The sequence below is a fragment of the Camelus dromedarius genome, chromosome 12, assembly GCF_036321535.1.
Source record: "Camelus dromedarius isolate mCamDro1 chromosome 12, mCamDro1.pat, whole genome shotgun sequence".
Taxonomy (NCBI): Eukaryota; Metazoa; Chordata; class Mammalia; order Artiodactyla; family Camelidae; genus Camelus; species Camelus dromedarius.
This window is the reverse complement of record NC_087447.1, coordinates 24,857,412-24,982,868: the sequence shown is the minus strand read 5'-3', so window position 1 is coordinate 24,982,868 and position 125,457 is coordinate 24,857,412. Positions and strand designations below refer to the sequence as shown.

The following is a 125,457-nucleotide window of genomic DNA, read 5'->3' as shown; positions in this document are numbered from 1 at the left end:
AATAAAGCTACTCATTCTTACTGTATTTAAAAAAAAGAGAATACAAAAAAAAGTTTTTGAAGAGGCCATAAATCACTTCCTGCTAAGTCTTGACATCAGCCTAGAACATACTCTCAAGTTCCCAGTATGGGATGGGTCACAGTGTTTAAGTCTATGGATTGACCCTTTTCTGTAGTGTGGCTTTAAGTAAATACCTAGATTTCAGAGACACCCGTATTTAAATGAAAATGAAAAGATATATTTCTAAGTGAAATAGAAATTATCTGGATTATTGATCATTTTAGGTTATATGTTCTTCAATTAGCATGAATAATTTAGAACTGACTGGTTTCAAATAAAAGGAAGATACAATTACCTATTAGTCTATTGTTAAACCTTATCTATTTTGTGATGTTAATCAGGAGTCAAGAAGTTGCTTTGCAAGAATAGCTTATGTTTTATATAATTTACCTGTAATGTATAGAGAGTTTTCTCTCAAATCAAATACAGATTTTCTTTTAATTTAGCTTCTTACAGTATTTAGACTAAAGCAGCAATTAAAATCATTTAAGACTTAGAGTTTAAAAAAATGCACATGGTAGAAATGTTTTTCCTTAAACTGCAGCCAAAATTATATTTTTCCTGTTCTTCCTCTCTTCAGAACCGTTCCATGGCTTTTCATTGCCTTTAACCCTCTCTGTCATAGATTATAAAGCCATTTATGAAATGATCCTTCTTTCCCCATTGTGGCCCAGGCTTAAAGAATGTGTATTTTTTCTTGCCTTCATGTTCCCTCTGCTGAATTATTCTTCATCTCTTAATTTTTGCATCTCACTTTAACATCACTTCTGTCCAGTCAGACTAGGGTTTAACCCTCTGGACCAGATCATATGCCCTGTGATTCCTTTAATGTAGGATCTACCACAATGTGTTGTGGTTGCTGGATTGGTGGTCTCTCTCTCTCATGTTCGATCCTGTCATCTGATGATAGGACTATATGTGTTTTCCTCTCCATTGCATCCCCAACATCTAGTGCAGTATCTGGTCTCGTTAAATATTTGATGAATAACTGGATATATGAGCGGGATATATGAGCGGGAAGGGAACATAAAGGTAAAAACAGGAAAGTACTCATTGGATTTTTTAATAAAGGTGTTCATGATCTTAATGAGCAATAGTAGTTGCAACATCAGAAGAAAATGACAATATTGAGTTTGTATAATCAGAAAATTGCTGGTATTTTATGCAAAAGTCAAATGTAGTGGCCATCATTTTCTGTATTTTGTCCTTGTACGCAGAGAGCCCAGGGACCAGGACTTCACATTCCGTTTTTTGGGCTTGAGACTCCCCAGATGGAACAATTAGGGAACAAAGTACTGGTGAAAAAAAATAAATGAATGTTTCTGTTAGATGTACTCTCTGTGAACAAAATACTCCTGGGACGAGGGTTCATTACTTGGGGAGGGTCAGAGAAGGCTTCATGGAAGCATTAGTGATTAAGCCATGGAGCCTCAGGTTGAGAGGACTTTTAAACAGCTGGATGAAGAAGGCATAATACTTAGTTTATATTCAGGAGAATGGTTTTCAGTCCTGACACTAAACAAGCTCTGTCCTCAGGCATGTCGTGTGAAGCCTAACCTGAATCTGTTTTCTCATCCTGAAAGTAAGGTAAGAAAGTCTTCTAAAGATGTTAATGAATGTTGAGGGGAATGCGGAATAGTTCAGTTTGGCAGCACCTAAAGAGAGGTATAGCAGAATAAGAGTGGCCTTATACTATTTACAATCTTTTACTAACTTGCAAGACTTCTATCACAATCGTTAAGTAGGTATTTTATACATACACACCCTAGCAGCACTCAGTTCATCTTGAGATACTACTGTAAGATTAATGAGGATCATGTCTGGTATCATCAGTCAGTTGTGAAGTACTTACGGTCTGTATCCACAGTTATCACCTTTATATCTTCAATAGCATGGAGACTTTTACACAGTAGGCATTTTATAGGTATGTGTTGAATGGATGGATGAGAAATGAGAGTTTCTTTGGAATCAATTTAAAGTGTGTTCAAACTGGCCTCTAAGTAGTTCAAAATGCTGTATTGTCAGTGATCCATTCCCTGCTTTCTCTTCCTACCTCTGGAAGAAAATCTCTCTCTTATAGTCCCCACCCTTTGCAAGTCATTCAGAATTCTCACTGTGCTTGCTTCTCAGCAGACCAGAGTCCATTCTCTTAATTCTTATTTGTAACTTCCACTTAATCTATGGCAGTGAATGGGCTATCATCAGAGAGCAGCTGTCTTTAAGAGAAGCAAGAGAATTCAAAACACTAGCAACAAGCCTAACAGAAAACCTGGCTTCAGAATGAGATTTTTTAATTAGCCTTGTTTACATAGACTCTTTATCAATGACTTAAAAACTGTTAATGGGCCGATCAGTAGAAGGTCTTTTCAATGCCAGTCCTTCATTGAGTTTATTATAAGATAATGTTATTTGACTACGGTAGAAGTCAGGAAGTTAAGGTTTTTCACAGCCAATACTAATGCAAATGCATTAACATTATCACAGGAGTTTGCAAGCAATTCACTGTCAAAAAGATTAAAAGCATTGCAAAGTAAAAATTTGCCTTTTTTAAGTATACCCAAAAGTTAAAAAAAAATCATAAAATAATACACCCCTACTGCTTATGAGAAAACACACTCCCATCCAAATGAGAAAGATGAGAGGTCATCACTAACTGGAGGCTGCGCACCACTGTTAATGTTCTCAGGCTGCTTATCACAAAATACCACAGATTAGATGGCTTAAACAATGGAAACTTATTTTCTTACAGTTCTGGAGGCTGGAAGTCCCAGATCAAGGTCCAGCAGAGTCAGCTGCCAGCGAGGGCTGTCTTCCTATCTTGCAGATGGCTGTCTTCTCACTGTGTCCTCAAGTAGCAGTGAGAGCAGGCTTCGTCGTGCCTTATAAAGGCACTAATCCCAACATGAGTGTCCCTCACTTATGACCTCATTTAACCCTAATTACATCTCAAAGGCTCCATCTACAAATACTACCACGTTGAGAGTAGATTATTAGCTCACTAGGGCAACAGAATTGGGCCTGGAATATAGGCTGATCCAGGACCCATTTAACAGAGCTAAAAATTGATGACCTAGGCCTCCACCTTAGGAAATTAGAAAAAGAAGAGCAAATCAAAACCAAAGTAAACAGAAGAGTGCTCGCTTCAGCAGCACATGTAATAAAAGTGGAATGCTACAGAGATTAGCATGCCCCCTGTGCAAGTATGACATGCAACCTTGTGAAGTGTTCCATATTTTTACTAACTACCATATATAAAATAGATAAACAACAAGTTTATACTGTATAGCACAGGAAACTATATTCAATATCTTATAGTAACCTATAATGAAAAAGAATCTGAAAAGGAATATATATGTATATGCATGACTGAAACATGCCGTACACCAGAAATTGACACAACATTGTAAACTGACTATTAAAAAGAAAGAATGGATCCTGTCCCTCCTTGATCACGCTCAGGTGTTAAGCTTCACTAATTTCCAGCTGATTGCGCTCTTGTTTTTAACAATTTATCCTGGGCATAAATTGCCCTACAAACTACTCTAATCGAGGCTCATTTGAAGGAATAGTACTGAGGTCAGTGTTGAATGTTTGTTCAGATTCCATGAGGGCTCCCCCTTGCTGTCTTAATTCGGATTTTCGTCTGAAAACTAGTCAGCCTACAGTTTAGCTTGTATCTTGAATCTCCTTCCAGTTGTTTTTCACCATAACCTGTACTGTCCTTGTGAATTCTCTTAGACTTGGTCTTCTCCATGCTCTGCTGCAAATCAAGTCACTTCCTTTGGAAAGAGATGAGTAGTTATCTTTTTTATATGACCTGCTTCTACTGCCAGACAAAATTTCTGAGCCAGGGCTCTGAAGCTAGGTGGAACATGATGGCAAGCTTCTCTCTAAATAACATCACTTAAGAGCTGAGTGCTCATGGTAGTGGAGCAGCTGAGTGGGGAGCAGCTGAGCTCTTGGCTTGTCTCTCCTGACATGGAACCAATGCTTGATGAGCCAGGGCAAGGATGATTAGGGTCCCAGTATTCTCAGCATGTCACACCCAAGATAGAGCCTCCATTCCATCAGTGGGAGCTAGGAAGAAGAAGGGAGTCCCCACCTCTCAACCATACCCTACCAGGACTTAGCCTCAAAAGAGGGAGTTGGGGGCAGAATGAGAAATGCTGATTTTCTGTTCCACCTAGAACGAAAGTCCTCCCACTGGGAGCTGGGGTACTAGGGAACCCTGCAGCAGTCTGGAGTACAGTCTCTTCCTTGCTGAGTTGAGAAGAAGAAGGAGGGAGTGGTCTGGACTCAATACCACAGACTCTTGCTTTTCTTACTCAGTTTTCATACATTTTCTTGAATAGATGTTGCTATATTTGCTATTTGTGCTTAGGACCTCCAGCTGTTAAAATTTTTAAGTGAAAGTTTTTATGCAAAACTACAATGGTCCATATTTGATATGTGTATGAGTCTTTGTATCATGTTTGCATTTGATAAAAATAATGATTAAATATATTTATAATAACATGTAAAAATATAAACTATATACATGTTATATATATATAATTTTCAGTCAAACATTCTTTTTTTAAAAATTCTTATTTCTTATTGAAGTGTAGTTGATTTACAATGTTAGTTTCATGTGTACAGCAAAGCAATTCATATACATATTTTTTTTCAGATTCTTTTCCAATACAACTCATTACAAGAAATTGAATATAGTTCCCTGTGCTATACAGTAGGTCCTTGTGCTTATCTACTTTATTTTATTTATTGAAGTACAGTCAATTACAATGTGTCAATTTCTTGTGTACAGCACCATGTCCCAGTCATGCATATATATACATACATTCGTTTTCACATTCTTTTTCACTAAAGGTTATTACAAGATAATGAACATAGTTCCCTATACTATACAGAAGAAACTTTTTTTAAAATATATTTTTATTTATAGTGGCTAAAATTTGTAAATCTCAAACTCCCAAATTTATCCTTTCCCACCCCCTTTCCCTGGTAACCATAAGATTGTTTACTATGTCTGCGAATATGTTTCTGTTTTGTAGGTGAGTTCATAGTGTCCTTTTTTTTATATATATTCCACATATAAGTGATACCTATGGTATTTTTCTTTCTCTTTCTGGCTTACTTCACTTAGAATGACAATCTCTAGGTATATCCATGTTGCTGCAAATGGCATTATTTTATTCTTTTTTATGGCTGAGTAGTGTTCCATTGTATAAATATACCACAACTCCTTTAGCCAGTCATCTTTGACAGGTGTTTCAAATTAGACTATTTCCCCTTATAATTTCTCAGTGTTTCAAGGGGAAAAATTCTTTCTAGTATTCAATGTCTAGTCCCATAATTTCATTGGATCTTTTTTTTTTAGCAGCATTTTGTTTTGTTTTGTTTTGTTTTGTTTGGGGGGGCAGTAATTAGGTTTGTCTGTTTGTTTGTTTGTTTGTTTGTTTGTTTATTTAAATGGGGTTGAACCTCATGCATTCTAAGCATGCACTCTACCACTGAGCTATATTCTCCGCTTCATTAGATCTTAATTATGGAATTTAATCATTTATCCATTCAAAAAATACTGAAATGTCAGGTAACAGTCTTGTTTACTGAAAAGGTAGGCAAAATTCTTTGTCTCACACCTCTCAAGCAGTGATGATAATTTGATGTCTGCAGTATCTTGATTTTGGGTAATGCCTTTGGGTTTTGAAAACAACAAGGAACTGTCAGAAAAAAAAAAAAGCTAAGTGGTGACAAATTGAGTGTATGCTTAAGGCTCTCAGGTAAATTTGTAGTCAGCACAAGGTTTCTAAATCCTAAATATAAGCCTCACTGATGATCTGATCTAGCAGTCCCCAAATCTAGCTGCATCCTGAAGTCATTAGGGAGCTTATTTCCAAGTGCAAAAGAGATGGAAAATTTCTGAACATATCCTACTGGTAATTATTAAATTATATACTCTATGGACTTCCAAGCACCAGTTTATAACTGGCTCCTGCCAAACTACAACTGAAAAGGCCAAAAGAATTTAAAAACATGGAAAAAATCTGCATCAATAAGTAGGTATGATCTAAATGCTCCAAAGATTCTGCTACATGGACTGTTGAACAAGACTATATTAAAAAAAAAACCAGAGATGACCTTCAACTTCTCTTCCAAAAAAAACAGGATGTTGATATGTTAAACAAATAAAGGAGATCTTGGCAGAATCCAACTATCAACCTCTGATTCAGTGGAATAGAGTGGCAGGAAGAATAAGGTCACAAGACTTTAGGAAAGCAGTCCAACTGAAGGCCACATTTAAAAAGCCTTCAAAAACGACAGGAGTTGGAAAGCTTCAGGGCAAGCACGCCCACAGCAAACATAAGCCAGCAGGTGATGTGTTACTTCTGCAATAAGAGAGATGGAATATAGTCACAGTGTCTATGTGGAACAGGAGCTGGACCAAATAAAAAGTTAGAAAGCTGACCCTGGTACAGAGACTTCACCAGACACAAGAAAGAAACTCTCAGGAGATTGGATTGTAGATCTAGTAGACTTTATAGACCTTACACAATGAGCTCTCCCGCTTACAGACTGGAGAGAAATTACTGAACAACACAGCAGTGTATAATGTGGAGATCCAAAGAGGATCTCCTCCCCCTCTTTTTAAGCAAATATTAGACTTGAATAGACCAAAAAAACTCAAAATGGAGCCCACAGGACAATTCTGAAATGTAAGAGAGCCTAACACCAAGGAGATGCGGACTTTTCATTCTTTAATTCACCAAATGTTCACTGAGTACCTACTGTGAGTCAAGATGTCAGTGAATCTTGTCCACATGAAGATTATATTGGGGGAGAGGGAGGAAACAGACAATAAACAGTAGATATTTTTAAAAGTCAGTATATGTATTAGAAAGGGCTAAGAAATTTGAAAAAGTGGAAAAGACCAGGATAAGGAGGCTCTGGAGAGCTAGGGATAACTATGGGAGATGAGGTCATGAGTCCAGGATTTAAACAGGATGGTTAAGGACGTCTTTGTTGAGAAGGCGATGTTCAAACCAAAACTTGAAGAATATGAGAGTTAGCTATGTGTTTATTTGGGAAAAGAGCACTGCCGGCAGAGTGAACAGCTGTACAGAGCCCCCTAATGTAGGAAAATATCTGCTGTGTGAAGAGAACAGGCTGGAATGGAATGATGGGAGGGAAGAGTGCGGGTAGCCTTTGCAGAGGTTTGCTCTGTGGCATAATCTTCTCTGTGTTTGCAGGGCCACTCTAGTTGCTTAAAAGGGTGGGACAAAGAGAAAAGTAAGACCAGTTTGAAAGCTACTCTACTAATCCAGGCAAGAGATGACGGTGATTCAGGCCAAAGTAATAGGAATGGAGACAGTGGAACAAGGTCAAATTCTGGATATATTTTGATAATAGCGCCAACAGATGTACTCATGAATTGTGTGGTGTAGAGCGAGAGAAAAGGAGGAGTCAAGATTTTCAGCCTGTGCTACTCGAGTTGGGAGTTGCTATTAACTTAGCTGGAGGAAGTTTGTGTGGAACAGATTAAGAGGGAAAGATCAGGAGTGTGGTTTTGGACATGTTGAGTTTAGGATGCCTACTGGATGTCCAAGTGGAGATGTAGAGTTGCCAGCAGGATAAATGAGGCTGAAGTTTTAGTGAAATGTTTACAGTAGAGATAATAATTTGGAGAGCCTTCAAAATAGTTTTTTAAAACATAATACTGGCTGAAGGAGCAAATGATAAAAAAAAAAAAAAAAAAAAGGACCAAGGACTGAGCTCTGGGACACCTGAACATTATTACAAGGCAGGGAGAAGAGGAGGTATCAGAGGAAAGGAGACTGAGGAATAACAGTCAGTGAGACAGGAGAAATACTCAGTGTCATGGTCTGGAAAACAAGTTCTTGAAGTTCTTGGCTTAGTATTTTGTAACTATCAACAAAGCTATCCTTTGCTGGATGTTGACTCTTGGGTAATATAATAATAACTCAAGTTCTTTTTTTTTTTAACTAAAGAAGCTAAATGCTTATAAATCTGAAAATCTCTATATTTAAATATTCAGTGATTTTTTTTCAACTTTGCACATATTACTTCAAAAAAATAGTTATATCAATTTTGTGGGTGAAAAAAAAAGAAACTCCATTTGTAAAAGAGAAAATGGTCAATCTAAGCCAAATTCTAAGGACCTCAGTAAAACTATGATAACAGTGGTCACAGTTTATCTCTATTTATTAGTTTACCAGCCCAAAGTAGTCACACAACTTTACTCAGACATTATTATGTTCTAAATATTGGTTATGATATATATCAGTGTTTAATTAATTGAAACTTGTATAGAATGAGAGTAAAACAACCATCTAATCTATTTCACCACTCCATGAGAAGGGTCATTGTTGACTTACAGTTTATGTGACAAAGGGGGTAGACTGTGAATAACTAGAATATTTCTACAAAGTATTTATGGTAAACATGATTTATTCTAATTCTCTTATAGCACCCATAGCCTTCAACTAATAAGAACATTTTAAAAGCCCTGTGTTCAAACTCACATGAACGGCAATTCATTATTAATACTAATTTATTTCACACACTATATAAGTATCCAAGTAACGTTGTATAGAAATTTACATTAAAAATTTTATGCTTCTTTTCTAAAAAACTCAGGATATATCATTACATTATGTATACTATGCATACAGAAAACTGTATACATATTTGAAATGTATTTTTTTTTACTGAGACTTAACTGCACCCAAAATATTTTATTTTCTCAGGCATTCACAACAATTGCTAAGAGCCAATTATGAACAGCTTCTGAACTAAATGCTGAGGATTCAGCAGTGAAAAGACAAAAATCCTTGAGGTCTTGGAACTTACATTCCATGAAAAAAGTCCGATCAGGTAAAAGGAAATTTTGTGAGGTGTTAAAGGACTATTTCTCAAAATGTTCTTCTCTGACATTCTGCATTATCTCTGGTGTTTTTTAATTATCAGTGGTAAATAATGGAGATTTGTGTATTTTACCACGATTTTTAAAAAACGATGGAGGTTCTCAGGGACACCACCCTAGAAGCTGGAAATCAGAAACTGAGATTGAGGAGAAGGAGCCAGATACAAGCCTGAAGTCTGATTTAGCCAAAATTGAGGTGGAAATTTAAAAATTACACTTTCCACATTTTAATAGTGAAAAGATGACTCTAAATTGCTACCTTAATACCAAAATTTTTTCAAAAACTCCAAAAGATTTTTATTCATCACTTTTTTTTTTTACATTTCTAGATTCATATTTCTAGTTTACATTGCTAGAGAGAATGGCAGTGCGGGTTGTTTGTTTTGAGGTGATTTAGTGTCTGTGGATACAGGATTGCACCAGAACAGACTGGTGAATTATCAACTAGTTCTGTTTCCTACCTCTTGATTGGCTTAGATAAGTTAGACCCAGTGAAGTTTTCCCATTGTTAAATATAATATTAACTTGACATATTTGTTTGAGAAATAATCAATAAAAATGATTTTAAAGTACATACACACACACACACACACACACAAAACCCTGCAAAAATTACCTAGGTGCATGCTGTTTTATAGTAGTTTTATAGTATACTAGATTCATCCAGAAAGGGATGGAAGAAATGTTCTTTTATGTCATAAACTGTCTGATTGTAATACTTGCCAGATATGAGAGGGATTTTTAATTTTTTTTTTTGCTAGAGGTATCTAAGCATTAAATTTTAAAGAGCATGAAGCTGATATTTTTAAAAAATCTCTGTATTTTAATGAGGATAATCATCATTATATAAGACATCTGTTATGTGCCCAACACAACAGATACTGAAAGAAATCTGAGAGGTTAGGCTATGCTCGCTGCCCTGGACAGTTTTCCAACTTTGTTAGGCAATCAAGATGTGTGTGTTGAAATAATTAGGTAGTATCAATACAATGGGGGCCTAAATAGAAATGTATTTGATAAGTGCCATGGGTCTGTCAGAGAGGGAATATATCAGGGTAATCTGGAAAAACCTGTCCAGTGAAGAGGCAGGATTTGAATTAGGTCTCCAGGGTACATAGAATGTGGATAGGTTAAAAAAAATTTTTTTTTCAGGTGAGACAAAGATAATACAGGCGGGTAAAAATTCTTTGAAATGTTATATAAAGTATCAAAATAGTCACTGAGGTCACCTGCCTTTTTCAAAAGACCCGATATTAGTGTTTGTCAAGGTTTGTTTCCAGAAATAGAGTGAGATTTTTTTTCTCCCAAGTAGTGAAAACAGATTTGTGTGTTCATTCAGTTACACAGCATGGGATAGACTAAAGTTAATTGGTCTGTTTGGTACCTGAAACTGGTCCTAAATTGTACCTTACCTCTGTGAGCAGTAGCTGAGAAATTACAAAGGAAATGGCTTGAACGGAGGTGAGGTTGGGGTTTACTACCACCAGGGGGAGAGAGCACATTACAAAAAAAAAAAAAAAAAAAAAAAAAAAGACTAATACTGGCAACTTTTTCTAAATTTTAGGGGCAGCAATTGCCCATGTCTTGCCCACTAAACTGGGGTCCCTAGGGTCACAGCTTCTTAGTATGAATTCTTTGAAATAATCACATGTATGTATTCTTAGTGTTTTGAAGCAACCACGTGTAGAAGCTTCCTGCAATAAGCTAAGTAATGAATTCCCACTTAAAGACCATTCTGATTTATAACCTAATCACACAGGAATCTTCCTAAGAAGGCATTTATTAGATGTACTAAAGGTTTAAAATGATTGCAAAATCGCCAAATTTGAAAAAAAAAAAAAAAAAGGCGGGAGTAGGGAGGTACCAAGTATCTGGCAATTGAATTACTGGTCTCTTAAATCACTCATCTTTTCAGGGGTACCCCAGCACTGGATCCCCGCGTTCCCTATTTTCAACTTCTCTTTAAGAGTCCCCCTCCCCTTCTTTTCTAGCTCTGTCTCTACCCACATGACCCGGAGTTACTTCGGAGGCCGAACAGATTTTCTTGGCAGCCAGCCCCAAGGCCAGCCAGCTACCCTCCTGTGACCTCTAGACATTGTCCTCCTGGGCCAATGTCTGGGCTAAGATAAAGATTTGTTCTTTACAGGAAGGGATGCGTGAAAAACCCGAGGCATTTATCACCATGACATAATTTTAATAACCTACGTTCCAGATCCAACCACTAAAATCCTTAACATGAATTAGTTGTGACATCTCCATTAAAAAATTACGGGCAGGTTGGGAGGGTATAGTTCAGAGGTAGAGCGCATGTAGCATGCACGCGGTCCTGGGGTTCAATCCCCAGTACCCCGTGAAGCGGGTACTAATACTGCCCCCGCGTCACAGGTGAGGACACTGAGGCCCAAGGCAGTTAAACAGGGGGCGGAATCCTAGAGCAGACCCACGGTGGGTCGCGCTTTGCATCTAGCTGGTCTGAGCCTGCCTGCGTGTAGCCCTGCCCGCGCCTGGACTGTGCCGAAGAGGGCGGGATGTGGGACGCGTGGGACCGGCGCGGACTTGCAGGACCTCCGCATACCGAAAAACCTTCCACCTGGCTATCGCTCGCACCCGGATTGGCCTGGGGCGAGGGCTGCACCTTTCCTTCGCCTGCGGGGCCTCGGGTTACGCTCAGCCTCAGCCGGCACGTGACTGCGGGCGTGTGGCGCTCGGCGGCGGGTCTGCGGGCGGGGGCGGGGCCTGGCGGGAGCCCCGCCCATCCCGGGCCAGTTAACTGGCGGCGGCAGCGCGGGCGCGCACTTCGCGGTGCCGCGGCCTGAAGCAGCGAAGTGCTGGTGGCTGCGGCCATGGCCACGGTGCGGGAGAAGGCGGCGGCGCTAAACCTCTCGGCACTCCAGAGCCCCGCGCAGAGGCCTCCCGGTAGGTGCCGAGGATGCCGTCCGGGGACATTGGGGGTTCCGGGAGGGGCTGGGGGCTCAGGCTGCCTTTCTCGCTAGGGCGGGGACCCAGCCAGGTACAGCTGGGTCGGCGGCGGCCTCCGGGAGCCGCGCGCAGCTGTGGCCACTCGGGCCGGCGGCCCCGCCGTCGGGGCGGATCGCGTCCGGCTCCCACTACTGGGCTGCCAAGGCAGACCTTGCTCCCTTGCTTTCTACTAAGTTACCCAAACTTGAACTTCACCGCGCCCTGGTCTGTGCGCCCGCTGCGTGCCAGGCACTCGCGGTAGGTCTCCAGATACGCTCCACATCATTACTGGTGACAGGTATATCTGGACTTGTCTTGCTCTTTGCCGCCTGTGTCAGACACAAACCTTGACTCCACAGTATTGCCCGGGGCCGAGTGCCTCTCTTGCCCACTTTGTTCCCCAGACTCTTCTCGGGAGCGTTGAGAGGTTTCTGTTGTATTTTAGTTATACCGGCAGAAACTTGGCATAAAAGGTTTTTGTTAGTTATACTTTCTGGAGAAACAGTATTTCAACGAATAGAAGTTTTTGATTTTTTTTTTTTTAACGATTGCGTGACATTAGGAGAGACGTTGGTGAATTCTGCCAGCTTAATTATGTCTTTGGCAGCAATTTGCTTAGAATATTAGTATGCTAACATCTTGGTTTCTTTAAATGTCCAAACAGTTGATGGAAATTGAATGATTAGTGCTAACGTTCCAATTCCAGCATACCCCACAACTCAGAAAATAGATGTCCAAATAACATTTGGCTTTTTTGTTTTCCTTTTGGATGAGTTACAGCTTTTCCCCCTTTCTGTAGCTGCAGTGTAGGGTGTTACAGGAATTAGTTCCCTATCTGACAAAACCTTTTCATTTGTAAAAGCGAGCCAGTGAAACTGTGACTCCTTCCTCAAGGTGACAGTAGTCAGTGGATTGGTGTAGGTCAAATGGGTGCATCTCAGTGGCCTCAGTTTTATGTTTGAGTTATAATTAGTAATGCTCCTTTTCATCTTTAAAATGCTAATGATAAATTGTTATACAGAACCACTTTTCATTTGTATTTTTCTGAGAATGATCTTAATATTGACCTTATTCTCCAGTTGAAAGGATTCAGATAAGCACATGATGGCTGCATTCAGAATTTCTCCTTGTTTTACATTGTGAAGAGAAGGGGAATACTTCATCATTTAGGAATATAAAATCAAATAATATTGGAAACATCCTTGAGAAGTCTTTTGTTTGGGGGTTAATTAGGTTTATTAAATTATTTTTAGAGGAGGTACTCAGGATTGAACCCACTTGATCTATACCCCCCTCCCCAACCTTGATAAATCTTTAGGCTTTCTGAGCGAAAGAAATTCCCAGATTTTACCTGATTAAAAATATAGTGCCCTACCTTCTCTAACAGCTGAAATACCAGTTACGAGCTTTGGTCATTTGTGAACAGGTTCTTAGACAGTGTAAGGGAATATGTATTCAAAATTAAGTAAATGGCTCTCAGAAGGAAGAGCTGAAATGTGGGTTATAGAATTTTACTGAACCCAAGGAAAGGACCACTATCTTCTGCACACCAGGTGCAGTGCGTAGAGAAGGGCCCCACTGCCTTTTCTCACTTGTTTTGCTTGCCTCAGTTGGAACCCCACCTGTTGTCATGTGTTAATTCCCCTTCTACTCTTTAGTTGCCTTGTCACAGCCCTAGTAAGCACGGTAATAGGAGCCTCTGGTTCTTGATTCCTTGCCATTATCTTTCTGTGTGTTCTGGCAAGCAGCTTTGTATTTTTGTTTCTCTACCTATTAGTAACTCTTCCATACTTTAAAGAGGCTGTAACGACCAGGGACCTGATTTATATAGAAATAAAGTCTGTACGCTAATCTTTAGTAACTACTTTGAAGATACTCGTTTTTTAATAGAGACAGAAAAGAGAGTGGTATGTTATCCAGTTTTCCCTTTATACTGTAACCTAATTCTTTGAATTCACCTGGTATCACTTTTCCAGGGAGCTCAAAGTGCTTCCCATATGCTGTCTCATTAATCTGTATGAATTAAAGCAGGGGCCAATGCCTACTTTTGTCGATAGTTCTCCCAACATATTTTAAAATTGTTCTTATTAGGAGAGATTTATTTTACATAGTTTACATGCCTGCAGCCTTCTTTTTAGAGGCAATGTCAGTCTCAGGTTGACATCTCTAATGCCAGGTAAGAGGAAAACTAACTTCAACTACTAAAACCGATATGCAGTAAAAGTGTTGCCGTATTGGTATTGGTGTATAGGCGGTTTTACCCACTCAGTCACAGCTGCCCAGTTTTGACACCCAAAACAGTTCTCTGCATTTATCTTTTTTCATGAGGTTTTGGTTAATGTCCAATAAATGTAGGCCTTCTCCTTTGTCTTAACAATTCTATGAGTAATATTTTAAAACCTCTTTTGAAAAAAATAATTCTTAAGTAAAATTCTCTCAAATCCTAAATAGTTTAGGATCTATATACTCACTATTTTCAGATGAAAAGTTAAATCTTCTGATATGTGTCACATTCGTCTTATCTGCTAGTGGTCTTTATTTGATTGAATACTGTTCAAAGCTTGAAATCATCATCCAGGTGGTATGAATAGGTAAAGGATAATCTCTCTGAGGGTTGGAACTGTGTCCTCTTAGTTCAGAGGAAGAAAGAGACCTTCCCTTTTTTTTTTTTTTTTTTACTTTTTAAATAAATCTTAAAAAATTTTGGAACAGATTTAGATTTATAGACAGTCACAAAGTTAGTACATAGAGTTCCCGTGTGCCCTTCGCTCAGGTTCCCTTATTAACATCTTTAGTGTAGTACATTTGTCCCAGTTAGTGAACCAATATTGATAGTCCATACTTTTACTCATATTTCCTGAGTTTTTGTCTCCCATCCTTTTTCAGTTCCAGATCCCATCCAGGATATTACATTACAGTGAATCCACATCTCTTTAGGCTTTTCTAGATTGAGACAGTTTCCCCTTTAGTTTTTATACATCTGTTAACTGCTGGGTCCTGTGCTAGTTACCACTTTTCATGTATATCTCATATAATCTTCACAGTAACTGAGAGAAATGGAATTAGCTCTGCTTTGCACCAGAAAAGTTAGGCAGTTTGCCCAAGATTGCATTATTTGTAAATGATGGAGCCAAGAATAGAACCTAGTTCTCTGGGATTCTGAAACCCACACTCTTGTCTTTCTCTGTTCACAGAGCCTTTCTCTCTCACTGTGCCTGCTGCGTTAACACAAGTTTCCACGTCTAAACAGTATTCAGTTAACCCAGGGTTCCTGAACTCCTGTTGACATTTTCTTTGTTGTGAGGCTGGCCTGGACATCTAAGCAGCATCCCTGGCCCCTCTACCCACTAAACGCCAGCAGCGCTCCCCCCTCCTCAGTTTGTAACAACTAAAAATGGCACCAGACATTGCCAGTGGTTCGGGGTGGGGGGAGTAGAATCACCCACTAAGAACCACTGTATGAACCCTTCTTTAAACTATTTTACTAGTTGGCAATAATTTATAATTAACAAGTATTGAATAATTTGCTTTTTAATTTTTTTTTTAACGGAGGTACAGGGGATTGAACCCAGGACCTCATGCATGCTAAGCACACACTCTACCACGGGAGCTATACCCCCTCCCCCTTAGACTCTTTGATCATTTGGTCATGGTGCTTTTAGAACATGCTTGACCAAATGTAAACGAGGAACCATCAAGATGTAGATAGTGATGAATTTTAAAGAATTATTCAGCTCATATGCAGGAGAAGTTTGAGGACAAGCTAAAGGTTAAGTTCTGATTGTTAGACTTAAAAAACATTTATTTTATACTTCCAGTCTCTTGGATCCTGTTTAAAAGTCACAATAATTCATCTTACTGGACCATGGTCAGCTATACCAGTGTTCATTTCAGCTCTTAGAGGATGATAATAAGAAGTTTCAAGCCAGCATGTGGGGGATCTGTGTTTAACTGGTGAAGTCAGCATTAAAAAAACAGGTTATCCTGGTGTGGGTTTTGGCACATTTACTCGCCAAGTCCAAGGTATATTGTGTATTAAAGTATCTGTATGAACATGAGCTAGTTTGGGTCTGTGGGTGGTGGTGCTTGAGGGGAAATATCCCAGGATGCAATGGTTGGGAGTTAATGGTCAGTTAGAACAGAGGGGACCTAAAAGGGCTGAATTGTATCATGCCCGGAGGACTCTGGAAACATTGTGTGGCTCACAGGTGCCTACTCTTCTGCTCTAACCTGTTCTTTAATCTTTTATACTGTGTTATCCAATATGCAAGACTTCCTGATTGCCCATATTTAAACAGCAAGTTAATATGGGGAAATATATTCTTTATTTCTTAATTCCCCTGTGAAGATCAGCCTTTTCCACATCATTGAGACTCTCACCCCATCAGTGATCTTATTGATCTCAAATTAATAAGTGACTCAGCCTTATCTTTTAGGATTTGTATGCTAGATGACTTGTTGCTCTACTGTTACGATTTATGTGTTTCATCTTTAATATTATTACTAGCCCAGAAGTCTGTTTCATTGGTGCTTAATAGGCAGTCTGAGCACTACAAATTTGAATCTTGCTTATTTTCCTTTCTTATGTACTGTGGATAGTGTATGTTGTAGAATTTATGGTAGCCTGTATTATTTTAGGAGTAATGACTACTAAATGTTTTTAAATGGCTTGATTAAGGGTACACAGATCTTAGGGGTTTTTCTGTTTGTTCTTTTAATCTTGTTGACTCACTTGAAGGTCTTTGACGTAATCTGTCTTCAGTGAAAGATTAATGCTAAAACTATCTGGTGGCTTAGTTATATATTTAAGTACTAGAAAAAGCTAGTATGTATTTACTGTCTGTAAAATTGAGGGCAAGTTTGCTTAATTCACTGAACCTCAATTTCTTCAAAATAGGATTATTAACAACTATTTCGGAGAAGTTTATCAGGATTAAATGAGAGAAGGCAGAGCTTGTCATATTTTAAGTACTCAAATATTAACTATTATTAATAATATAATGAAGATTTGAAAAAAAAAGACTAAAGAATAGACATTAAGTTTATTTAAAGCTCAGCTATAGTCTCTGGTATGTTAGGAAGTAAGAAAATTAAGTGTTAATCTTCCTTTATCTTGTCATTGTGGCCGGGAACAGTATAGCTACTCCTGAGTTTAGAACACCTGGAATGACCTGGATGTATTTTGAGGTTCCATCAAATGCCTGATTCTGGCTCTATTCAGTGGACTAAATATAGTACCAGTAGTAAATCTAGTTTCAGCTGGATTTATCTAGTTAATTCTCCATAATTCAATTTTTAAAACTGTTCACATATTTGGAAAACTAGCATCAATTACTTCTTTCTTTGTTTAGTAATAGATTATAAAGTGTGTGGAATTTTAAAATATAATTTTGATAATTAAAAACAATCTTGCTGATTAAAGTAACATTATATTAATGGGTAGATGGTAAAATTACCCATCTACTTTTGATATTGGAAATATACAAACAAGCAGTAAAGGGTTTTCTGTGTATGTATATATTGGTAATTTTTATAGTAGCTACAAAATTACACGGTCAGTGAATACACTGTGGTTCACTACACTCCCTGTATTTACTGCAACACAAAAGATAAATTCGAAATGACCCGCTTAATATTTATGATTCTAGTGCATTGAGTGGAGTTTTAGTGTCCTTCAGAAACTTATCTTTGCTTTCATCTTCCACATTTATTTTTATCTAAAAAAGGCAGGAAAGTAATTTCAGGTGGCAGTTTCTTTAATTATTCCTTACTGTTGTGCTAATGCATACTGTTTTCCTTTTTAGATTATCTTAAGGGAAGTAATCCGTTTTCAACTTCTCTGCCAAAATATAAAAATAAAAGATGTTATATACTTAACAAAAAGGAGGACTTAAAAATTAGAACCACTGAATATTCAGAGGATCATTAAAAAGTGTAACACATAAAAAGGCTTACCCTGTTTACATAGAAAGAGAGAGCAGGCCAGCTAGCCACCAAGCTGATGATTAGCTCGACTTAGTTCCATTAGCTTGACTTGGTTCCATCAGCTTACTAGAACTTAAAATCCATTTTCTTTCTTTATTTCTTCTTCTTTTTTTTTTTTTGAGGGGGGAGGTAATTAGGTTTATTTATTTATTTGTTTGTTTTAGAGGAGGTACTGGGGATTGAACTCAGGATCTCATGCATGCTAAGCATGTGCTCTACCACTTGAGCTACACCCTCCCCCCTCCTATTTTCTTTTGTTTCCCCTTTTCTCCTTTGTATTTGTGCCAAATATCAATTTAGTAAAGTGAGGGAAAATATGATACATCTTTGAAAGCATGTTTTCTTTTCTGTTTGGCTAAAATCTTGCTTTATTTCTTTGGTTTTCCTAGCTTTGCAATAGGTTATAAGGTCCTATTGGACAGGAACCAAACTATTAGTTTACCCTGCTTACAAAGCACCTAACTCATGAGATTGCATAATAGGAAGATTTAAAAATATTAGTTTATTCCAACAAGCATTGTGTGTGTATATATCTATAACTATACATCTATCTGTCTATCTGACTGATAAATGCTTTGGAATCATATAGACCATGAACCAAATCCCAGTACCACCTCTTATAATATATTGTCTGGAAGTTACATTTAACCTCTGTGGATCCGTTTTCCATCTCTTAAATAGAGGTAATGTCTACTTCATAGGGTTGCTATGAAGATTAGATCATTTATGGAAGGCACTTAATAGAATTCCTTGCACATAATTGGTAACTGCCACAAGATCCTGCTTGATCTGCACTCCCCCAACCCCCCACTCCAAACCCCATCTTCACTCTGATCTCACTTCCTGCTGTTCTCTCCCTCATGGTGGCCTCCTTCCTGTTCTCTAGTAGAGCATACCCCCTCCTCAGAGACTTTGCTCTTTCTGTTTTCTCTGCTCTTTCCCCAGATGACTGCACAGCTTGCCCACCTGGTCTTACTCAGGCTTCTCCTCAGAGATGACCTTGTCAGAGAGGTCTTTCCTGACATCCCATCTAAAATAGCATTCTCTCCTTACCTGGCTTTATATTTTTTTCTTAACACTGATAATACATATTATCTGGACCTTCTCACAAAGTGTAAGTCCATAAGAGCGGACTTTATTTTGCCCACTGTTGTATCCTAGCACATGGAACAGTGTTTAGCATATAGTAGGCATGGGGGAGGGTATAGCTCAGTGGTAGAGCACATGCTTAGCATAGACAAGGTCCTGGGTTCAATCCCCAGTACCTCCTCTAAAAATAAAGAAAGAAACCTAGCATATAGTAGGCACTAAATTTTTTGACGAATTGCTACTAATAATTTTGTATTTCAATAACAAGCTACCTTCATAGCTGTTCCTTATTAATAACTTTGGAGAATGCCCCTTTTTGCTTAAGGATTGCTTAGACCTTATAACAAATACGCGAGGTGACTCTGATTTTTTTTCCCCATTCCAGGTTTCAGTGTGGCCCAGAAGCCATTTGGAGCCACGTATGTGTGGAGCAGCATTATAAACACTCTTCAAACACAAGTGGAGGTGAAAAAACGAAGGCACCATTTAAAAAGACACAGTGACTGTTTTGTTGGTTCAGAAGCTGTAGATGTCATTTTTTCTCACCTAATTCAGAATAAATATTTTGGTGATACAGATATTCCTCGGGCCAAAGTGGTGAGAGTGTGTCAAGCACTTATGGACTACAAAGTGTTTGAAGCAGTTTCAACCAAAGTCTTTGGAAAAGACAAAAAACCTACATTTGAAGATAGTAGTTGCAGCCTTTACAGATTCACAAAGGTGCATAACCAAAACAGCCAACTAGGCAAAGAGAACAAACGATATTCACCTTCCAGGTTAGTATATAATGTTAGAATATCAGGGGGATATTGGCAGGATTTTTGTCTATATTTTAATGAGATGCTGACTATCTTTGTTATTTTTGAAACAGTAAATCAAGCTAAAATCTGGGTCTGTGGGTAAATTTGATAAAGCAGAGTGAATTTTTTTTTTAATATCTCCTAGAATTCTTGTCTGTTTATATATTTAGCAAAAACAATCAAACTTTGCCTTTGTGCTTCAGGTTACAAGCATAGTATAAAAAATGTTACAGGTTAAAATTATAGTATAAGAAATATTAGAGAGTTTATACGCAAAGCGACATGAGAGCAGAAGAGGTGAAGGCAAGCAGGTAGATTGTCATTAGAATCCAGAAAATAACAGATGTGAAGAAGTGGGAGTCAGAATGCTTAGTTTTGCAGCACATTTTAAGGAATTTGCACTTGATCACACAGATGTTGGGGAGGCCACAGAAAGCCTCTAAGCATGATGAGATTGTACTTTAGAAAGGTCTTCCTGGCAGCTGTATGGACAGCCTAATGGGGAGAGCTAGGCAGGAGGCTATTGCAGTATTGCTGTCTGCAGATGAGGGTGAGGTAGGCAGCAGTGGGGAAGTGGGAATCATTTAAAGGGAGGCTGGGGGACAGAATTGTAGGACCCAGTGATTAAAGTGGATGTAGGTGTTATGTGCATAATTAACTTAGTTATTTGTTGTGAAATAAAACAACTTTTCCCTTTTATTTCCCTCAGCTAAACTGGTTAGAGGTGACCATGTGATTGAAGCTCTTATAATTCACATCTGACCCAAAGTCAGAGTTTTACACTCAAAAGTTTTTTAATTCCATATTTGAATCATGATAAAATTTACCTCCCTATATAGGAAGGAAATACAAGGATAAGGTATGGCACAATCAGTACTTTGCAAATGTAGGTCCACGTGCTTTATCTGAACAGATGTATTTGTGAATTTGGAACTTCGGAGGTTTTAGAAAGGTGATTATATATATATTAGATAACACTCCTAGAGGGATCTGAGACAGCATCTGGTAATCAAACATGTTAACATTTCTGCAGTGAACAAAATATTCGTACTAACTGTGATAAATAAAGGCTATGTTAGTCTTTATAGACAGGTTTTGCCACTGTATGAGTTCTAATAAACTTTAAATTCTTGAAAGAATTGTGGATAAAGGAGTGTAGATCTGTATTTGGAAAATGATGAGCACTGTCTACCAAAGAATGCCCCAGAAATAGAATTAACTAATAAAGACAGCAAGCATAATGAAGTTTGATGACATTTGATTGTATCTTAAAATGGGAGACTAAAATTTTAGTCACTGAATTACTTAAATCTAAGTGCTCAAAGGAGAATTTATTGAGAGTGTGTATATTCAGATTTGAGAAAGAAGGTGGCATGTTTTTGTATTTTATTCTACTCTTATAATTTGCATTTGTTGTATTTTTGTTCTGAAATGTATAAACTTTCTAGAAACTCTTAGCTCTCAGATACAAAAATATTTCTGTGAGCTCACTAATAAACATTAATTTATGAAGTAAATTCATTTTAGGTACACAGATACATTATTTAAGTCATCTGATACCCAATCGGCAAGTTTAGAGGACTTGTGGGAAAATCTGAGTTTAAAGCCTGCTGATTCCCCTCATGTAAATCTCTCTGCCTCCTTGTCACCACAAGGTAAGCTAAAGATGATATGAGGAAGAAAAAGACGACTAACTTCAAATAAACTTATTTAAAATTTTTCAGTCTTAACCTTTATTAGAATTTAAATATTCAAAGCACAAAGAAAGAGCACACTGTGTATTAAAGCTGTTTATATTAAGTTTTAACAGAGGTCTATTATCTTTAACAAATAGATCAGTGTTGCAATTCTGGAACACTGACTTTTGTCCTATCAGCTGGCAGAGATTCAAATCTGAAATGTTTTGCATGCAGATTTTTAAAAATGTATTTAAAATCCGCTCTCAGGTATTTCTTTCCCTAAGATTTTATTAGGTTAAATAAAAATTTGAAAATTATGTTAAAATATTAACAGGATTCTAATGTTTTTCCTTGTCTGTGGCAGTGGAATGTGATTTAAATGACTGATTTCCACTTCTCCTCATCCTAGTTGTGGAAACCCTGAGTGGAATAATCTGCAGCCAATAGTTTCAAACTAGCTTTGACACTGAATGAATCATTCTTTCTTCCAAGGTCCTTATTAACATGTTATATGACTTGATCTCTTATCAAGCCATATTGCTTTTTACAGTACAAGAATGAAAAGAATTTCTGTTGTCCAAAGTCTATTCTCCTACACTTTAAACAAATCTTGAATTGTTTTACTTTGTAATAAGAAACCACTTCATAAAGTTGACTCTTTTTCTTTCTTTCATTTTTTTTCTCTTTTTTTTTTGCCACAAACTTACTAGCTTAGACCTGCCTAGGCAGATACTATGGTGAGCATGTAGTAACTATTAATTGTTACTTTTCCCCTTGTTGTTTTCCTTGTGCAGTTATTAATGAAGTATGGCAAGAAGAAACAATTGGGCGTCTGCTACAACTTATAGACCTTCCACTCCTGGACTCCCTACTCAATCGGCAAGAGGTCAGACCTAAAGTTCCTCAGCCTAAGAGACAGCCTGACTTGGTCAACAACAGGAACTATCTGGATCGAGGGATTCTCAAGGCTTACAGTGAATCTCAGTAGGTGGAAATACATATAATAATTTGAGTGTGTTTGCAGGAAGGTAGTAGTTTTGAGATAATCTTTTGAATTCTTCTGTCCATACACGATCAGATATGCTTGGTGAGTTGATATTATCAGTTTTGGGAAAAGTAAAGAACAAAATTACCTTGGTCAAAATTAGAAAACAAGATTTTTAAATGTCATTATTTTTCATATTCTTTTCTGTTTCACATACACCTTACTTGCATGTCAAGTGAAGAAAATGATTACACTCCATCTTCTTATCTTTGCTGAAGTGTAGGGCTGTCTGTTCTTTCAGAGCTGCCTCTGGTTTTCCAAGGGACCTGGAACAAAATGAAAGGATTTGGCAAATTCTTAGACTCCTTTGACTATAGACACTTCTATACTCCTCTAGACTGCCTGTTAAATATGTATTTTTTAATTAACTAGTTTTATTAAAGAAATATAAAGAAAATAATACTTGCTCTCACCTTTGACCACCATCCTTCTGAATATAAATTTGAAGGCTTAATTTCAGGTGCTAAGGGAATTATGATTTTATTTTTCCTTAAGGAAAAGTTCTATTTTCCTTATAACATTGTAACTCTTCCCCTAAGTAAAATTATTAAAAGTTAAAATCATGTATTTTCTACCTTATTTAATATTTTAAGTATTTTGCCTTAGCAGATAGTGTTCTAGTACAGTTAGGAAGATGGAAATGTTTGAAAGGAATACAACTTACATTTTTAGCACTTCACCAGTTTTACATTCTAATGAACTATTAATAAATAGTTGAATGTCAAAAGGTCACTTAAAACTTTATGTGAAAAAATTAACCCCAGCATACTAGTTATTGAATTCTGTATATAAATAGGAAGTTTATTATTCTACAGGAATTTACATTACATTTCTATAATCTAAAGTAACATGTGAAAACATTTTATAATTACTCTAAGTACAGAATCAGAAATTGTCCTTGCAGATCATCTGTCCACATCTTATGATGAAGCATGACTAGAGAGGTGACATGACCTTCCCGAGTCCCCAGCAGTGGAGGACGTGATTTAAAAAAAACAACAACTATATATTACCAAATTGAATATTAAAAGTTAGTCATTCTATTTCTTAGAAGGTAGCAGTTTTCTAAAGTTACCTACCTGGCATTTTATTAGAAATGGTAATTAATATATAATTATTTTGAAGTCCTACCTTATCTCCCTTTATTCTCTTCTAGCCAAAGTCAGAGATGATAGATCATACAGAGTTCTGAAGTAGCAACACTGTATTAGCAAAATGCTAGTCTAAAGTCAGATCTGGGATCCAGTCCTGCCTGGGACTCTAGACAAGTAACCTAGAGTTTCTGGACCTCCATAGTAAATTTAAGGAGTAGAGTTTGAATTTTGATATTCTTTTCAGCACTGTATTATAGCGGATAGCTTTCTGTTTTCTCTTTAAAAAAAAAAAAAAAAGAAGAAGACATATATTAGACCTAACTTTTTATCTGTGATACATGATCTAGCTATATACTAAAAGGAATTATTCATATCTTTATCTCGGTTTATAGAGATTTATCCTGGTAGCAAACTTGAAATAGCTAGGAAATTAGGTACTGTGTGTGTATTTGTTATTCCGTTTTTTTTTAAATCTTTTTTTTCCCCTATAGGGAAGATGAGTGGCTCTCTTCAGCAATTGACTGCTTGGAATACCTTCCAGACCAGATGGTTGTGGACATAAGCAGAAACTTTCCTGAGCAACCAGATAGAATAGACTTAGTCAAAGAACTTCTGTTTGATGCCATTGGCAGACATTACAGTAGTAGGGAACCTCTGTTAAATCACTTATCTGATGTTCATAACGGAATTGCAGAACTCTTAGGTAAGTAAGATCTTACTGGATACTAGAATTTCTGTTTTGGAGGAAACAAGAAAAAGTTAACTTGTCCTCAAAATTAACCAAAATGGTACTGCTTCAAGTTGGGAGTGGATCTGGACTAATCCATGGAAAGTATGTCTGTTCTAAAACTTCCAGGGCTCACTTGGAAAGAGGCTGTAGTAAGCTCTGAAGTTATGTAGGGACTTCTGGTTGCCATAGGAGAATGCTGCCCTCATTCACTGGAAGCTTAATAAGCATAGAATAGCAGTTTTCTCTTTTTCAGCAAATATTACCAGCACTATGACCATTCCCCCTTCATTCTCTGCAAGACAGCAGACACTCTGCTTTGTACCAGTGAGCCAGACTCTTCCACATGGTTTGTTGAAAACAAATTGGACGTTTCAGAAAATCCTTTCTATTTTTCTCAGGTAGAGTTGGATATATAAGTACTGTACACATAGGCATCCTTGAAATGTATTGAATTATTGGAAAACAATGGCTGGAAATTTATTTACAAAGCCAAGAGTTAGATTTAACATCTTAAGATTTGTATATGACAAGGACTTAGAGCTTAGTTGCCAGTTTGATTATAGGCTTTCATGATGGTATTGGTCATTCATTATAATTCCTAGTCTTTTTGTTTTGTTTTGCTTTTGAACATAGTTTGGGATAAGTTTACTGATTAGCTTAAGCTTTAACTTGAATTTTGTTCCCTCTACTATAGTCGTGTTTGGTCAAAATTTAACGCATTTTTTTCTTTTGGCTAAAGTGAATGGGAAGACTGAAATAGCATTAGAAGCTACTCAGCTCTTTCTAAAGCTTTTGGATTCCCAAAATAGAGAGGAATTTAGAAGACTGCTGTATTTCATGGCTGTTGCAGCACATCCTTCTGAATTTAAATTACAGAAAGAAGTAAGTCTTTTGTCTAAATGTTAATTGTATTCAGTATCCCTAATACTTATCGGATGCATGTGTTAGATTATTCCATTGTCAGCATCAAGTATGCTGAAATGGATAATAGCTATTAATAGTTAACATTGCCTTTTATTTGACACTTATTCTTAAAAATATGTACTATTGGGTGTGTTTTGTTTTATAGAGTGACAACCGAATGGTTGTGAAAAGGATATTCTCAAAAGCTATTGTTGACAATAAAAATTTATCCAAAGGCAAAACTGATCTTCTGGTACTCTTTTTAATGGATCATCAAAAAGATGTTTTTAAGGTAAAACTCTGAAAGTAGTTGAGTATATGTAATAGATCACTGGATTAAAGGGCATTTGAATAATGTTCCATTCCTTTTTTTTTTTTTTTTTTTTTTTAAAGATTCCTGGAACTCTACATAAAATTGTCAGTGTTAAGCTCATGGACATTCAGAAGGGAAGAGATCCAAATAGAGACACGGGTAATCTGAGAAATATTACTTCTCACAAATATAAATTTCTACTGTTTATTTGAAAGTGTTTTGCTGTAGTACTTGCACTTTAATTTCAACTGGACTCTAAACGAGCTCCTCAGAGTTATCCAGACTTAGCAGAGAGCCTCCTTCTGTCAAAAAGCAACTTGACAGAGAAAGTCAGCAGTGCTTAGCATCTTTACATGCATTTTGCAAAATGGGGAAAAATATGTAAATATAGAAATGTTGCTTGATTTTTCTAGTTAAATCTGAGGAATAGATTCATTAACTCAGCTTTTTTACTTTTAATCTTTAAGGATATTTTTATTGCCAGAGAATTGATCAAAGTGATTATTCTGACCATACAAAGATGACGACCAAGGATGAACTACTGAATTTACTAAAAAATATTGATGAGGATTCAAAACTGTCTGCCAAAGAGAAGAAAAAATTGCTAGGGCAGTTCTATAAGTGTCACCCAAACATCTTTATTGAATATTTTGGAGACTGAGTTTCTAATGTCTGTATATAACTTGTGTATTTTAAGAGTAAATTATGTATCCTAAAGATCCAATCACATTGTAATATTGAATGTTCTTCCAAATATGAAAATGTACTTAATAAAACTTTTTTTTATAATCTTTTGTGTCTGAAACTGAGTATCAGATGGTGTATTGCTTTAAGTAGTGACCTCTCTTAGGTGAGTTGATTTATAATTATTGTGCACAATAATTTATAGAACATTATAGGAATTTAAATGATATGATGTTGTTTATATAAGAAAGAATTAAAGAGTAAGGAAGTCTGTAACTACAAGTTAATAGGAGTGCAGTTTGTACCTTGGAAAGTATCCTTAAAGATGTAAGATAGAAACTTAGGCTATGATAAAGTAATTTTTTGCCAATTACCATAAACTGTAGACAAATCAGAAATTGAACTGTCCTAATGCATTTGAAAGTTTCAACATCTCTTAAAGTTATTATGGAAAATGTAAAATATATATAAATATGGCAAAAACAGAATAATGAACTGTCATGTACTCATCATCCAGTTTCAACAGTTGTCAGCTCATGGCCAATCTTATCTAATCTATTCTGTGCTCACACCTCAGCAAATTTCAGATATCCTGTCACTTCATGTATAAAATTTCAGTATGCATGGCTAAAAGACAAAGACATTCAAAACATAACCACAGTATCATTATCACACACACAAAGCCACAATTCTTGAATATCATCAAAAAAGCAGTCAGTGTCGACATTTTATGATCTCATATGATTTTAACTGTTTATTCTCATAGGGCTCCAAACAGTTCATAAGCTGTAATTGGATAATGTGCTTCTTAAATCTTTTACTCTATAGATTTTTCTCTTTATCCGTCCTCCCTTCTTCTCTCTCTCTGTCTCTGTCACTGTCACTTTCTGTCATTGAATAAACCTGGTCAGCTGTTCTTGAGTTTCCTGCAGTCTGGATTTAGCTGACTGCAAGCCTGTACTATGTCATGTTCCTCTTCATTTCTTGTAAATTAGTCATTAGAGCTAAAGTCTTCAACAACTTTTTATCCAAGTTAATGATTATTTTGAAACTACTACACTGTTAAGATACATTCAGCAAATAGACATGCAATATAACACAATTATAGTACAATTTTAAATCATGCATCCTTATAATAATAAAACCTAAAGATTAACATGAGGCTAAATTTTAAACTTCAGACTTTTAACGAAAGGTAGGGAAAACTAAAGTGAGGTACCAATATGCTAGCATATTTTTATTTTCTAAGATAGAACTGATACTGACCAGTCTTTAAATGGGAGAAAGTTGAGGACTCATATCTATAGTGTATCTATAATACTAATTCTAATAAAGCAGGGAATAACTCTGTCAGCTGGGTTTTTTTGTGGTGTGTATTTTGCTTTTTTGCATAGGAAATTCGGGAAGGTAGCTCTGTTTACAATGAGGCAAAAGAGAAGGTATATCATGATTTAAGCGTTGAGGATGTTTTTAGAAACAAACTACTGAAAGTGTGAGAGCATAGTTGGTAGAACAACTATATGTACTTGATTTGCAGCCTTTATTTTGCACATAATGGAATAGTGTGATTATTTGGCAACAAAACTGCCTAGTTATATGCAGCACTCTACTAGAATGATAACCTCATGGAAAACCTGGTTAAAACCACAGTTTACCTTGAACATCATAAATTTTTCAAAAAAATTGATCATGTTTATGACAGGTTTTAGCAAATTTTTTTTTCAAAGTTTTAAACTATAGGTCTGATGTTACCTACCCTGAGTGCCTTGGACAACACTCTTGTATCACGAGAACTGTCAATCATCACTTGCTGTTTGCCCTCATTCAGTCATCCCTGATGCCCTCCTGGGGACCCATCTCCACTTATACACCTGATGCCTAGGTGACTGAGCATTGCCACCATTCTGGCTGAGTAGCCCAGGGCTAAGCACTGATCCAAGGACAGCCTAGCCAGAGGCTCCCAAAACTGACTTCACAAAATTAGCTTGGCCAATCAAATTTGATATAGAAAAATCTAAATTATGAAGGAGCAACAACTAAGAAAATAGAGAAGCTTGTCTCTAGTATAGAGAAGTGAAGAGACTGCACCCAAGAAGTAGAGATGTGATGCGAGATCCTCTGTTTACTGGGAAGATGATAGAGTAGTACTAATCTCTAGAGCGGCAGCCAGCCTTCTTCCAAACCCTAGGTAGCAGGGCAGTGAACTCCTTTACCTAGAGGTAATTTGAGTTTCCAGTTCTCTTACCCTTAAAGCAAACATGTCAATGGTTTTAATATTTGAAGGAAACAACTCAAAATATATCAAAAGATTACAAGTAAGCTATTCCAAGTCAAATCGGTGGTTTTGGTGGTGTTACAGCTCCTCTCCACATGTGAAAATCGTTTATATTAATCCTTAAAGGCAGCTAGGGGACTCTCACTAGGGGAATCATCTAGGAATTCTTGCCTGACGCCACGCCCTGCCCTGCTGCGCCCCTTCCCCCCTCTTCAGGTGTTAGTTTTAGAACCACCAGGAGATTCTAAGGTGTAGTCAGGATTGAGAACCACAAATCTAGAGACCATAGTCTGAACTGGTACACTAGTCTGGACTCTGAAGTGAGAACTGAATGTTTTCTTCATAAATCTTAGTTCCAGTTAATTGAATATCTTAAGGATTCTCCCCTCTTCCCCTTTAACGTGCTCATTAGTGAATGGTTTGAGAGTGTTGTATTGCACTCAGCCTTCAGTAGTTTAGAAATAACTTCCCACATGAGAGCTGTTTAAAAATGTTTGAAAGCACTAACTCCACTCCATCTTGTTTTGTTCTAGTTACTTAAATTTAACAAGATTCATAGGCTACAGGTAGGAGACTTGACTATTTCATTTTAAGACATACATGATTGATGCTCAGTCTTTTTATTTATTTTATAAAAGTATAGTTAATTACAATCAATTTCTGGTGTACAGTACAATGTCCCAGTCATGACGCTGTCTTAAAGCATTTTATAAATGAACAGTTAGAAGTCACATAGCTTTCACTTTTTTAAGATTAGGCCCCAAAACTATTTCTATTCGTTCAGTTTGCTATCCTACTGCTATAAGCTGAGAAAAGCATGTAGCTTGCATCAGCTTTTCTTGCATCAGCAACTAGCACTTGGGGTGTTGGGAAAGGAAGCTCCGGAACAAGCTTGTCTGAACGTGGGATTTTTCCTTTCTAGAACACAGCGTTTGTCCCCTTGCCCTCCATCTTTTCAGAGATAGTCTCCTCTTTCGACAAAATGTAGCAGCCCCTTGGATAAAAGAGATGATCTAAACCAAACTGAGGCTGTGCCGTTAAAGTGAGGATTGGCTATCTAGGACATGGGCATGACCTTTTTTTTAAAACAGCCAAAACGAGGGGAAGGGAACAAACTGAGCAGCTACAAAACAGATGTAATATTTAAGTTTGAATACCGCTAAGCGGCCTATCCTTTTCCTTTACTGGACTGACTCCGCGCCGCTTCGCCGCCGCCCGCTGGGTCCGCCTTTCCGTACGGACACATGGCGCCGCTCTGTGTGAGGCGGGGGCCTCCCGGCTCCGAGTCCCCGCCCACGGCTCCCCTCGGCAAGCTCGAGGCGACCCTCCTGCGTCTTGGTACAGAAACAGGCGCCTCCCGGCTCCAGGCCCCGCCCACTGAACCTCCTTGGCGAACACTGGGCCGCGCCTCCAACCTTTCCGTACGGAAACATGGCGTCGTCCAGCGTGAGGCGGGCGCCTCCGGCTAAGAGCTGCCCTCCGCTGTCCGACGCTGAGGAGCGGCCGTGCTGGCCGCTACCCACCCGACCCGGGCTGGGAGGGCCTCTCGCAGCGCAGCGAGAGATGCGGCCTCGGAGGGGCAGAGGCTGAACCTCCCTGCCCGCCGCGCATCCTGCCCGCCTCCAACGCGGCGCCGGCCGCAGGCAGATTCCCGGCCGAGCGGCAGGAGGGAGGACGCCGACCCCGCTGCAGGTGAGGGAAGCGAGCGCGGAGGCTGGCAGCCCAGCGGGGCCCGCACGGGGGGACCGAGGTCGAGAACACAGGCATTTCTTCGCCTTTTCCCGCCGGGTCGGGTCGCGTCCCGGTGATGTCAGGTGGAGGCGAGGACGAGGCAGTGACGGCGGGCGGGTTGAGCTTTAGCGCGGCCTTTGTCCCACCCCTCGAGGCCGTCCTCCAGGCGCGCCCCGCTTCCTTCGCTTGCTCCCGGCCCCGCCACTCCCTCGCCAGCCCAAACAGTTGTTTACAACGGAATCCGGACGCTGGGCGTGAGTGGCACTGAGTGCTAGAGAAAGTGATTCTCGTCGTCGGTGGACAGAGCCCCTTTCTTTTGCTGAAAGACCCTTTCTGCTGAGGAGTCTCTTGGGCTCGGCGTGCAGCTCACATAGATGGTCTTCACGGCAAGTGCGAGGATCCCCCCACCCTCGATTCCCTTTTTAGGCGTAGCGGGAGTTGGGGATTGTTGAATGAATGAGCACACTGCAAGCAATTAAATGGTTCCTCGCTGCATCCTAAAGCCCTCTAATTATAGTTGCCATATGTGGGAAGCCTGTTGTGTACCAGCTGTCGTCATGCACGCTCTGAGGTTTACACTTCCCCTAAACCGAAGAGGTAGGTAGCTGTCTTTTACAGATGAGGAAACTGAAGTTAACACAGCTAGTTAGGAGCCGGAATTGGAACCCAGGTATGTCTGAGACCAACGCCCATCCCTCCCTTATAAACATTAAAGAGATGACACAGCTATCAACAAATTCTTAGTGGGTATCTGTTTGGGGGACATACTTCTATGTATGGAGCATGTGTGGGGAATATGGTTGGTCTTACCCTTAAGAAGTTAAAGATCTAGGTGAAGAGTTAAAAAAAAAATAGAACTAGCAATTTGACAATCTGACCCTAACCCATCTCTCCCTCTTCACCTGCCCCTTGTTCTTCTACTCATTTCATTTGCCTTCGCTTGTGCCCCTTGAGTGAAATGTGCCCCCTACCCCCTGCCTTTTCACCTCTTCTCTCTCCAGACATTTTCAAATTGCATGAAATCCTACTCTTCAAAAAGACAAGTTCAAATATCACCTTTTCTGGGAAGGTTATCCCAGCCTCCTTCCAGGCAGAATAGTTTCTCCCTCTGCTAATATTCTCTTAGTGATTTCATAATGCCGTTAAAGCTCAAGTTTCACTATGTTTCCTTGTAAGAATGTCTGCCTCCCTTTCTAGACCATGACTTTTCATCATTCTGTTCCTATGTAAATAAGCATGTTTTTAATTGGATTTAAGGCAGGGATGAATGCTCGATGTCTACTAACCATTCTTACAGGATTTCACAGAAAGGTTCAAGCACAGATGAGGGTGGGAAAGCGACCTGGGAAGAGGCAGGCCTTGTGTGGAATCTTGAAAGGTTGGGTTAGTTTACTAAGCTGAATATTAAAGACCTGGAAATCCTGCTTTTCCTCCTCACTGCGAAAATGAGTTACTTCATCCTTTCTGAGCTCATTCCCAGCATGTAAAGAGGATAAAATTAGAAGTGGTTTTGTTTGTCCTTTCTCATAGGATATGCTGGTAATGTTATCTTTTGAGTCTTGGAGCATTTCCAGAGCCAAATAGGATTTAGGACAGAGAGGAGATGGGTGCCTGGAGTGGGATGCTGGAAAGTAAAGGGGAACTACATTAAAGCAACCTTCATATTGATAATTACAGGCCTGGAAATGTCAATTCCAGTAACGTCATTCTATTTAATGGGGACATCTGATGTTCAGAAAATTGTATCAGGTGACTCTTCTGTCTAATGTGCAGAAGGAAGTCTTCCAAACCTCCTGAGAACAGTCAGCATTTCTTTTGATCCCTGGATTAACCTTCCAGGTGTGTAATGAAGTCTAATTAGTACATATGAAAATGTTTCATGACCTTTTAAGTGCTAATAGTACAAATGCTAATATTTTCAGTATTGTAAGTGCAGAAACGTTGTGTCTTTCTTCTCTCTTACTTGGAAACACCTTAGGAATAGAGAGCTCTAGGGAAAAACTAGGGGGGAAGAAACTTGACAAAAAGCTTCCATAGCTTATAAGAGGTTACTATTCCAGGCCTTAATTGTCTGGCCCAGACCACCGGGTTGGGTATTATTCCTCTTCTAATCAGCAACTAAGTCAGTTAAAACCTGACCCAACCACATACATTATTGTTGTTTGCAACTTCCTACTTTACTCGCCATTTTTTCCTGCTAACTGGCAAGGAGTTAATAAAAATATTTGCCCCATATATTTTTCTAAAATGCTGCATAAGATTCTGCCTTCTGTTTGTCATCCCCAGGCATCATATCCACATAATAGGATCAGAGAACCAACTCCTCAGCCCAGTGTATATACTCACTTCAAAATCTGATGAAAAGCATTATTTCCAGAGTTTTCCAGTCAGCTCTCAGGAATTAAAGAATTGAATCACTCTTTGATTAAAATAGAAGCAGGCAGTTTATAGGTTATCTTCTAACATTTCAAGGCCCTGTGTTCTACTGATATAGTACTCGGAGTGGGACAAAAATACTTAAAATTATTAACCTCTGAGGTACAGGTCCATAAATTTGATAGTTATAAGTGTCATTTTACAGGTGATCTGTTTAATCATTGAAGTAGAATATTATAGCTGGATAAGATCTTAGCAAGCCCATTTATTTTACAGATGAGAAATTTGGAACCCAAAGAGATTAAATCATTTGCCCAGAGTCACACTGCTAGTTAGTGTTAGAGCAAGAACATTTTGGTTCATTTATTTTTTTATTTTGTAGGAAAGTGAATGAACTTAATTGAGAATGTCTGAAAATCTTGACAAGTCTAATATAAATGAAACAGGAAAATCAAAATCAAATGATTCTGAGCAAGGCCTTGAAGATGCTGTGGAAGGTTCTGAAAAAGCTTTACAGAAAAAAATAAAGTCGGTCTCTCCTAGCACCAGAAGAGTGCAAAGACCTCATGGTAAGCACATTTGACTTTGGTTAGAAGCAGTATTTTCATTGTTTTCAGATATTTTTATTAGGCTTCCTTGTACACGTTGCCCTGAGCTAGATTCTAATAATATAACATTGCCAATAATTAGCACTTAAGAGTAGCAATAGTTTCACAACTGACAGCCTAGTCACTTGTAGGTTTTCAATTGCATAAGGAATTAAAATTTTAGAATAATGTCCAGAATATTTCTGTCTTCCTCCAGCCTCAGCGACATTCCAGTTTTTCTGATGTGCTCTGAGAAAAGGAGGGTGGAGTGTAAATTGCAGCTTTAATTAAAAGAATGTTAGAAAAGTCCAAGACAGGTTACAGCCAGGACTGTGCTTCTGCAGGTTAGAGAAAAAAGTTTTTGACTGTGAGTGAGTGCCCCACACCCTAAACTCACTGCCTAGGGGCTTAGTTCCCAGGAGCTTGAGGGGAGTCAGTTGGCTGAAGGTGTGTGGTGAAGTCAATTCAGATGCCTGGCCTGGAGCAGGCCTGGTGGATGAAAGGCTGGCAATTTCTGCAGGTTTTCCCAGCAGAGGCTCCAACTCCTGTCTTTCATTAAGAATACTCAAGTGTTTTGAAGTGAATCCAAAAATGAAGGTTTTAAGAGGGAGTGTCATAGTCTAAGAATGTCAGTGTTGATGTTATCTCTTTAAAGTTAGATGATCAGTGATTCTTAATATTTGGAAGAAATACAGACATTTTGGGGTTTGAGGTTATGTTCCTTTAAAAATGATAAAAGCCCTCCCCAGGTATTTGATTATAGTCAGCATAGTATTCTTATAGCAAACACCAGATTTTACTGTGGTATATTTGTGGTATTTACTGTTTTATTGTGGTTTATTATCACATAGATTCTGGTAAATATACTGCTAGGTCAAATTGTGTTCAGGGAAGGAAACTGTATTATCACGCATTTTTTTTTTATGCGTTGTCTCCAGTGTGTATAGTTAAAAAGCATCTCGTTTCTCATTTTAAAAATAAGGAAAATACACATCTCTTAGGGTGGTTGTAAAGATTAAATGAACTCACATAAAGCTCTTAGAACAGTGCTTGGCACATAATAAATGCTCAATAAACATTAGTTGTTAATACTACTGCTACTACCATGTCATCTGCTGCATTTAAACATATCCAGGACTGATGGCTGTAACGTGGCTGTCTGTGGCCAATATGGTAGTTTTATCACTTGCAGTTTCTGGTAACAGAGTGCCTTTGGTTTAGCTCTTCAGTCATTCTTTGATTAATGGCCTTGCTTTTGGCATCCTGTCAGTCTGATGGCGTGATTCCAAATTAATGTCAAGCCAACCCTAGACTGCATTGTCTGAAATTGTATGTGGATGTATCCTTAAGACAAGTGTACTTATCCTGGGATCCATGATCAAGTGTTCTGGGAACAGTCAAAAAGGTGTATCAATTTGTGTGTATGTCCATTTTTCTAGGAAGAAGATCATGGGAGCTGTCATTAAATTCTCACAGAGGTCCATGTCAAAATGAGATCTGAAATCAGTGCCTGAAAATATTGTCTCTGGTTTTCTTGCTCCTTCTCCTTGTAGTAATTATATCAGTATAGTACTGTGGTAAAAACTAAGACCTCAAGACTGGGGACCAGGTCAAGAGGCATCATTGCTTACAGAGAGTATAAATAAGAATTTATAAAATAGGAAATTAGCTATCTGCAGACACTTCTCCCAAACCATGTGAATGTGGAGCTACTGAGTTTAAAGTAAAAATCACATCTGGGTATCTACAAATTAAAAGCAAAAAGATAGCCTTTAGCCTTTCAAATTTATAATACAGAGTAAATTTTAAGGGGTAGAACTGCTGTTGGTAACTGTGATACTATGATTTCTAATAGGAAATACATGTTTGGTCTTCTAGTTTCTGGCACAGAGCTCCTAAACCATTGGAATTTCCTAAGTGATGAGAGCTAGAAATATGCTTTTGTTATGCTAATGAGGTGACTTTTGGAAAGCACCGAAGTAACCTAACCTAAGGATGGCCGCTTGGTTGTCTGGGATTCAACCTTGTGATTAGAGGATTGGAACTTTTCTGTCTCACCCACCCTACCTCTGGGGAGGAGGATGGGGCTGGAGGTTGTATCAGTTGCCAATGGCCAGTTATTTAATCAAGATTGCCTATGTAATGAAGTCTACATAAAACCCCAGAAGGATGGGGTTTAGAGGGTTTCTGGCTTGGTGAACACGTGGAGGTGCTGGGAGAGTGGCACGCTGAGGAAGTACCACGCTGCTTCTCCGTATCTTGCCCTATGCATCTTTTCCATCTGGCTGATCCTGGGTTACATCCTTTTATAATAAACCAGTAATCTAGTAAGTATGTTTCTCTGAGTTCTGTGAGCCGCTCTAGCAAATTAATCGAACCCAAGGAAGGGGTTCTTGCAACTTCCATCTGTAGCCAGTCTGTCAGAAGCAGAGGTGACAACCTGGGCTTAGGACTGTTGTCTGAAGTTGCCGGTGGGGGGTTGGGGTGGGTTGTAGGTCTGGGCCCTTAAGCTGTGGAATCTGACCCTAACTCCTTGTAGATAGTGTCAGAATTGAGTTGAATTGTAGGACACCCCCGCTGGTGTCTGAGAATTGCTTGGTAGTGTGGGGGGGAAATCCTTCACCCCTACACTTAATGGAATTTGAGTGCAGAACTTTTAGTAACTGATACAGAATATACAGAAAGGAAAAATGTCTGGCTTGTAAGAATTGGTTGGCACTAATCCGAGGTGGTGATTTCATTCTAAAAGATGATTTGTTCTTTAAACATAGAGATCCTTAGAGTAAGGATCAATCAACTGTAACTTAATGCTTCCTGTAAATTTCTCTGCGTCCATATACTTTATTCATTCAGTCATTTATTTATTCATTCATTTATTCATTCATTCATTAGCAGTGCCTCCCTGAACAGCAAAATTGGGGAAGTTTTAAGATAAGGGCGCATGTATATTCATGAAGGAGCTTGAGCAGAGGAGAATTCCACTTAGAATTGGGGCAAAGGTTGCCAGAGCCAAACAGTTGATTGAAATCGGGAGGGTCAGAAAAGGTCAACATCTTCATTCCTTAGGGTCTGACCAGTCTGAGGTCTCAGCATGTAGTTTCCATCCTCCACCTGGTTGGGGGCCTTAGTTTCTACAGAACTCAAAGATATGTATCAGATTATTATGTATGTTCCTTGAGAAGGAATTAGGACTCTGCTTTATCACAGAATTGTTGTGTCTTGACTACTTTTCCTTTGTTCTTTCATTATCTCACTTCCCTAAAGATCATTAATTACTCAGACCTGTTCAAGGGCAAGCATTGTGGGCAGGCTTAGATCACAAAGTGGCTTAGGTCAAAAATGGCTTCTCTTATGTTAAGAAAGCCACACCTCAGTCTCTTTCTCTTGGGACCACCAACCCTATCTGCTTACAATACTTTGGGACTATGCAGATAACCTGTTTCTGCTTAAACTTTAACCCACTAATTTTAGCCTTTTACCAGAAGATCTTGCCTGCACCAATATTACTATTTTATTCTAATGGTGATTTTTTTTTTGATTGAAGTGTAGTTGATTTACAATATGATGTTACTTTCAGGTATAGAGCAAAGTGATTCAGTTATATGTGTGTATATTTTTCAGATTATTTTCCATGGTAAGTTATTATAAAATATTAAATATAGTTCCCTGTGCAATACAGTAAATTCTTGTTGCTTATCTATTTTATGTATAGTAGTTTGTAACTGTTAATCCCATACTCCTAATTTATCCCTCCCTGCCTTTCCCCTTTGGTAACCATAAGTTTGTTTTCCGTGTCTTTGAGTCTGTTTGTTTTGTATACAGATTCATTTGTATCATTATTATTTTATTTTTTTATGTGTTTTTTGAATTTTTAAAAATACACTTCTCTGCTCACAAACACCTTCTGCTGTAGCATTTAGTCACCTAGTTGATTGGTAAAAGATGTCATATTCAGATGAAAAACATCAGTAGTTATTCCAGTTAATATTTCCCATTTAGCATTTTAGTGTATTAAATCAGGTCCTTGTGAGATTAATTGGATAAAGGGATGACATTAAATTCTTATATTTCTAAAGTGAAATGAATTATGAACTCAGTTAGACTAGACTGAATTATGGTGTCTGTATATCCAGTTAATCAGTCAATGTTTATTAGTTAATCAGTCCACGGTGGGTAGCAGGAATCCAGCAATGAATCAGGCTCACATGTCCTTGGTCCCTCAGGGAGCTTGCAGTTCAGTGAGGAAGAAACTGTAACAAATTCTGCACAGTGTAATGTGATTTATGGATAGGCTTTACCCTTGCTTCATTGTACTCACTGTAGTAGCTGTTTGAGTGACATCTGCCGTCTGCCTTCAGTAAATGTCCATCCACTTGTGTCACTAGAATCGTATCTTTAGAGATCCCAGAACACCGTAGTAAGAAAAGACAGAGTATAACCATTCTGAATTAGAGCTTCATTTTATTTTGGAATCTGTTCCTAGCCTCCCAAAGAGCATGTTTTTTTGGTTTTTGTTTTTTGTTTTCCAAAGAGCATATTTAACTTAATGTAGTTTTCAGTTTCTCTAACAGAGCATCAGTGCACAAACACTGTAACAGAATTCAGCAGCAGCTTTAGTGTTACATCATGTAGTAAAATAAATTGCAGGGTGAAATGAATGTAACCTTACCACTTTTCATGTCTCTTACTGCAACTGAGGTTCTCACAAATTGAGGTGAAGCCATGTTGTCCACTAGATGGCATCTTTGTAAGTTCTTATTTATGAAATTGGTAAATTTGAGAACTCCCCCCCCCGAAAAAAAACGAGAAAAAAAAAAAAATCCCACAACCCTATAATTAGCATGCCATGAATAATTCCTGTGCGTGTAGATCTGTAACATATCCTGATCATATCTTAGAATTGTAGCTTTTATCTTTCTTGATCAGGTACCCTCCATTAATAAGTCTGATTTCAAGTAGTCTTTAACTTGGACATTTCCTGAAAACTTTCTTCTTCCTGATTGTCTGATGGTTTCTGCACCTGGTACAAGTGCGTTTGATCCCACATATGCCCAAAACAATGAGAAAATACTTGCCTATTATTTGAAAGAGTCTTGTTACCAAACAAAAGTTCGTGGGGGATCTGTTGGGCCTTGATTTTGAATACTTACTGTATTTTACCAATATCCATAAAGCCAACTTTATTGATTCTTTTTATTTATATTCTCTGGAAATACTGAAAAAAAATTTTGTGAGTTTTCTCAACTTCCCCTTATGTGACTAAATAAAGATTTTTACCAGGCAGGATATGACGAGCTCTTAAATTTGATTCCTTCTTTGGGTATGCAAAAGAAAAAAGTAAAAGAAGAGGGAAATAACTTCACTAACCTAGGAAAATCTTTATAACTATTAGACCCTGTGCAAACTCATTTTAAGCCTAGATCTTACCACCATCACATAAAAATAATAGAATCATCTTCTAGGCCAGTGCTCTTCAAAGTATAGTTTCTGGGACCATCAGTGTCAGTTGGAGACTTGTGAGACATGCACCTCTCCAGCCCCACCCCAGATAGGCTAAATCAGAAACCCTGAGAGGGGCCCACCAACCTATTTTCACAAGCCCTCTGTCTGATTCTGATACAGGCTCAGGAACTGCTATCATGGACTTTAAAAAAAAAAAACAAAAAACAGCTTTACTGAGGTAGAATTGATATACAAAAAGATACACGTGTTTAATCATAGAGTTTTTAAGAGTAGGAGTTAGCCTTTCTTTGTTCGTTGGCTCAGAAACACCTGGGGAGATTTGTATGAGAACTTTTTTCTGGAAGATAAGTCACAGTCTTTATCAAGACATAGAGAAGAACAAAGATCAGTTATGAGGCTATTGCGGCTGCTGATACAGACGTAAATTTGACAGGACCTGGATAACAGGGCAGTGGAAAGGGAGAAAGCAGAGCTGACTCTGAGGTTTTTGAATCAATGGGCCTGCGTTCTACAAATTCTTGTGTCACACATCCTCTGATTTGTTCACTGGTCAACTTCAAAACTCATATTCTGTCCTAGTATCCTGTCCAGGGTAGTAGTTTAGCATGGTTTAAACAGCACCAGCCTAAAGTACTTAGTGCTGTTTTATTTTGGGGAGAGTCATTCATGGCGCAGTGTTAGTGATGGAGCGAAATGCAAACTACTGAGGGAAGCGAAAGAGAAGATGTGAAATCTGGTGTCTTTTTTCCCATTTAAGATAGACAGGAGGCAGAGGGATTAGAAAATAAATCCTCTGCTTCTTGGGAAAGTGATAGTAACGTTAAAAAGTTTTTCTAAGTCTCAGTTTAATCATTTTCCATAGACTGGTTTTAGCAAAAAAAGAAAAAAAAAAAAAGAAAACCAGATATTTTGAGTACTAAAATGATTTCTGCTTTTAGAAGTCTAGGTTAGAAGAAAAAAGTCAATATGAAATAGGTAAAATTCTATTGTTGAAATTGCCAGAGTATTTTCATAAATAGAGGCATAATTGAAATTATTAGCTGGTACCAGAACCACTCACTGCCTTCTCCTTAATTCAACAGAAATCCTAACCTAGAGGAGCAAACCTCTTACACTGGGTTTCTGTTACAGCTAGTCCTCCTCGATTTGTGACAGTGGAAGAACTTCTAGAGACTGCAAAAGGAGTCACTAACATGGCCCTGGCCCATGAAATTGTGGTAAATGGAGACTTTCGGATTAAACCAGTTGAATTACCAGAAGACAGGTGAGGTTGTTACTGAGTTGTCTTGTTTAGTAGAACACAACCATTTTCCATTTCTGGAAATGCCTTCTTCACTGATGTCAGTACATTCTAATGTATTTTTCCTTTCATATGTTGTTTAAAAAAAAATTCCTATCCTGGGAATTACTAGAATTTGAAAGTGGATCTCAGGACAGCTGTTCCTTCAAAATGTGAACAGGTCTGGAAATCTCCTGTGGAAATCTTTCATGTCAGCTTCTCCTTACTCCAAAGGATTTAGCTGCCTCGTCTTGTGTTTCTGTTGCATTGCTTCCTGCGTTTCTCCTTTGTAACTGTCGCGCTGTACCACAGTCGTTGATTTTGTGTTCTTCACCAGACTAAACTCTACAGAGATGAGGACTGTGCATTCTTCTCTATCCCTAGCACCTGGCACATACATTGGATTAAAAGCTCTATTGATTGTAAGGTGCACCTTTTAAAGATAGACTGTCACCAGAAAGAAAAAAAAAGTATTGCCCATTATAACTGTGAATATAATCCCATGAAAAAATTGGTATTCTGTTGACAAAGGAGGAGAAATGGGCTACTGGGTCAGCAAGCTACAGTGTCTCCCACATGTGGCTTCTGAATATGACTTTACCAACATTTCTTACATTCTGCAAGGGTAGTATTTTTTTCTTGGTAATAATGAAGAATTACTTGTTCTGTTTTCATGATATAAAGACTAGTTTTCATGAAATGTTATATATAAGTTGGTATAGTTTGGTACATCATTGAACGGTTGTCCCATATGTCTCATGAGAAACAAACTTGAAGTTTAAAGTCTTAAACTACTTAATCATAGTCTTAGGAAAAGGTTCCATCATAAATATTTTAGGAAACTTGCTGGTATCAGGTAACTAACAGCTTTGGACTTTCCGGTACTCTTTTTATCATATAGACTGTTATGTGCTGTTAATTGGACTAATGTCATCTGTCACATTAGTTGAAAGTTATCCTTTGCAGTGAGGTACTTATTGAAATAGATCACTAACTAAAAATAAGGTAAGTGATTATTTTAAGTATGTCTGAGAAATCTTCCCTTCATCCAAATTATTATTATTTTTTTAAATTTCTCACCCTAAGCCCATAGAATTTGTGCTTTTGAAAGTGATTTGAGGCTTTTATGTTTTTCATTTGCTACCAGCTTGGAAAAGAGAGTAAAGGATATTGTACATAAAGCTTTTTGGGATTGCCTGAGTGTTCAGCTAAGTGAAGACCCCCCAACGTATGACCGGGCCATCAAGCTTGTTGGCGAGATCAAAGAGGTGAGGGGAAGAGCACATTGTGGTGCTTTCTGGTGTGTTAGGACTGTTTATTCAACTTCTCTGTGCTATTGTGCAAGAAGACCTTAAGGAAATTGAAGGATCAAGATTTCTAATTGCTTGCGGAAATGTGGATTTAGAGTATTTTTGGCTTAATGCCCTTTAAAAAATTTCAAACAAGCTATGATAACCTGAGGGCGTTACTCTTATAAATGAAAAAAAGGTTCATATCTTAAAAAAACAGAATTATTTAAAGAAAACACATTATTTTATAAAATATAGATGATTTATAAAAATTTTAATAGGTATAGACACATCTTCAGTTTATAGTGACCAAAAAAGTGATTCAGTCCGTTCGGTAGAGAAGACATTAAGTGGAAGGTAGATCCGTTTTTACAATACCTTTAGCAACAGTATCAAAGAAGTAATGAATCTGTGGAAATTGGTGTCTGTCATTGGCTCACAGGCTCACATTAATCAGGTTTGGTTTTTTTTTTCATTTTTAACATTTTATTCCTGTGTCCATAGGAAAATTAGAGCTTAAATGAAGCTTGAATAAAGCTAGTCTAAGTGTTTTTCTGTAGATTTGTTGTATAAGAGTTTAAAATATGTTCACCATTACAGTAGCGATTGGTAAGCCCCTATTGAGATAGTTGTAAGTTCCTTTAGGAATAATCAAAAATGGTGTCTGAGGGGGGAGGGTATAGCTCAAGTGGTAAAGCCCATGCTTAGCATGCATGAGGTCCTGGGTTCAATCCCCAGTACCTCCTCTAACAGTAAATAAATAAGTAAACCTAATTATCTCCCCCCACCAAAAAATAAATGAGTGAATAAATAAATAAGTAAAATTTTAAAAAATGATGTCTGACTAGGAAACTTTGATTAAACTTGGCTGTGCTTTCTTGTAGACTCTCTTATCTTTCTTGCTGCCTGGTCACACTAGACTGAGAAACCAAATAACAGAAGTCTTGGATCTGGATCTGATAAAGCAAGAGGCAGAGAACGGGGCCCTGGACATTTCCAAGCTGGCAGAATTCATTATTGGCATGATGGGGACACTGTGTGCACCTGTTCGAGACGAGGAAGTTAAGAAGCTAAAGGACATTAAGGAAATAGTGCCCCTTTTCAGGTATGGGAATTGTGTTAATCACCTTCTGCTCACGTAAAATGCAGAGCCTGTTTTCAAAGTTAGACTTCCTCAAGCATAGCTGTTCATACATTAAAAAAAATTGAAGAGGGGAGGGTACAGCTCAGTGGTAGAGTGGGTGCTTAGCATGCACGAGGTCCTGGGTCCAGTCCTCATTACCTCCATTAAAAATAAATAAATAAACATAATTACCCCCCCCAAAGCAAACAAACAAAAAGTGAAAAGCAAACGTTTTGTTGTGCTCACTTCGGCAGCACATGTAAAATTGGAATGATACAGAGATTAGCATGGCCCCTCCGCAAGGATGACATGCAAGTTCATGAGCGTTCTGCATTTTTTAAAAATAATGATTATTATAAGAAAGGAATGAGGTAGGAAAGGAGGAAATGAAGGAAGGGAAGAGAAAGGAAAGATAGGAAGGAAGGAAGGGAGTGAGGGAGGGGACCCTCAGTGAAGTTCCACATGTCCTAGTCCCTGTGCTCTAAATGGTTGAAGGCACGTCAGGGCGAAGACTGATAATTAACATATGTATAAAAAATGTTACAATTCAAATCTATTTTTTACCAAAATCAATATAAAATTCAAAGACATGAAATATCCAAAAAATCAAAACATGTTGTAAAATAGAAAAGTAGAAAGAAGGAAAAAATTTACCCATAATTGTACTACACAAAAGCATAATCACTGTTATTAATATATAAATTTTTTGTCTTTTTTTACCTCAACATTTTATTTTGAAAAGTTACAAACCTACAGAAAAGTTGCAAAAAGAGTACAATCAACCCTCATCTATTCCTTACATAGATCTACCAGTTTTTAACAATTTGCTTTATCTTTTTATATATACAAGAGTATGTATGCATGTGTGTATATTTCTTCCCCCGAACCTTCTGATGATAAATGTCAGCATTAACTATTTCAGCAAGTACTTCCTAAGAATGTGGATATTGTCCTACGTAATCAAAATACAACCAAGACATTCAAGAAACTTCACATTAATATGATCCTATTAACTAACATTTAGTCCATATTAACTTCCTTTAGTCTTTTGAATATTTATTTTTAAATATATATAATTGTGATCACATTTATATAATTTTTATGCTAATATGAACATAGGATTGACAAGATGCTGCCTGAGAATTTATCTTTCGGTTAACTGCTTAGCTGTTTTCCTGTAAACGGATAAAGGTGTTACGTATCAACTGGGCAGCATTGCTAGTGGGGTGAAATGGCCTCTAATTGGTAAATTGCATCTAGATAGAAAGGAATGATAATGAGCTATAAATACTGGAAGGGACAACATACTTTGTACTTCCTTGAGTGGGTAACTTTTATAACTGGGCATGCACCATGGAGACCCTAGAAGCCGTGCCATGGAGTTGTTACAAAATATATTGGGGCGTGAGTCTTTTAACCCAGGGGGCTCCCACATTTTCTGAGATGTCTGCTCATGCCTGATATTGTAACTTCCTGAAGAGGAGTGCTTGGTGCTACCCTGTTGGCAAGCTGTGTGACTAGATGGTGCCAGACCTGTGGCTTGTGTTCATCTTGAGTCTGAATGTTCAGCTGAACCTAAGAAGACCTCCCAGTGGGCGTGGCAGGCCTGGTCTTTTTGCTAACACTACACCCTAATTATTTCACTTATGCTTTCATTGAAAGTGTCATCGAGATAATTGCATATTCACATGGAATTTTAAGAAATAATACAGTACACTTTATCCAGCGTCCCCCCGTGGTTAACGTTGCAAAACTGTAGTTTATCACAACCAGGATGTTCACACTGATACAATCTACTGGTCTCATTTAGATTTCCTATTTACACATGTGTGTGTTTATGTATAGTAGTTTTTTTGCAATGTTATCATCTAAGTTCACATATCCACCACCACATTCAAGGTACTGAACAGTTCCAGCACCACAAGGATCTCTTGTGTTGCCCTTTCATAACTAACTTTTTTAAAACTCCCCATAAGCATTTTCAGTGTCTGCAAAATACTCATTTGCATAGATAGGATTAACTAGTTCTCTGTTAAAATGGACAATTAGATTATACATAGTTATTTACTATATAACCCTGCAATGAACATCTCTGCACAAAACTTTTTTCTATATTTTAGGTTATTTACTAAAGATAGATTCTTAAAATGGGATTACTGTGTCAGAGGATGTGAACAGTTTTAAGGCTCATTGCATGTTACCAAGTTGCTTTCCAAAAGTTTTATAAGCAAAAAAAGTTTCATTTCCATTTCATTATGATATCAGTATTCATTGTTTAGAAAAATGCCTTGCATTGTAAGGTTACCTCAGGGTTTATAAAGAGCACGTTGAAAAGACTATCTAAAGTAACTAAAAATAGTTACTGATTTGTTCATTCATTCAGCAGGCTCTAACTGAGGACACCTTGTGTGCTAGGCATGGTGTTAGACATTAGAAATAACATAGTCGGTAAGTGCTCATAGTCTAGCCAAGTTAAAGGAAGAATGCCTTGTAGCAAACTCAACCTAACTCAGATTCCTCCTGGAAAGAGAAGGGACTGAGCAAACTGGGAGTACACACCCTACCTAAAGGAGGCTGCAGTGGCCTCTTAGTGCCAGCTGATTGTGGCCATGATGGAACATGGGCCCACATTGCCAGATCTTTTGATTTTTCAAGAGAAGCTAGAAATCCTGGTTTTTAAAAACACCATGAAAGCACAAAACATGTTTGTGGGTTACTTCCAGTCAGTGGTCTGCCAGTTGGCAGTTTCTAGTAGTCTCTGATTTCCTGTGTGGATTTAGGGAACTGTTGGAAATGCTCAAAGAAGAGGCAGAATGCCCTCCAGGAAGTGGACTGCTCCCTGTATTTGGGAGACAGACAGCATGGCAGGGGGAGGGGCCCTGAATTGTTCTCAGACACACATAATCGCCTGGTGTGTGGGTGAGTTTATTCTGTCATATGATGTTCATTCAGTCCCCCAGGGCATCAGGAGACTTGGAGGACGTTTGACCCTGTTCCTCCCTCCGAGTAGGGCCACACCTAAACCTGCACCTTGGGTTTGTAACCACTTTCTGCAAGTAGGTCACTTAGCAGCTCCCACCTCTGGCAAGAGTGGTTCTGGTACACAACAGGCAGGATGGAAGGCATCCTTGGCGTCGGGTCAGGTCTGCTCATCGGGTGCTTTCAGAGTGCGGACTAGCAATTATGCCACCAGAGCTCCAGCATAAAACCTGCCCCGAAACTCAGACTGGGGTGAGAGGAAAGGTGAAAGAGAATGAACCAACATGAGAATGGAGAGCAGGGGGAGTGGGAAGATGGGGGGCTCTCTGCTTTTAACCCCTGGTCTGGGGCTGTCCTTCCCCTGAGGCTGCCATGAGGCCTGACCCACAGCCAAGGAATGAGTTCTGGGCCAGACAGGCAGTTGTGGGAAGCTATGTTTGCCTAGGGGTGAGAGTGGGGACAGAGAGCCACTTAAAAATGTGCAGTCCTTTCTTCTAAATTTATTTGTCTATCTGCTTTCTCATGGTTTCCCCAATTTTTCTTGCCACCCTTTCTGAGATGAGAAGTCTGTCTCAGATCAGCTCACTTCTTTCCTTTCCAACAGCGTTTACTTTACAAGCGCCCAGTGCTAAATCCTCTCATCTCGTTTCTTTCAGGGCAATCTTTTCTGTGTTGGACCTGATGAAAGTGGACATGGCTAACTTTGCGGTCAGTAGCATTAGACCGCATCTCATGCAGCAGTCAGTTGAATATGAAAGGAAGCAGTTTCAGGAGATTTTGGAGAAGCAGCCAAGTACGTTTAATGTTCTGTGGTGCTTGTTGTCTGTGTTTATTCATTTTAGTTGCTGTGGCTTGTTGCATAACGACATTTTAAAACAAAACAACAGCTTAGTATGAGAGTAGTCTAATTTGAAGACAGAAAAGCACAAGATGTTAGGCCTTGAAAACTTAGTTGACAAGCAAGAGAACTGTAAACAGGAGAGAAGTATAGAAATTTAAAAGAATGAAGGAATCCTAAATTAAATGAGTTTTTAATGAAAACATCAGTTCGAGGTAAATTGTATACTTGGTCTTGATTTTAAAAACATGACAAACTTCCTATGACTGTTTAACTCACTTTTCTCCTCCGTCTGAGGTACGTGAAGAATTTCACTTTGCTTCTGTTCTGTATGCATAAATCTTCCGGTTTCACATCCAGAAAAAGTCTCATTTTTATGAACCTCTCAGATGACTGCAGGAAACAGATAATTTAGAATCCAAAACTATCTTGCATTTCTAGCGTGCTTTTTTTGGTCTCTGCATTGGCAGCTGACGTTCTGGGTGAATTGCAGTCTCCAGATCCAATTGATTATGAGTTCTGTTTACCCTCTAACTTTGCTGGTCACAAGATGAAAATGGCAATCTCTGGATAGATTGTGTTGCCACACCAGAATAGTTAATTCAGTGCCCTGAGCAGTTGTTCATCCAGCCCCAGACAGGGAAGTCTGAGATGGCCCTGGGGGCCAGGAAGAGTCAAGAAAGCACAGAGCAGAAGGAGCAGTACTAGAAGAAGATATTTGGTTAATGTTTACCGTGTACTAGTCTTGTGCCAGGGGCATACAGGTGTTGCCTTACATGACCTCACAGTAAACCCATGAGGTAGGTGCTGTTTTTTAATCCCATTTTACTGATGTGGAAATTGATTTTGAGGGATTTTTTTTTTATCAGAACTGATGACCACACAGCTCCCTTTCTCAACCAGTATTGTATTGCCCCTCGGGAGACATCAGGGTTGCGGTTTTATAGGCTGAAGAGCCTTAGTATGAGAGCCAGGTGCTGGCAGCCGGGGCCCAGTCCCTGAGCCAGTCAGAGTCTAGTGCTTGTCGCTCACAGCATGAAAGCCAGGGTTTCCCGGAGCTGGTGGCCTACAGAGTGCCGTCTGCCAAAGGCTGAAGGGAGAGAAGCTCAGAAGCAGGAGCTCAGCGTGGTCAGTGTTTGGGCAGAGCCAGAAGTGTGTCATCTTGCAGCAGTGAAAGGTGGACTTCAGCCGTGCCCGCGGCTGCCCACATGGTTTTCAGGTAGCCTCCGTGGGCAGAGCTGCAACCAGTTCAGGGTCCTGTCAGAGGGGTTTTTTGCTCAATGTGAGCACTTGAAAAGAATGTATATTCTGTTTTTGAGGATGTAATGTCCTAAAAATATCAACCTAGTCCAACTGTTCTAATGTGTCATTTAGTATCCTGTTGCCTTATTGATTTTCTTTCTGGAAGATCTATCCAGTGATGTTAGTGGGGTGTTAAAGTCTACTATTAAATTGTATTCCCATCAATTTCTCCCTTTATGTCTGTAAGTATTTGTTTTATAAATTTAGCTGCTTCCATATGGGGTGCATATATGTTAACGAGTGTAATATCCTCATCTTGTATTGCTCCTTTGATCATTATGCAGTGTCCTTCTTTATCTTTCTTTATGGCCTTTGTTTTAAAGTCTATTTTGTCTGATATGAGTATTGCTACTCCCGGTTTCTTGTCATTTCCATTTGCATGAAATGTCTTTTTCTATCCTCTCATTTTCAATCTATGTGTGTCCTTCACCCTAAAGTGGGTCTCTTGTAGTCAGCATGTTGTAGGTTCTTGTTTTATTATCCAGTCAGACACTCTATCTTTTGATTGGAGGATTTAGTCCACTGACATTTACAGTAATTATTGATAGTTGTGTGCTTATTGCCATTTTGAACTTTTTTTTCCAGTTGACTTGGTATTTCTTCTTTGTTCCTTTCTTTTCCTTTTGTTTTTCTTTTTGTGGTTTAATAATTTTCTTTTGTATTAGCTTGGTTTCTTTTTGGTTTTTGTGATTCTTTTGTATACTTTTGATTTGTAGTTACCCTGTTTTTCAAATATGTTAACCCATTACTCTATCTGTTTGCTTTAGACTGGTAGCATGTAGTCTTTGCTCGGTGTGGACAGAAACCTCATCTTCTTTCTCTTATGTTCCTCAGAGTCCATGGTGCTTTACTCAGCTTAGAAAAGTAGGGAAAACATGATGACAGATGAGGGACAACTGAGGTTCCCCATACAGTGCTGCAAACACTGCGTAATGCACATCAAACATGTGGTAGAATTTAACCTCTCACCAGGCTGAAAGTAAACCAGATTGATACAAGACGAGGATCTAGACAAGGACAAGCCTCATCTTTAATGTGGAGGATACTTTACACTAGGAAATTCTAGCCAGTGTCTTATCCCATCTGTCTCTGGCAAGAATTTTTGCATCTCACTGAGCTGGAGTCATCAGAGCTTCCAGCCACATGTCATGCAGTGAACAGTCAGGGTAGGGGAGAAGAAAGCGACGGTTTGTTGAACATCAGGTTGAACAGGGCCTGGCTTCATGCTTTATATCCACCATCTTGATTAATCTTGGTTAATGTGAGGTGGCGGTGGACATTTCTTTATGTTAAGAATCTTGACAGACAGATTACGACGTACCTAAGATCCCTCAACCAGTCATGGGCAACTGCGTTTTGAGTGGAGGTCTGTTTGATTCCAAAGTCCATACTCTAGACTCTACCACACTTCCAGAATGATCCTCCCTAAAGGAATTCTGGGAAGCATCCCTCCTGACCGTTCCAGTAATGCTTGAAGCCTTGTTTTCACAGATTCCCTGGACTTTGTTACCCAGTGGCTGGAAGAGGCCGCAGATGACCTTCTGAGTCAGAAGTATAAGAATGCCCTGCCGGCTGGGGAAGGGGCCGCTGGCTCTGGGGACGGTCCCAGTCCAGATCCTGTTGAAGTCCAGAATTATGCATACCTGATGCTTCTAAAATGGGACCACCTCCACAGACCTTTCCCTGAAGTAGGTGCTCCAGGGCAATATGACTGCTCGTGTCTTTTTCTGCTGTTGAACTTTTAAAAAATAATAGTTTTGTTACAATTTACATACTAGAAAATTTTCCCTTTCGAGTTGTACAATTTATTGGTTTTTAGTAGATTCGTAGAATTGTGCGACTGTTACACTGTTTAATTTCAGAACAGTTTCATCTCCCCAGAAAGAAACCCTGTACCCATTAGCAGTCACTACCCATCTGCTCTCCTCCCATCCCTGGCAACCATTAGTCTCCTTTCTGTCTGTATGGATTTGGCCTATTCTGGACTTTTTGTATAAATGGAATCATGCAATATTGGCCTTTTGTGTCTTACTTCTTATAAGCATGAAGTTCATCCATGTTGTAGCATGTATCAGTACTTCATTCCTTTTTTTTTGTAGTTTTTGCGTGTGTGTGTGTGGTAAAATGTATATATATAACATAAACATTACCATTGTGTGTGGTAAAATGTATATATATAACATAAACATTACCATTTTTAAGTGTACAGTTGAGTGGCATTAAGTACATTCACATTGCTGTGCAGCCATCACTACCAACCTTACAGGACTTTTCCATCTTCACAAATTGAAACTCGGTACCCTTTAAACACTAGCTCCTCATTCCTCCCTCCCCCACCTCCTGTCAGCCACCCTTCTGCTCTGTGTCTCTGAACTTGACTACTCTGGGTGCCTCATATGGGTCAAATCACACAGTGTTTGTCCTTTGTGTCTGGCTTAGTTCACTTAGCGTAACATTTTCAGGGTTCCTCCAAGTTGTATGTGTCAGCATTTCTTTTCTTTTTAAGGCTGAATAATATTCCATTGTATGGCTCTACCACATTTTGCTTTATTCACTCATCAGTTGATGGATACTTGGGTTGTTTGCACTTTTGGGCTCCTGTGAATTGGGCTGCTCTGAAAAACTGTGTGCAAGGTTTTGTGTGGACCTGTGTTTCCCGTTCTCTTGGGTATGTACCTAGGATTAGATGCTGGGTCACAGAGTGACTCTTGAGTTTCATTCGGAGGAACTGCCAGACTGTTTTCCAAGCAGCTACCTCATTTTACAGTCCCACCAGCCGTGTATGGGGCTTCCAATGTGTGCTGCTGAACTTCTGTTTTACTCATCTCTATAAAAACCATAACAGTGATGTTGCTTTTCAGTTTTATCTAAAGAACCTTGTTCCTCGTCCATGCAGAGCAATATTTTTTCCTTTGTAAATTTTTCACAACAAGTACTTCTCACTACGGGAGTCCTTTAAGGAGATGACCGGCAAGGGATTCCCCTGGCAAATAGCTGGTTTGGCATCTGGACTCTCCCTTTGTATTGAGGGCATTCAGTCTTCTTGCCTCTAGCCTCAGATCCCGCTACTTCTCTAAATTTCTTTCTCATCTAAGTTCCTTATTTTTCCTGTCAAGACGTAAAAAGTCTAAGGTTTCACCTCATGCCTCTGAGTTCCTGTTTTGTGCCAGAGGAGGCTCTGAAGAGAGTGTTGAAGTGGGGGTGGAGGGGCTCCTGAAACAGTGACATGCTCCCCCCTCCCTCCGGAGACATTTAACAAATAGCCGGGGTGGGGGGGGGGGGTAGTGGTGTCTTCACTGGGCACAGATGGCTACTCTCGGAATTGATCCTTGGAAATCTTTTATATCCTGAACCCAAGTATTGCATACTATTTGGAGGCCACAAAGCAAGGATGCTGTGTAACAAAGTGAAGTCAAAAAAGAGATGGTGAAGCCTCTCTGTTTAACAGAAGAGGCGTCTCAGCCTTCAAAACTGCTTTTTACATCTTAGGGAGAATTCTGCTAAGATCCCATGTTGTTAAAGGCTTGATTTCATGTGTTAGTTTCTTTATAGCAAAGCCAGCCCTTAAAAGTTTGTCTGATTAACCTGTGAAAACTCAGATCAGCAGTCATGTCTCCTCAGCCTTTGCACTGCCCTTGCCTTCTCCGCACACAGGGGACTTTGGCCTGCAGTACCCGGGCTGTCTTTAACAACGGGGGACCCAGTTGTGGAAATTCACTCACTGGCTGCTTCCCAGGTGGCGTTGGGTCATCTCTGTCATTCCTGCTTTTTCTGCTTATCATTTAATTTTTTCTTTATTCACTCACCAGTTCTTGAGAGCCTCCTTTGTGCTAGCTGCTGAGGGGAGACTGAGGTGAAGAAGTGTATTTCTCCCTCGCTCCCTCCGGTGCCCTGGATGGGGCGACTGGCTGTCTGGCTTGTGCAGGGCTGGGAGCGGGAGTGGGGAGGGGTGGTTCACAGGACTTGGGAGTTTCAGTTTTTAAACCAGGACGCTCCCGGGAAAACGGGGACGAGTTGGTCATCCTCGCTTTGTCCCTCATTACTCTCCCCATCTAATGATCTAACTCCTGTTTGCCGAGTGTTTGCTCTGCCAGCCACTTTATATACTAGGTCTTTTTTCATCTTTAAAACAGCCCGGTGAAATAGGAATCACCGTTTTCCGCAGGGCTCAGAGTTTGAGGAAACCTGCATGAGGTTATGCTATTAAATGACGAAGTCTGGATTTGCACCCAGTCTGTCTATGTTTCTAAGGAAGAAGGGGCTCTGAGACGGGAGGAAAATTCCCACGTAGCTCCCTGATGACTGGCTCTGAAAGGACTGGGAAATCCTGAGGGGAATTTCTGAGGCCTGTGTGGGGACTGTGGCCCCACCGCCCCCTGCTGGCCGCAGCCCAAACCTACACCTCAGAGATGATTTCTATTTAACTCGTTGCAGACAGTTTTGATGGACCATTCTCGCTTCCAAGAGCTTCAACTGCAGTTGGAGCAACTGGCCGTCCTGGGGGCTGTGTTGCTGGTCACGTTCAGCATGGCAGCCCCAGGAATTTCCAGCCGGGCTGACTTTGCTGAGAAACTGAAGATGTTTGTGAAGATCCTACTCACAGATATGCATCTGCCGTAAGTGGCCGAGAGCTGTGGAGGGAGTGGGAGGCAGCATGTGGGAGAGGGAAGGCTGGAGCAGAGGTCTCCTGGTGCAAGGCGGAACCCGAGCCTCCCTCTAGGGACTGACAGGGAACCTGGCTCTCCAGCGTCCTTTGCCCCAGCAGAATTTATTCAAGGTTATATGGTCAAAGTCAGAATCAACTCTAGGGTTGATTAACAAGGCTCTAGGACAGTGGCTTTCAAATGTTTGTGACCAGGATGCACAGAAGGAAATTGATCTTCCAGGGTGACCTTGTGCACACTTCAACACACATGCAAATGAAATAAAAACGTGTGTGAAACTTATGCAGCTATGCTTAATGCTTCCTGATATTTCCATTCTATTCTTGTTCCATTAAAACAAACTAACAAACAAAAAAACCCAGTGAATTACTTTCACAACCAACCAGCAGTTTGGTCAACACAGCCCTAGGGAAAGGTCAAATAAGAAACAAGCTGTGTTCCTCCAGTGCTGTATGAGTGTGATTAAAGTGTTCTGCCCTTCGCACATTCCTCAGAGACATTTTGAGCTGGGTGTAAGTGGATTATTCATCAACCAGCACTAATGCACACTTGTGTGTGGGCAGCTGCTCTGCTGCTCCTGCGTTGAAATCAGATTAGGTGACTTACGTGCTTTCCAGCATATAGAATATTTTTGAGTGATTCTAAATTAACACTGTATCTGACGAAGTCCAACTCAGAGTATTCTTCAGGGAGAGTGTCCCCAAACATTCTCCTCCTGACGAAGTGGAGGAATTGACAGCTGAGGTTGCGCGAAGCGTGCGTGTATTCAGTGTGGGGAAGGCCGTGTCCACGAGTTGTGACCTGGGGTTCAGTAGTCTTGACTCGTGCCTGGAGGGTGTTTGCTGAGGCGAGGCCTGGCCTGAGGCCCTTGCACAAGTGTGGCCTTCGGCTGTTACCAGGTCCCCCTCCAGTAGAACTGCTCAGTCAAAGCTACTGAGGAGGGGGCCTGACTGGAGCTTCCTTGGGAGGCCAGCCCTGCTCTGTCATGTGCACCCTGGCCCAGCAGTGAGTCCCGGGGCTCGCATGTATGCTCCTGCTCATTCTACCGTAGGAAGGATCTCGATCCAGGACAAAGGCAATTGCCTCCTCATACAATATCCACCAGCACGAGGTCTCCCCTCAGAGACTCTAGGAGAGCCCGGGAGCCCCAGGAAATCGAGGTGCTCATTTTGTTAACTTTCAGATCTCAATTTTGTTTATTCTTTGAAAGTAGTTAATGCACTGTGTCTCAAAACCCAAAAGGGACAAAGTGGCATTCAGTGAAAGGAGTCTCTCCCACTCTGTCCCACGGCCGCCACATTTCCGGTTTCTCATGTATTGCTCTGGCCATGTCCGGGATAGTCTTAAGTCATTTCCAGGCTTATTTCACCACGCAGGTGCAGCAAGAAGTTGGCTTTTAGATTGTTAGTCCTGGTGTAATCTGAGCCCTCCCCTAACCCACTGTTCTTTCTAGCAGAGAGAGATGGGGAGAGGGAAAGGCCCCTGAGTCAGGTGGACACAGTCTGAGAGGTTCGGGTCAGGGAAGAGATCACAGTTTTCCCTTTGAACACATCAGTCCAGGAGTTGGTTGTCGTGACTCTTCTTGGGCTGGGGTTGGTGAGTGAGTGGAGGTGCGCTTTGTTCATAGACCCTTTCTTCCCTGGCTTCTCCTTCCCTTCTCTGCTCAAGCTCCTTCCATCTGGAGGATGCCCTGACTACCGTCGGGGAGAAAGTCTGCCTGGAGGTGAGCAGCTGCCTCTCCCTGTGCGGGTTCAGCCCCCTCACCACGGACAAGGAGGCCGTGCTCAAGGGCCAGGTCCACGCCGTGGCCAGTCCCGACAACCCCATCCGCAGGATCGTGGGTACGTCTGGGGGAAGCAGGACCAGGGATGTGCCCGCCGAGGGGCTGGTGGACGGGCCCCTCTGAGGAAGTTAGAGGGCTTTGGATGGATGATGAGTGCTGACAGGTGGGGAGAGTGATCAGTCACAACAGTGCTGTTAGGGCCACCTTAGGGTTTGCGCAAGTGACCAGGCAGTCATCACTGTTTTAGGACTCTGGCTTTGGAATCACAGGTCTTGGGTCAAAAGCCTGCTCCAGCTCTGTGAAGCAATGGAAAATGTACGTAGTGGTCTCTGCCGCTGGTTCCTGGCACAGAGCTCCTAAATCCTTTGGAATTTCCTGGGTGATGGGAGTATCTTCTGTTCTGAGGAGGTGGCTCTTGACAGGCTCCTGGAGGGGCCAGAGATTCCTGGTCACCAGAAGGACCAGGCTATGGTTAGAAGCTTGTACCTTTCAGCCCTACCCTCCATTCTCCAGAGAGAGGAGAGGGACTGGAAATGCCTATGTGATGAAGCCTTCACAAAAATTCTGAAAGTACAGGGTCTGGAGGGCTTCTGGGTTGGTGAACACATCCATGTCACGGGAGGGTGGTGCACCCCAGCTCCACAAGAGCAGACAGTCTTGCTCTCAGGACTCTCCCCAACGTCACCCTGTAATGTCTTCTGACTGACTGTGTATCCTTTACCATATCCTTTATTATATAATTAACTGGTAAACCTAACTAAGGACGTGTTTCCCTGAGTTCTGTGAGCTGTTCTAGTAAATCATCAAGACCCAAGGGAGAGGATGTCACGGGAACTTCCAGTTTGTGGACAAGCCACATGGAAGTTGTGGGTGACCTGCTCCTTGTGATTGGCATCTGGAGTCAGGTGGGGCGGTCTTGTGAGCCTGAGCTCTTAACCTGTGGGAGCTGACACGATCTCCAGGTAGTGTCAGAATTGAGTAAAATTGTGGGACACCCAGCTGGTGTCACAGAATTGCTTAGTGTGGGAACCTGTCTGCCCCAGATCTGGAGTCAGAGCGGTTTGAACGTGTAGTAGCGTGAGTCAGGGAGAAGCATAGCTTTAGCACAGGACTGTGTAGCTTGAGCAGGTGACATGATATTTGAGTTTCCTCATTTCTAAAAAGGGGGTGATACCACCAGCTGCAGGGTTGCTGAGAGGGCTGCAGGTGAGGGTATGCGAAGTGCTTGCGGCAGTACCCCGCAGCACTTAGTAAGGACTCAGTAATGAGGCGCAGTTATTAAACCTGTTACTCTGCGAGCAGTCACTTTCCATCATCACAGCAGTCGCACTGTGAAACCTGTTCACTGGTTGATCAATCTAATCTAATACTTAATTTTTAAAATTATCATAATTTAATTTTGAAGTCCCTCTGCAACTTCTTTATGAAGTCAGATAGGTGTTCAAATTATAAGTAATGAAAAGTTAGGCTGCAGGCAAGAGCAGAGTGATCTGTGGTTATCGGGTTCTAGGTTGGGAGTAGAGGCTGAACCAGTGACATGGGTTTGCTTCTAATACTATGACTTTTTAAAATTCTTAAGTAATGTTTTATGAAAAAAGAGTTACAGTCTCTTGAGCGGAGCCCCCTGATGTTGCAGGGCCCACAGACCATCCAGATCAATGTTGTCGACCCAGGCAGGATGCAGAATAGTGCGGTGGAGGGACCACTGACTCCCAGGCTGCTCCTGTCCTGCCATCTCGGCGGTTCAGTCACAGCCAGTTACAGCGTGTTACTGGGGTCCAAAGGGTGAAAGTCAGTTGTACCTGAGAAGGTTCCATAGGGCATGAGGTTGGGCATGAAGTTTGAAAAAGCTTATTCAATATAAATGTCCCTATTGCTTTTGTAATAAAATCTGCAAGGTGTGGTTTGCACACTTTTTTGGCAGATGAAGATACACAGGAGAGTGCAAAAATACCTTAGAGGGGAATGGACTGAAAAAAGCGTCAGCCTCATTATTCCCCAGAGGAGGGCAAGTTTACGATGCCCGCAGCTCCGTGGCCTTCCTTGTGGGCCTTAGAGAAGGAAGCTCATACTTCTTTCACGTGGGCTTAGTGGGAAAATCTAGATCACAAGCCAGGAGTGCGGGAACCTGTATTTCCTGCTCTATATTTTTCTTCCCACTTTTCATGTGATCTTCAACAATGGCTAACGTTGGGCTCAGTCTGTCTTGCTCTTCTGAGAGCAGAACCTGTCCGCCCATAGTCTCTCCTTACTCATTCACAAGCTTCTGCTTGCCTTCCGAGTGTATTTGGGGCTCTTCCTGGTGGCAGGTCTCAGGGCAGCGCTGTGCTGGGTTCTGGGGAGAGAGTGACAAACAAGATGAGCATGGTCCCACCTCATGAAATGAAACAGCCTGATGGAGGAAACATGACACATGGGATGAATGTTCAGAAGGTCAGGTGCTGTGGGTACCTGGCCTGGGGGTCTGGTCAGGTAAGACCTTCCTGAAACACTGATGTTTAAACTAAAAACTGAAGCATAAGTAGGAGTTTGTAAAGTCACCCTGACCAAGAAACAAACAGCTGCTTTCCTTTACATCACAGAGTCCCGAATCCTGACCTTCTTAGATGCCTACCTTGCCTCAGGTCATCAGAAGCCACTGCCCACAGCGCCGGGGGGATTGGGTCCGATTCAGAAAGAGCTGGAGGAAGTTGCCGTTAAATTTGCTCGCCTGGTCAACTACAACAAGATGGTCTTCAGTCCCTACTATGATGCAATCCTCAGTAAGATCCTCGTCAGGTCCTAACCGCTACGCGCCCTCTAGCGGCAGTGTGATCCGCTCAACTCAGAACACCTGTTCTTCACTGTAACGTTGCTTTGGAAAATGGCTATTTAGTACATTTCTGTTTAACAGCGCTGAATCCAAAAGGAAGACTATTGTGTGTATCACTGTTAAAAAAAGGCACTGAATTCTATTTTGAGGGTTCATATTTATGAGTGCAAGTTTACAAATCAAAGAAGCTTTTTGTTATCTTGGGTTTGGTAGGTGGCACTCAGGTTTTAACCGGTGGACTGTTGTGTGTCTCCACCCCAACTCTGTCCTGATTTGTAGCTGCCTGTCTCTCCCAGGAGCATCTGGGTCATTTTTCTCCCAGACACCTAAGAGTATCTGACAGCCACCCCAGAGTGAACGAAGCCAGGCCAAGAATGTGTTTAGACTCTTGTCCCCTCTTGAAAGGCTCCCCCCAGGTATTTTGTGTTAGAAGGACTCTATATAGTCTTACTGCCTTCCCCGACTCCCTCCCGCCTGCACAATTTATTGCTTTCTCCCTGCCTGGCCCAGTCAGAGCCCTAGAACCTTCTGTTTTAGAGGAGAGTTACTTGATTTTAAAAAGCTTACTCTTTTATACAGAATTACTCCTGAGCCTGGATGATAGCAGTCATGTTATGGAATACAGAGGAAGGAAAATTTGTTGACTTTTATGCCTTGGAAGTTAAAGAGGAATATTTTTTTTTAATATATGTCAGTGTAATATATAAGAAGACAAATGTCTGGAGTTTTTACTGAAAATTCACTGTGATACAATACACAGGTTTATTAACTGGATTCAAATTCCAGAATTAGATTTGAATGTTTTCAGATAAAATAGCATATGCTCACTTATTTCTTGGATAAAGAAGTCATAGAAAATCCTTGGGTTTTTTGAGCAGTGTTTATCAAGGAACTTCAGCGACCAGAATTCCTGACATATCCTGTGACTGAAAGGGTAGCTTGGGTCTCACGGATGACCTGTTCTGTTAAAAAAAATAAAATGTGTGCCTGTGTGTATTGTAGATGGGGACATGATATCCGAAACAGCCGTGAAGTTGTTGGAGCGATCTCTAACTGCAGGGACAGCAAGGCGTGCAGTCATGCAAGGAATTCCTACATTCAAGCTGATGAGGGGCGGGGCAGAGCAGAGGACAGGGTTGGAGAAACATTCACCGTGCAGACTGTGTAATGATACCAGGCTTCAGAGGAGTGAATGGTTATACTGGGAGGAATGGGACTTCACAAATTTGCTGCAGACTGTGCTCTCATATTTTTACTTGCTATCAGAAATGTCTGCAGGGTTACATGGTCAGAGGTCGTGTTGTTAAAGTTTAGACTCAAGGACAAATCGTCCCTGGTTTCATTGGAAGGGGATAAAGTTCAGGAAGCAGAACTTTGAAAGAACAAAATCACATCTTTCATGCGTATTCAGTGAGGTCACTTCTGGAGTTGTTCCTGGAGATCAGGTTGCTGTGTGGCAGCTGTGATGACTGGTTGTATAGTATGAGGTTCTGGGGGCAGCTCCCCCTCCTCCCCTCAGCCTTGGGGTATTTGGGTCCCCCCCCCCAACGGTGGGGGAGGAGCTTTACTCCAAAATATGCAGCGTGGGTCCCCACCTCCTGGAGTCTTTTTCCCTCAGTCTCAAAGGTTCTGCTTTCTTTTGTAAGAATTAACTCTTAGTAGATTTTTTTTTTTCCCTCGTGGGTTCCTACACGGACAGAATGGAATTTGGACTGTTTGAAAGCTTGATGCATACATAGCAGGGAGCCTCACAGACTTCCCGTGGCCCACGCTGCCTCAGTTCTGCTGCTAGAATTCTACAAAGGCCAGAGTGAAGGCGACAGAGTTCAGAATCACAGTATTCATATTGAATCATTTTGTTGTGGCTCTTTGAAGATAAGCGAGCTAGTTTTCTTCCTGGAATCTCGTAGGATTATCACTAAGGGCCAGGAAAACTCATTTAGTTCATTTAGTCACTCGGGAAATGTTCACTAAGCATCTGGTCGGAACTCCCCTCTACAGCTCTGCCTCCGAGACAGAATATCCTTCAGCATATAAATCATCCCTCAGAATTGAATTGGTTTTATATACTGCATACCGACTGGATTTGACGTGTTTTCGTGCCTAACTGATTCGTGGAAGACAAGTGTCTCTTATGAAGGTGCTTAGTTTATTTGGCATTAGGGTTTCACTGCATGTGGGCAGAACGGGGTGCCTAGAGAGTTGGGTCAGTATCAGCAGGTCCCTTAGATTTCTTTGATAGTCTCTTGAATGAATGAATGAGTGAGTGACTGTCCAGAGCAGTAACTGCTGCCTTGTCAGCTCTCAGTTGATTGGGTAGATTCTCAGTCTATGTGTTTTTTTTTTTTTTGAAAAATCTCATCACTTCTAAAGTAGGCTGTAAATGTGATTGTTTATGTAACCATATAACCCAACTATAAATATACTTCAGGTAAGAATCACACTGATGTCTTACTGATTAGCACAGTAGACAGGTGTACAGGAACTGCTTTCTCTGTGAAGGAAATTTATTAAAAAGTTTGACGTAATAGGCATATAACGTGCACATACTGGCTGACAGCTCTGAATGGATTATTTAGCAGTTCTGTTTTTGTGCCGGTGCTTATTTTAATTTCTCCAAAGCCTTAAGATCCCTGGGAATAGAGCAACCTACTTTCCTGGTGAGTTTCAAAGGGAGAGGCTCCGTGTTTGCTGTGTGATTTCCAGTGACCTTTTGGCATGCCCTGATTTATATGTATGTTTGTACCTCTCAAATTCCGGGCAGGGTGGTAGAGTGGAAAGTCTGGGAGCTGTCAAGAAACCAGAGTTCTGATCCCGTTTCTGTTACGTGATTAGTTGGGGACAAATCAGTACCTATTTCCAGTACCTATAAAATGAAAGGACTAGAATTTTCCTATAAGTGCCCTTCCAGTTTTGACTTTCTGTGGTAAATCTGACTGGAGCAACTTAAGTAGACTGCAGTAGGATTGTGCAGAAAGTTCCTGATTTAGAGGACTATCTGGGCTTTCCTTTGTTGCCTTCTTACAAGTTACGTGATGCTGAGTTAGTCATCCTCCCTTGGGCTCTGTATTTTCATCCATTAAATGGGAACACTCCTAACTCACACTTCCTGTGAGGATTAAATTTGATCATGGATGTTAGAATGCTTTGTACATGGAAAAGGACTACAGATTGCTTTGTTAGCAACAAAGGAGAGCATATAATCCTCTGCCTGTAGGTGCACATCTGTTATGATGAATTTGACTGTGGGTGCCCAGGCTCCCTTCAGGCAAGCACGTTTTACAGGCCTGTAGGGAAGGCGTTCCTCCTGTCCTGTCCAGAACTGTTATTTTCTTTTATCGTCTCTTCTGTACTAGACCTGCAATCTTACCTCTTCTTATCTGCACCCCAGTGATTTCTCCCCATTTCCAACTCTATATTATTTGAACTAAATGAACGTGTGAGAGAACAAATGAGTGGATGACTGGATGGTAGTGGATGGTGGGCTGTGAAACTCACATTAAAAGGCACTATTTCATTGAAAACATAATCTAAATAAAGAATTACAATGATGTTTGCCATTGTGTATTTATATTGGGTTTTGTGTTATGTACCTGTTTTAATGGATAGCCTTTTTCTTCACAGTATTCAAAGCAATTTCATGGGATCGGGGAGGGGAAAACCTTTAAGCCCCCGAACCTCTGTTAACCTATCAAATGTTCACTGATACTTTCAGAAAAAGCTGGAGTCCTAGAAATGTGTCAGAAACCTAACCAGGCAGAATTTTACTTAGCACTGTCCCCCATGTGGGCTTTCTGCCATACCTGCGTTGTCTTCTGAACTAATCTATGGGCCTGGTTTGATGGAATGTCACTTAATTTAGAAATCAGATGTGTTTGGAGTTAGTAGCAATAGTCAGATTTCACCATTTTTTTACATTTGTTTTATCTGAACTAAACATTGAGAAACTAAGTGCAACTTCTGACTTAAAAACAACCTTAAAATTGAAATAACACTCCTTTTTTTTATTTTCCTCTGTCTTTCTCATTCACGTTGTCTCTGCTTTTAAAAGTACTGTCTTCCACAAGCTTAAAGCAGAACTTTGGTCAGGGTTCAGGCAGAGAAGATTTAGTAATTTAATTGTTATTTTGGACTTTTATTCCCTGAGCCTGATAAACTAACACTTCTGTTGAATATTTAAGATTTTACTTAAATCAGTAATGGTACCTGAGTTTTGTTACTTGTATGAATCACCTTTCAAGACTTCTGAAATTTTTATTTACTAAAATAGAACTTTACTTGCTGAATGTCACAGTCAAGGAAGAACTACCAACTTTAATGAAATTTGCTTTGGGCATTGAAATGTAGAAGCCAAAATTTATGAACACGGTAATTATGATTTTACTATCATGTAAATGAACTCTTAGTTTTACATGTTAAGTACAGGCCAATAGAGGATTATAAAATTACCAAATAAATTAATAATTCTTGTCCAAGGTCAGTATGCTGACAAAAGTATTTTTTTCACTCTTTTTCAGTGGTACGGTTTGGTCAGTTTTACATTTACTAAGCAGCTATAACCTTTTACTTTGTGTGGCAACATAGATAAAACTTCTCATTTGGAATTTAGTGCTAAAGGCCAGTTTGATTTTTGTTTAGGAAGGATTTATGATCCTTAATTTGTATCCAATTCTAGAGTTGCTAGAATTGGGGAGATGGTGTCATTGTATTAAGAGGAAAGATATGGATGTCTTTTGGTAATTTCTCTGGGTCCAGCAATATGGATGTGAGAGTCCTTGGATGTGTAGGACTGGCTGTATGTACCATCCATGAGAGTTTGCACATCGATTTCCAAATGTAAGTTCAGATTTCTAACATCACGCTACTTGTTCAACTGTTTACACAAGGAAGTATCATACATTCAGACAACTAAAAATTCATAAAATATATATATATCAGATAGAACATTAGAAAATGTTTTCTTCTTAGCAAGAAATAATCCTTTTTAAGTTTAGAAGTCAGATAATTTCTAGGGGGAAAAAATCTTAGAAATAAATGCAGTAGGAGCAATACACACAATGGCATTAACAGTGCTCAGGAGCACATTTCACCATGGTGGGTTGGGTGTGTATGTGTGTGTATATGTGTTCTCTTTATTACAATACTTAAAAAAAAAAATCACTTTTTCATGCATATTCATGTGGCTTTATTTTGTCATTTATGGAAACACTATTACAGACCATTACAGGTGTTTGAAACCACTTTGTTTTCTTAACACTACCCAAAGGTAGCATGTCAAGAAAGATTCCGTATCTCCATTTTTTGAAGTCTCTGCTATATGATACTCCTTGTGCCTTTCAGATCGTTTTGTTGATGACTATGATATTTAAAAAAAAACTCACATTGCTTGAAAATGATACCTGAGACGATAAAATCTGAATTTGAGCCAGCTGACTTTGAGATTTTACTCAGCTTTATTGGGAAAACACTGAAAACATGCTTGTTGTCAACTTGTGTAAATATAACCTTGCTACATATAAGTTTATATAAAAAATGATCCAAGATGATAACCTTTTCCATTGTAAGTTTTATAGAAATATTTAAAGCTAATATTTAATCACACTTGAATTTAAATTCTAAATTGTGTACCCAGGATGTAAGATTGCCTGTAGCCCTAATACTTTGCCTCCTCTTTATTTCCTCCCTTATTTTTAGCTTCTATTCTGAATCACAATCCTTAGGCTTAACTAGTTTTCTGTCTAGTTTTCTAGAAGTGAGCAAGAGAAGATAGTGTTGCCAACAAAGAGCAAAACTTAATTCTGACTTAGTTTGCATGGTACACTTTTGCTCACTGTAATTAGATTTTGGTTCTTGGCTATACTTTTCTTTAATGCTATCTTTGTTTTAGCTCATGAAAAAAGTTCTTGAACATTGAGCACCTTTTGAAATGTATTTACCTGAGAGCAAGACAGTGAGTAGTTAAAGGAATTCCCACACTTATATTGCTTTTAAGAGATGAAAGAGAACATGCCTCAATCGCCTCATTTAATTTGGGGGAAATGCATTCATATGAGGATTTCTAAAATGTTTAATTTGCTTCTTAAAAATGGATCTCTCATGTTTTCAAATAGTAGCAAAAAAGACCAGTAAAGGACATACAGTTAAGTGTATATATGGTAAATAGGTGACTTTTCCTTACATTGTTGACATTTATTTTTAAACAAGTATTGGCTGAATAACGTAAGTAGCTATTTTAAATAAAATCTGAGTGAAAGTAGCAGGCGACATGACTTTTTTGAGATCCTTTTATTTTTTTAAAGGATTGTTTTAAAATTTTAAACTACAAAACCGACTCCGTACATTCTGCCATAAATAAAACAAACAATAAGGCAGGACTCTACATAAGCAAACCAAGAACTGTTGTTTTGAGAAAATGTGATAAAATGCCTTACAATCATAAGCCATCCAGTTTTTAAAATAAAACTGTTGAAAACTCACAAGTCTTCAAGTGGTACATACAAGACACCCTTGAAGAGGGAACAGAATGTGGTTCTGCTATTTCGTACTGTTCTCACATTTTCGAAAACCTAATTTTGCTTCGAGCATAGGTCTGTTCCAAATCCTGAAATTCACTTGGTTGGTTGGTTTTTCTCAAGAACCATATGATAGAGGCACCAATGACAATACAACTTTGTTTCCAAGAACCTTGTAACAAAGCATTGTCTCTTTTCAACATAGACTTAAGAGGCAAAAGGAATCCTGGCGAAGTTTTCTTTTAGAGGCAGGTTCTGCGCCTGCTTCACCGAATTCGCTTCTGCTGCCTTGCTCTGTAAATGTCATGAACTGGGGGAACGACAGCTCCTTTTTCCTCATCTTCATCTGAGTCCTCGTTGGGCCTTTTGACAGCCTTGGTGAGTACTGCATTACTTTCCACCGGGCCATTGCCTTCCACAGCCAGCTCCGGGGCTCCTCCAGTAATGATTCTCACAGCTTCTTCAACTGCTGTTGGAGCAAAACATAAAGGACCGTTGGAGGACGTTTAAAAGTACGCTGCTACGAAGGAATATGTATGTACTACTTTGAAGACTTAGTTAATTTTGTAGCCTACTATTAGCAAAGCATGGGCTAGTGCTACTGATACGAAATAGTTAAAGTAAAAGACAAAAAGGCTGCTGTTAAACATATTTTCATAAGCCAAATCTGAGTGTGTTCACATGAATAGAAAAGATAAGCTTTTGGTGACATTTTTCTTAGTAGAATTAGAATATGAATAGGCCTCTCTGTACATAGAGGGTTTGGATCCCTCCTAGGTTTTACTGTATTTCTGCAAGATGGCTAGCTGGTTTTGGAAACTTCAGTGGCAAAGGATGACAATCTCTCCTGCCTAGGAGACAACAATGTAAATTCCACTCTAAAAATGGAGCTTCATCACTTACTATTTGGTATCTTGCATCTTCGGAAAATTTCCATCAGTTCATCCACTTGTACAAAAGGACCCTATTTTGACACAAAGAAAATTTAATCCCCAATAATCTGACAAGTTAAAAGAGCCCTACTTTATATTTCCGATGATACAAGAGGAAAAGCACACAATTACTGTCATTACCCATAGAGCAAATATCTCTCATGAAAACAATGAACAAACCTGGAAACAAATAGGAGGAGGGAGAAGTTTCATTAAAACAACTGCTGCAGGTGGTACTGGGAACACTCCGCCAGGGACGGGGTGTAAGCCTGGAGCTGTAAGAGAAAGAAAAGTCGGAATCAAATGAGATGGAAGGGTTTCTACACACGTAAGAACCAGAACAAGTAATTTGTACATAAAGATCTTCTAGGTTATGTTGCAGTGTTCTGGACAACTTAAAGTGCTTTTAGTGCTTTACAGGTTTGATCAAACTCACGTAGGTGAGACAGTGAAAGCAGTCTCAACCCCACGGTCACTGGGTGGCAGAAAAGTAAGTGACTTTGCGTAAGACAACCCAGGGGCTGAGCTAGTCAGTTTTTGTCAAAGATCATTTCTAAGCCTCGAGTCATTTTTTTCAGCAATCCATGTTTAAAATCAGTTATACAGTAACATATTTCATCATAAGGGCCTTGTCCAAATAGAATCCAGAGGGGCTACTACCCATTGGTAAGTATAAACACCACCAGATAACATCACCGAAGTAAGTTTCCAGCTGTGCAGGTGAGCCGTGTGTAGCACCATTTCTCAAAACTATCTTAAGTATCACTGCCAAAATGGGTTACTGCAGTCTAGATGAGTGAGTTTTTTTTTTTTTAAAGACATTTTTAACTCATCTTTATTCAAAGACTACAGCCAAACCACTTGTCATAGTGACTCTGAATCTAATAATTAACCTACAGATGGAAAGGTCACATTACTTTGCCCCCCACACCTCTGGATTTAAACCAACAAACAAATTGAGGTCTCAGTACTGGATCTAAAGTCATGGCTTACGTGCTAAATGTCGTGGCTGAAATGGAATCATCTGCTGAGTGTCTGGTTTAGGGTACTCTGGTTTTCTATCCACTTCATCTTTCAGAACAGGCACTATAGAAGGAGCTACAACTGGGTCTGGAATTATAGCTGCTAGCTTAGCACGGGAGACATCCTGAAAATGCAGAACAGAAGAATCCTAAACCTGAAAAAGGGACTTATATAGAGTTTAACTGTGCAATTTGACAGTTGAGGATACGCTGTGAATAACTGGGTTAAAACCACAGAGAGAATGGAGAAAGGTAAGCAAGGACTTCCATGATGATAAAGATTGTTAAATTCACAACAAGGAAAGCTAAAAGGCTGTAAAGACTTGGTGTTTTATAACCTTAACCCAACTCCAGTTAAGAATCGGAATCAGTGTCGCCAGGTAGGACATTTGTAGGATAGATACAGGCTTTTGTGGGTAAATACATCCAGGTAGAGGTGGGGAAATTTGGAAGAAAGTCTGCGTTTTAGACATTTTCCTGCTATCTCCCTTCCACTAAAACTGAACATCTATCAGTTTCTTTAAGTGAGGAATCTGGATTAAGTGAGGTCCTGTTTCATGAAAGCTAACATACAGCTTCTCATCACTCACTTTAGTTAATACGATTTTGCTAATGAAAGATTATCTGCAAATACTGTTACAGGGAGAAGGAATGTTAATTAAACAGCCACTATTTGTCAAGACAGTTTTTGCCATTTATTCCCTCTTTGATGAGGCAAATAGTTAACAGCTCTGTTTTATAGAAGAGACTGATGCTCAAAGAGGTTGTGATATCTGCAAGGTTATATAGCTTGTAGAAAAGCAGAGAGAGGATTTGAGAGCACAGGCCTCTCTGACCTCACACCAAGTCAGTCTACCGGCAACGCCTGCTAGCACTGAGAGCAACTCCCCAAGATAGGTCGAAAGGAGCAACATTCTGCCTATTAAAGAGGACCTACCCCAGAGAAGTTCCTCTGCTGCAGGTAACTGGCAGGTGTCAATCTGCCTGTCTAGAACCAACAGAGCCTCTTTTGCCACCATTAAGGGATATAAGAGTATTTCACGTTCTCAAAATTCGCTCATATGCAGCTGGTGGCAAATCTAAATGAGCAGGCCCACTGAGAATTGTTTCTTGCCCTCTCTCTTTCCCTCTCTCACTTAGATGCCACACACAAAAGCATGATAATCTTACCCAAATAAACAGAAGAAACAGAAATAGAAGATGGAAAATTCATATTCAAGAAGTAGTTCTACTTAGAAATAGCAAGATATTTTCATTAACTTTCTTAATTTCCATTTTCATCTTGGCAAAGTTGAAATAGCCTTACCCATTAATTCCACATAGTAGTCTTAAAATGTCTTTGGCTTTTCACTGAGAAGCAGTTAAACCAGAAGCAGAACCTGCTCATCCCTGAGCAGTAACCCCCTTAGTTCAGAACAGGAATATGGGGCTAGCCCACAACTGGAGCTTTCATTAATGAAAATGTCTGAAGTTCATTTTAATCTAGTTCAAACACCAGACCAGACCAGAGGCTAAGAGAGGGCAGTGGGGAAATGGAGAATGATGGTGAGGAACACCCTAATGCTGGTTGGCTTAAAGGGACCAATCCAGGACTCTTGTAGATACAACTTCCTTTTGGATTTCCATCTTGGTCTTTGTTCCATGATACAGAATAATCAAGAAATGATAGAACAATGGTTTTCTCAGCAAGAGCTCTTTCTGGGGCTGCATAAACATTAATCTTTCCTTTGGCCTGAATGGGTTCAGGTACCAGATTTGTTTTCTTATGACTCAGTAGTCTACATAGAAGATTTCCATTCCTAGATAAGCTAATTCCTAAAGGGCTCCACTGAAGGAGTGCTGTTTTAAAGATACAAATCCTTCAAGGAACTTTATGGATTTAACAAGCTATGTTTCTTCATTATATCCACAAAGTAGGAATTATATTTGGTTTAAGATCACCTGTCAAACACATTCATCAGTTTTAAGAGCTGTTAGAAAATAACTAATACCTAAGTGACGTTCAGATTTTCTTTTTTCTTCCCTCCTCCCACCTCCATCTGCCCTCAAGACATAAGATATAAGGCATTGACAATTTCAGGGAAAGAATTAAAGCATTTGTTAAATCTCATTTTAATTCTCATTTTGTTCAGTACTTTTGATAATCAATATTCCATAAACCCAAGGAAAATTCCTGAACTTTTTTTTTTTGTATTCTGCAAATCTATTTTAAAACTAGATTACATTCTATTTTAGAATTTACTTTAGAGTGAAGTTTATCCGTGAACTATTCTAGAACATCCAGAAAGTAAAGACACTACACGTATCTTGAGCCCAAGTACATACCTTATACCCAAGTGCTTTTAGTTCACTTGCAGAACAAGGATATAAATCCATGAACTTGTATCTATCTACCAGTAAAGCTGTTTCTTTGCCTTCGTACTCTTCTTTGAATGCTGTAAATCGTCTTTTCTCCACTTTGAGTATACTAGCTAGATCACCAATATTACTTTCAAAAGCTAGAAATCGGGCCCAGATTTCTCTGTAAGAAAATAAATATAATGAATACTTAACTATTCTGGGTTTGGGGCTTACAAAAAAAGCCCGAAGTTCTCTCCTTCCCTTTTTTTAAATTGTAAAAACCTCTTTTTTATTATAAAGATTTCCAAACTACAGAAAAATAGAATGGTCTAATGAATACCTAATATCATCACCTAGATTTAATCATTATTATATTTTGTTCTATTTGCTTCATGTTGTTTTTGCTTAAGTATTTAAAAGTAAATTACAGTCATCATAATCCTGCACTCTAAATACTTCCAGATTTAAGGCTTTTTTTTTTTTTTTTGAGTGTTTACTTGTTTAGTATATCCTCCTATCCTTTGTGGTCAGTAAGAGAGAAATTTACCCTAGAGAGGGTAAATTCTAGGTGGAAGAGTTGAAAAAGAAACCTATTGGAACAAATTTCCAGTTTCTGCTGAATGATGTGGCTTCACCATTTTGTTTAGTGGCATGATTTAAAATGCAGAATACATTCTTGGTGCAATATATGAATAAACATATACTCCAAAATCTAACATGATTCCTCTCTATTTTTTCCCATTAATATGGATCATCAGGGACAAATTTGTGCCTCACCACTGTTCTAACAGCCAAAATTAATTCTCTGAGACTCTACTTAAGTGTCACTAAGCACCTCTGTATTAAAGTAATACACCGAGTTCCTACTATATGCTAGGTAAAGGACTATCACAAAAGTCCTATACTGGTAGACATTTTTGCTACTCGATAAGAAAGTAAGTTTTGGTAAGGTTAGGAAATCTGCGCAAGGTGTAGTTGGCTGAGCTGGAATCTGAACCCAAGATTCCAAAGCCTTGCTACTTTCACTGTACCACTATGTCATGTTGTTCCTCTGTTCGGTAAAACTGACAGAGTCAAAACCGTAAATCAGGGATATAACGTGTCAAACTTTCAATATGTAAGAGTATTTGGTCTCGAGTAAGGGAAGTAAAAATTTTAGAACTCTTCTCTAATTTGTTCATACCAATTTCTAGGGACATATAGAAAGATACATTAAAATATTTAATAATAAATTACTGAAGCATCTGTCAAAATAATCCTAATCAGTATGCAAATTTTTTAAAACAAATCTTAAATAGATATGAAAATAATGCAGGCAGGCACTGGTAAATGAAGCTTCAAGAGAGAAGGGAAATTTCTCTTGAAACTTTTACTCAACAAGCAAACATTCACCCTATAGACCACAATTCAAGTATTAAAGCTGCCATTAGAACCCGACCAACAAGTTTTCACGATGGCTTACCCAGACTTCTCAGGAGGAAGACTTCCAGATGTTAAAACTCGTTCAAACAAAACTCGGGTATTATTGTCCTCTAGAATATTAAAAAAGATGTTAAATATTTTAAAAATTCAGTTTTACAATTCAACAGTGCATTACCCTGCTTAATCCTCCCAAAAATTCTATGCAGAAAGGTAGCTATTATCACACCGAATATTTATAGATGAGGAAACTTAAGGTTCAAAAAAAGATGAACTGGATTGACCCGGCTCACCATTACTGAGTAAGAGAGTCATAACTAGAAGGCAGGTCTCTTTACCTCCAGTTCAGCCCTCCCCCTACAGTATACAGCAGTTGTAATGTCAAACAATTCATGAATCGGGTATCTCATTTGTTTTTTAAAAAATAATGAAAATTACCTATATGATGACATTATAAGTGCCAGACTATTGTTATTTTTTATTTGTTACCTTTTTAATTTTTATTTTTTAATGGAGGATGAACCCAGGACCTCATGCATGCTAAAAACACATTTTACCACTGAGCTATTTCCCTCTCTTCCCTTTTTTTAAAAAAATACATGGAATGTGAAGGATGACAATCACAAATTTACATATTTGATTTTCTTACTTTGCAGTACCAAGACTACTCTGTATTTAAGTACTTTGAATTCTTGTCTAGGTACCATATCTAGATTGGTTAAAAAAAAAAATATGCAAATGGCAAATGAATTAAGAATGGTAACCAGAGGTGGATTAAAATTTAAAAGTCTTAGGAGGTTCCTCTGTAGCTGGAAGCAGGAAAATGACACTGCTTGCTAAGCTATAAGAGATCTTTTAAAATGTAAGAATCCAGTAGTAACTTTACTAACAATCATTGAACTGTATATTTAAAATGAGTACATTTATAGTATATACATTATGCCTCAATAAAATTGCTTTTTAAAAAAATCCAGCAGAGTAGTTGGTTTTTATTGCCTCGGGGTAGTTATTCAGTTTTACTACATGTCCACATATGCAAAGTAAAACCAAGAGATTATATGTATCAGACTGAAGACGATGGCACCACATTCATGGCTTTCATCTTCAACTTAACAGACTGTACTTAAAAAAATAAGTTAATCTTGTATTTTATTCTTTTAACTTTATTTATTCCAAGCTTTGCTCCAGACACACTTTTTGCCATTCCATGTAACTTCCCACTGCTTGCTACATGCTGTGTTCTCTGCCTGGAATAATGCATTTTCCTGTATCTTCTTTACCAGGATAACTGTTACTTATCCTTCAAGACCCGTCTCATGTTCCCTTCTCTCACCCTCTAGAACAGCACTGTCCAATAATTTAAATTTTCTACTAGCCACATTTAAAAGAATAAAAACAGGTGAAATAAATTTTAATATATTTTATTTAATCCAGTATGTCTAAATTATTATTTCAACATGTAACCAATATGAAAAATTATTAGGTTTTTTTACATTTTTTTCTGACTAACTCTTTGAAATCAGGTATGTATTTTAGACTTACACCACATCTCATTTTGGCCTACCACACTTCACGTGCTCAATACTTAGTCGTCTAGAGGCTACCGTAATTGCACAGCACAGCTCTAGAACTCAGATAATACTCTCCTCTCTGTGCTTCCAAAGTACTTCATTCAGGACTCTATTATAAAAGTCAGCACATTTTTTTCATGATTGCCACCATCATCATAAATAGTTATCATATATTGTATGCTTACCACATTTCACATATGTAAGTCAAACACAAGCAAAAATTCATTTAATTCTCTCAACAGTCCTCTGAAAGATACTCTTATTATGACCATTCTGCATATAAGAAATCTGAAATAAGATTATACACTTAACCCCAGAATTTATGCTACAATTAAGAACCAAATGATGATGCAATTACATTTATACATCTGATCCCCTCAGGAGAATGCTCTGAGGGTAAGAATGGAGTCCTATTCACCTTTGTATTTCCAGACCTTACTAACCAAAAGGTACTGAACAAATGAGGGATAGATGGGTTGATGGATGAACAAGCTAAGACATTGATTTTAGAAGATAATAATGCTGACATCAGATACCACCCTCAATTTTAGAGTAAAAAATATTATACACAGTAGTAATTATTGTTAAAAATCAAGCAAAATAATGTAAAATTGGTGAGGAACATTCATTTTATACAAGAAATTTTCTTTTTAATTAAATGCTCCACCGTCTCACTTTTTGGAGTTAAGTCCTTTTCCAGAGCGTGGAACCACTAAGCTGAAATACAAAATCATGTTTAAGTTTTATTCTTTTCTACCATTTAGGTATACAGAATGCTATATTTTTCTGAAATATCATTAAAACCATTAATATATACCTGTATATCATTTACATGGCACAAAATTTTATATTTCTTTCTTAAATCAATTTTTATACCAGATTATTCCTAGTCATGAAATTACATATACTCTGAACTGTGATTAACTAAACCAAATGATATATATATATATATGAATCCCCTGGCTTAGTGCCGAGTATAAGGTAGGAACTTAATAAAGGATGGCCATTACTATTACTATAACAAAATAGGAAAATAAAGATAAAGATGCTCATAAACATAATGTTTCTTTTTGAAATCTCTTCCCCTGTAGCCTCAAAGCATTTTACTTTACTCCTTGGGCATGTTCGAGTTCTGGTAGCTAGAGATCTGTGGCTTTATCCTACGACTGTTGGGACTTTGATGCTGAATTAAAGACCATCCTGCAGAGTCAAAAGGCATCAACCATTACTCAGTAAGCATCAATTCTGAGTTGACAGGCCACGAACATTTCTTGAGTGCCTATCAAGTGCCTGGTTCTGGTGCGATGACAGAATTATAATACGTATGAGAAGGAAAAAAGCCCAGCAACATAATTTCAGAGGATGACACTGTTGGTTTCTTATTAAGTAACCATTACAGATCTAGAGTCCACTTACCATTGAGGTGAGACAGATAGTCAATATAGGCCAGGACATATTCTGGAATGTCTCCATATTTCTTTAGCCCCAACTCAAAAATCTTAAAGGCAACAGATTTGTCCTAGAGGTAGAGAGGAAAATACTGATTTTCATGAAATGTCAGAGAAGATACTCAAAGACTATTAAAACTACAACACCTAAATATGACAAAGTACACTAAAAATTAAAATGGAGATTAAAATCATGTTAAGTAAAAACTGCAGAGCTAAAAACCATTCAACGGGATTTAGATTCAGAAATACAGAGTTTAATAGGCATAACTTAGCAGGCAAAGGGGATATGAATGATGCTTCAGGTAATCTCACACAGATACACTTAGGCTTCCTTTATGATACAGAGCAATTAAAGCTTAATGATAGGAACTAGGACTGCCTTTCTTTTAATTAATGTATCTCAGATGAAGCAAATTATTTTACCTTTATATTTTTTTTTTCAGTGCTTACCTTACTACAGTAATACTCCATGAGTGCTGCAGTAACATAGACATGGTGGCGGGTTCTGGTATCTTCTCTTGCTTTTTTAAATATCATTCTTCCAGATTTGATACCTTCTGCTCTTCTTGCAAATTTCATATATTGGATATATACCTATGCAAAAAAAAGTATTTGTTTTCTACAGATTAGGCAGAACGTGATCCCTGTAGCATCCAATACAGGCTCACCTTATTTCTACACTAACATGTTTGCTTTATAAGAAAGCAATTTTGAATACCCAAGAAATTAAAAAGTAAGATATTGTATTACTTAAATCCACAAGCAAATTTTTTCTGATATTAAAGATGCATACAAATTAAGTTTTTCAAATTGAGATATAATTCACATAGCACAAAATTCACCCTTTAAATGTACAATTCAATGGTTTTTCAGTATATTCACAAGGTTTTCCAATCATCACAATTATCTAGTGCCAGAACATGCAAATTAAATCTTAAGGAGGGAATAAAAGTGAAAATACTAGAAAACACTCCATTAATGAAAGCCAACACCCAGAAAACTCAAGGTTTGGTCTAATACAAGCATGTTTAACAATATATGTTTAACTTCACATTTTCTTGATTTACTGCTTTAAAGGCCCACTGTTTTCTAAAGACCATATAGTGTAACTTTATTGATACACTATTTATGAACCATTTTATACTCAGCATCTACAGAGTGCCCAACACATGATTAGTATGCAATGCTTGTTCAATGAACAAATGTCCTGGGACATTTATATATACATAGGGTGACTATCAGTAGGGTCCTGATTTGCCCAGTTGTGATGGTGTCAAGTTACGTTGCCCAGTTTTGATAGACGGATACATGGATGAATGAACTATGAGTTCTGTCAGGAAATGAATTTTATCTTATTTGTCTTTATATTCCTGGAATCTAGCACAGTACATAGCACAGATCAGTTTGCTAAATGAATTTTTAAATGACGAATAAATGCAAGCAATTAGGGCAGTGGAATCCCAAGATAAACAAACAAACAAAAAAGGAGTATGGCTGTAGTTGGCTTGAGGCAGAGGATCTAGGGCTCTACACATGGGCCTGTCCCCTTCCCCTCCCACTGGAAGAGTTCCACTGCAATTTCACAGAAACTCAGGGCTTTGAAAACCACTGTTACAGAGCAGAATTCACGATAAAGTGAGTTCCTATCCAACTGCTTCCTAGAATGTTGATTTCTCCTGTCTCCATTTATTTAAAAAGAAATATTTATTAAGCAACAGTTATGTGGCATTCAAACCATGATCACAAGGAAGGTGTTTGAGAAAGCCCCACTGTGGCTGTAGCATATTGCTGCACTTGAAAAAAAAAAAAATCAAGCCTAGAACAGATCAGTAATTGCCAGGGGTTGGGAGACAGGGAAGGGCTGACTACAAGGGGGGTCACATGAGGGAATCTGTGGGATGACTGAAGTGTTTTGTATCTTAATTGTGATGGTGGTTCATGACTCTATGTTATTGGTCAAGATTCACAGACCTATACAACAAAAACAGTGAATTTTCCTTTATGTAAATTAAAATTTTTTATTAAAGCAGACTGCAAGGTGGGAAAGAGATTTGTAAAGTTACTCACCAAGGTGGGGTCAATATCCTCAATTGCCAGAAGTCTGTTATATATACTGTGAACTTTCTCATACTTCATGCGACTCTAAGGTGGCAGAGAAGAAGTGGATATAAATATATATATTCATAAACAAGCACGATTTGAGCTCTGAGGAATCCAGGGGCTGCACCCCACAATGGCACCTGCTTTGAGCACAAATATATAGTAAGCTAAGAACTAATAACTGTTCACTTTGCATCATCTCTGTCTTCCAAAAGCAATATGCCTGGCAAAGCAGCCAGAAAACAAATTCAGTGCTGCAGTAAAATATCCAATTATAGGAAAGTTCTAAATATTTTAACTCACCTCTTCATAATCTGCATATGCAAAATAAAGAAGCATATTCTTCTTTAATAAAGTGCTTATGGCTCTTTCATATATATTAGCAGCTTCATCACTAAATAATTTGGCATTATTCATATCCTAGGAGAAAAAAAGAAAGCTCACAATTTTCACATAGCTGAAAGAGAATAAAACACACACCCATATGTGTATACATATGGAAATATATGCATTTCTAGATTCTTAAAAAATTCCAAAGACTTTTTCCATTATTTAACATAAAGAAAAATCATATAAATACTCTAAATGATTCATCACTTTGATGCATTAAAAAATAGCCACTATATTTTAATCCGGATTAAGGTTGTCTAATCATATAAGAACATCACCAAGATTCATACTGACATAAAATTAAAGTTTTCAACACTTACACTTTATTACCAAAATCCAGTGTTATATTTTAGCAAATTATTGCTATATCAAAACCACAAAAAGACCAAAAAGGGGAAACAAATGAATACTCACCCCCTTCTCTGCTAGCAGTTTACTTGACTGCTCAAGATACTGGGCAGCTTCATACCAAATATCAGGATGATGGCCCAGCACCAGCAGGCACTGTTCATAAGCAAACATAACTAAGGGAAGACATTTGCAACATTCAATTAGAATTAATATTATTTATGAAACTACCAATACAAGCATCAGAATAAAATCTTTAGGCTAAGACATGGTCCTCAATAATAAATGCTAATTAGAAATTAAAAGCTTTAGTGATTTCTGGCACTTTCATCCACCCTAGCCCCACACATCCATCATTTATTAAATTAATATTTATTGAGCACCAACTATATGCTAGGGAATGTGAAAGACACTGAATACACCAGTGAATAAGACTCCTTATACTCAAGAAATCTAGAATATTGGGAATATCAATATTAACAAAGCAGTTATGAAAAGTAGTAAGTATTATGATGAGGAAAGTACAGTGTACTCTTCAAACTTTTGGTAGCAGGACTTAACATAGTTTAGAGACTCAAGAAAGGCTTTACTAAGGAACTGACATCTAAGCGAAACCTGAAGAAGGGATAGAATCTGGCCAGATGAGAGTAAGTAGAGTGCACAGAGGACAGAAGTAGGTGTGAAAATGGTGTAGGCAAAGAAACCAGTATTTGCAAAAACCTCCAGGTGAGAGACCAAGGCAGGATTGAGGAATTTTTTTTTTAACTGTTATTTCAAATTAATTTTATTTTATTCTCAAATAGGTAATATGGGTCAGAGATCAGAAAGAGAAGAAATACAGTGAAAGTTCTCACTCCCACCCCTCTGCTCCCATCTTATTCCTCTCACCCCAAGTAATAACATTTTGAAATTAATTTCTGTTGTATCTTTCCAGTTTCTTTATGCAAATACAAAGAGTATGAGTATATATTTTCATCTTCTCCTTTCTTAGACAAAAGTCAACATACCATACACACAGTTCTGCATTGTATTTTTTTCACTTACTAATTAGTGTGTCTTGGAGAGCTTTTTATTTTTTATTTTTTTAAACATTTTTTATTGAGTTATAGTCATTTTACAATGTTGTGTCAAATTTCAGTGTAGAGCACAATTTTTCAGTTATACATGAACATACATATATTCATTGTCACATTTTTTTTTTCTTTCGCTGTGAGCTACCACAAGATCTTGTATATATTTCCCTGGAGGAACTTTTAGAAGTTCCAAATTCTAGTTCTGGCAGTGGCAGAGTAGTCTGTATCAGACCAACTGTCCTGAAAATAAAAATCATAAACCTAAAATACAAAAGGCAACTATTTAAAGGCACTAGAGAATGACCAAAAGAAACCAGAGAGGATTGAGCCCTTAAAAAACTGGAACCACACTAGGTGAGATCCATATTTAATACGGCTTTTCCCCTTAAGGGCACAGCCCAGTGTGTACAGTTCTGGGATAGCTAGAATTCAAGCCGAATGCTGAAATCTTAACCAGCTTGAGGTAAGTAACATGGAATTCTGGGTTACAGAGCAGCTGTAAATTAAGGGGGAAAGTCCCCAAAAAGAGAGCCACAGAGGGTGGAACCTGAAAATGTGGGCATAAATGCCCTCAAATCTTTATTTTAGCTGACTCTGAAACAGACATACACAGGGAAGAATACAAAGAACCCAAGCAGAATGCAAAGCTGAAAAGGCTGGACAGACACCTCATCAGCTGCCTGCTGTAATGGAGACCCATCTGAGTTCAGAATCTGAGTCCCATCAAGTTAAGAGGGTCTGGGTAAACACCATGAACTTTCCATTATGTCTTGGGAGCAAAGTCCTCCATCCCAGGACTGAGATTTACTGTGAGATAAAGGCTACTAACACAGACCCATCCTAACAGTGTAAAACCAAGCCTCCACAAGGTCCAGGCGATCATCCAGTAATTTAACTTCCTGCTAAAATAAAACTCAACATTCTTCAGAGAAATATAACAGAATACAGTCTTTACTATGTATCATTTACACATCTGTACAATGTCCAAAAAATTTTTTTAAATGTCTAGACTCATGACAAAACAAAAAAAAATGTGACCTATAGTCAAGAGAAAAAGATACCAACCCCACAATGCCCCAGATGTTGGAATTAGCAGACAAGAATTTTATAGCTACTGTTATAAATGTTTAAGGATATAAAGAAAAAGATGGTAATGGCCATGGAATCTCAACAGAGAAAGAAAAACTATAAAAAAGGAACTATAAAAAATACAAAAATTTCCAAAATGGAAATTTATATAACTGAAAAGTAAAATATTTGAAATGAAGAATTTACTAGATGGGCTCACCAGCATATTGGATATGATAAAACAAAGATCAGTGAACATGAAGACAGATTTATAGAAATTACTGAATCTGAAGAACATAAGAGAAAAAAGACTGGGGAAAATAACAGCCTCAGTAACCTACAGAATAGACAACATCAAGTGGCCTAACATACATGTAATTGGAGGCCCAGGAGGGTTAATCTTGTTACCTCTTTTAGTTATAAGGGTCTGATCTTCTGTACGAAGAGGGTTGCTCTTTTCCCACTGTATATATTTCTTCCACATATCCACCTGCTGAGCTTCTTGAGGGGTATTCTGAGGAGGCACCGAGGGAGCATTGCGGTCCAAACCTTTCATTACTGTCTCATATTCCTAGACAACAAACATTTAGAATTCTGTGGTGAGCCTAAGAACCACTAAGATGTATGGAATGGAATTGATTCAGTTTGGAATATTTTATTCAAAATGCCTATTTTTTCCCCCCAGATACTCTTTGTTAATATAATCTAAGAGCAGGGAGAAAGATAACAGAAGATTACCTACCCAAGAACAGGTGAAGAGAACACCCCTGGATCCTCTCTGCAGGTAGTCTAGGAAGTCACTCTCCAGGACAGAGGAGTTACACACACAGATCAACATGACTGATGATCTGTTGACGTCATTAACTCCATCTTTGGAGAAACTATCTGTCTTTTAAAATTTCAATAGTTTGTTGTACTAGGCTATTTTCCATAACTTCTAACAGTGTCAATGAATGGAAAGGTATGTACACAAGAAACAAAACTCTGTCCCTGAGAGCTATGTCGTTAGACCACAGAGTAGTACAGTGTTCAGACATGTATGAGCAGAAGGAGGGATAGATAACAACTACTTGGTCAATTCTAAGTAGAACTTTGCCTCTATAATTTCTTCTAAACTTCATTTATTCTATTTTGTCCTTTAACCTGTCTGTAAAGAGGTATTTCATTTCTAATATCAGCTCAGAAAATGTAATTGTCATTAGTTACAATTGCTAATGATTGAAAATATTAAGAGCAACACCAGACAGGGAAAGCTCCTCTGTAAATAACATACTCATAACAAACATAAAAGTAAGTAGCCTGATGGAATTCCATACCTTTGCTACACGCCGAGCATTCATGTAATCTCTACTCCGATCTTCAATCATTTTTTTAGCTAAATGAATATTAATACCCTAAGAAAAACAAAGGAAAATGTATATTATTTTAAAAATCAAGTATTTTTTAATGTTAGTATAATAGTTAATTTATTCATCTGCTAAACTACTTTAAATTGTTTATTTTAAGAAGTTTTTTTTTTATTAATAAAATAAAAGTTCAATCATATTATATGCTTAAGAGGTCTTCGAGGATCTGCCCATGTGTCATGAGATGGCAGTAAGTTTCCATACGTCAGGAATTCTAAAGATAGGGAATGATTTAGAAAGGGTCAATTATTTCACATAAAATTGTACTAACAAAGAATGATGTACAGATTCATCTGGGTGAATAGCCATGGCTTTTCTAACTAGGTCTGCATAACTTTAAAAATAAATGTAGAAGTCAGAAGGGGACATAAATATCATTCATGCCTAGCAATTCTCAGAGCAGTCAAAGATTCCTGTTCCCCAAGGCCCTTTCAGAGTCTATGAGATCAAAACAATTTTCATATAATACTAAGACACGATTTGCCTCTCTCATAGGTATACAGTGGAGTTTTTCAGAGTCTACATGACATTCAATATCATAACAGGCTGAATTTAGGAGCAAAAAACCTAGCTGTCTTCTATTAAGCTAGATATTAAAGAGATTTGTAAAAATATGAAACTGACACTTTTCTCATAAAATTTTTTCTTGTTTTGGAAAATACAATTTGTTTTAATGCTACCTATGTTAAAATGTAAGGGGTTTATTACTGTAAACTTTAAATGATTTAATAAATAAATAACTTGAAAGTTTCTCAGTTATAATTCCAATATTCTAAGTATTGCTAGATCAAAGCCACATTAAATTAAAAGTTCTTTGAGGTCTTTAATACTTTTTTGTTGTTGTTGTTGTTGTTGTTGTTTTTAACATTTTTTATTGATTTATAATCATTTTACAATGTTGTGTCAGTTGAGGTCTTCAATACTTTTTAAAACCCCAAGACCAAAAAGTTTGAGAACCATTGCCCATGCCTATGAGAGACAATTTCAATATCCTACATAGTTCTTCCAAACCACAGGAGACATATAAGGAACTTTCTTTTAAAGAAAGAGCTTATTTGGCATGCATGTTTACATATATGGGCTTAGCAGTTCAGCTGGTTAAAGCATATACTGATGAGACAAAGATGTTAGACCACAGACCCACATCTCACAGTTGCAAAGCAATAATCACATCATTGTAACTGGGTGAAAGAGGTGTATCTGCAACTCATTATTACTACTAGAAAAACAATTCTAAAAAGGAACTGTTTCATAAGAGATCAATGGCCACACGTGTGTATAAGATTGTGCGGATATGGTTTAGCACTGAATAAAAATAGTTTTGTAAGAATTATAATTCTCCCAGGATATTTTGTAAAAAATAACAGTAATATGACACTATCAAAACATTAGGAATGGTTCTTTCATTAAATCAATATAAAAACAAACATATGCAGCACTGATATCCAGGTATCTGATATTAGAAAGGCTAGAACCCACAAATCCACAATGTATAAAAATTAAAATGGCTTGGTTATAATAATAAACTATTCTGGTCTAATTTACCTCTTCATACTTGTTATAGTCTCTCCACAGTTGTTCAATGTTGATCATTGGATTAACACAACCTCGCTGATAAACTCTTCGAACAGCTGTTATTCTCTGATTTTCTGCATAAGATCCAACAGCTTCCCTGGCATTGGATAAGAAATGCCATCAATTACATTATAGTTAAATCAACTGTTCACATGGAAAATAAAACTGTAAAAATACTTACACGCCTTTTAAGAAATTGATATAATCCACCCAAATCTAAGAAATAAAATAAAATATTAGTATCTTTCTTGGTAGTTTCAAATTTATTAGGTATACCTATTAAAAAGATTTAACTCTACCTGATAAGACATAATTTCCATTCCAATTTTATCCAGTGCAAAGTCATATGCTTGAGCCATTTTTTCTCTGAAATAAATGTGAAAGACATTTTTTAAAAAAATATATATTATTAAAATGTATGTACAACTAAAACACAATATTTTAAAAAACACCATTTAAACCTTTATAAACAAAATGTACAGACATCTTTGCAAGTATATAAAAAAGTAATTATTTTGTGTTTAGTTTGTCACTGTAATTAGTTAATATACTTTATCTACTGCTTGTGAGCTTATCACAGACAGAGGCCATGTTTTATTTATATTTAATCCTTCAAACTGCTTAATCTTATATGTAGCAGATTCAAACATGGAAATATCTGATTAAGAAGGTAAGTTATGTCTGAAGATCTACTAGCTCTGAAGTAAAATTTAGGGACAAAAAACTTCTTTAATATAAGACAGTAAAGGATAATGAGGAAAAGAAAATTAAGAATTCTGGTTATGGAGATAATTTGCCTGTTTACTATATACAAAAACAGCATTTGAGAAGGTCTATTATTTAGATCAGCAAAGTTGGATAGATGGGGGTCAGTCCTACTGAGGAGGTCAAATACACAACAATTCAGTTGTCAAAGATGCCTCGGAATTCTTAAGTTGCATATTGCATTGTAACCTGCCAAGAGTTGTGCCATGATAAGTAATAAGATGCTTTTTATTAAGTTTGACAATAAGCCTATTAACAAAGTGATTTGGTGTTGCAAATGTACAATGTTTCAATATAGAAGAGGGGCTTGGATGATTTTATTCTCCAGAAGTCTAATGCCAGTGGCTTTCTTTGAAGTATTTTTTCCATGGTTTACTGACTTCTCAGAGAATTGTGAATTTTTAAATCCTTCAGTTTCCTCATCTGGAGTTAAGAGAAGGTGTGAATTTCTATGGGATTGACTGTGTGCCTGGAGAAGACTTGCATTCTTAAAATCCTGATTTCACTTACTTGTAACTTGGTAGTTTACCCTTGGTTTCTCGGACATATGAAAGATAGCACTTCCATAAATCAATGTGCAAAACCTTCATAAGGCATCTCTGAAACAGCTGTAAATACAATAAAATATTACCAGAATCCACAGTTAAATAAATTTCATATGTACATAGTTGCAATGAAACATTAAAGAAACAAATTCAGCTCATTTCATGAATTTTAGATTCATGAAAATAACAACTCCTTCTATTTTGTTTACATAATCAAAATCATTCTCATAATTCTGGTCAGTATAATATAATTATTTTCTTTTCCAAAATTCTATTATGAACATTTTCAAGCATATAAAAAAGTTGAATAAGTACCATAAACTCCCATATAATTACTACCTCGATTCAATAATTGTTAATATATGTAAGGCAAATACAGTAAAATGCTAAGTTCTAAATTAACTTCGGCATAAAATTCAAAGTATATTTAAAAGAACTCACCTTTTCGACCTTGTCATAATTTTTAGCTTTAATCTGCAGAGAAACAGAGAAAAATAGGATTAACATAATTCTTTTCAGAGTATTAAAACACTGTATCTGAGTGTTTTGATTAATCTTGCAAATTCATTTGTACACTTTCCTGTTAATTCTGCCTTTCAAAAAGAACAAATAATAGAAGTTTGAACCCAACATGGATAATATGCATTGTAAATATGCCTTACGTTAATTGACTCTATAGGGATAAATTTTATACACTCATTTATGTTGTAATTTTGTGAATTTAAAATTTTATAAAACAGCCACAAGATAAATACAGAAATATAAAGAATGCATACTTGAATAGGGCTTTAAGTATCTACTGAAGACAAACTTAAAGCTTTATTTTCCCTGAATAGCTACTACTAGAACAATCTGAGTAGGGCAAAAAAGAGATTTGCTAATTTTTACTATACATAAATTTTAATCATTCAGTCAACCTACTATATACTCCAGGCATTGTGCTAGGCACTGGGGCTACCACAGTGAACAAAATGTGCATAGTCTGCCTATGTCCTTACAGAGCTTTCAATTTCATGAGGACAAGTGCCAAGATGGGGAATGTACAAGGTGCTATGGGAACATTTAGGATTAGCATAAAACTCAGACTTAGGGGGTTGCAAAAGATTTCCTGAAAGAAGTTAAGATGTTAAGAATGAGGTGTTAGGTCAGAATAGCTATCATGAAAAAGTCTACAGTAAGTGGGGAGGGTATAGCTCAGTGGTAGAGTGTGTACATAGCATGTACAAGGTTCTGGGTTCAATCCCCAGTACTTCCACTAAAAGTAAATAAATAAAAACCTAATCACCTTCTCCCCCGAAACAAACAAACAAACAAGAAGTCTACAGATAATAAATGCTGGAGAGGGTGTAGAGCAAAAGGAGTCCTCCTATATTGTTGATGGGAATGTAAATTGGTGTAATCACTATAGAAAATAGTATGGAGTTTCCTTTAAAAACTAAAAATAGGGGGGAGGGTATAGTTCAAGTGGTAGAGCACATGCATAGCATGCACAAGGTTCTGGGTTCAATTCCCAGTACCTCCTTCAAATAGAAACAAATAAATAAACCTAATTACCTCTCCTCATAAAACAAACAAACAAAAAGCTAAAAATAGAACTACCATACAATCCAGCAATTCCACTCCTGGGTACATACATATCCAGAAAAAATGAAAACTCTAATTTAAAAAGATACATGAACCCTAATGTTCATAGAAGCACTATTTATAATAGCCAAGACTTAAAAGCAACCCAAGTGCATATCAACAAATAGTTGGCTTAAGAAGATGTGACATATATATGTGTACACACACACACAAACAAACACAGAGGAATATTACTCAGCCATTAAAAAGAATGAAATATTGCCATTTGCAGCAAAATGGATGGACCTAGAGAATATTATACCAAGTCAAACAGAGAAAGACAACTATTATATGATATCATTTATATGCGGAATCTAAAAAAATAATTCAAATGAATATATATACAAAGCAGACTCACAGGCATAGAAAACAAACTTATGGTTACCAAAAGTGAAGGGAGAGAGAGAGAAATCAGGAGTATGAGATTAACAGATACAAACTACTATACATAAAATAGATAAGCAATAAGGATTTACTGTATAGCACAGGGAACTGTATTCAATATCTTGTAATAACCTGTAATGGAAAATAATCTGAAAAATAGATGTATACATAAAACTGAATCACTTTGTTGTACCCTTGATACTAATATAATATTGCAAATCAACTATATACTTTAATTAAAGAAAAAAAAGAATGAGGTGTTAGACTGCTACAGAAAAGGAAGAGTTATTCCAGGCAGGAGGAATGGCATCTGTGAAGACAAAGGTTAAATGTCATTAGATTTCCCTTTCTTTGAGTATTTTCATCAGATGGTAGCGGGGGTTAGTTGTTCAATTGTGATAAACCAGCAAATCTTTGTATCAGCCTGATAGGGGAATAATGTGATTGGTTAGAGAAATCTTGGCTTGTGGTCCTTTTCAATCAGTAGTACATATAAATTTTCCCACTGCTTTCTGCTTATGGTACTACAAATCACAACTCTGGTGACAGGCTCTTTTTCTTTTGCTGATTACTTGCTCCTTCTCCCTGGAACTTGGAAGATTTCACCCTTGTTCTCCGGAGTTCATAAATTGTAACAAGATTTGCCTAAATATAGGTCTTTGCTCTTTGAAGCAGTTTAGTGAAAGCTCTGGAGTCACATCTCTTGGATTCACTTTCTATCTACTTAACCTGTTTTTCCTCACCTATATCGTAGGGCTGTTGTAAGGACTCAATGAGTTAATAAATATAAAGCCATAAGAACACTGCCTGGCAGAGTGAGCACTTAGTAATTGACATTTATTATTATTACCACAAATTCTGCCTGGAACTCAGCATGCCCTTTGAAGTTATAGACTCATGTCCCTTTCAGCTCAAGACTTTTCATCTTTCTAAAATTGCCTTTCTTCAATCTGTTCCTTTTTTTTCCTTTTAGAGCTCTCATTATACACATTAGGTCTCCTTGTTCTACCATAAAAATCTGTTATTTTTACCCTTTCTTTACCTTTTTGCTTTAGGTTTAAAAATATTTCTTCCACTAGATTCTCTGGACCACAAATTTAAATCTCCATGTTACCATTTTCCTCCATTTGACCATTGTAGTCGGTTCAAAAATAATGGCTTTTGGCTCCAGAGGGTTTTTGTTTTTGTTTTTTTTTTAATACTGCACTTTCAGTCTCACTGTGTTCCTATTATTTTGTAGCTCTGTTTTGCTGGGGGCCTGTCCCAACAGTTTGTTTATATTCCTTTCCTGTTGCTGGATCCCTGGATATGCAGTTATTTTTTTCTGTCCATTCCCTGAGCTCAGAATTGGCAGTCCTAGTGTAGTAGTTGACCCTTCTTCACCACGACAGCTGTGTAACAGGTGTAGACAGCAAGTTGGCTGTTGGTAGTCTTCAGATGAAAAACCAGAGAGAAATATTTGCTCAAGAGTAGGGAGGACTCAGCCTGCCAGTTCAGCTCCATTTTGATTTCTTGAAGGCTGATGTCAACATTCCTCTGGGGCAGAAAGACAGGGAAAGGGTGCTAAGTATTTCTACAGATGTTTCTTATTCCTTGCCCTAAGTTCTGCACGAGCCCTATTCTGTGAGACTGCCATAGGCCTGAGGTTTCCTTGCATCCAGCTGCTTGGTTCAGTACAGGTACACAGGTTGAGTTGAGAGTGGGAGTGAAGTAAGATGAATTCAAGTCACCAGCTTCCCAAATGCAGATGACAGATAATATACAGTGCTTACAACTGGCCAGGAAAACCAAAACTACTCACTGGGAAAAATGCCAAAGAATATGGGTAGGCAATTCTCAGAAGAGAAAATGTAAATGGTTAAAAATAACATGGCACCATGTACAAAGTTCCAGAACGGGAAAAACAAATGAAAATAATAGCTATCACTTTATACTAATCAGAATGATAAAACTGTCAGAGGGTATTAACACCACTAAAGCAATGAGGAAAAGTGATTTCAAACACTGCTGAAGGAAATATGAATTGCTATGGCCACCAGCAAAAGCTCCTCAAATAAAAATTACTCATCTTTTAAACACAGCAATCTTTTTCCTAGGGCCTACCCACAGAAATAAAAGCACCAGGATATAAAGTGTTTGTATAAAATTACTTACTGCAAATTTTGCAGCAGCAAAATCAGTTAACAAAGTAAATGTCCACCAGTAGAGAAATGATCTAATAAATTATGATGCATCTACATCATGGAATTTTACATGCCCATATAAAATGAATTAGTGCTATAACAGGTAATTTAGGGAAATTTCCACAAGATTTTATTGAATGAAAAGAGATTTAAATATGTGTAATATAATTCATTTTTGTAAAACAAAGTTGTTAATATGGTTATGGTGGGCAGAGTTCTACGGGTGGAGGGAGGAAAAGACAAGAAAAAATGTACTTCATGTATGATTCTACTTATGCATTTCAGTAAAAATTATGACTATAAATGGGTATGTAAAAAATGCAAAAAAAATTTTCTAGTTTTTTCCAACATGAATTGATTAGTTCAAAACACATATATAGAGAAAGACATTTTTGACTAATATAGGAAGACTCACAGAGCCTACACTCGTAGCATCACCATAGCAGACATCTCATTTTTTAAAAAACATCATTCAGTTTTTTAAAATATCAGCCTGCTTTGGAGAAGCAGTGTGATAAAATTAATTTGATCACCTTGTATCAACTACTGAATCTCTCCCAGCACCTGTGTTTCCACTTTGAAACAATAATATCTACTATGAATTGTTTTCCAAGGACTGAAAAGAAAATAAAGCATCTAGACATTCGAGGTGCTCATAAATCATACCAATTAACAAAACAATGAACCAAAGAATATAAAGTTTTCATTGTATCTTCTCTGAACAGAGCTATGTAAACCAAGTAGCCAGAAAGATCAATGTTGTTATTATAGTTGGCCTCATTTGAGGGAAAAGCAAAGGTTATGCTGAAGGTCATATTCAAATTCCATTATTGCTGAAACTATCACAAGAACATGTGAACACCCTGCCTTTGACCTACTAATGTTATCCCAGGTGTTATTTACTAGATTTATATGAAAACATGTTACCTATAAGTTAAATATTCTTAAATATACTTAGCACAGTTATGTACATTTATATAGGAATCTACTTGATAACAAATGCTTGGTTTAAATTTTAAAAATAAAAATTCTTAATACTGTTTTGAATTTTGTTTTGACATCAGGGATTTTCAGATCTTTCTGTCATTAACCAACAGACAATGCCTCCATCTAGGGCAGAAGAACTGAACAGATATTTTTCCAGAGAGGAAATGCAGATGGCCAACAAGGACATGAAAAGATGCTGCACATCACTAATCTTCAGGGAAATGCAAATAAAAACCACATTGAGTTATCACCTCACAGCTGTCAGAATGGCTACCATCAAAAAGAACAAGAATAACAAATGTTGGCAAGGATTAGAGAAAAAGGAACCCTAGTATACTGCTGGTGGGAATGTAAATTGGTACAGCCATTGTGGAAAACAGTATGTAGGTTTCTCAACAAAACTAAAAATAGAACTACCATACTACCTAGCAATTCCATTCCTGAGCACGTATCTGAAAAAAACAAAAACACTAATTCGAAAAGATACATGCACCCCAATGTTCACAGCAGCATTATTTACAATTGCCAAGATATGGAAGCAACCTCAGTGTCCATCAATAGATGAATGGATAAAGAAGATGTGGTATACATATACAATGGAATACTACTCAATCATAAAAAAGATGGATATTTTGCCATTTGCAGCAACTTGGGTGGACTTGGAGGGCACTATGCTAAGTGAAATAAGTCGGACAAAGACAAATACTGTATGATATCACTTATATGTGGAATTTTAAAAATACAACAAACTAGTGACTATAACGAAAAGAAGCAGACTCACAGATAATAGAGAATAAACTAGTCATCGGTGAGGAGAGGCAAGGGCGGAGTGGTATAGAGGTAGGGGATTAAGACAAACTATTAGGGGTAAAAGAAGCTACAAGGATATACTGCACAACACAGGGAATAGAGCCAATATTTTATAATAACTATAAATGTGGTATAACCTTAAAAAATTGTGAATCACTACATTGTACACCTGTAAATTATATAATATTGTACTGCAACTATACTTCAATAAAATTTAAAATGCTTCCACTTAAAACCCATTACATAATACACATAATTTTGCAAAGCCTATTAGAACTTGCTCACATCTTATCTGTTAAAAGTAATGTTATGTAAGTTTAAATAACAGGGGCTCTTAAAAAATTATCTTTAGTCTTTGGTTCTCTAACTTGCAAACAATCATCTGAGGTGATTGTTAAAAAGTGTGATTTATGTTTCACAGAAATCCCAAATTATTCTAATGCAAAAAAATTTTTAAGTGGTTGGAAATATACCAAAAAATGAACAACTTATATGTTAGTGTGATGGAATGATTGTTCTTTCAAAGCTTGTATAATGTGGTTATATTATTATCTGGGGGGAAAGGTGAGGTTATTAGGTTTGCTTATTATTATTTTTAATGGAGGTACTGGGGACTGAATCCCGGACCTCATGTATGCTAAGCACACCCTTTACAACTGAGCTATACCCTCCCCTCCGTTTTTGTAATTAAAAATTATAAGAAAAAATTGAGGATAATTTTTAATATTATCCTTTGATATATCTACTGTTATAAAATTTTGTCATACAATTGCAATATTACTTTTTTATGAATTATCTGAATTTAACCAAGATATGAAAAGTTGCTCTGGAGGAAAAGGAATAAAAATTTTTAAATTGTCAACTTCCTACTATTTTTATTTTATAAAGGAGGAAGATAAGTGGAATTCTATCAAGATTAATTAAACTTTTAATTTATTTAAATTCAAATGGGTGGTATTGGGAGAGAGTAAAACAATTATTTCCTAACTTTTGAACACTTCCTATTTCCAATTGTTTGTTAACTTTCACAATTACTTCCCAAGGATTAATTGAACACTGTCTTTTGAAATTAAAACTATCCTCTGAGCAATTACTGGAACTAGTGATCATTTACAGCAGAGTATTTAATATTTTATGTTGTCATAAAAACATCAGATGAAAAGTCTAATAAACCTTTGGTTAACTATGGTAATGTTCATTTATAATACAATTTAGATTAGTTATGCCTTTTACCTGAAATACTTTTATATGAAGATCTAAAGAAGTCATGATATTTAACTCTTCAAAAATAGTTTTTCTGAGATGATGTTAACATATTCCATTGAACATTTTATAAAATGTTGGTACAAATGACTATAAAACTAATATTTCTCTTATCAGAGAAATAAACCTCTGCACGTCACTAGCATTTTGGATGATTTCCTCAAATTCATTTTTTTCTTATAATACAGCTTAGGGGAAAAAAACACCAGTTTTTTTCCCGTAACATCAGGAATTTTTTTAATGTTATTTAAAACATCAATTTTAAGAATCATTAATAATTAACTGCACAACTGATTTCAAATGATTCAAAAACACTTGACAAGTGAACCCAACTGGCAGGATGACCTGGCAGTCATCTGGCAGTCCACCTGACAAGATAGAGGAAAGTAAACAACCAAAAAAATCTAAAGAAAAAAAGTCTCTCTATATTTTATGTTTTCATGTAATAACAATTTGGGGCAAGTCAGTGCTTGTGTTTTTAAGACACTACTGATCCACTCAGTAGAGGCAGGGCTAGGCCCCACCTCAAGTGAGTTTACATGGTAGTTGCTTATGCTAAATGTGAATAGTTGAATTAACTGTAAACCCACATTCCTAATTTGTTCTCTATATCTTTTCTGCTCTAAAGCATAGCACACACACCTTTGTAGAATTTAGGACAATCAATTTAAATTAAGTTTGAGCTGCAGAAGTCCCTAATTCTACTTGTCTTAATTATCCAAAAAGCTCAGCCACAATCCTGAAACCTGAAAGCAAATGGAATGCTAAATATAAACCCCAGCTTCCACTGATTTACTCTTTTTGACTACTCTTTTCTGCTGCTTTTCAGTCCCCTGTGCCTTAGATTACAGAATGTAAGTAGGTTTAAAGAATTTGGGAAACTTTGAAGAAAGGCACTATAAGATCAAACAACAGATTTTTAAGTTGCCAGAGTACCTGCAGAACATTTTTCCTTTCCACCACCCAGTCCCAATTTCAAAGTAATGATATCAGGAAAGGAGTATCTCCCAGTTCAATTCATTTTTATTCAACAAATGATTATATGCCTATGTGGCAGGCTCTTTTCTAGCTCTGGAGATACAGCAGTGGATTAAACTAAGTTTTATAATTCATGGAGTTATATTTTAGTGAGGGAGCCAGACAAATAAACCAGGTAATTTAAAATTTTTTGTTTATCTGTACTTCCTAATTTTTCCTACAACATATTGTATTATTACTATAATTTTCCTATTAAATGCAGTTACAAATGTATGCATACATACACATATACACAGATTTAGATTTAAGATTAGCCAAAATCCTGCTGCTGTCCCATAAATTTTCAGTTCTTCCAGGCACTTAAAATGTGCACAGAAATAACATTTGTTAAATATGAGTGGAAAGTATAAACCACTTATAGTCTCATGATGACATTTTAATACGCTAAGCAAAGTTATGGTTATCTTCAGTTCTGGATAAAATTTATGTTCATTTTGATTCTTCGTACTAACCCAATTAGATATTAAAATTCTATTTTCTGAACTAAAAAGTATTTGCAGTGTGTTTAATTAATATTTATCAAGTAAACATGGGAAGATGGAACTGAACTCTTTGAAATAGTTTATAATCTAGTTAGAAACATAAAATTACTGGAAAAGAACATAGGACTAAACTGAAATTATTTAATATTTGTACTGTCTTATAAAATCCAGAGGAATAGGAGCTCCATGCAAATTAGTGTTATCAAGAAAACCATTGTGCAGATGGAATCCTGGCCATTAACGAGAAAAAAGTTAATGAAATACAAGTTTCTAAAGTTTTCTATATAATAGTGAAAACATTCATACAAGAAAGGATAGGTTTTGGGAAAATAGGCTGGCTAATTGTGGTGGAGGTCCATTACAGGGGGCCTAAAAAGCCAAGCAGAGTTTAAACCTGATACACAAAAACTGGATGTCACCAGATCAGAAAGTACAGAAACTATGCCTCACCAGTAGGGTCGGGGGAAGTGGGAAAGAAGACAGAAGTGGCTTTCAGTGGCATGGAATGTGGTGAGCAGGCACTGAGAGAATAGCTAAGACGCTGTTCTGTCATCCTTAAGTTGGGTAATGGTGGCCTGAATTAGGAGAAGGGGAACAGAGAGAAAGTTATATAGAGGGAAAAACTAGAGAGATTTTTTTCATGGGAACAAAAATGATAAAAATGTCATGGTAGTTGCTGTACATTTACTTAATACTTAATGTATGTAAGCGCTACTCTAAGAGTTTATATGTATTAACTCATTCAATCCTTAGAACAACAATCAAGTAAAGTACTATTATTCACTACTTAAAGGTGAGAAAATTGAGGGACAAGGTTCAGTAAGCTGCCCAAGACTGCACAGCTGATTTAGCTTAGCTTGGCCATTACACTATACTGTTCTTTACCAAGATAGAGGTATGAGGATGTTCATTGAAAGAGTGCCAATAATACACAAAATCTGGAAACTTAAATGACCAAAGGCAGAATGACTAAATAAATTATACTTTGTCTAAATAACGGAATGGATTATGCATATATACATAAAAATGTAAAAGCAATGATATGTATCTATAATACTGAAGGGAAATATGTCCACAATATATTATTTTAAAAAGTGAAATTTAAAAATAGATACACATTTAGTATGTTTATCCATCTACTTATCCTTCCCATTCCACCCCCTGTGTCTATTTAGAGTGCAAGAGACTCAGAAGTGCACACAAAATTGTTAGCCAAAACTGTTATCACTGGGAGAATAGATAACTTTTCTCAGTTATTTCTGTGACAGATTTTATTTCTATAACACAATTTCACAGCAGTAAAGAGAGCTGGGTTTTTGTTTAAGAGGAAAAAAAATCATAGCTGATTTGGGGCAGTAAACTCCTCTCCTGAGTAATTCATGAATATTTTTCTCTGATTATAAACATCTCTATTTAAAATACATTTAAAAATGCTCTCAAATTCTCTTAGCCAAGCCTATAAAGCTAAAAAAGTTATTAATTGCTAGTAAATCAGGCAAAACTGATTTAAAACAAGATGGCCAAAGATAAAACCTTCACCTAAATTTGATTTTGTCCCAATTTATAGGGCATCTGTTAACAATCCTCACTTGACATTTATAGATACTGCCTATTTCACTTAATGTCTAAACTCTTTTCTCCCAGTAAACACATTTGTAAACACCATGCCAAATCATTACTTTTCAAAAATAACTAATCTGAAAATTTTGAGTAAGAAAGAACAGGATACTTCATTTTTTGAAAAAAAAGAGCAATTTGGTCTGAAGTAGCAAAAATCACTAGTTAATCATCCTGGCTCATTGGTTTTGCTACTCTAGCCCCGGTACACCACCTCTCCCATCACTCTCTCAACATTGATATATGACATAGATCTTCTTTCAATGGCAAATTAAAATTGAGAATGAGAAATACATACAATTGTTTAAGATCTTTGAGCTACCAGAAATGTCAGAGAACCAACTTTATAAGCCACTGATCTCAGAAACGGAATCAATTCCGTACTGCACGAGAGAAGTACTTAAGTAGGTGTGCTGATTCACTTCCCTCAAGTCTAGTATCAGTTTATTTCTTTCACATCAATTTATAGCCTTCTCCTCCCTGCTACCTTAATTTTCAGCTTTTATGAATTGTTCTCTTAAAAAAATAAAAATCCTTCCTGGCAAACTCAAAATATTATTCCATAGTATAACTTCACTAAGATTACACATGAATTCTATGCATTGCCTTAGAAAATGTGTCACTCCACTCTCATTTGCTGAGTTAATGTTCCATTAGTATAGTCACACAACTTTTTAACATGTGGAGGGGAAAATTTTTAGAGTAGACAACTATTTACTTAAAACTTTTTATAATTTTTTCATCTCTCACTGTACATCTCACTGCATACAAATTCAGAATTGCTATTTTTAAAAAGTTAATTATCATTGGACAAAAGCTTTATTTTAGTCACTCTTATTTTAGTCTCATAAATCAAGATACTTTCCTCCCCATTTTGATAGATTCCTATCAGAGTATCATTTTGCTTGCCTAATTTTCAGTGACATCAAATTTAAGTTTTTCTATGCATTTCTTTGTAACTAATTCATTCTATATACACTTTATACTGCTAAATCAACATTTACACTAAATATCTAGTATCATGGGTAATGCTTTAATCTAACTTTTCTTAAAATCATTTTTCAAAAACAAGATTAAGCTTCTCTACAATGAAGTGGATGTAAATCCAGTGGATTACATTTCTCTACATGTTGAGCAATTTGCCTCTCCCAGTATTTCCCTATCAACACAGATCCATGAATTCTAGCTTTCTCAATCCTATATGCAGTTTATTTCTATTTGTTAATGAAGTAACTTAATGTTTCATGTTCCTTTAAAAAAAATCTGTATCAAATAATCTTTCCTAATCATTTTTTTCACCAAATTTGTACATTTATATAACCATTTCCTCTCTACTCTTGGACAAACTATACATTGGCCATTTTTACTAAAATTCTGAAGCAATTAAAAAACATTATGAGCTGGTTCAATTTTTGGAAGATCATGTTGGCAACTGTTGATAGTGAAATATCAATTCTAAAAGTTTAAAGAAATTATAAATGTATAAAGATATTTAAGTAAAATTATGTTAGTTTCTTACAAAGCAAAGAACTGTAAACAATATGAATGTACAACAATAAAGGGCTGGTTAAATAGCATGTATCCAAAATGGACTACTTTGGCATATTTAAAAGTGATTTTGTATAATAAACAATAATACAAAAATATGCTACCATGTAAAAAAGCATAAGTTACACAAGAGTTTAAAGATTTTATAGATAGCTATATCTAGAAAAGCTAAGTGGTAAAAGACAGTGAAAATAGGATGTTTCTTTCATTTATGCTTATATTTTTCTAATTTTTTGCAATAAACATGAATTATATTACTTTTTTAAATAAGAAAAATGTTTTCTTTTTTCAAACAAGGTTTATTTTCTTCATCTCTCTTCTTTCAACTTCTATTCATTTAATACTTCATTTGCTTGCCTTTTAAAACTGAACCATTTAATTCCAAGATTTTTATTCATCTACATTTTTAGCTTTAGTGACAATTGTTTACAAAAGCGTACAATAACTATCTTTCCAGTACTCTAAGAGTAATTCCATTGTTTCATTTGAAAATGAGTCAACATCATTTTAAAAATGCACTGACTTTTATCAGTTTATTTTATAGCACATACAATAGTGCCTAACATATAGTAGACATTCAGTAAACAGTTGCTAAATGAATGTGGATAAAAATCTATCACTGATTGCACATTCAAAATTAACTTGTGGAATTAATATCTTATTATCAATGGAAATGTAAAAATGTAAAATGCACAACTTTTATAGAAAGCTCATTATAAGTTCTGTAATTCTTGTTTAAACATTAACTAAAAAGCCTCACTTCAATAAAAAGTTTTAAAAAGAATGCTAAGAATTATACTGTGAAACAATCCAGAATAACAATTTTACAAAGTGGATAAGGACTGATTAAAACTCTTTTAAAATAGATTTTCACATGGCTCCATGCAAACACCCAAATCAACTTTATTTTTCATTTATTCTTCTGAATGAAACGTGGTTTTCATTTCCCATGTAACTGCTTTTAAATAGCCACCTAAAAGATGAGGAGTTGGGATTTTGAAAGTAGAGGTTTAAATAGGTAGACATAGCTAACAAATCTTCATGAAAGGAAGGAAAAAATTCAGGTAAAAAACATTAAACTCCAGAAGAATCAATGAGATTAAGACATGAATCTTCTTCCTCTGATAGACATGCTCCAAAACTGAAATTTTAACACTATTTAATGGGTTAAATCCTACTTTGAAATGTTAAGTATTATCTCCAGAATGTTTATTAAATCATCTAATAGTCACTTAAATTTTAAAACTTTTCTCCTTACTTTCTAAGTTCCTAAGTGCATTTCTCCAAACAGGACCAAATACATATTTTTTTACTTTAAAAAAATTTTAAACACTTTTATTATGGTATGGTTCCTGTTCAGTAAACTACACATCAAACAAGACTAAATTTAAAGGCTTAACAAAAGCATGCCCTATTTTCTCTGGAATTTGATTTAGACAGTTTGAAATATTTGCTTTATAGTTTGCCTTTTACCTCTGACAAATGTATGTTTGTGATGATATTTTCCAGTGATATCACCAAAAATAAAGAATTAAATTCAAATTCTATATGGAATACTGCCATTAAGGTTTTAGTAGACAAGAATGAAATAAAGACTATACTGGAATTCCTTTGTTGTGCTGTGACAGAAATGTAAAGAAAAGTTGAAGGGGAAAAAACCTGTATAGCAAGCCCTGGATCAAGATGTTACTTAAGCCTGTTAATGAAGTCTGGAGGAAGGCTCTTGTAATCTAATAAGCTCATGGCCAGCCTTTCTAGTGGGTCCTAATACACAGGTCTAATTTTGTCCAGGCTTTATGTAACAGGTTAGTGGAGATGTCAGATTATCAAAAGCTGTGATATGTAAAAAGTAAAAGGAAAATTAAAAGTTTTCTGATGCTGTTTCTCAAAGCTGAACTCCTGACAGCCCTTTCCCAATCAATCCCTAAACCTAAGGGAAGACAGGACAGGGATAAGACAACTGTTTTTTTCCCCTTCCCACATCCCCTCATCATTCCACAATATGCACACAATAATCTCAGAATGGACTTTCAACTTGCTATAGCTGAGATACACTACTGGCTAGGAGGGCTTTGCACATTGGAAAACCAGATTTCATGAAGTGTTTACCTCACCATTGAGAAAACCAGCTTAAATTTAATGTTAAATAATCCTCACACATAAAATTCAGTTCAAAAGGAACTATGATTCTTGAAAAATGCCTTCACAATTCTGATGCCCACTATTCTCAGTAACCTTATTAAATAACTCAAAGAGTCTGTACTGTAAATCAGGATTTCCCTTCATAAATATTCTATAGGCAAATCAATTTAAGGGAAAAACACATAACTAGCAGCAGAAACATACTCTTAATAAAGTCTGCTTAAAACTATTATCATTACATATGGGTATTCAAGTCTCCTCATGGCTTTCTAACACCAAGTTGCAAGAATATAAAAAACTCAAGACATGTATGAGAAAAATAATTAGCAAATAAAGATTTAAATGGGAAATTATAGATTTGATCAACTAATTGAAAATTTAAGCACGAAAGAAGTATTTGGAAGAAAGTTATTTAAAGCATGTCACGAACACCAAAATAACAAACGAAAATACTGGCTTTTCACCTCAGAGCATATTTACCGTTCCTTCCAATCTGACATGTAGAAAAAAAATATAAGCAATAAAGATAACATACTATATAAATGTTATGTCAAAACTGCTTGAACTAATAAATAGCAAATCATGCTAAAGTTAAAAGTTCCCGTTAAGTCCCCTAATGTATAATGTTCCTACAGATAAAATACAGAAAAATGGAGTAAGGATATCAACTCTCAGAAAAAGAAATCGAAAACAGGTATAATCACATACATAAAAGAAATGCAAATCAAAACCACACTGAGATTATACTTGTTTACCTATGAATACTGGCAAAAATCAAAAAGTATAACATATTGCATTAAGAAGATGTGAGGAAGTGGACTCTTTCAAAAGCAAGGATTATTAATGGGATTTCAAACTACAATCTTTGTGGAAGGTAATTTGAATATAGAAAAAAATTTAAATCCCTCATACTCTGATCCAGCAATTCCTTCAGCTAGGAATAATCTACAGATAGACTTACACAGATCAAAATATATACACATATATTCCATGTACTAATATTTGTAATAAAACAAGTTTGGGAAGAACTTAAATGTCCTTTAGTAGGAGACAGATTCAACAAAATATGGAATAAGTACTTGTAAAACAACAAAATTAATCTCTAAAATTTATTCTGTTAAGGAAAAAAAACACCAAAAAACAAAAAAAGCAATGTGTAAAACATAAGAAGTAATTGTTAGGTGGAGTGTATAGCTCAGTGGTAAAATGCATGCTTAGCATGCATGATGAGGTCCTGGGTTCCATCCCCAGTACCTCCATTAAAAAAAATTACCTACCCCTCCAATTTTTTTTTTTAAAAAAGAGGCAAATGTTCATGTAAAAAGAGGAAAAAATAAGCTGAACATGTTTCACTGGGGAGGGGAACTGTGTGACTTAAGGATGGGTAGATGACTTTTCATAGGTCCCTTTTATATCTTGGATATTTAAAATATATATATTCCAAAATATTAAAAATATATTTTTAATATTTTAAAAAAATATGTATTTTAAAACTCTTTAGTTAACACATCACCTTTTGGGGCTTCTAAACAATTTTCTATGTAATTCTCAAACATTCCAAATACTCTAAAAATGTATATAAAAGAAATAGGATATGTATTATGCATACAGAAATTTGGTGGCTGGATACAGCTCAGTGGTAGAGCACATGCTTAGCACGCAGGGGGTCTGGGGTTCAATCCTCAGTACCTCCATTAAAATAAATAAATAAATAGGGGGAGGGTATAGGTTAGTGGTAGAGTGCATGCTTAGCATGCACAAGGTCTGGGTTCAAGCCCCAGTACCTCCATTAAAAAAAAAAAGAGTAAGTATACCTAATTACCCACCCCTCCAAAAAACAAATAATATCTTTAAAAAAAATTAGATGTATAATACTGTTAAAACTATTTAACAATATTTTTAAGGCAAATGATTATTTTTGTAACTTCTAAATATCTAGTAGAATTTAAGCACTTTAAAAAAAATCCTTAACACAAACTGATAAAAAGTTAGAGGTACTACCGTAAAAATTTAACTTAGGTAATTTTCAAACCTATAAATGGGTGTTAACTAATGGAACAGGACACTAATGTCACTCAAGATTACTTGAAGTGTTTTATAAAGTATTTATAACATTTAACAATAAGATTAAAGTGATACATATAGGTAAAAATTCTGACTCTAACAAACTGTTGCATACCACAAACTTTATAAACTTCTGGAACTAATAAGCCAATCAAATAAAATTTAACAATTTATAAATAAAAATAAAAATAAAATTCATAACCATTTTCCTCTAAAAAAATGAAGGCCAAAATATACCATGAATTACAATTCTAACAAGTCCTTTCATTTTTGAGACTTTCATTAGAACAGAATGATTTTGGGAGAGAAAGCGTATTAAGAAAAACATTAAAGAGTAATATGATGAGACAAAAAATACTTTGAAGATATAAAAAAGATTAACCCAAATAAATGAATTTCTAATTTTAAAAAGTTATTTGATGGATACTAACTAAACAAATATTTTAAAAATATACATGTATAATTTCTTTTAGTTTGAGGAAGTTATATACTATAATGGGAAATGTCAAAAAATACATATATAATTTTAACAATGGTTATTTTTATTAGCCTTGCCTAGAATGTCTTTTTTCACCCCCATATTTTTTCTCCTAGGTATTGAACTCCAACAGGTATTTTTCTTAAGTAAATCGAAGAGGCAATTCCATTCTTTTCTGGCTTCCACTGTTGTCGTTGGGAATTTGTCAACATAACTACCATTCCCCTTTGAAGGTCATTTGTCTTTTTATTTCCAGCTGCTTCTGTACTTTTGTTTTTTGGTTTTCTGTAGTTTCATTCTTTGCCTACGTGGGGAATTCTTCTTTTTAAAATCCTGTTTGGGATACACTGAGCTTCCTGAGCCTGTTCTTTAATCATTCTGAAAAAATTATTAGGATTTATCTCTTCAGATTGTGCTTCTGCCCAATAGCTTTCCTGTAACTTCAGTTAGACACATTTTCACTCCATCCTTTGAGGCCCAAATCCTTTCATATTTTCTACCTCATTATTTCTTTAAACTCCAATCTGAATTTCTTCAATTCTCCAATTCTCTCTTCATCTGTGTCTAATCTGTTATTAACCTAATTCCATCTTAATTCTAGTCTTTGAAGTCTTTGCAGATCTCTTTCTGCTGTATGTGGTTTCCTTACATGGTTTTTTTTACAAGTGAACTCCTTTTCTTTGGAAAAACATTCATGGAGATTCTTTAGTGGCTTAGGATGAAGGTGCATTCCTCCAGAAAAAGTCTGAGTAAAATTATCAGGTACCTATGAGCATAATTCAGGTTGAGTCCACCTTGTATTCATAGTTCAAAAGTTTTCTGAACCACCCAAGTGACGTTTATTTGGACCACAAATCCATGCAAGGGCCAACTTGTGACATCTCAGGACTTTCCCATTCTGTTCTGCTCAGGATCACAGCAATTTCCTGTTTCCTAGGGTTAATATGGTAGCACAGATCTCTGGTTCACTGTCATTCCGAGTATGACTTTAAAGCAAGAGGATGTCCTGTTGGGCAGACCTTGGGCTTTGACTTTTGTTACCTGAGCTCCTAGAAGCATTCAAAATTGCATTTCAAGTTCTCCCAGTTGGGCAAAGTCTCTCAGGGTAAAAATAGTTTAAGGGCCATGCTTATCTCCCAGATTTCTTATTTTTTGTGTGTTTGTTTTCCAATTAGGTTTCAGCCTGGTAATTCTTTACTATGCTGTCAGTTCTTCAAGATGTTTTGAAAATTCTGTCCAGCAGCTTTTGTTTTCAGCACTGATTGGACTAAGATCACCATATCATTCAAATCTTCTTCAATATATTAACAACTAGCTTCAAAAAAACTAAGGTAAAAATTTGTGTGCAAATTATCTTGAAAAACAACTAAAACCTTTAAAATCCAATGATCTTTGAAACACTAAATTCCAAAGGTTAAAAGAAGTTATAGAATTCAATTAACCAAATATACTTCCTCTAATGTATTAGAGAATTTCCAAATAACTGCAATTCAGTTCTCTGAAACACTTTGTAAACCAGCAATCTGAGTTTACCTTTAGTGTTTGCTATGCCCAAGTAAGGTGAAGTTTGGGTGAAAGCTACAAGAACAAAAAGTAAAATTATAAATATTTAACACAGAAGTTCTACTGTTTATAAAGATCAAAGCTAGACTAATTCATCCTTTATCCTTGTTTTTAAAAATAAATCATATAAAGTTAAGTTTATGGATTAAGTTAAAACAGAAGCTTTATATATACTTTAATATCAAGATCTCGTAATGAATTTCCACTCAATCAGATGTTGGCATTGTGCATATATACATTAGTCAAAGCTGTGAAAATGGGTGGGGAAGAGTTAGAATGTTTATGCTTTACTAATCTGACAAAATAAACAGTGAAATTTGATAAATCCCCTTGTGAAAACTCAAGTTTTTATCTCATAGATACACATACAAATGTCTCAGAAATTTTGCTTCAATATATACACCTAAAATTTTCTTGTAACCTATATCAGGTTTTTATCTGAAAGCATTTCAAAATTACAAATAAGCAAGGTACTTCAAAATGCTAGGTAAATTAGTAATGTCCTTTGGCAATTCTCTAAAACTGGTTAACACTTTAAAAACCTTTCCCTTAAGTCATGTATCAAGACAGTAATTGTAAATGTCAAGGACACTTATTCGAAAATACTTAAATAGCTGAGGGTAGTAGACAATTCAAAAGGATACTTTCTTTGTATTTTTAGAAAAACTGTAAAGATATTTTTTAAACCTATGTGAACAGTAAAGATACTGACCACTTATAATTTGATGAAAATAATGGTTATAAATTGATATCATACTCTAATTCTTAGAAATTAAGATTCAAGTTATAAAATAATATGAAATCAATTTTACTTCCCACTGTGGACTTTTCACCCAACAAATATTTAGAGTGCCACTATGTGCTAATAAGCATTGTTTTACATCCCTGAAACATCAATTTACAAAATACTGACAAACTACAATAAATTCAGTATTAGGAGATAAACATTATAGGTGGAAAAAAATAGAGGAAAGGATGAGTGAGGTGTTGGGAAGCGGAGGATAGTTCAAAACATGGTGGCCATAGCAGATCTCACTGAAATTTAACACTTCAAGAATTTGAAACAAAGGATTTTGTAAAGCAGCTATCACAGGATAAATATCTTTAGAGCCGATAAAACAGCTAATGTAAAGAAAAGCCTTGAGGTGGGAATGTGTCAAGAATGTCTAAATAAGCCAGAGTGACTGAAGATGAGACTTTACTATGTGAATTATCTATCATACAGATATCAGGCACAAAATTTTATACTTAAGTTGGTATCCTAGTATTCACTTCTTATACTTATTTACTAATAATTTAAAATGAATTATTTAATCAACCTGTTTGATTCTTAAATAAAAATGTCAGGCTTTACAGATATAAAATCACTAAAAAAAAAACTTTCTTAAAAACTATATCCAATTTCTACTTAGAATAGAACCTTGGTTATTTTAATATTTTTGGAGATTCCAAAAGTAGCCAAACCCAATCAAGAACCAGAACTCACTAATTTGGTGATCAAAGTTCCATTATAATATTCAACTATTTACTGCTATAAACACATTGTATTTCATGTAATACCACTGTCTTTCTAAAATATACATTATCATTAATATTAGTATAATTCTTATTAATATTTCTCTCCTTATAGTAAGATATTGTCATAGATAATCTGCCCTAACAGATTTTTGGACTTTATGAACATTCAAAATGAAAATTTAGAAAATGACTATAAATTTACCAACTATTTTTGTCAAAAAGCTCAAAAACCAGTTCTTGTGATTTCACTTAATTTTAGTCAGTCTCTAAGTGTCCCAAAAATATTCACAGGATATCAGATCATTAGTTTTAAGGGTTTTGTTCAAAATTAACCTTAAACCTTTGATACTACGATCAATAAAAGTAGTTATTTCAAAAAATTTTGTCCCTTTGGTGTAAAGGGACAAAAAAATTTTTGTCCCTTTTAGTGAGTATTTGCATATTTACATGTATTTAACCAAATAAAGATAGTCCTATACATTTTTCTTCATTAATAAAATTCATAAACAGATGGGCAATTATTTTTTTCCCATGTATAATTAAATCCGGGAACTGTATGTTATTGGATAAACTAGACATACTGGCAATATGGTATCCTAGGACTGACTGGCATTTAGTAAAAGCAGGTTTTACTCATTGTGAAAAGTTTTCTAGAAATCAAATTGTTTGAAGCAACTACTCTAGTTTTATATATTAAAAAAATAACTAATTCTCCCCCTTTGAAAAGGCTTTTCTTCCTCCCCCCAAATGAATATCCTAGTCAATTAATGTCACATTTTCCTCAAACAATATTAAGACTATGATAGAGAATAAAACGTTTCATAGCTTAATTATATAACTTAAAAACTTGAGTACAAAATAAAATTAATGAAATTAAGAGAATCTCTAATCACCATGCAATTTTCTTTGAAAATTAAAAAGGAAACTTTCACTCAGTTAATTCCCACATTTATGCAAGCATTTGAGTTAAAAGGCCCAGAGTTATAAATGATATCTCAACTTAAGATTTTCCTAGAGCAAGATTATATTCACATTATTTTAGCATTATAAAACTTCAGATGTTCCTACTTTTTCTCCAACTACAACAGCTTAGCTGCAATTCTAGACTAACTATAGAGCTAGTGTTTTGTATTTAAGACAAATTTCATGAAATAGTTACAAGTCACTTGTTTAAAATACTGGGAAGGACAAGAAGTAAAGTTTAACTTAAAAACTATTAAGCTGTTTCAACTCCTCAAAAAGCATGTTTTTTCCCTCGCCTTTGTTGAAGCCTCAGCACTGGTGTCTTTCTTTGCCAGGGATTCTGTTCTTAATTTCAGGCTTCCATTTAAGTCTTGTTCTAGAGGACTTCCTTGACCCACCCTCACATACTGTCCCCATGTTCTCTGTATCAAAGAACCTACCAGTATTTTAACTGTCTCGTATACCAAACTGTAATTTCTTCACTAAGGTGTCCATTGCATCTAAGTGTCTAGCATGAATTTACTCAGTAGATACTTGAAAGTTAATTCCATTTTCCCCAGATTCATAAAGTGAAAGCAAGAACCCAAAGACATCTTCATGTATCTTTTTGCCCAGAGCCAAATATAAATCTATGAAAATATGAAAATGATATGGGGCCTGAAGAAGTACCAAATGACTTTTCTTAAAGGCGTTATAAATCCAACAGTCAATTGTGCTGTGGAAAAATAGTGTAACACTTTGGGTAATTTTATCTGAATCCAATCCAGGCAAATGTATCAATAGGCATCTGTAAGTCTTCATTCTACCTACTGTTTTAGGACACTTTCAAGGACTCCACGTGTAAAATTACTTGCCAAAAGGATTTGCTAACAAAATTCTGCATATTTAAATCTGTACAGAATCTCCTAAAAGTTAAACTACACCTCGCACTTTTCTTCCTACCAAAAAAGTATCTTAGAATAGGAATCACTGAACACGCTAAATTTCTATAGTTCTTAAATTGTGGGAAACTTAGAACTGCGAAATTCTTTTATATAAGGTAAACAATTCAAATTTTGACATAACATCATAATGGTTTATTCAGAAACAACTGAATAGTATCAGGAAAATGCACGAATATATTTCAGTTTTCAGTGACACAGTCTGGGAAGGTGCTCAAAAGTATTTCTTAAATTTCTGAATTTTTAAGTCTGATAAACCACAAATTACAAATAACTGGAAATGTTGGTCTTCAATAAATGTGATTTTTCTGTTAATTATAGGAATTGACATCACATTTAAAAAAAAAAAGAATTCTATTGTACCCCTGTCTTCAATCTTTCCTTTTTTATTCTTTCATGAAGTTTTGCTTCATAATTTCAAACATCTTAAAGATCTCCCCTCCAAAAAAAAAAAAAATCACAATAGCCTATCCTATCCGAAAACTTAATTTCGCAAGACTTCTACAGAAAGAAAATAAAGATGAAGATAACTGTTCATAAAGCAGATTCAAAGATAACTTACTTTCCCTAAATTCTAAATTTTGGCCTTGATTTGAGAAAATTCCATCCTAATAAAACCTTTAATTGCTAAATCAAAAATGAAAGGTAAAATTGCTTGTTCTTACATTAATGTTGAATGTAGATAAATATTTGGACCTGTAAAGAATTTGTTCTTATAAATTTCTTAAAAGTTCAGAATTGCTAACATTTCCCCCCCTTTTTGTTTGGAATTCCTTTGTTATTTGAAATTAGACCCAAGTACATGCTGCAGAAAAGTTTAAAAATTATGAAGGGTAAAAAAATTTTTCGAAGTAGAATTTTAGAATTAAGATTTTATACAAATCATAAGATGTGGTTACATGTTAATTATTGTACTACGCTACCTTCCAAAATATTTGTAGCAACTTTATGTGGTTTTGAGTAGTTACACATATTTTTCCAAATGTACCCTCAAGTCCTAATAGCTAAGTAAGAATGCAAGAAACTCTTCAGCAAAGAAAAAAGGAGTCAGTTATGAACCTACTATACAGCTATTTCTACTGTAGTTTAGGTCCTTTAGGTAAGTCAGTGTAGTGGCTAGTGAGTAGGAGGCCAGACTCAGGAATTAGATGAGTACAAAGTCCCCAGCTTTCCTGTTAACTTCCCAGTAACTTAAATGTTAATGTTGTTGATTAGGAAAGTTACTTAAGAACTCTAAATCTCAGAAAAGCTGAATATCTTAAAAAAAAAAAAAAGGATAATATTTACCTACCTCAAAAGGTAAACTGTGATTAGTAAGATATCCCATATAAAGTACTAAACACAGTGCCCAGAATACATTAAAGGCCTAATACATTTTAGTTATTACTATTTAGGCAAGTAATCAGAATAAAGGGAAAATCACTACCAACATGATACAACTGAAAATCAACAATGGATTTTTTAAATGCAGACTTTTAACTTCTAAAAATCTATTAAAAATCTATTATCCTGAGAAAAAAAATTCTATTATTGTTAAATTTCCTGAATTTCGTTAGTCTGTTTATACATGACAGTATCTTTGTTATTAGGCAATACACTTAAGTATTAAAGGTCATGTGTATGCAATGCAATCTCCTACAGTTCAGGGAAAAATAGAACTGGTAAAGCTTATGTCAAATATTAAAAACTGGTCAATCAGATTAAGTGATTGGCATACAACTTCAAACTTTAATTTTAAAACAATGATAATCAAATAATGAATATTTTAAGCATTTTCTCACCTAACACATTCTAATTAAGAGAACTACAAAACCCGAAAAAAAATTCACTTATTACACAACAGGTAAAACTGATACCAAAGGAAATGGTGGATGAGAGAACTAAAATAAATGTACAGATACTATAGGAAACATAAGCTATATTGTTGGCCACTTCCCCCAAATACTTTAAAGCTCTCCTATGACAGTCTACACTTTCACCAGCTATTTTGTTAAGGTAATATCATTTTTAAATCTTATGAAATTTGGATATTACCTGTGTATTTCTACAAATATCATTGGTAGCAAAATTCTCAATTATAGCTGTAAAGAGCCAATTCTCTTGAAAATAGACATTAACTGGAAATACTACAATTACTATTTAAAAAAAAAACGCATCTGACTTAAAAACTATCAAAAGCCACTAAAGAAAAAAAATTTAAATAAAGGGAGATGAGTTAAAAATGGTTGAAATATTGCACTCATCTGTGTAATGAAAAATTTAGAAATAAATCAAACGTAAACTACAGGAATAGCTAGAAAGAACGAATGATTCTTTGTGAGAACACTCCATTCCCCAACCCCCAAAACAATGAGAATTATACACAAAAAGGATTTTTTTAAAGAAAGGATAGATGTTAGCTAATAACCTGAAAATATGAAGATGTGATATTCATATGTTTAAAAACTCTCAGGGGTTAAGAGTTAGCTATTGAAAAAAGCTGCAGTAATCCTTTTAAGCCACATTTGCCAGCTTAAGTCCCTCTTAACACATGAGACAAGTTGATATCTTAAGAGTTTGGCACTTAGGTGATAATATTGTGTTTAAAGAAAAAAAAAGTTTATGGAGTCAGAAAATATCAGGCTTCAAACCCCAGGAATTAAATCAGTTGGGGGGAAAAAAAAAAAAAAGGACAAAGTTTAATAACGCAACTCTAAACCTGACTGCAGTTTTAACAGTTACGCAGTCAAAACTACTACCAAGCAAATAGCAGATACCTCTAAGATTACTGCTTGATTGAATATACAGACTGACAAATCACATGGTATAGTCAAAAGAACAAGCCAGGAGATTAATTACTTTAGACTCCAGACAGATACAGGGAGTATTCTGCCAGCTAAAAAATATACTTAAGGCAATAGATTCAGTTATTGCCCTCTAAAACCTCAATTCCCAAAACTGGATACCAGAAACACTGAACAATAACAGATTCCATGTATCCATCCTTTGGAGATTGAGTCAATACTGTTATAATTGCAAAGCTTGTATGTTTCAAAAGCTTTCCAGGTAGATGCTAAACTTGTTTGTAAATTATGGGTCTGAGGGATAACAGTTTCTTAATTTATTTTATTCATGTCTAAAAAAGGGGCTAAGCTGATTCATTTCATCTTCCATCCCTAAATATCTGATTTCAACTTAATACCCTTTTGGCTTTAATGTAATACATCATACTCATAATTTGTTTAATCAAAAAAATTTGAAGAAAACTATCATCATGAAATAGTTAACTTTTTTTTTCGAACTCAGTATGAAAGTTACAGAAAATGTCATCATATAAGACCATTTCCCTTATTATGTGACGTGATGTATGTCAACATTGTGGTAATCATCTCACAATATATGTATGTATCAAATCATTATGTCATACATCTTAAATTTATAAAGTGTTGTGTCAATTATATCTCAATAAAACTGAGAAAAAAAAAAGACCATTTCCCATATATAGCAATCTTTAGACAAAGATTTATGTTATCTATATATGCTACAACTAAAATTTTGTGTTAAAAAAAGGTTGTAACTGAACATGCTCTATCACATGAAGAAATGTACCAAAAAGATAAAAAATAGCTTTGGGACTTTTATCTTTGGACCTTGTTACATTTCAAAGTATTTATTCTAAAACTACATTTCAATACCGTCTTGTTGACATTAGATTCTTTGTTTTCATAACCATCACTTAGCATTTCCATATAGAAATTTTTTTCTTTTGAGGTCTCCTAGCATACAAAATGGTAAAACTTACCCCAGGTTATGCTTCCCTGAGCTTTAGAAAAGCCGTTTAGTTTCTCAGCAGGTTGTATTCAAAGCACATATTCACAATTTTGTTGAAATTGCTGTAGATTCTGTATATGTGGGGGGCTCATTATACTAACCGACTATTTGTTTTCTGTTCCAAAGTTGCTAAGAGCAAAACTGTTTAGTAATAAAGTTTAAAAAGTAAGTTATTTACAAGCAAATAAATGCATTCTTGTCCATATTTAGAACTGCAGCTTTTAATAAACATGACTAGTATTACTTCAGACATCTTCATTTCTTGGAAATACCCTGACCAGACCCAGTCAAAAGGAACAGCTGTTTATAAGTTGAAAGCACACACTAAACAAAATAAACAATGAACCCATTAGAAAACACTTAAGCCTTTAAGAGGTCTTTTGTTTTTTTAAGAGAAAATCAATTGTCACCAGGTTCTCTTATGTTCAGGTTAGAACCAAAAATGTAGAGCACCCTAAAAAGACTTTCCTGTGTCACGATTAGTTTTGTTTCTAAATATGGAGGTTTTAAACTCCATAATAATATAAAGGGCTTAGGTACGTGTTTATTCATGGATGCTACACATTGGAGCATTATCTTTAATTAATATCAATTGGGATAGGGGTGAGGGTCATATACCAAGGTAATCTCCTACAATCTTACTGACTACAATACCCAATAATTTTATAAAACTAAGTATTAGGTATTGTATATTATGTTATTCCATAAATTCCCACGAAATTTAGGCTGACACCCACAGGGAAACCTCATATAGCATAATCCAATAGTCTTTTATGTTTATCAAAGATTTTAGAATGTATGTACCTTAAAAAAAATACGGGTAGAGATGCCTTTTCCAGATTTTCAGAACACACCATAACTCTTATTAGACACTCAAAAAACAGAATGTAAAAAGCTGGGTTAAAAATTTAAGAGTCTTTGCAAAGGGAAAAAAAAATGACCCCTTTTCTTTCAATATTTTTATCAGTGACGGCAACAATGACAAACTTGCCTTAGAAAGTTAAGAAATATAAAAATGATCAGGTTGATTAACACAAAGTTTTGCTTAAAAGTAAATGGCTATATTTCATATAAAATAATAAATTACCTAGAAGACATAAAGAATAGAAAATAAGATTTTTTTAAAGAGAAACTCCACTATCTAAATTAACTATATTCTTCTGCAAACAGTTTTACTATGCAATGCCTTGGGTGAAGAGAAAAGGCTCAAAGGGGAAAAATGTATAGATATTAGGAGAAGTAACAACACACATAAACATCTAGGCTGCAATAACAGAAGGGAAAATGGATGGGATATTTCAGTAAGACCTGAAAACAAAAGTTTACTACTTACAATAGTAAATGTAAATATTTCCTTTGTTTTAAAAGTTGTGTGTAATTATTCAAATCACTTTCATTCAGTTCAGTGTTTGCAAATAATTTGTTTTTATACCCCTACACTACATTTATACATGCATTTAAGAAACTACAGATTAAAAAGCATATTGCATTTTACAGAACAGTCTGAATAATCACACAGACATGGACCAACATTTATTACAAACAGGAAAAGAGCAGATCTATAAGAAAAGAGTACAGATTGTTTTTTAAAAAAAGATTGCAAGCTGAAGTATAGGAAAGAAATATAATCTATATGATAATGCAAAAAATTTATCTGCATTTAAAAATCACATTGCTCAATATATACAAAACATTATAATACAGTTATTTAAACTGCTACTTGGAGGCATTAAAAGAGTATCAACAGTGGAGAAGTTTATTTCAATTTAGGTCACTCATGTTCCATCCTGAGTTCATTTCCATTTTCCAAGAAGAAAGGTATTTTTAAAAGTCACTTTTCCCAAGAAGAAAGGTTTTTTTTAAAAAAAACTGAAATATGTACTTCACAAGTCATTATTTCTAAGAAAAGGATCCATGTTAAAAGTTTTTTTTAATAAAAGGCAATCAATTCTCTATATACTTTTATTAAAGAATTACAGCTTTCACAGACAGCAAAATACATTGTCGCTATTACCAGCACCATTACCTTCATTTCTCCTTCAACTAACAATAAAAAACATCATCCTTTCATAGGAAAATTTCTTATGAATGTGGCCCAATTAAAAACAAATTACTTCTAAGGGTAAAATATTTGTAGCTTACATGCTGTCACACTGATTACCTAGCTACCTGAAAAGCTACAGAAACCAAAAGGGGGAGAAACAATTTTTTTTAAAATGGCAAAACTATAAATTTTATCAATTTTGTAATACTTAGTGGCCCTTCTGACCAATCTCAAAAGTGGCTCTTTAAAGAGCACTTAGATTCCGAATGGGCATCTAACCTAACTCTAGTATTTAAAAATTCACATTTCTTAATAAAAAAAAATAAACTGCATTGCAGATTTAAGATATCTATATATCAACTATATGGCTAGAGATGTATTAAAATGTTTCCTTTACTAAAAAACTAAGCAGCAAAACTATTTTCATAGCATAATAATTTAGACTCTACATCTGATAACTGTATGACTTAAGAATAGTCAGAATTGTTTGCTCTTATGATGTGTCTAAATCATGTAAAGTAGCAATTTGGAATTCAAGAGTAAAGCAATGTACTTCATGCACTTGAGGCAAAATGTCATCTCCTATGTAATATATTCAACACTAAAGTAATCTGACCTCTAATTTTGAAATTATGGATGTATTATAAATACATAGATGTTGGTCCTAAACGTCCTTTCATTAGAACAAGAGAGTTTTACTTCCAACAAGCAAAAATAAACAAACAAATAAATAAAAGCAGGTAATGAATTAAAGATGACATTTTAAAGCTCAAATTTGACACAAGTAAGTAGGTATTGCTAAACGCTCACTGATACGAGACAAGCTGATATATTGGCAAATATTAAAAATATCAGACTAATGTCATAACTTCTTGACTAAAAATCATTTATAACATGCTCTCATTTGCAATTGATGTTTCAAGTTTAAAAGCACCCCCACCCTCAAAAATTCTCTCCTTTTCCCACTTTGTTCTTATGTAGGATTCATAATAAATTTGTCTGGGGAAGCAAATTATCTTATTTTTAAAGATGTATGTAATTTCTATTAGGAAAAAACTAAATGTATCTGGGCTCACACACATTGGTTTTAACTGAACATAAATAAAAGAAACATTATAATTTCCCCAACATGAAGTACTGAGTTACAACAAATGTATTAACAAAACTTTATTTTCTTGAGAGTGCATACAGGATGTTATGTAAACACTGCATTATCTTTAACGTAAAGACATTCTTATTACTACTTCAGATTTTAATGTATTATAAATAGGTTATGCATCTTCTCCAGAAATATTAAAGGCCACATAGAGTAATATGGCCACAGAAAACTTTAGTCTCTCACGGGCTAAACACGGCACAAATGTGAAAATAAAAACTAAAGAGCAAATTAGGAAAAAAGAAACACAGCTTAGGATATATATTTTTGAAATTTGTATTCAACACCTTAATTCCTAAATCAGAAATATAAATTTTATAAAATACACATATATATTCTTCACCATTTTTTCTCAAAAGATGTTTTATACATACATTCATATTTGTGTGTATATATGTGCAAATGGCAAACATTACGAACTAAATGAATCAGGCAACTGCTGACAGCTCTGAAATATTACTTGAAATGAGTCTGTTATATAGACAACTTTCAGCCCCCTGGAATAACATCTGTCCTGTCTTAGAATTCTTTTTTAGAATGCAGTTTGTATTTTTAGCCAATAAATGGGAAAAACAGACTCACAGTGCTTATACTTATACAGAATGGAGTATATAACAGCCAATTTCAGTTTAACTTATGCTATAATAAAATCAACGCCTGAATATTTGAGAAACTGAAAGAAATTTCTAAAATTCAGAAAGCACTACTTCATTATACAAAAACGATTATGTACCAATTATATTAATTTCTGTAGAGTTTGCATATAAGCTAATGTGTTTGTAAAGTCAAACTGGAATGAAGATCAAGTATAGGTGATCCAGGTTCCTTGTTTTAAGAGTATTACAAAGCAGCATTGGCTTCAGCATACTTCAGACAGGCCTAGTCACTCACCTGGTGAATTTCACGCCAGTCTACTGTGATGATTAAATATACTAAGGAAAGAAATGTTCCCAAAGGATAAGTGATGAAACCTTAAGGATATGCCTTGGTCCAAAACCACAACCAGACTCCACATAAGGTACAATCTCTCACACATACAAACACACAAACACACATACCACATACACAACCACACAAAAAAAATTTAACACACACACACAATGTTCCTGCTATTGGCCAGTAATGCCCACCCCATCCCCAACAAAATAATACAATATAAACTATAGCACAAACACAGTCAGTACACTGTAGCCTCAATTTAAATCTGCTGTTAGTTGGGTCCATTCTGAGGAACACATCACAGGTGACACTGTGTTGTGTTGACACTTGTTGATGACTAAAGCCCTTTGACAGGTCCAAAACAGACCCACATATTATCAAATTTCAGCTATTGTGGAAATGTTATGACGAGGCTGCAGTGTACTAGATTTTGTTGAGAATTTATATTGCAAAGTTAATATTCAAATAAGAATACTTCATAAGTACAAATAAGTTATAAAAAGAAATGGATATCATTTTCAGCTTAATGTGGATATCAACTATTCCCCTCTCACCCCTTCCATCACATTAATATATCACCTGAAAAATGATTACTTGGTGCCAACTGTTATCAATACATTAACACTTTATTATCATCTTGACTGCTAATTCCAGTCTTCAAATATGAACATTTCCCTTCTAATCATAATCAAGAATGAGGCCTTTACTCTTTAAACATGCCTGACTTCAAATTTCAAGACAGAAAGAAAAACAAAGTATTATTGGATAAATTATGATTACATAGGTTTGAGTCATATTAGCTTATTCCTGTATAATGTAAACTTTATCCTATAGAAAAACTTTTAAATTATTGAAGTGCTTACATTTATTGACAAACCATGCATTTTCACAAAATCAAAATCCAAAATAATTTTTCACCTAAAGGTTTCATTTCACCAGACACTCAAAATGGCCTATGAAACTAAGTTAACATTTTTGTATTTTCTTTTAATACCATTCATATTAGTTTGTAAGTAGGAATAAAAAGAAAAAGAGTTCTAAATAAATGACACAGGAGGCAATAAATTGACACATGACAAGTAAATAAAAGGCTAAAGCACTCCAATACCATTGAAACTGTTTTAATGTTGTTGCAACTCCAAAATGCAACAATCATCAGCTTGTAAAGACCCAAATTTCAAGAATTCACTTTAATTACTCCTTTATACCTATTTTACAAAATAAAAGCAAGAGACATTTAAATCCTCCTTGTCCTAACTGTGCTATCTATGCTCCTAATTTCTTTTCTATCACTATACTGTATGCTGCAATTCCCATCAAATGCTATATAAGAAAAAATAAAATAAAATATTAACCTCTGCTTCAATGTACAGTTTCCAGAATCTGCCAGAACTGGGGAACTGGGCAACAAGTCGTTCATAAGTCTTCCGTGCTTTGTCTATAGGTTGATTCTAAAATTGAAAACCAATAAACAGCATTTACAATGTTAGGATTATGAAAATATTATTTACTGCAGAATCAAGAAGTGTGATTGGACCCATAGAGAAGGAAATGTAATCCTATAACACTAAACCTGTGCCTCTCGAATGAGAATGCTCCAAGCGTCAAGGTCATATGGATTCTCTTCTAATTTCTTCTCGGCTTTCTTCACCTTCTCTGGGACATACTCAGCTGCCTAGGGGGAAAAATAATGAACTGAAGTTACTGTTTTTAAAATCTCATGCCAAAATTTAATTCAAGTACAACCTATCAGCCACCAAATGCAGTATCACAATACAAAGCATAAAAATGTTCACTTCTGAAGAGGCCTGTTTATCTTTTCATAAATCACTTGGAAAATAACAAAATCAAGTCAACACATACCTTAAAAAAACATTTTAAAACTTAAATAAACCCCTCTTTTATATGAAACAACATAGAGCAGCAGTTCTCAAACTTTGTGGTCTCAGGGCACATTTTATACTCTTAAAAACTATTGAATATACCAAAGAGCTTTTGACTATGTGTGTGACTTCAGTATTTAGCACATTAGAAATTAAAGCTAAGAAAAATGTTACATATTCATTCATGTACAAATGACAAAATTATTTACGTTAACATAAATAACATTTTTATGAAAAATAACTTCAAATTGTGAGAATACCCTTGTTATATGTATTTGCAAATCTGTTTAATGTCTGACTTTAAAATAGCTGGATTTTCACATCTGCTTCTGCACTCAACCTACTACAACACCAAATCATGTAAAAATTTCACTCATGAGAAATTAAGAGTCAAAAAGGCAAATCTTACTATGAAACATTATGAACTCATACATCATCTGAAAGTCTTAGGAACCCCCAGGATCCCGGGACCAACTCTGAGAAATACTGCTACAGAGAATTCATCCTGAACCACAAAGAAAAAGCACGAAATGACATAGAAAAGTGCAGGTGACTTCTCCCTTTCTACAGCTTCAGTATTTTCTAAACCCTTTAATAATGTAGTTTTATTTTTATTACAAAAACACAATCTTAAAACATTAATACCTAAAATAGTAGCCAGGACCCGAGGCATTATTACAAGTATTACTTCTAAAATTGCTGTTCAGAATACTACTGTGTACCACAAAAAGAAATACTCAAATAAGTCAGATAAATGTTAATTTGTATAAAGTTTTGTTTTGCCTTTTTTATAGCACTTCTTGAAATCCATGATACGGCAATAAACATTGGTAATATTAAAGAGGGGACAGGGAGGGAAGCATTGCCCTTAACATCTTTCTTCTTCTTTCTTTTAAGTGACAATTAATAGCTCATCAAACAATCCTGTCAAAACACTAGTTTAGAAAAAAAATTTAAAGACATCTGTTTAAAGAGAAAAAAACTACCTGGAAGAAATACACTTTTCTTCGTAATAAAACAGTTCCCAACACTGATAAGTATACATTTATTTAAAAAGAAAAACGTGTTTTAAAAGACTAATATAATTTTGTATCAAAATCATGGTGTTCTAATAACATACAAGTAGTTTACAAGTAGTTTGTTTAAGAAACTAAAATGGAAAAGTTTAATAAAGGAGGACCACTGGCCCCATCCACATATTAAAACATAAAATGACACACAGTAAAACAGTTTTGTAATGGTGACAAACCAATCACTGGATCAAGATGGTTCAGAACGATAAAAAATATGTGAAAACTAGCAAATAGTAAAGGTGGTAGTTCAAATCAGAATGGTGGGTTATTCAGTGCATGGTGCTAGAATAACTGTATCTGTTGTAACTCCAAAGTCAACTATCAAAATAAAGCTGAATTCCTATTTTACTCTTTCTACCAAATTAATTTCAGATAGATCAAAGATTTAAACACTGAAAGTAAAAACACAAGAAAGATCTAGAGGAAAAAACACTGAAATGTATCTCTGCATGGGAAAGGCTCTTCAGAAGCCTTTGAAGCGGGGAGGGTATAGCTCAAGTGGTAGAGCTCATGCAAGAAGCCCTGGGTTCAATCCCCAGTACCTCAAAAATAAACAATCTAATTACCTCCCTTCCATCCCCTCAAAAAAGTCTTTGAAAAGATTAAACTTAACTCCTGAAGTTTAAATTTGTGCCTGAGAAAAGTATTATAATGAAAGTGAAAAATCAAACTTAAGAAGTATCCCCAACACATAGCACGAAGTATTAAATTTATTAATATAAACTCCAGCCATTGAAAGACCAGAAATTCAAAAAGGAAATGGGCAAAGTATTCGAACAGTTCATAGAAAAAGAACAGTGAACTTTAAACACTTGAAAGCAACACAAATGCTTATTATAAAGGCATAAGACAGAGATCAAGTGTGTTTCATAATTAACACTGCACTGGAAAGGGTATGTAGAAACAGACATTCTCAAATTGTTGGTAAGAGCAAGCAGTAATACTGACCACAATTTAGTATCAATGTTTGACCCTGAATTCCAGTTCCGACAACCTATCCTACTCTACATGTGCATAAAGATGCATACAGAAGAATAGTCAGCTACGTGGCTGTTTATTGTTGCTAAGACCAGGATAATTAAATAACCATGTATAAAAGAATTGGTTAAATAAATTACAGAATTTGTAGTTACTAAAAAGAACAAAGCAATGCAGGTCTATAAATAGCAACATGGAACAATCTCCATAACACTGGGTTAAAAAAGAGTGGGCTGGAGAGACACACACACACCACATACACTTACTTTACACTGTATAGTCTTCTGCTGTTTCAATTTTTACTGTTCACCTGAGAAATATTTGCTCAGTGCCTAGTACGTGGCAGACATTGTTGAAGGGGCACTTGGGATACAACAAAATAAAGACTTCTTTCAAACGGTTTACTTCTTGACAAAACAAGTTTTAAAGACATTTTAAAATAAACTAGGATTTTAGTTCAAAAGATATCAACTACAAAATGTTAACAATAAAGTAAACATGATATAGGAACTTCAAATCAGGATCTAAAACCCAGCTAATCTATACTTGAATTGCCTTAGTTAATCAATGCTAACAATTAGTGTTTCAAAGCAGTGTGATAGGAGGCCAAATCACTCAAATCCACTTGCTAAAAATTAACCTACCAAATTAGGTAATATATACCACAACCTGTAAAAGAACAAAGAAACTCAGAAGACAGCGTCTAGTATCTGACCACCATAACTGCAGTAAGTATAAAGTATATTTCCTTATAAAATAAAAGAAGCTATTCCTTTGGTGATTCTCAACCCTGGCAGCACATGAAAATCACCTGGGGTAAAGAGGATTTTAAAAAATGCTCAAGCCCCACTCTAGATCAATTAAATCAGAATCTCTAGGAATGGGCCTGGATCATCACTAATTTTAAAAAAAACTCTCCAAGTGGTTCAAATGTGCGACCTCAGTTGAAAACTACAGCTCTCTGGGAGTTCCTAACTTTTTCTGGTGCTACTAAATCTTCTTGAAGTCTAGTGAAGCCTATGAGCCCTTTCTCACAATAATATTCTTAAATATTCAAAATAAACTATGAGGGATTTCAGAGGAAACCAATTATACTAAAATGTAATTATCAAAATAGTTTGTAAACAAAGTCTTCTATAGTAATAGATACTTAACATTATATAACAAAATCTAGTGGCGAGTCCAGTAATGAGAACAGCAGTATTTTGAGTATTTCTGTCCCAGTCACACACTTGTTGCTAACAGTACTACTACTAGTGTGGTTTCTTGCCTACATTCATAATAGAAGGAAAGACTCAATTTCAGTTAGAGATTAGTGAAAATAAAGAGTTTTATTTTGCCCATCCAAGTTCATGGAACCCTGAAAATTCCATCCACAGATACCTCCAGGAAGCAGGGTTACCATGCATCTAAGAACTTATGAAAAAGAAGGAGAAGATGTTAAAAAAAAAATCTGTTCTGCATCTCCCACATCAGGTATTTATCATCACTCCTTGTTAAGTAACTGATAATCCCATTTCATAATTTATAATGTAATCAAATTACACAAATCTGCCCAAAGTCCAGTTACAATCTCACAGAACCATGGCTCAGCTCTTTTCAGAATCTTACAACCCTAAATGTTTTCCTCTGGTCAAGGATGTAGTTAAATGTCCACAAAACAATCTATATAAATCATTCTCAATAAACTGAATTGATTAACAATGGAAGATAACCAAAATGGCCACATTTTGGGGGCCACATTTGACTCCCACATCAGAAAGCCATTCATCGTCACAGCTATGAACCAGTTAGGTAGCCAAGAACATAACATTTTTGTTTTGTGGCCTGGTTATCACATTGATATAGAGCAAAGGAAAACTGAACAAGTTTTCTAATAACCACAAGAAGACTGAGTCTCCATAAGGAATGGAGTCGTATTATTATTTCCTCAATCTGTTGCCAGTTTAGAGAAATAGGTCACTTTAAGAAAACTTATGGCAAGTTTCCACTGCCCATTTGTAATGGAATGAGGTCAGAAGAACTCTGCTTAGTTATAGCAAAAGAACAGCTGTCTCATGCTTACATGTCCCCAAAAAACATTACAATAAGAAACTCTATCAATATCCAGTTTTTGTCTTTGGAATGAACTGTAATCCCATTATCATTCTTTAGTGAGATTTTAATGGGGAATAAAATAGGCCCCAAATGAAATGAGAACAAAAGCTGGACTAGTTCTCAAGGCATGAACATTACCAACGATATCAGTAGGACATTGGGAACTTCTTTGATTTGTATGATTTTAAAAAGCAGAAAAGTTACACAACTGTACAGAGTATACAGAGACGCACATCAACATATACTACTAAAATGGGTACAAAAATGAAGAAAAAATTGTCAACTAGATAATGTACTTTATTTGTATAAGGAAGAAAATGTTATTAAGGAACTACCTCTAGCATTAGTTCTATGAACTGTTTTTCTAGTAGCAGTGCATTGCTAAAGCATCAATTTTTCTCTGTGAATAACAAAACGTATACAATTGGCTAAAAGGATGGAGGTAGGGTAAATTATATGTTTGACCTTTTTTATTTTTAATAATGGCTTTATTGAGACATAATTACGTACCATACAATTCAAAGTGTAAAATTCAAAATTTAGTATATCAGACTAATTTTTAAAACATTTTTGTCACCCCGAATAGAAACCTGTACTTATTAACAGTCACTCCTATTCCCCAACCCCCTACCTCTAGGCAACCATCAATCTACCTTCTGTCTCCATAGATATGGAGGTATTTCCTGTAAATCATATCATAAAATGTGTCTGTTTCTGACTTTCACTCTGCATGTTTTCAAGATTCATGTTTTATCACATGTAAGTACTTTCTTTTCTATTGCCAAATAATAGTCCACTGTATGGCTGTCCCACATTTTATTTATTCATCATTTGATGGACATTTGGATTATTACCAGTTTGAGTAGAGTTCATTTTTTCTTTTTTCTTTGGTATATACCTAGGAGTGAAATTGCTAGGTCATAGGGCACTATGTCTAAAATTTGAAGGACTGCCAGACTGTTTTCCAAAGTGATTGGATCATTTTACATTTTCACCAGTATGAGGGTTCCAAGTTCTCCATATCCTCACCAACACTTGTTACTATCTTTTTGATGACTATTAACAGTCCTAGGGGGTGTAAAGTAGTATCTCACTGTGGTTTTCATCTATATTTCCCTGGTGGCTAATGAAGTTCAGCATTTTTCATATTCTTATTGGCTATTTTGTATATTTTTAGAGAAATGTCTTTTCAGATTCCTTGCCCATTTTAGTCCTTTACATTATTACAGATACAAGTTCTTTATTGGATATATGATTAACAAAAATTTTCTACCATTCAGTCAGTTGTCTTTTTACTTTCCATATTTAAACCTTTGTTAGGTGAAACTAACTCAGAGAAATAGAACTTATGACACTGCCTCACAGGCTCCGTGCACTATTTCAACAGTTCTCAAACTTTTTAAGAATTGCTTTACACTTTTAAAACTGAGTAACCAAAGAGGTTTTTTTTTTAATGTGCATTAAATCTATCAATATTATGCTAGAAATTAAAACTAAAAGTTTTAATTTGTTCATTCATTTTAAAGTCATTTTTAATTGTATTTAAAATATTTTAAATACAAATATTAAAAAATTTTCCAAAAAAAAAAAGTGAAAACAATGGCAATGTTATACATTTTTGTGACCTCTTTAATGTCTGGATGAATAGAAGACATTATCTCCTTCTGCCTTCAATCTATTTGAATATATTGTTTTTGATGAAGTATAAGACTACAAAACTACAGTCATGTAGTTGGAAAAGGGAGAAGCATTTTTTAATAGCCTTTTCATTTAACAGTGGATATGTAATGCAGCCTCTGGGAAACTGAGTTAAGCTGCAAACCACTTTCTATACAGTAGCTTAATTTATATTAGGGGGTTTTTAATGGAGGGGGTGTGTGGAGAAGTGACAGGCACTATTATATTAATTACTGAAAGAATTTATAATCTAATTTCTTCTTTCTATTTCCACCAGGGAGGTAAAACTTGGACAGAAAAAAATGTAGTTCTCTCTCCAAGAGTTGTCTATTTTTGTGGTAAATCGGGAGGGTATTATGCTGGAGGTCATATGGAAATTAAGTTAGATATCGGTGAAAATTTAAACTGAGTAATAAACATCAAAAGAATGGAGGAAAGGATGTGGTAAGTTAAAGGATTTAAACTTATACAAGCTTTTTGATAATGACCAACAGAAAAAGCAGAGATGAGTCTCAAACCTAGTTTTGTAATGAGCATTTTCCACTATTAAGGGTAATGACTGACCACATGTAGTAGATGGAAAAAAATCAGTAAAATACTATCAAAAGCCTAAGCATCCTCAAATTATGTTTTCCCCCATTTTCTCAAGAATGTATTCAAAAACAACTTTGAAGATTCAGGTATCTTGAACTCCTAACTTAAATGGTTTGCAAACTTTCATTGACATAAAAATCACCTGTGATACTCATTTCCAACAAAGATTCTCAGCCCCACCTACACGATCTGTTATAGTACGTCTGAAATTGAGATACAGGCACCTATACTTTTATAAAGCATCTAATATCAAGATACAATGGACCATGGACTCCATTTTGAGAAACACCCACTGACTCATCTGTTCTGCAAATACATTTTTTCCCAAATGTTGTTTTTTTAAGAATAAAGTAGCATCAGATCTAAGTCATTGCTTTTTTTTTTTTTCGCTAAAACATCAAGAAAACTGCAAATACTATACATTTCAAGTCTAAAGTCTCTCTTGGTAGTTAACCTTTCCCCCAAAATTAAACATAGACTACGGCAGCACTCCGCAAGACTATGTGCAAGCAGTAACCAAGCTGATTCACATGCCTAGAGATTAAGCATTTTATGTGACAGGTGACATTAGTACTGGATGCCGGCTTAGTCCTCTGTCCCTTTACCAGTACAACAAAACTCTACTACATTTTCTTTTTTGTGAATGAATCTGAACATGTATCCTGCATATAATCCCTTCAAACCTCCCAAAGACTAAAAGTCTACTACTAAACATGCAAACAATTCAGAAACTTAAAAAAGAGTAGGCTAATTGTTATTGGTCCAAATAATTATATGTATCATATTTGCTTATTAAATTTGTTTATTCACCTCTTAGGAAACAAATAACTACAAACTATAAACAAAAATCTTAATCTTTTAGAGTTTGAAAAATGCAGCTTTAGACCAGGAATAGCCAAAATATTAACTCACTTGATAAACTAAGTGAAGCATTCGAAAAACAACAATTAGGACAGTTTTACCCTTCTGGTTTCATTCAATATTTGCTGCTTATTATAAACTATTCATTAATCTAAAAACAATTTAAACATGTGCCCAATTAAAATCCCTTTTTAAATCAATTATCACACCATTACTAACTGTCCAGTAAAAACAAAAAGACTCAAATTCACAACTAGGTCTTGTCTAAAGAGAAATTTAGAGACAATGGCAGAAAAGCTTAAAACTACGAATTCTTTTTTGGAATCATCTACTTAATAGTTACAAACATCTGAATAGATTTTGCCATTCTAGAAGGTCTGTCTAGGATATAAGTTTCTGTATTCCTAATGCTGAAGAAAAGCAATCTCTAACACAGTACCTTTCTGTTGTACCTCTAAGGAAAACCAGTATTTCTGTAAACACAGATCAATCTCTCTTAGAAACAATTACTGCCAAGAAGAGTATCCTATATAGTCAGTCTTCTCAAGAAACATTAACAATAAAGATCAAATCAAATCTGCCTGCCCCAAAACTGTTACACTAAATATCACTTAAAATAGGAGTTAAAAATAGGAGGGGGAAAGTAGGAAAGGCTATTACAGAATGATCTGTTAAAAACACGTAAGAATAAGTGGACCCAAAGAACACATTGTCATACTTGGCCCTTTACCTCCCTCTTCCTAACTCTCACACACATCCACTTTGGGTTTAAAATTGGCGCTCTTTCCTTTTAACCCCTACTAAATACTAACAGTTACCCAACAAAATAAATCAGGTTTCAACACTGCGTGTTTCATCTTTCTTTCCTCATTAATAAATACATAATAGAACGTATATTTTTTGTATCCTCCTAAACTTATTTTTCACCAAAAGCAAAACACTGATTTTATGACCCTGAATTCCTCTCTTTGTTAAGAACCATTGGCAATTAATTTGCTCTTCTTCAAGTCATGCAATTTTTACAAAATAAGAATCATTCTGTTTATATTTTAGGCCTTCTTAATTCTGGAATAGGTTATTGTTTGAAAACTGAAATCTTATTTCTAAAAGACAAAAGTGTAGAAACAATTTTTGGGGCTTAAAGGTTCATATGACTTGACTTGGTCAAACACATTTCTCTCCCTTTCTCTTACCAACAAAACTTTAGAAACCATTCACTCTTACGTCCAAAATATTTTACTTTGTATTATTTTTGCACCTGTGTTCCCAAAAGATAAAATCTTTAAAAATTTGTAACATACAGCATATCCTGTAGATGCAAAACTTCATCCAGTCATTTACTGAACACCTTTAAGTATTGAAACAGTGTTTCTAAGTTTTTAAGGTGCAATGGTGAATAACTAAGGCAGCCCTTTCAACTAAAGACCCAGTGGAGGAACCCTAAACAATAGCCTATTAAATGCTGTAGGGGTGGTACAAAAGGTAAAATGGAGCAAAGAAAGAATGAGATCAAAAGCAGAACCAAGCAGTTAAAAAAAAAAAGTACAAGATGAAAATACAGCCATAATTCCACACAGGAACCACATGTGTTTTTGTTAGGGGGGAAATCTATACACAAGTAGTTTTGTCACCATTAAACTGGCAAAAACAGTAAACACAAAGATGCAGAGGAACAGCCATCCACACTGCAAGGTAATTTAAATAGTCCTCTAAATGTAAAATGGTACTCTCTCACAAGAGTTTTAAAAAATCACAGTAAACCTTAGCCGTGATTTTGCTTGTCTACAATAATTTCTCTCTTCAGTATCAAGAAATGACCACCCATATTTTTGATTAACAAATGTACTGTCAGGTTTATTGAACAAATTATTTTTTTGAACTTCACTACTAAACAGCTAAAAGAAATCTACACTTCACATCTTGCAAAATTCTTTGTCTATCCCACCTCTTGGCATCTTTCCAAAGCAAATCCATGATTCAGAGTGGTTCTGATTTTTTTCTTATTATTCTTCAGCTTTTAGTCTTTTTTTTATTATCGTCACTCACATTTCCTCTAAATTTTCACTAACTATTGTCTTATACATCGAGCAAGCTAGTTGATTCATATTTTAATCTTGTCACCCTCTAAGGTATCATTTAATTACCATTTCAGTTAAAGTTGAATCATACAATATCGGATTTGTTTCAAAGTAATGGGTGTGGGGAGAGTAAGTATGGAGAAAACAAGTTTAGCCATGAGTTGAAGCTCTATAACAGGAACATCATATATTATACTGTTCTTTTCTCTTGCATGCCTGAAATGTATCATTAAAAAGTTTAAAAGATTATAGGAAGACTCTTTGTTGGTAATCAGATGTCGAAAAATGTCTTTTAGACTGATGGAAAAAATATAGGGGAGTACCACAAAGGCCAGGACAAGTTAAGCACCAAATAAACCAAAAAAGCTATAGCTGATTTTAACATAGTAAACACAGAGAAATCCCATGAATCCACAGCAATACCCAATTTTACAAAGGAGGAGGGGAGAAAAGGAATTTCTTTTTTGCAGAAAAATACGAGCCAGTATAGAGATAGAACTTTAAAAAAAAAAAACAAAACCATTTGCCACCTCCAAGGAAATTACTGATTTATTCAAGGAATACCAACTGATGATAATTAGATAAAAGGCTATTGAGAAACACAGTATCAACCCACAGATTACTAACTGCGAAGGGGAAAATAATCCTTTACATTTAAGAGATTTAGCAGTCATCATCCTAACCAAGTGACCAATCTTAACCATTACTAACAATGGAACAACCTAGCATGAAGTACCTTTTGATGTGATGTTATAAAGTATTCTCTCCAAAAATACTTAACCTGAATAGTATCAAAGCTCTGAGTTTAGACCTAATTATAGTTTTTAGGAAATACAGATTAGGGGACAAGATACCACACACATACAAATCAAATAAACCCAAACAGAAAATGAGAAGTTCTACAAGAGAACTGTTCTGGATTCTTCTTCAAATAGACAGTATTTTAGGGGAGAAAAAAATAAGGCGACTATCCAAGAGATATAACCAAATGATGCAATGTAAACCTAGATTAGATTCTGATTTATAAAGCCAAAACCCTATGAATCACATTCTTAGGAAAACTGGGGAAATTTGAATATGGACTGAATTTTAGAATTGATACGGTATTACTATTAATTTTCTTAGGTGGGAAATGGTATAATGGTTATATAACAGCATTAATGCCGTTATACTATGTAAGAGAGTGCTGAAATATGGAGGGCTGAACATGTGTCGACTTAGTTTCAAATAAATACATACAAGAGATAAAGCAACTATGGCAAAGTGTTCAACAATTGTCATTCTAGGTGAAGAATTGTACTGCAGGCATTCATTGCACCTTTCCTTTGTCCTAAACTCTGCACAATAAAATTTCTGGGCAAATTTTTTCCTGTGAATTCTCACCACCTTTTCTCTCACTTAAAACACAACCACTCTGAAATATTCAAGGCCATGGCAACATTTCACAATGTTTACAATTATATAAATTTAAGAATTACAATGAATTTCAGAAACTTTCAGTGAACTCTCAGTACATTACCCCTCCTCAATTTTCAGATTACAAATATGAACCCAGCAAAAGGGAAGTATACAACAGATTTGATATGATAATTTTAAGACTGCATTCTTGGGCATTCTAACATGTAAAATGTAAATACTGCAAAGATTTCAGGGCTGAAATCAGTCGACAAGCAAACACAAAATTCAGTTTAGCCAAACTTTCTCGATATAATGAAATTCAGTCACCCAGACTATTCAATAGGAAAGCTCCAATTTTCCCTCATTTCTGTCAACCTCCAAGAACAGCCCCCACGTTACAAGCTGGGGACTTGAAAAACGAAAACCTAAGTGTATTTCGTTGCTATGGCAATGGGAAATTTCAGGAAATTGAGACTCTGTAGGCTAGCTAGCCTCCATTTTAAAAAACTATTTACCCAAATATACCAGACTTAAATCAAAAAATAAATCGACATCTTTCATAAAACATCAGTCTCCTCTTTCAAACTAAAGGGTAAATACTATCCTACAAAATTCTCAACAGAGAGCAAAAGGAGCAAATCATTTAACCAAAAATCTGAATTTTTAAATATTTAAATGTCACACATCCAGTACTAAAACAGATGCTTTTATTTACAGTGGCCAAAACAGACTTATTTCTGATTTATCAAATTCTGCAATCATCTGTGTCGTTGGGAAAACGAAAATGAAACGCTGATAAAAGAGAGAAAAGGAGGGAGCAGGAGAAAAGTCACAAAATTCCCAAATCTCAGCATAACCATGTTCTACTCCTAGACTGCTAGCTTCCTTCCTCATTCACTCTGGCAGGAGTCTATTTCTCTACATCAATTTCATCTCAAATTACTTCTCAAACTAGTCATCTTATTTCTGGGTTCAGTATACATCGGAAAGGCGGTGGAAGGATCATTGTCAAGGTTTTTGAAAACAGCTAGTACATGTTAAAATAATTAATTCCTAACCCTTTAACACCAAAATGGTATTAAAGGAAGGAACCCTACCGGAGTAGTCCCATGAACCTAAGCAGGACGAAGCAACTTCCCGGCTATTGTCTAAACTAAATATTTGTTCATATTAACGCCTAAATCAGAGAAGCCAAAAAACAGTTTTAAATCTCAGTCAGATCTTGCTCCCCATCCCCCGTGTTCTTCTGTACCCAGTCCTTCAGGTACACTAGACCCCCTGATTCTTTCCTCAAGCGAACATGGCTGGAGTACTCGGATGAACAGAGACACGGAGAGAAGAGGTCGCCACGAGGCCCCACCACTCTCCTTCCTCACCTGCTCTGTGGCTCCGTCTCCTGACATGGCCTCAGCCGGTTAGAACGTGCGAACTGGCCCGCGATGAGAAGCTGGAAAAGAAAAATCAAACTAAAAACCACCCACAAGCCAGTAAAGTTGACCCCTGCCCTGCGGAGCCAGAGAGCCAAAGCGAGTCGCCACCGCCCACTCAGATATGAATTAAAATGGCTGCACCCCAGCCGGCCGAAGGGGGAGGTGTGGCTTCTGCATTACTTCCGGGGGCAGTGGGCGGAGCTAAGAGCGCAACTCACCGGTTACTCAACAGCGCAGAAGCAGAAAGATCCCAGGGGCGGGCCCAATGCCTGAACTGACGTCACGGCCCTGGGCAGGAGAGGCTGTTGCCGAGCTGGCTGCAACCGGCTGGGAGGCGGGAAACTGCTTCTCCTGAAGGCTCGCGCGCCTTTTGGAATTTAATTATCAACCTGTGGAACCTGGCTCTTCTCTGTTGAAGCCTGACTGCCAATCAGTTTAGTTCAGGCAAACTGGCCATTTTAGGGAGCAATGCTAAGTGTTAAATGCCTCTTGTATTTTGGAGATGAGGAATCTATGAAGTTTTCTGTGGTCTGAGT

At 36.4% G+C, this 125,457-nt stretch overlaps 3 protein-coding genes, 1 non-coding gene and 1 pseudogene across 11 annotated transcripts; 4 read left to right on the top strand and 1 right to left on the bottom strand.

Moving 5' to 3' along the window:
• Nucleotides 1-3,193: 3,193 nt before the first annotated feature.
• On the top strand, nt 3,194-3,297 carry LOC116155536 (U6 spliceosomal RNA). The gene has a single exon (XR_004139422.1). It is a non-coding gene; the product is annotated as a U6 spliceosomal RNA (small nuclear RNA).
• Nucleotides 3,298-11,789: 8,492 nt separating this feature from the next.
• On the top strand, nt 11,790-26,386 carry DEPDC7 (DEP domain containing 7). Its single transcript, XM_031459837.2, has 9 exons — nt 11,790-11,917; nt 19,419-19,809; nt 21,361-21,488; nt 22,307-22,496; nt 24,143-24,354; nt 25,121-25,263; nt 25,451-25,576; nt 25,678-25,756; nt 26,065-26,386. Exons 1-9 carry the CDS (start codon nt 11,845-11,847, stop codon nt 26,256-26,258), a joined length of 1,536 nt encoding a protein of 511 aa, XP_031315697.1. The 5' UTR covers nt 11,790-11,844; the 3' UTR covers nt 26,259-26,386.
• A 3,755-nt stretch (nt 26,387-30,141) lies between these two features.
• On the top strand, nt 30,142-60,338 carry TCP11L1 (t-complex 11 like 1). Of its 8 annotated transcripts, XM_064492464.1 has the most exons (11): nt 30,403-30,957; nt 31,965-32,126; nt 33,046-33,232; nt 39,845-39,977; nt 41,140-41,260; nt 42,166-42,386; nt 46,040-46,176; nt 49,015-49,211; nt 51,958-52,139; nt 53,856-54,028; nt 56,553-60,338. In XM_064492464.1, the coding sequence occupies exons 3-11, from the start codon at nt 33,070-33,072 to the stop codon at nt 56,753-56,755; spliced, it is 1,530 nt and encodes a 509-aa protein (XP_064348534.1). In that variant the 5' UTR covers nt 30,403-30,957; nt 31,965-32,126; nt 33,046-33,069; the 3' UTR covers nt 56,756-60,338. The 8 variants fall into 8 exon arrangements, with proteins under 8 accessions (XP_010998827.1, XP_064348534.1, XP_064348537.1 ...); XM_011000525.3 differs by lacking the exons at nt 30,403-30,957; nt 31,965-32,126 and adding an exon at nt 30,142-30,248; XM_064492467.1 differs by lacking the exon at nt 31,965-32,126 and having other exon boundaries at nt 30,403-30,673.
• LOC116155541 (U6 spliceosomal RNA) lies at nt 42,643-42,743 on the top strand (annotated as a pseudogene).
• A 2,713-nt stretch (nt 60,339-63,051) lies between the features above and the next one.
• CSTF3 (cleavage stimulation factor subunit 3) lies at nt 63,052-125,070 on the bottom strand. Its single transcript, XM_011000510.3, has 21 exons — nt 124,868-125,070; nt 112,426-112,527; nt 112,208-112,303; nt 81,741-81,773; nt 81,265-81,362; nt 80,289-80,355; nt 80,171-80,205; nt 79,960-80,086; nt 78,325-78,402; nt 77,417-77,579; nt 74,934-75,043; nt 74,433-74,549; nt 74,097-74,171; nt 72,480-72,623; nt 71,995-72,097; nt 69,051-69,120; nt 67,574-67,769; nt 65,220-65,373; nt 64,407-64,501; nt 64,198-64,258; nt 63,052-63,763 (listed from the first exon to the last, which is right to left on the bottom strand). The coding sequence occupies exons 1-21, from the start codon at nt 124,892-124,894 to the stop codon at nt 63,561-63,563; spliced, it is 2,154 nt and encodes a 717-aa protein (XP_010998812.1). The 5' UTR covers nt 124,895-125,070; the 3' UTR covers nt 63,052-63,560.
• Nucleotides 125,071-125,457: the final 387 nt, after the last annotated feature.

Coding starts and splice junctions, on each gene's coding strand:
- TCP11L1 (XM_011000525.3), top strand. CDS start 33,070: ATGTCTGAAAATCTTGACAAGTCTAATATAAATGAAACAGGAAAATCA. Junction 41,261..42,165: donor TTGTTGGCGAGATCAAAGAG/GTGAGGGGAAGA, acceptor GCTTTCTTGTAG/ACTCTCTTATCTTTCTTGCT. Junction 42,387..46,039: donor GAAATAGTGCCCCTTTTCAG/GTATGGGAATTG, acceptor CGTTTCTTTCAG/GGCAATCTTTTCTGTGTTGG.
- CSTF3 (XM_011000510.3), bottom strand. CDS start 124,894: ATGTCAGGAGACGGAGCCACAGAGCAG. Junction 77,580..78,324: donor ATGCTCGGCGTGTAGCAAAG/GTATGGAATTCC, acceptor TTTGTTGTCTAG/GAATATGAGACAGTAATGAA. Junction 75,044..77,416: donor GACCCTTATAACTAAAAGAG/GTAACAAGATTA, acceptor GTCTTCCCTTAG/TTATGTTTGCTTATGAACAG.
- DEPDC7 (XM_031459837.2), top strand. CDS start 11,845: ATGGCCACGGTGCGGGAGAAGGCGGCGGCGCTAAACCTCTCGGCACTC. Junction 19,810..21,360: donor AAACGATATTCACCTTCCAG/GTTAGTATATAA, acceptor AATTCATTTTAG/GTACACAGATACATTATTTA. Junction 25,264..25,450: donor AATTTAAATTACAGAAAGAA/GTAAGTCTTTTG, acceptor TTTGTTTTATAG/AGTGACAACCGAATGGTTGT.